Raw genomic sequence first — 144,179 nt, forward strand, 5'->3', positions numbered from 1 at the left:
TTACTGTATCCCTTGGACCTTCTTATTGACGGCGAAACACAGAAATTTGCTTCGGAATTAAATACAAAAGGCACAATGCCGACTTAAGTACAAGAAGACTGACTCTTCCTACTTTCCATGTTTTGAACGATTCCTGTGACATTAGTTATAGATGCCGATGCTTCACTTCAGGTTTACTGTATCCCTCTGACCCTCTAATTGACGATGAAACTCAGAAATTGCATCGGAATGAAATAGAAAAGGCACAATGACGACTTAAGTACAAGAAGACTGACTCTTCTTACTGACTATGTGTGGAACCATTCCTGTGAAACTAGTTATAGATTCCGATGCTTCACTTCAGGTATACTGTATCCCTCTGACCTTCTTATTGACGATGAAACACAGATACTGCATCGGAATTAAATAGAAAAGGCGCAATGCCGACTTAATTACAAGAAGACTGATTCTTCTCACTGACTATTTTTTGAACCATTCCTGTGACACTAGATATAGATTCCGATGCTTCACTTCTGGTTCACTGTATAACTCTGACCTTCTTATTGACGATGAAACAAAGAAATCGCATCGGAATTAAATAGAGAAGGCGCAATGCCGACTTAAGTACAAGAAGACTGACTCTTCTTACTGTCTACGTTTTAACCATTCCTGTGACACTAGTTATAGATTCCGATGCTTCACTCCAGGTTTACTGCACCGCTTTGACTTTCTTTTTGACGATGAAACACAGAAAATGCATCGGAATTACACAGAAAAGGCACAATGCCGACTTAAGTACCAGAAGACTGACTCTTCTTACTATCTATGTTTTGAACCATTCCTGTGACTTTAGTTACAGATTCCGATGCTTCACGTCAGGTTTACTGTATACCTCTGACCTTCTTATTGACGATGAAACACAGAAATTGCATCGGAATTAAATAGAAAAGGCACAATGCCGACTTAAGTACAAGAAGACTGACTCTTCCTACTGTCTATGTTTTGAACCATTCCTGTGACACTAGTTATAGATTCCGATGGTTCACTTCAGTTTTTCTGTATCCCTTGGACGTTCTTATTGACGACGAAACACAGAAATTGCATCGGAATTAAATGTAAATGGCACAATGCCGACTGAAGTACAGGAAGACTCACTCTTCTTACTGTCTAAGTTTTGAACCATTCCTGTGACGCTAGTTATAGATTCTGATGCTCCACTTCAGGGTTACTGTAACCCTTGGGCCTTCTTATTGACGATGAAACACAGATATTGCATCGGAAATAAATACAAAACGCACAATGCCGACTTAAGTACATGTAGAATGAATCTTCCCACTGTCTATGTTTTGAATCATTCCTGTGACACTTGTTATAGATTCCGATGCTTCATTTCTGGTTTACTGTATCCCTTGGATCTTCTTATTGACGATGAAACACAGATAGAGCATCGGAGTTAAATACAAAAGACACAATGCCGACTAAAGTACAAGAAGACTTACTCTTCCTATTGTCTATGTTATGAACCATTTATGTGAGACTAGTTATAGATTCCGATGCTTCACTTCAGGTTTACTGTATCCCTCTGACATTCTTTTTGACGATGAAACACAGAAATTGCATCGGAATTAAATAGAAAAGGCACAATGCCGACTTAAGACAAGAAGACTGACTCTTCTTACTGTCAATGCTTTGAACCATTCCTGTGACACTAGTTATATATTCCGATGCTTCATTTCAGGTTTACTGTATCCCTCTGACCTTCTTATTGACGATGAAACACAGCAATTGCATCGGAAATAAATTGAAAAGGGCATAATGCCGACTTAAGTACAAGAAGACTGACTCTTCTTTTTGTCTATGATTTGAACCATACCTGTGACACTAGTTATAGATTCCGATGCTTCATTTCAGGTTTACTGTATCCCTCTGACCTTCTTATTGACGATGAAACACAGCAATTGCATCGGAAATAAATTGAAAAGGGCATAATGCCGACTTAAGTACAAGAAGACTGACTCTTCTTACTGTCTATGTTTAGAACCATTCCTGTGACACTAGTTATAGATTCCGATGCTTCACTTCAGGTTTACTGTATCCGTCTGACGTTCTTATTGACGATGCAACACAGAAATTGCATCGGAATAAATAGAAAAGGCACAATGCCGACTTAAGTACAAGAAGACTGACACTTTTACTGACTATGTTTTGAACCATTCATGTGACACTAGTTATAGATTCCGATGCTTCACTTCAGGTTTACTGTATCCCTCTGACCTTCCTATTGACGGTGAAACACTGAAATTGCATCGGAATTAAATAGAAAAGGCACAATGCCGACTTAAGTACAAGAAGACTGACTCTTCTTACTATCTCTGTTTTGAACCATTAATGTGACGCTAGTTACAAATTCCGATGCTTCACTTCAGGTTTACTGTATACCTCTGACCTTCGTATTGTCGATGTAACACAGAAATTGCATCGGAATTAAATAAAAAAGGTACAATGCCTACTTAAGTACAAGAAGACTGAGTCTTCTTACTGACAATGATTTGAACCATTCCTGTGGCACTAGATATTGAATCCGATGCTTCACTTCAGGTTTACTGTGTCCCTCTGACCTTCGTATTGACGATGAAACACAGATATTGCAATGGAATTAAATAGAAAACGCACAATGCCGACTTAAGTACAAGAAGACTGACTCTTCTTACTCTCTAAGTTTTGAACCATTCTTGTGACGCTAGTTACAGATTCCGATGCTTCACTTCAGGCTTACTGTATCCCTTGGACCTTCTTATTGACGATGAAACACAGAAATTGCATCGGAATTAAATACAAAAGGCACAATGCCGATTTAAGTCCAAGAAGACAGACTCTTCTTACTGACTATGCTTTGAACCATTCCTGTGACACTAGTTATAGATTCCGATGCTTCACTTCAGGTTTACTGTATCCCTCTGACCTTCTTATTGACGATGAAACACAGAAATTGCATCGGAAATAAATACAAAAGGCACAATGCCGACTTAAGTACAAGAAGACTGACTCTTCCTACTGTCTATGTTTTGAACGATTCCTGTGACATTAGTTACAGATTCCCATGCTTCACTTCAGGTTTACTGTATCCCTTGGACGTTGGTATTGACGATGAAACACAGAAATTGCATCGGAATTAAATACAAACGGCACAATGGCGACTTAAGTACAAGAAGACTGACTCTTCTTACTGACTATGCTTTGAATCATTCCTGTGACACTAGTTATAGATTCCGATGCTTCACTTCAGGTTTACTCTGTCACTAGGACCTTCTTATTGACGATGAATCAGAGAAATTGCATCGGAACTAAATACAAAAGGTACAATGCCGACTTATGTACAAGAAGACTGACTCTTCTTACTGACTATGTTTTGAACCATTTCTGTGACACTAGTTATAGTTTCCGATGCTTCACTTCAGGTTTACTGTATCCCTCTGACCTTCTTATTGTCGATGAAACACAGAAATTGCATCGGAATTAAATAGAAAAGGCACAATGCCGACTTAAGTACAAGAAGACTGACTCTTCTTACTGTCAATGTTTTGAACCATTCCTGTGACACCAGTTATATATTCCGATGCTTCACCTCAGATTTACTGTATCCCTTGGACCTTCCTATTGACGATGAAACACAGAAATTGCATCGGATCTAAATAGAAAAGGCACAATGCCGACTTAATTACAAGAAGACTGATTCTTTTTACTGACTATTTTTTGAACCATTCCTGTGACACTAGATATAGATTCCGATGCTTCACTTCTGGTTCACTGTATAACTCTGACCTTCTTATTGACGATGAAACAAAGAAATCGCATCGGAATTAAATAGTGAAGGCGCAATGCCGACTTAATTACAAGAAGACTGACTCTTCTTACTGTCTACGTTTTAACCATTCCTGTGACACTAGTTATAGATTCCGATGCTTCATTCCAGGTTTACTGTATCCCTTTGACTTTCTTTTTGACGACGAAACACAGAAAATGCATCGGAATTAAATAGAAAAGGCGCAATGCCGACATAAGTACCAGAAGGCTGATTCTTCTTACTATCTATGTTTTGAACCATTCCTGTGACGTTAGTTACAGATTCCGATGCTTCACGTCAGGTTTACTGTATACCTCTGACCTTCTTATTGACGATGAAACACAGAAATTGCATCGGAATTAAATAGAAAAGGCACAATGCCGACTTAAGTACAAGAAGACTGACTCTTCCTACTGTCTATGTTTTGAACCATTCCTGTGACACTAGTTATAGATTCCGATGGTTCACTTCAGTTTTTCTGTATCCCTTGAACGTTCTTATTGACGACGAAACACAGAAATTGCATCGAAATTAAATAGAAAAAGCACAATGCTGACTTAAGTACGACAAGACTGACTCTTCTTACTGACAATGATTTGAACCATTCCTGTGGCACTAGATATTGATTCCGATGCTTCACTTCAGGTTTACTGTATCCCTTGGATCTTCGTATTGACGATGAAACACAGATAGAGCATCGGAGTTGAATACAAAAGGCACAATGCCGACTAAAGTACAAGAAGACTTACTCTTCCTATTGTCTATGTTATGAACCATTTATGTGAGACTAGTTATAGATTCCGATGCTTCACTTCAGGTTTACTGTATCCCTCTGACATTCTTTTTGACGATGAAACACAGAAATTGCATCGGAATTAAATAGAAAAGGCACAATGCCGACTTTAGACAAGAAGACTGACTCTTCTTACTGACTGCTTTGAACCATTCCTGTGACACTAGTTATAGATTCCGATCCTTCACTTCAGGTTTACTGTATAGACTTATTGACGATGAAACTCAGATATTGCATCGGAATTAAGTACAAAAGGCACAATGCCTGCTTAAGTACAAGAAGACTGACTCTTCTTTTTGTCTATGTTTTGAACCATTCCTGTGACACTAGTTATAGATTCCGATGCTTCACTTCAGGTTTACTGTATCCCCTGGACCTTCTTATTGACGACGAAACACAGAAATCGCGTCGGAATTAAATACAAAAAGCACAATGCCGACTTAAGTACAAGAAGACTGACTCTTCCCACTGTCTATGTTTTGAACCATTCCTGTGACATTAGTTATAGATGCCGATGCTTCACTTCAGGTTTACTGTATCCCTTGGACCTTCTTATTGACGATGAAATACAGAAATTGCATCGGAATTAAATACAAAAGGCACAATGCCGACTTAAGTACAAGAAGACTGACTCTACTTACTGACCATGTTTTGAACCATTGCTGTGACACTAGTTATAGATTCCGATGCTTCACTTCAGGTGTACTGTATCCGTCTGACTTCTTATTGACGATGAAACACAGAAATTGCATCGGAAGTAAATACAAAAGGCACGATGATGACTTAAGTACATGTAGAATGAATCTTCCTACTGTCTATGTTTTGAACCATTCCTGTGACACTTGTTATAGATTCCGATGCTTCATTTCACGTTTACTGTATCCCATGGATCTTCTTATTGACGATGAAACACAGATAGTGCATCGGAGTTAAATACAAAAGGCACAATGCCGACCTAAGTACATGAAGACTGACTCTTCCTACTGTCTATGTTTTGAACCATTCCTGTGACACTAGTTATAGATTCCGATGCTTCAGTTCAGTCCTATTGTATCCCTTGGACGTTCTTATTGACGACGAAACACAGAAATTGCATCGGAATTAAATAGAAAAGGCACAATGTCGACTTAAGTACAAGAAGACGGACTCTTCTTACTGACTATGATTTAAACCATACCTGTGGCACTAGATATTGGTTCCGATGCTTCACTTCAGGTTTACTGTATCCATCTGACATTCTTATTGACGACGAAACACAGAAATTGCATCAGAATTAAATAGAAATGGCACGATGCCGACTGAAGTACAGGCAGACTCACTCTTCTTACTGTCTAAGTTTGAACCATTCCTGTGACGCTAGTTATAGATTCCGATGCTTCACTTCAGGGTTACTGTATCACTTGGACCTTCTTATTGACGATGAAACACAGATATTGCATCGGAAATAAATACAAAAGGCACAATGCCGACTTCAATACAAGAATACTGACGCTTCCTACTGTCTACGTTCTGGGACATTCCTGTGACACTAGTTACAGATTCCAATTCTTCATTTCAAGTTTACTGTATCCCTTGGACCTTCTTATTGACGATGAAACACAGAAAGTGCATCGGAATTAAATAGAAAAAGCACAATGCTGACATAAGTACAAGAAGACTGAGTCTTCCTACTTTCTATGTTTTGAACAATTCCTGTGGCTCTAGTTATAGAATCCGATGCTTCACTTCTGGTTTCATGTATCCCTCTGACCTTCTTATTGACGATGAAACACAGAAATTGCATCGGAATTAAATACAAAAGGCACAATGCCGACTTAAGTACAAGAAGACTGACCTTTCTTACTGTCTATGCATTGAACCATTCCTGTGACACTAGTTATAGATTCCGATGCTTCACTTCAGGTTTACTGTATCCCTTGGACCTTCTTATTGACGATGAAACACAGAATTTGCATCGGAATTAAATACAGAAGGCACAATGCCGAGTTAAGTACAAGAAGACTGACCTTTCTTACTGTCTATGCTTTGAACCATTCCTGTGACACTAGCCATAGATTCCGATGCTTCACATCAGGTTTACTGTATCCCTCTGACCTTCTTATTGACGATGAAACCCAGAAATTGCATCGGAATTAAATAGAAAAGGCAGAATGCCGACTTAAGTACAAGAAGACTGACTCATCTTACTGTCTATGTTTTGAACCATTCCTGTGACGCTAGTTACAGATTCCGATGCTTCACTTCAGGTTTACTGTATCCCTTGGACCTTCTTATTGACGGTGAAACACAGATATTGCTTCGGAATTAAATACAAAAGGTACAATGCCGACGTAAGTACAAGAAGACTGACTCATCTTAGTGACTATGTTTTGATCCATTCCTGAGACACTAGTTAGACATTCCGATGCTTCACTTCAGGTTTACTGTATCCCTCTGACCTTCTTATTGACGATGAAACACAGTAATTGCATCGGAATTAAATTGAAAAGGGCACAATGCCGACTTAAGTACAAGAAGACTGACTCTTCTTACTGTCTTTGTTTTGAACCCTTCCTGTGACACTAGTTATAGATTCCGATGCTGCACTTCAGGTTTACTGTATCCCTTGGACCTTCTTAATGACTATTAAACACAAAAATTGTATCGGAATTAAATACAAAACGCACAATGCTGACTTAAGTACATGTAGACTGACTCTTCCTACTATCTATGTTTTGAAACATTCCTGTGACCTTAGTTATAGATTCCGATGCTTCATTTCAGGTTTACTGTATCCCTTGGACCTTCGTATTGACGATGAAACACAGAAACTGCATCGGAATTAAATACAAAAGGCACAATGCCGACTTACGTACATGTAGATTGACTCTTCCTACTGTCTATGATTTGAAACATTCCTGTGACACTAGTTGTAGATTCCGATGCCTCATTTCAGGTTTACTGTATTCCTTGGACCTTCTTATTGACGAAGAAACACAGAAAGTGCATCGGAATTAAATGGAAAAGCACAATGCTGACTTAAGTACAAGAAGACTGACTCTTCTACTTTCTATGTTTTGAACCATTCCTGTGACACTAGTTATAGATTCCGATGCTTCACTTCAGGTTTACTGTATCCCTCTGACCTTCTTATTGACGATGAAACACAGAAATTGCATCGGAATTAAATACAAATGGCACAATGCCGACTTAAGTACAAGAAGACTGACTCTTCTTACTGTCTATGCTTTGAACCATTCCTGTGACGCTAGTTATATATTTCGATGCTTCACCTCAGATTTACTGTATCCCTTGGACCTTCTTATTGACGATAAATCACAGAAATTGCATCGGAATTGAATACTATAGGCACAATGACGACTTAAGTACAAGAAGACTGACTCTCCTTACTGACTGTTTTGAACCATTCCAGTGACACTAGTTATAAATTCCGATGCTTCACTTCAGGTTTACTGTATCCCTTGGACCTTCGTATTGACGATGAAACAAAGAATTTGCATCGGAATTAAATACAAAAGGCACAATGCAGACTTAAGTACAAAAGACTGACCTTTCTTACTGTCTATGCTTCGAAGGATTCCTGTGACACTAGTTATAGATTCCGATGCTTCACTTCAGGTTTACTGTATCCCTTGGACCTTCTTATTGACGACGAAACACAGAAATTGCATCGGAATTAAATACAAATGGCACAATGCCGACATAAGTACAAGAAGACTGACTCTTCTTACTGTCTATGTTTTGAACCATTCCTGTGACGCTAGTTATATATTTCGATGCTTCACCTCAGATTTACTGTATCCCTTGGACCTTCTTATTGACGATAAATCACAGAAATTGCATCGGAATTGAATACAATAGGCACAATGACGACTTAAGTACAAGAAGACTGACTCTCCTTACTGACCGTTTTGAACCATTCCAGTGACACTAGTAATAGATTCCGATGCTTCTCTTCAGGTTTACTGTATCCCTCTGACCTTCTTATTGACGATGAAACACAGAAATTGCATCGGAATTAAATACAAAAGGCACAATGCAGACTTAAGTACAAGAAGACTGACCTTTCTTACTGTCTATGCTTTGAACGATTCCTGTGACACTAGTTATAGATTCCGATGCTTCACTTCAGGTTTACTGTATCCCTTGGACCTTCTTATTGACGATGAAACACAGAAATTGCATCGGAATTAAATAGAAAATGCACGATGCCGACTTAAGTACAAGAAGACTAACTCTTCTTACTATCTATGTTTTGAACCATTCCTGTGACGCTAGTTACAGATTCCGATGCTTCACTACAGGTTTACTGTATACCTCTGACCTTGTTATTGACGATGAAACACAGAAATTGCGTCGGAATTAAATACAAGGGGCACAATGCCGACTTAAGTACAAGTTGACTGACTCTCCTTTCTGGCTATGTTTTGAACCATTCCTGTGACACTAGTTATAGATTCCGATGCTGCACTTCAGGTTTACTGTATCCCTTTGACCTTCTTATTGACGACGAAACACAGAAATTGCATCGGAATTAAATACAAAAGGCACAATGCCGACTTAAGTACAAGAAGACTGACCCTTCTTACTGTCTATGTTTTGAACCATTCCTGTGACGCTAGTTATATATGTCGATGCTTCACCTCAGATTTACTGTATCCCTTGGACCTTCTTATTGACGATGAAACACAGAAATTGCACCGGAATTGAATACAATAGGCACAATGCCGACTGAAGTACAAGAAGACTGACTCTTCTTACTGACTGTTTTGAACCATTCCTGTGACACTAGTTATAGATTCCGATGCTTCACTTCAGGTTTACTGTATCCCTTGGACCTTCTTATTGACGGCGAAACACAGAAATGGCATCGGAATTAAATACAAAAGGCACAATGCCGACTTAAGTACAAGAAGACTGACTCTTCCCACTGTCTATGTTTTGAACCATTCCTGTGAGACTAGTTATAGATTCCGATGCTTCACTTCAGGTTTACAGTATACCTTGGACCTTCTTATTGACGATGAAACACAGAAATAGCATCGGAATTAAATACAAAAGGCACAATGACGACTTAAGTACAAGAAGACTGACTCTTCTTACTGACTGTTTGAACCATTCCTGTGACACTAGTTATAGATTCCGATGCTTCACTTCAGGTTTACTGTATCTCTCTGACCTTTTTATTGACGATGAAACAAAGAAATTGTATCGAAAATAAATACAAAAGGCACGATGTCGACTTTAGTACATGTTGAATGAATCTTCCTACTGTCTATGTTTTGAACCATTCCCGTGACACTTGTTATAGATTCCTATGCTTCATTTCAGGTTTACTGTATCCCATGGATCTTCTTAATGACGATGAAACACAGTAATTGCATCGATAATAAATTTGAAAAGGGCATAATGCCGACTTAAGTACAAGAAGACTGACTCTTCTTACTGTCTATGTTTTGAAACATTCCTGTGACACTAGTTATAGAATCCAATGCTTCACTTCTGGTTTACTGTATCCCTCTGACCTTCTTATTGACAATGAAACACAGAAATTGCATCGGAATTTAAATACAAAAGGCACAATGCCGACTTAAGTACAAGAAGAACTGACCTTTCTTACTGTCTATGCTTTGAACCATTCCTGTGACACTAGTTATAGATTCCGATGCTTCACTTCAGGTTTACTGTATCCCTTGGACCTTCTTATTGACGATGAAACACAGAATTTGCATCGGAATTAAATACAAAAGGCACAATGCCGACTTAAGTACAAGAAGACTGACCTTTCTTACTGTCTATGCTTTGAACCATTCCTGTGACACTAGTTATAGATTCCGATGCTTCACATCAGGTTTACTGAATCCCTCTGACCTTCTTATTGACGATGATACACAGAAATTGCATCGGAATTAAATACAAGTGGCACGATGCCGACTTAAGTACAAGATGACTGACTCTCCTTACTGTCTATGTTTTGAATCATTACTGTGACACTAGTTTTAGATTCCGATGCTTCACTTCAGGTTTACTGTATCCCTCTGACCTTCTTTTTGACGATGAAACACAGAATACGCATCGGAATTAAATAGAAAAGGCACAATGCCGACTTTAGTACAAGAAAAGTGACTCTTCGTACTGACTATGTTTTGAACCATTCCTGTGACACTAGTTATAGATTCCGATGCTTCACGTCAGGTTTACTGTATCCCTTGGACCTTCTTATTGACGACGGAACACAGAAATTGCATCGGAATAAAATACAAAAGCCACGATGCCGACATAAGTACATGTAGAATGAATCTTCCTACTGTCTATGTTTTGAACCATTCCTGTGACACATGTTATAGGATGCTTCATTTCAGGTTTACTGTATACCATGGATATTCGTATTGACGATGAAACACAGATAGTGCATCGGAGTTAAATACAAAAGACACAATGCCGACTTAAGTACAAGAAGACTGACTCTTCCTACTGTCTATGTTTTGAACCATTCCTGTGAGACTAGTTATAGATTCCGATGCTTCACTTCAGGTTTACTGTATCCCTTGGACGTTCTTATTGACGATGTAACACAGAAATTGCATCGGAATGAAATTCAAAAGGCACAATGCCGACTTAAGTCCAAGAAGACTGACTCTTCTTACTGACTGTTTGAACCATTCCTGTGACACTAGTTATAGATTCCGATGCTTCACTTCAGGTTTACTGTATCCCTCTGACCTTCTTATTGACGATGAAACTCAGTTATGGCATCGGAATTAAATACAAAAGGCAGAATGCCTACTTAAGTACAAGAAGACTGACTCTTCTTTTGGTCTATGTTTTGAACAATTCCTGTGACACTAGTTATGGATTCCGATGCTTCACTTCAGGTTTACTGTATCCCTTGGACCTTTTTATTGACGGCGAAAAACAGAAATTGCATCGGAATTAAATACAAAAGGCACAATGCCGACTTACGTACAAGAAGACTGACTCTTCCTACTGTCTATGTTTTGAACGATTCCTGTGACATTAGTTATAGATGCCGATGCTTCACTTCAGGTTTACTGTATCCCTTGGACTTTCTTATTGACGATGAAACACAGAAATAGCATCGGAATTAAATACAGGAGGCTCAATGCCGACTTAAGTCCAAGAAGACTGACTCTTCTTACTGACTATGCTTTGAACCATTCTTGTGACACTAGTTATAGATTCCGATGCTTCACTTCAGGTTTACTGTATCTCTCTGACCTTCTTATTGACGATGAAACACAGAAATTGCATCGGAAATAAATAAAAAAGGCACGATGGCGACTTAAGTACATGTAGAATGAATCTTCCTACTGTCTACGTTTTGAACCATTCCTGTGACACTTGTTATAGATTCCGATGCTTCATTTCAGGTTTACTGTATCCCATGGATCTTCTTATTGACGATGAAACACAGAAAATGCATCGGAAATAAATTTAAAAGGGGCATAATTCAGCCTTAAGTACAAGAAGACTGACTCTTCTTACTGTCTATGTTTTGAACCATTCCTGTGACACTAGTTATAAATTCGGATGCTTCACTTCAGGTTTACTGTATCCCTTGGACCTTCTTATTGACGATGAAACTCAGAAATTGCCTCGGAATTAAATACAAAAGGCACAATGCCGACATAAGTATAAGAAGACTGACTCTTCTTTTTGTCTGTGTTTTGAACCATTCCTGTGACACTAGTTATCGATTCCGATGCTTCACTTCAGGTTTACTGTATCTCTCTGACCTTTTTATTGACGATGAAACAAAGAAATTGTATCGAAAATAAATACAAAAGGCACGATGTCGACTTTAGTACATGTAGAATGAATCTTCCTACTGTCTATGTTTTTAACCATTCCTGTGACACTTGTTATAGATTCCTATGCTTCATTTCAGGTTTACTGTATCCCATGGATCTTCTTAATGACGATGAAACACAGTAATTGCATCGATAATAAATTTGAAAAGGGCATAATGCCGACTTAAGTACAAGAAGACTGACTCTTCTTACTGTCTATGTTTTGAAACAGTCCTGTGACACTAGTTATAGAATCCGATGCTTCACTTCTGGTTTACTGTATCCCTCTGACCTTCTTATTGACGATGAAACACAGAAATTGCATCGGAATTTAAATACAAAAGGCACAATGCCGACTTAAGTACAAGAAGAACTGACCTTTCTTACTGTCTATGCTTTGAACCATTCCTGTGACACTAGTTATAGATTCCGATGCTTCACTTCAGGTTTACTGTATCCCTTGGACCTTCTTATTGACGATGAAACACAGAATTTGCATCGGAATTAAATACAAAAGGCACAATGCCGACTTAAGTACAAGAAGACTGACCTTTCTTACTGTCTATGCTTTGAACCATTCCTGTGACACTAGTTATAGATTCCGATGCTTCACTTCAGGTTTACTGTATCCCTTGGACCTTCTTATTGACGATGAAACACAGAATTTGCATCGGAATTAAATACAAAAGGCACAATGCCGACTTAAGTACAAGAAGACTGACCTTTCTTACTGTCTATGCTTTGAACCATTCCTGTAACACTAGTTATAGATTCCGATGCTTCACATCAGGTTTACTGAATCCCTCTGACCTTCTTATTGACGATGATACACAGAAATTGCATCGGAGTTAAATACAAGTGGCACGATGCCGACTTAAGTACAAGATGACTGACTCTCCTTACTGTCTATGCTTTGAATCATTACTGTGACACTAGTTTTAGATTCCGATGCTTCACTTCAGGTTTACTGTATCCCTCTGACCTTCTTTTTGACGATGAAACACAGAATACGCATCGGAATTAAATAGAAAAGGCACAATGCCGACTTTAGTACAAGAAAAGTGACTCTTCGTACTGACTATGTTTTGAACCATTTCTGTGACACTAGTTATAGATTCCGATGCTTCACGTCAGGGTTACTGTATCCCTTGGACCTTCTTATTGAAGACGGAACACAGAAATTGCATCGGAATATAATACAAAAGCCACGATGCCGACGTAAGTACATGTAGAATGAATCTTCCTACTGTCTATGTTTTGAACCATTCCTGTGACACTTGTTATAGGATGCTTCATGTCAGGTTTACTGTGTACCATGGATATTCGTATTGACGATGAAACACAGATAGTGCATCGGAGTTAAATACAAAAGGCACAATGCCGACTTAAGTACAAGAAGACTGACTCTTCCTACTGTCTATGTTTTGAACCATTCCTGTGAGACTAGTTATAGATTCCGATGCTTCACTTCAGGTTTACTGTATCCCTTGGACGTTCTTATTGACGATGTAACACAGAAATTGCATCGGAATGAAATTCAAAAGGCACAATGCCGACTTAAGTCCAAGAAGACTGACTCTTCTTACTGACAGTTTGAACCATTCCTGTGACACTAGTTATAGATTCCGATGCTTCACTTCAGGTTTACTGTATCCCTCTGACCTTCTTATTGACGATGAAACTCAGTTATGGCATCGGAATTAAATACAAAAGGCAGAATGCCTACTTAAGTACAAGAAGACTGACTCTTCTTTTGGTCTATGTTTTGAACAATTCCTGTGACACTAGTTATGGATTCCGATGCTTCACTTCAGGTTTACTGTATCCGTTGGACCTTCTTATTGACGGCGAAAAACAGAAATTGCATCGGAATTAAATACAAAAGGCACAATGCCGACTTAAGTACAAGAAGACTGACTCTTCCTACTGTCTATGTTTTGAACGATTCCTGTGACATTAGTTATAGATGCCGATGCTTCACTTCAGGTTTACTGTATCCCTTGGACTTTCTTATTGACGATGAAACACAGAAATAGCATCGGAATTAAATACAGGAGGCTCAATGCCGACTTAAGTCCAAGAAGACTGACTCTTCTTACTGACTATGCTTTGAACCATTCCTGTGACACTAGTTATAGATTCCGATGCTTCACTTCAGGTTTACTGTATCTCTCTGACCTTCTTATTGACGATGAAACACAGAAATTGCATCGGAAATAAATAAAAAAGGCACGATGGCGACTTAAGTACATGTAGAATGAATCTTCCTACTGTCTACGTTTTGAACCATTCCTGTGACACTTGTTATAGATTCCGATGCTTCATTTCAGGTTTACTGTATCCCATGGATCTTCTTATTGACGATGAAACACAGAAATTGCATCGGAAATAAATTTAAAAGGGGCATAATTCCGACTTAAGTACAAGAAGACTGACTCTTCTTACTGTCTATGCTTTGAACCATTCCTGTGACACTAGTTATAGATTCGGATGCTTCACTTCAGGTTTACTGTATCCCTTGGACCTTCTTATTGACGATGAAACACAGAAATTGCATCGGAATTAAATACAAAAGGCACAATGCCGACTTAAGTACAAGACGAACTGACCTTTCGTACTGTCTATGCTTTGAACCATTCCTGGGGCACTAGTTATAGATTCCGATGCTTCACTTCAGGTTTACTGTATCCCTTGGACCTTCTTATTGACGATGAAACACAGAATTTGCATCTGAATTAAATACAAAAGGCACAATGCCGACTTAAGTACAAGAAGACTGACCTTTCTTACTGTCTATGCTTTGAACCATTCCTGTGACACTAGTTATAGATTCCGATGCTTCACTTCAGGTTTACTGTATCCCTCTGACCTTCTTTTTGACGATGAAACACAGAATATGCATCGGAATTAAATTGAAAAGCCACAATGCCGACTTAAGTACAAGAAGACTGACTCTTCTTACTGTCAATGTTTTGAACCATTCCTGTGAAACTAGTTATAGATTCCGATGCTTCGATTCAGGTTTACGGTATCCCTCTGACCTTCTTATTGACGATGAAACACAGAAATTGCCTCGGAATTAAATACAAAAGGCACAATGCCGACATAAGTATAAGAAGACTGACTCTTCTTTTTGTCTGTGTTTTGAAACATTCCTGTGACACTAGTTATAGATTCCGATGCTTCACTTCAGGTTTACTGTATCCCTTGGACCTTCTTATTGACGGCGAAACACAGAAATGGCGTCGGAATTAAATACAAAAGGCACAATGCCGACTTAAGTACAAGAAGACTGACACTTCCTACTGTCTATGTTTTGAACGATTCCTGTGACATTAGTTATAGATGCCGATGCTTCACTTGAGGTTTACTGTATCCCTTGGACCTTCTTATTGACGATGGAACACAGAAATTGCATCGGAATTAAATACAAGTGGCACGATGCCGACTTAAGTACAAGATGACTGACTCTCCTTACTGTCTATGTTTTGAATCACTACTGTGACACTAGTTTTAGATTCCGATGCTTCACTTCAGGTTTACTGTATCCCTCTGACCCTCTTTTTGACGATGAAACACAGAATACGCATCGGAATTAAATAGAAAAGGCACAATGCCGACTTAAGTACAAAAAGACTGACTCTTCTTACTGTCTATGTTTGGAACCATTCCTGTGAAACTAGTTATAGATTCCAATGCTTCACTTCAGATTTACTGTATCCCTCTGACCCTCTTTTTGACGATGAAACACAGAATACGCATCGGAATTAAATAGAAAAGGCACAATGCCGACTTTAGTACAAGAAAAGTGACTCTTCGTACTGACTATGTTTTGAACCATTCCTGTGACACTTGTTATAGATTCCGATGCTTCATTTCAGGTTTACTGTATACCATGGATCTTCGTATTGACGATGAAACACAGATAGTGCATCGGAGTTAAATACAAAAGGCACAATGCCGACTTAAGTACAAGAAGACTGACTCTTCCTACTGTCTATGTTTTGAACCATTCCTGTGAGACTAGTTATAGATTCCGATGCTCCACTTCAGGTTTACTGTATCCCTTGGACGTTCTTATTGACGATGTAACACAGAAATTGCATCGGAATGAAATTCAAACGGCACAATGCCGACTTAAGTACAAGAAGACTGACTCTTCTTACTGACTGTTTGAACCATTCCTGTGACACTAGTTATAGATTCCGATGCTTCACTTCAGGTTTACTGTATCCCTCTGACCTTCTTATTGACGATGAAACTCAGTTATGGCATCGGAATTACATACAAAAGGCAGAATGCCTACTTAAGTACAAGAAGACTGACTCTTCTTTCGGTCTATGTTTTGAACAATTCCTGTGACACTAGTTATGGATTCCGATGCTTCACTTCAGGTTTACTGTATCCCTTGGACCTTCTTATTGACGGCGAAAAACAGAAATTGCATCGGAATTAAATACAAAAGGCACAATGCCGACTTAAGTACAAGAAGACTGACTCTTCCTACTGTCTATGTTTTGAACGATTCCTGTGACATTAGTTATAGATGCCGATGCTTCACTTCAGGTTTACTGTATCCCTTGGACTTTCTTATTGACGATGAAACACAGAAATAGCATCGGAATTAAATACAGGAGGCACAATTCCGACTTAAGTACAAGAAGACTGACTCTTCTTACTGACTATGCTTTGAACCATTCCTGTGACACTAGTTATAGATTCCGATGCTTGACTTCAGGTTTACTGTATCTCTCTGACCTTCTTATTGACGATGAAACACAGAAATTGCATCGGAAATAAATAAAAAAGGCACGATGGCGACTTAAGTACATGTAGAATGAATCTTCCTACTGTCTACGTTTTGAACCATTCCTGTGACACTTGTTATAGATTCCGATGCTTCATTTCAGGTTTACTGTATCCCATGGATCTTCTTATTGACGATGAAACACAGAAATTGCATCGGAAATAAATTTAAAAAGGGCATAATTCCGACTTAAGTACAAGAAGACTGACTCTTCTTACTGTCTATGTTTTGAACCATTCCTGTGACACTAGTTATAGATTCCGATGCTTCACTTCAGGTTTACTGTATCCCTCTGACCTTCTTTTTGACGATGAAACACAGAATATGCATCGGAATTAAATTGAAAAGGCACAATGCCGACTTAAGTACAAGAAGACTGACTCTTCTTACTGTCAATGTTTTGAACCATTCCTGTGAAACTAGATATAGATTCCGATGCTTCCATTCAGGTTTACTGTATCCCTCTGACCTTCTTATTGACGATGAAACTCAGAAATTGCCTCGGAATTAAATACAAAAGGCACAATGCCGACATAAGTATAAGAAGACTGACTCTTCTTTTTGTCTGTGTTTTGAACCATTCCTGTGACACTAGTTATAGATTCCGATGCTTCACTTGAGGTTTACTGTATCCCTTGGACCTTCTTATTGACGATGAAACACAGAAATTGCATCGGAATTTAATACAAAATGCACAATGCCGACTTAAGTACAAGAAGACTGACACTTCCTACTGTCTATGCTTTGAACGATTCCTGTGACATTAGTTATAGATGCCGATGCTTCACTTGAGGTTTACGGTATCCCTTGGACCTTCTTATTGACGATGAAACACAGAAATTGCATCGGAATTTAATACAAAATGCACAATGCCGACTTAAGTACAAGAAGACTGACTCTTCTTACTGACTATGCTTTGAACCATTCCTGTGACACTAGTTATAGATTCCGATGCTTCACTTCAGGTTTACTGTATCCCTCTGACCTTCTTATTGACGATGAAACACAGAAATTGCATCGGAAGTAAATACAAAATGCACAATGCCGACTTACGTACATGTAGATTGACTCTTCCTACTGTCTGTGATTTAAAACATTCCTGTGACACTAGTTATAGATTCCGATGCTTCATTTCATGTTTTCTGTATCCCTTGGACCTTCTTATTGACGAAGAAACACAGAAAGTGCATCGGAATTAAATAGAAAAGCACAATGCTGATTTAAGTACAAGAAGACTGACTCGTCTACTTTCTATGTTTTGAATCATTTTTGTGACACTAGTTATACATTCCGATGCTTCACTTCAGGCTTACTGTATCCCTTGGACCTTCTTATTGACAATGAAACACAGAAATTGCATCGGAATTAAATAGAAAATGCACGATGCCGACTTAAGTACAAGAAGACTAACTCTTCTTACTATCTATGATTTGAACCATTCCTGTGACGCTAGTTATAGATTCCGATGCTTCACTTGAGGTTTACTGTATCCCTTGGACTTTCTTATTGACGATGAAACACAGAAATTGCATCGGAATTTAATACAAAATGCACAATGCCGACTTAAGTACAAGAAGACTGACACTTCCTACTGTCTATGTTTTGAACGATTCCTGTGACATTAGTTATAGATGCCGATGCTTCACTTGAGGTTTACTGTATCCCTTGGACCTTCTTATTGACGATGAAACACAGAAATTGCATCGGAATGTAATACAAAATGCACAATGCCGACTTAAGTACAAGAAGACTGACTCTTCTTACTGACTATGCTTTGAACCATTCCTGTGACACGAGTTATAGATTCCGATGCTTCACTTCAGGTTTACTGTATCCCTCTGACCTTCTTATTGACGATGAAACACAGAAATTGCATCGGAAATAAATACAAAATGCACAATGCCGACTTACGTACATGTAGATTGACTCTTCCTACTGTCTATGATTTAAAACATTCCTGTGACACTAGTTATAGATTCCGATGCTTCATTTCATGTTTTCTGTATCCCTTGGAAATTCTTATTGACGATGAAACACAGAAATTGCATCGGAATTAAATACAAAAGGCACAATGCCGACTTAAGTACAAGACGAACTGACCTTTCGTACTGTCTATGCTTTGAACCATTCCTGGGGCACTAGTTATAGATTCCGATGCTTCACTTCAGGTTTACTGTATCCCTTGGACCTTCTTATTGACGATGAAACACAGAATTTGCATCTGAATTAAATACAAAAGGCACAATGCCGACTTAAGTACAAGAAGACTGACCTTTCTTACTGTCTATGCTTTGAACCATTCCTGTGACACTAGTTATAGATTCCGATGCTTAACTTCAGGTTTACTGTATCCCTCTGACCTTCTTTTTCACGATGAAACACAGAATATGCATCGGAATTAAATTGAAAAGGCACAATGCCGACTTAAGTACAAGAAGACTGACTCTTCTTACTGTCAATGTTTTGAACCATTCCTGTGAAACTAGTTATAGATTCCGATGCTTCGATTCAGGTTTACTGTATCCCTCTGACCTTCTTATTGACGATGAAACTCAGAAATTGCCTCGGAATTAAATACAAAAGGCACAATGCCGACATAAGTATAAGAAGACTGACTCTTCTTTTTGTCTGTGTTTTGAACCATTCCTGTGACACTAGTTATAGATTCCGATGCTTCACTTCAGGTTTACTGTATCCCTTGGACCTTCTTATTGACGGCGAAACACAGAAATGGCGTCGGAATTAAATACAAAAGGCACAATGCCGACTTAAGTACAAGAAGACTGACACTTCCTACTGTCTATGTTTTGAACGATTCCTGTGACATTAGTTATAGATGCCGATGCTTCACTTGAGGTTTACTGTATCCCTTGGACCTTCTTATTGACGATGAAACACAGAAATTGCATCGGAATTAAATACAAGTGGCACGATGCCGACTTAAGTACAAGATGACTGACTCTCCTTACTGTCTATGTTTTGAATCATTACTGTGACACTAGTTTTAGATTCCGATGCTTCACTTCAGGTTTACTGTATCCCTCTGACCCTCTTTTTGACGATGAAACACAGAATACGCATCGGAATTAAATAGAAAAGGCACAATGCCGACTTAAGTACAAAAAGGCTGACTCTTCTTACTGTCTATGATTGGAACCATTCCTGTGAAACTAGTTATAGATTCCAATGCTTCACTTCAGATTTACTGTATCCCTCTGACCTTCTTTTTGACGATGAAACACAGAATACGCATCGGAATTAAATAGAAAAGGCACAATGCCGACTTTTGTACAAGAAAAGTGACTCTTCGTACTGACTATGTTTTGAACCATTCCTGTGACACTTGTTATAGATGCCGATGCTTCATTTCAGGTTTACTGTATACCATGGATCTTCGTATTGACGATGAAACACAGATAGTGCATCGGAGTTAAATACAAAAGGCACAATGCCGACTTAAGTACAAGAAGACTGACTCTTCCTACTGTCTATGTTTTGAACCATTCCTGTGAGACTAGTTACAGATTCCGATGCTTCACTTCAGGTTTACTGTATCCCTTGGACGTTCTTATTGACGATGTAACACAGAAATTGCAGCGGAATGAAATTCAAAAGGCACAATGCCGACTTAAGTACAAGAAGACTGACTCTTCTTACTGACTGTTTCAACCATTCCTGTGACACTAGTTATAGATTCCGATGCTTCACTTCAGGTTTACTGTATCCCTCTGACCTTCTTATTGACGATGAAACTCAGTTATAGCATCGGAATTACATACAAAAGGCAGAATGCCTACTTAAGTACAAGAAGACTGACTCTTCTTTTGGTCTATGTTTTGAACAATTCCTGTGACACTAGTTATGGATTCCGATGCTTCACTTCAGGTTTACTGTATCCCTTGGACCTTCTTATTGACGGCGAAAAACAGAAATTGCATCGGAATTAAATACAAAAGGCACAATGCCGACTTAAGTACAAGAAGACTGACTCTTCCTACTGTCTATGTTTTGAACGATTCCTGTGACATAAGTTATAGATGCCGATGCTTCACTTCAGGTTTACTGTATCCCTTGGACTTTCTTATTGACGATGAAACACAGAAATAGCATCGGAATTAAATACAGGAGGCACAATGCCGACTTAGGTACAAGAAGACTGACTCTTCTTACTGACTATGCTTTGAACCATTCCTGTGACACTAGTTATAGATTCCGATGCTTGACTTCAGGTTTACTGTATCTCTCTGACCTTCTTATTGACGATGAAACACAGAAATTGCATCGGAAATAAATAAAAAAGGCACGATGGTGACTTAAGTACATGTAGAATGAATCTTCCTACTGTCTACGTTTTGAACCATTCCTGTGACACTTGTTATAGATTCCGATGCTTCATTTCAGGTTTACTGTATCCCATGGATCTTCTTATTGACGATGAAACACAGAAATTGCATCGGAAATAAATTTAAAAAGGGCATAATTCCGACTTAAGTACAAGAAGACTGACTCTTCTTACTGTCTATGTTTTGAACCATTCCTGTGACACTAGTTATAGATTCGGACGCTTCACTTCAGGTTTACTGTATCCCTTGGACCTTCTTAATGACGATGAAACACAGAAATTGCATCGGAATTAAATACAAAAGGCACAATGCCGACTTAAGTACAAGACGAACTGACCTTTCGTACTGTCTATGCTTTGAACCATTCCTGGGGCACTAGTTATAGATTCCGATGCTTCACTTCAGGTTTACTGTATCCCTTGGACCTTCTTATTGACGATGAAACACAGAATTTGCATCTGAATTAAATACAAAAGGCACAATGCCGACTTAAGTACAAGAAGACTGACCTTTCTTACTGTCTATGCTTTGAACCATTCCTGTGACACTAGTTATAGATTCCGATGCTTAACTTCAGGTTTACTGTATCCCTCTGACCTTCTTTTTGACGATGAAACACAGAATATGCATCGGAATTAAATTGAAAAGGCACAATGCCGACTTAAGTACAAGAAGACTGACTCTTCTTACTGTCAATGTTTTGAACCATTCCTGTGAAACTAGATATAGATTCCGATGCTTCGATTCAGGTTTACTGTATCCCTCTGACCTTCTTATTGACGATGAAACACAGAAATTGCATCAGAAATAAATACAAAATGCACAATGCCGACTTACGTACATGTAGATTGACTCTTCCTACTGTCTATGATTTAAAACATTCCTGTGACACTAGTTATAGATTCCGATGCTTCATTTCATGTTTTCTGTATCCCTTGGACCTTCTTATTGACGAAGAAACACAGAAAGTGCATCGGAATTAAATAGAAAAGCACAATGCTGATTTAAGTACAAGAAGACTGACTCGTCTACTTTCTATGTTTTGAACCATTCTTGTGACACTAGTTATACATTCCGATGCTTCACTTCAGGCTTACTGTATCCCTTGGACCTTCTTATTGACAATGAAACACAGAAATTGCATCGGAATTAAGTAGAAAATGCACGATGCCGACTTAAGTACAAGAAGACTAACTCTTCTTACTATCTATGATTTGAACCATTCCTGTGACGCTAGTTACAGTTTCCGATGCTTCACTACAAGTTTACAGTATACCTCTGACCTTGTTATTGACGATGAAACACAGAAATTGCATCGGAATTAAATACAAAAGGCACAATGCCGACTTAAGTACAAGAATACTGACTCTTTCTACCGTCTATGTTTTGAACCATTCCTGTGACACTAGTTATAGATTCAGATGCTACACTACAGTTTTACTGTATCCCTCTGACTTTCTTATAGACGATGAAACACAGAAATTGCATCGGAATTAAATACAAAAGGCACAATCCCGACTTAAGTACAAGAAGACTGACTCTTCTTACTGACTGTTTTGAACCATTCCTGTGAGACTAGTTATTGATTCCGATGCTTCCCTTCAGGTTTACTGTATCCCTCTGACCTACTTATTGACGATGATACACAGAAATTGCATCGGAATTAAATACAAGTGGCACAATGCCGACTTAAGTACAAGATGACTGACTCTCCTTACTGTCTATGTTTTGAACCATTCCTGTGACACTAGTTATAGATTCCGATGCTGCACTTTAGATTTACTGTATCCCTTGGACCATCTTATTGACGACGAAACACAGAAATTGCATCGGAATTAAATACAAAAGGCACAATGCCGACTTAAGTACAAGAAGACTGACCTTTCTTACTGTTTGTGTTTTGAACCATTCCTATGACGCTAGTTATATATATCGATGCTTCACCTCAGATTTACTGTATCCCTTAGACCTTCTTATTGACGATGAAACACAGAAATTGCATCGGAATTGGATACAATAGGCACAATGCCGACTTAAGTACAAGAAGACTGACTCTTCCTACTGTCTGTGTTTTGAACCATTCCTGTGAGACTAGTTATAGATTCCGATGCTTCACTTCAGGTTTACTGTATCCCTTGGACCTTCTTATTGACGATGAAACACAGAATTTGCATCGGAATTAAATACAAAAGGCACAATGCCGACTTAAGTACAAGAAGACTGACCTTTCTTACTGTCTATGCGTTGAACCATTCCTGTGACACTAGTTATAGATTCCGATGCTTCACATCAGGTTTACTGAATCCCTCTGACCTTCTTATTGACGATGATACACAGAAATTGCATCGGAATGAAATACAAGTGTCACGATGCCGACTTAAGTACAAGATGACTGACTCTCCTTACTGTCTATGTTTTGAATCATTACTGTGACACTAGTTTTAGATTCCGATGCTTCACTTCAGGTTTACTGTATCCCTCTGACCCTCTTTTTGACGATGAAACATAGAATACGCATCGGAATTAAATAGAAAAGGCACAATGCCGACTTAAGTACAAAAAGACTGACTCTTCTTACTGTCTATGTTTGGAACCATTCCTGTGAAACTAGTTATAGATTCCAATGCTTCACTTCAGATTTACTGTATCCCTCTGACCTTCTTTTTGACGATGAAACACAGAATACGCATCGGAATTAAATAGAAAAGGCACAATGCCGACTTTAGTACAAGAAAAGTGACTCTTCGTACTGACTATGTTTTGAACCATTCCTGTGACACTAGTTATAGATTCCGATGCTTCACGTCAGGTTTACTGTATCCCTTGGACCTTCTTATTGACGACGAAACACAGAAATTGCATCGGAATAAAATACAAAAGCCACGATGCCGACATAAGTACATGTAGAATGAATCTTCCTACTGTCTATATTTTGAACCATTCCTGTGACACTTGTTATAGATTCCGATGCTTCATTTCAGGTTTACTGTATACCATGGATCTTCGTATTGACGATGAAACACAGATAGTGCATCGGAGTTAAATACAAAAGGCACAATGCCGACTTAAGTACAAGAAGACTGACTCTTCCTACTGTCTATGTTTTGAACCATTCCTGTGAGACTAGTTATAGATTCCGATGCTTCACTTCAGATTTACTGTATCCCTTGGACGTTCTTATTGACGATGAAACTCAGATATGGCATCGGAATTAAATACAAAAGGCACAATGCCTACTTAAGTACAAGAAGACTGACTGTTCTTTTGGCCTATGTTTTGAACAATTCCTGTGACACTAGTTATGGATTCCGATGCTTCACTTCAGGTTTACTGTATCCCTTGGACCTTCTTATTGACGGCGAAAAATAGAAATTGCATCGGATTAAATACAAAAGGCACAATGCCGACTTAAGTACAAGAAGACTGACTCTTCCTACTGTCTATGTTTTGAACGATTCCTGTGACATTAGTTATAGATGCCGATGCTTCACTTCAGGTTTACTGTATCCCTTGGACTTTCTTATTGACGATGAAACACAGAAATAGCATCGGAATTAAATACAGGAGGCACAATGCCGACTTAAGTACAAGAAGACTGACTCTTCTTACTGACTATGCTTTGAACCATTCCTGTGACACTAGTTATAGATTCCGATGCTTCACTTCAGGTTTACTGTATCTCTCTGACATTCTTATTGACGATGAAACACAGAAATTGCATCGGAAATAAATAAAAAAGGCACGATGGCGACTTAAGAACATGCAGAATGAATCTTCCTACTGTCTACGTTTTGAACCATTCCTGTGACACTTGTTATAGATTCCGATGCTTCATTTCAGGTTTACTGTATCCCATGGATCTTTTTATTGACGATGAAACACAGAAATTGCATCGGAAATAAATTTAAAATGGGCATAATTCCGACTTAAGTACAAGAAGACTGACTCTTCTTACTGTCTATGTTTTGAACCATTCCTGTGACACTAGTTATAGATTCGGATGCTTCACTTCAGGTTTACTATATCCCTTGGACCTTCTTATTGACGATGAAACACAGAAATTGCATCGGAATTAAATACAAAAGGCACAATGCCGACTTAAGTACAAGACGAACTGACCTTTCGTACTGTCTATGCTTTGAACCATTCCTGTGGCACTAGTTATAGATTCCGATGCTTCACTTCAGGTTTACTGTATCCCTTGGACCTTCGTATTGACGATGAAACACAGAATTTGCATCTGAATTAATTACAAAAGGCACAATGCCGACTTAAGTACAAGAAGACTGACCTTTCTTACTGTCTATGCTTTGAACCATTCCTGTGACACTAGTTATAGATTCCGATGCTTCACTTCAGGTTTACTGTATCCCTCTGACCTTCTTTTTGACGATGAAACACAGAATATGCATCGGAATTAAATTGAAAAGGCACAATGCCGACTTAAGTACAAGAAGACTGACTCTTCTTACTGTCAATATTTTGAACCATTCCTGTGAAACTAGTAATAGATTCCGATGCTTCGATTCAGGTTTACTGTATCCCTCTGACCTTCTTATTGACGATGAAACTCAGAAATTGCCTCGGAATTAAATACAAAAGGCACAATGCCGACATAAGTATAAGAAGACTGACTCTTCTTTTTGTCTGTGTTTTGAACCATTCCTGTGACACTAGTTATAGATTCCGATGCTTCACTTCAGGTTTACTGAATCCCTTGGACCTTCTTATTGACGGCGTAACACAGAAATGGCGTCGGAATTAAATACAAAAGGCACAATGCCGACTTAAGTACAAGAAGACTGACACTTACTACTGTCTATGTTTTGAACGATTCCTGTGGCATTAGTTATAGATGCCGATGCTTCACTTGAGGTTTACTGTATCCCTTGGACCTTCTTATTGACGATGAAACACAGAAATTGCATAGGAATTTAATACAAAATGCACAATGCCGACTTAAGTACACGAAGACTGACTCTTCTTACTGACTATGCTTTGAACCATTCCTGTGACACTAGTTATAGATTCCGATGCTTCACTTCAGGTTTACTGTGTCCCTCTGACCTTCTTATTGACGATGTTACACAGAAATTGCATCGGAAATAAATACAAAATGCACAATCCCGACTTACGTACATGTAGATTGACTCTTCCTACTGTCTATGATTTAAAACATTCCTGTGACACTAGTTACTGATTCCGATGCTTCATTTCATGTTTTCTGTATCCCTTGGACCTTCTTATTGACGAAGAAACACAGAAAGTGCATCGGAATTAAATAGAAAAGCACAATGCTGATTTAAGTACAAGAAGACTGACTCGTCTACTTTCTATGTTTTGAACCATTCTTGTGACACTAGTTATACATTCCGATGCTTCACTTCAGGCTTACTGTATCCCTTGGACCTTCTTATTGACAATGAAACACAGAAATTGCATCGGAATTAAATAGAAAGTGCAAGATGCCGACTTAAGTACAAGAAGACTAACTCTTCTTACTATCTATTATTTGAACCATTCCTGTGACGCTAGTTACAGTTTCCGATGCTTCACTACAAGTTTACAGTATACCTCTGACCTTGTTATTGACGATGAAACACAGAAATTGCATCGGAATTAAATACAAAAGGCACAATGCCGACTTAAGTACAAGAAGACTGACTCTTTCTACCGTCTATGTTTTGAACCATTCCTGTGACACTAGTTATAGATTCAGATGCTACACTTCAGTTTTACTGTATCCCTCTGACTTTCTTATAGACGATGAAACACAGAAATTGCATCGGAATTAAATACAAAAGGCACAATCCCGACTTAAGTACAAGAAGACTGACTCTTCTTACTGACTGTTTTGAACCATTCCTGTGAGACTAGGTATTGATTCCGATGCTTCCCTTCAGGTTTACTGTATCCCTCTGACCTTCTTATTGACGATGATACACAGAAATTGCATCGGAATTAAATACAAGTGGCACAATGCCGACTTAAGTACAAGATGACTGACTCTCCTTACTGTCTATGTTTTGAACCATTCCTGTGACACTAGTTATAGATTCCGATGCTGCACTTTAGATTTACTGTATCCCTTGGACCATCTTATTGACGACGAAACACAGAAATTGCATCGGAATTAAATACAAAAGGCACAATGCCGACTTAAGTACAAGAAGACTGACCTTTCTTACTGTTTGTGTTTTGAACCATTCCTATGACGCTAGTTATATATGTCGATGCATCACCTCAGATTTACTGTATCCCTTAGACCTTCTTATTGACGATGAAACACAGAAATTGCATCGCAATTGAATACAATAGGCACAATGCCGACTTAAGTACAAGAAGACTGACTCTTCCTACTGTCTATGTTTTGAACCATTCCTGTGAGACTAGTTATAGATTCCGATGCTTCACTTCAGGTTTACTGTATCCCTTGGACCTTCTTATTGACGATGAAACACAGAAATAGCATCGGAATTAAATACAAAAGGCACAATGACGACTTAAGTACAAGAAGACTGACTCTTCTTACTGACTGTTTGAACCTTTCCTGTGACACTAGTTATAGATTCCGATGCTTCACTTCAGGCTTACTGTATCTCTCTGACCTTTTTATTGACGATGAAACAGAGAAATTGTATCGGAAATAAATACAAAAGGCACGATGCCGACTTTAGTACATGCAGAATGAATCTTCCTACTGTCTACGTTTTGAACCATTCCTGTGACACTTGTTATACATTCCGATGCTTCATTTCAGGTTTACTGTATCCCATGGATCTTCTTATTGACGATGAAACACAGAAATTGCATCGGAAATAAATACAAAATGCACAATGCCGACTTACGTACATGTAGTTTGACTCTTCCCACTGTCTATGATTTAAAACATTTCTGTGACACGAGTTATAGATTCCGATGCTTCATTTCATGTTTTCTGTATCCCTTGGACCTTCTTGTTGACGAAGAAACACGGAAAGTGCATCGGAATTAAATAGAAAAGCACAATGCTGATTTAAGTACAAGAAGACTGACTCGTCTACTTTCTATGTTTTGAACCATTCTTGTGACACTAGTTATACACTCCGATGCTTCACTTCAGGCTTACTGTATCCCTTGGACCTTCTTATTGACAATGAAACACAGAAATTGCATCGGAATTAAATAGAAAATGCACGATGCCGACTTAAGTACAAGAAGACTGACTCTTCTTTTTGTCTGTGTTTTGAACCATTCCTGTGACACTAGTTATAGATTCCGATGCTTCACTTCAGGTTTACTGTATCCCTTGGACCTCCTTATTGACGGCGAAACACAGAAATGGCATCGGAATTACATACAAAAGGCACAATGCCTACTTAAGTACAAGAAGACTGACTCTTCTTTTTGTCTATGTTTTGAACCATTCCTGTGACACTAGTTATAAATTCCGATGCTTCACTTCAGGTTTACTGTATCCCTTGAACCTTCTTATTGACGGCGAAAAACAGAAGTTGCATCGGAAATAAATACAAAAGGCACAATGCCGACTTAAATACAAGAACACTGACTTTTCCTACTGTCTATGTTTTGAACCATTCCTGTGAGACTAGTTATAGATTCCGATGCTTCACTTCAGGTTTACTGTATCCCTTGGACGTTCTTATTGACGATGTAACACAGAAATACCATCGGAACTAAATGCAAAAGGCACAATGCCGACTTAAGTACAAGAAGACTGACTCTTCTTACTGACTGTTTGAAACATTCCTGTGACACTAGTTATAGATTCCGATGCTTCACTTCTGGTTTACTGTATCCCTCTGACCTTCTTATTGACGATGAAACACAGAAATTGCATCGGAATTAAATACAAAAGGCACAATGCCGGCTTAAGTACAAGAAGAACTGACCTTTCTTACTGTCTATGCTTTGAACCATTCCTGTGACACTAGTTGTAGATTCCGATGCTTCACTTCAGGTTTACTGTATCCCTTGGACCTTCTTATTCACGATGAAACACAGAATACGCATCGGAATTAAATAGAAAAGGCACAATGCCGACTTAAGTACAAGAAGACTGACTCTTCTTACCGTCAATGTTATGAACCATTCCTGTGACACAAGTTATAGATTCCGATGCTTCACCTCAGATTTACTGTATCCCTCTGACCTTCTTATTGACGATGAAACACAGAAATTGCATTGGAATTAGATACAAAAGGCACAATGCCGACTTTAGTACAAGAAAACTGACTCTTTGTACTGACTATGTTTTGAACCATTCCTGTGACACTAGTCATGGATTCCGACGAATCACTTCAGGTGTACTGTATCCCTTGGACTTTCTTATTGACGATGAAACACAGAAAGTGCATCGGAATTAAATAGTAAAGGCACAATGCTGACTTAAGTACAAGAAGATTGACTCTTCCCACTTTCTCTGTTTTGAACCATTCCTGTGACACGAGTTATAGATTCCGATGCTTCACTTCAGCATTACTGTATCCCTCTGACCTTCTTATTGACGGCGAAAAACAGAAATTGCATCGGAATTACAAACAAAAGGCACAATGCCGACTTAAGTACAAGAAGACTGACTCTTCCTACTTTCTATGTTTTGAACGATTCCTGTGACATTAGTTATAGATGCCGATGCTTCACTTCAGGTTTACTGTATCCCTTGGACCTACTTATTGACGATGAAACACAGAAATAGCATCGGAATTAAATACAAGAGGCAGAATGCCGACTTAAGTACAAGAAGACTGACTCTTCTTACTGACTATGCTTTGAACCATTCCTGTGACACTAGTTATAGATTCCGATGCTTCACTTCAGGTTTACTGTATCTCTCTGACCTTCTTATCGACGATGAAACACAGAAATTGCATCGGAAATAAATACAAAAGACACGATGCCGACTTAAGTACATGTAGAATGAATCTTCCTACTGTCTATGTTTTGAACCATTCCGGTGACACTTGTTACAGATTCCGATGCTTCATTTCAGGTTTACTGTATCTCATGGATCTTCTTCTTGACGATAAAACACAGTAATTGCATCGAAAATAAATTTGAAAAGGGCATAATTCCGACTTAAGTACAAGAAGACTGACTCTTCTTACTGTCTACGTTTTGAACCATTCCTGTGACACTAGTTATAGATTCGGATGCTTCACTTCAGGTTTACTGTATCCCTTGGACCTTTTTATTGACGATGAAACACAGAAATTGCATCGGAATTAAATACAAAAGGCACAATGCCGTCTTAAGTACAAGAAGACTGACCTTTCGTACTGTCTATGCTTTGAACCATTCGTGTGACACTAATTATAGATTCCGATGCTTCACTTCAGGTTTACTGTATCCCTCTGACCTTCTTTTCGACGATGAAACACAGAATATGCATCGGAATTAAATAGAAAATGCACAATGCCGACTTAAGTACAAGAAGACTGACTCTTCTTACTGTCAATGTTTGAACCATTCCTGTGAAACTAGTTATAGATTCCGATGCTTCACTTCAGGTTTACTGTATCCCTCTGACCTTATTATTGACGATGAAACTCAGAAAATGCATCGGAATTAAATACAAACGGCACAATGCCGACTTAAGTATAAGAAGACTGACTCTTCTTATTGACAATGTTTTGAACCATTCCTGTGACACGAGTTATAGATTCCGATGCTTCACTTCAGCATTACTGTATCCCTCTGACCTTCTTATTGACGATGAAACACAGAAATTGCATCGGAATTGAATACAAAAGGCACAACACCGACTTAAGTACATGTAGACTGACTCTTCCTACTGTCTACGTTTTGAAACATTCCTGTGACCCTAGTTATAGATTCTGATGCTTCATTTCAGGTTTACTGTATCCCTTGGACCTTCTTATTCACGATGAAACACAGAAAGTGCATCGGAATTATATAGAAAAGGCACAATACTGACTTAAGTACAAGAAGACTGACTCTTCCTACTCTCTATGTTTTGAAGCATTCCTGTGACACTAGTTATAGAATCCGATGCTTCACTTCTGGTTTACTGTATCCCTCTGAACTTCTTATTGACGATGAAACACAGAAATTGCATCGGATTTAAATACAAAAGGCACAATGCCGACTTAAGTACAAGAAGAACTGACCTTTCTTACTGTCTTTGCTTTGAACCATTCCTGTGACACTAGTTATAGATTACGATGCTGCACATCAGGTTTACTGTATCCATTGGACCTTCTTATTGACGATGAAACACAGAATTTGCATCGGAATTAAATACAAAAGGCACAATGCCGACTTAAGTACAAGAAGACTGACCTTTCTTACTGTCTATGCTTTGAGCCATTCGTGTGACACTAATTATAGATTCCGATGCTTCACTTCAGGTTAACTGTATCCCTCTGACCTTCTTTTTGACGATGAAACACAGAATATGCATCGGAATTAAATAGAAAAGGCACAATGCCGACTTAAGTACAAGAAGTCTGACTCTTCTTACTGTCAATGTTTTGAACCATTCCTGTGAAACTAGTTATAGATTCCGATGCTTCACTTCAGGTTTACTGTATCCCTCTGACCTTCTTATTGACGATGGAACTCAGAAATTGCATCGGAATTAAATACAAACGGCACAATGCCGACTTAAGTATAAGAAAACTGACTCCTCTTTTTGTCTGTGTTTTTAACCATTCCTGTGACACTAGTTATAGATTCCGATGCTTCACGTCAGGTTTACTGTATCCCTTGGACCTTCTTATTGACGATGAAACACAGAATATGCATCGGAATTAAATAGAAAAGGCACAATGCCGACTTAAGTACAAGAAGACTGACCCTTCTTACTGACAATGTTTTGAACCATTCCTGTGACACTAGTTATAGATTCTGATGCTTCACTTCAGGTTTACCGTATCCCTCTGACCTTCTTATTGACGATGAAACACAGAAATTGCATCGGAATTAGATACAAAAGGCACAAAGCCGACGTAAGTACAAGAAGACTGACTCTTCGTACTGACTATGTTTTAAACCATTCCTGTGACACTAGTTATAGATTCCGATGATTCACTACATGTGTACTGTATCCCTTGGACTTTCTTATTGACGATGAAACACAGAAATTGCATCGGAATTAAATAGAAAAGGCACAATGCCGACTTAAGTACAAGAAGACTGACTCTTCTTACTGACTATGTTTGGACCCATTTCTGTGACACTAGTTATAGATTCCGATGCTTCACTTCAGGTTTACTGTCTCCCTCTGACCTTCTTATTCACGATGAAACACAGAAATTGCATCGGAATTAAATAGAAAAGGCACATTGCCGACTTAAGTACAAGAATACTGACTCTTCTTACTGACTATGTTTTAAACCATTCCTGTGACGCTAGTTACAGATTCCGATGCTTCAGTACAGGTTTACTGTATACCTCTGACCTTGTTATTGACGACGAAACACAGAAATTGCAGGGGAATTAAATACAAAAGGCACAATGCCGACTTAAGTACAGGAAGACTGACTCTTCTTACTGACTGTTTTGAACCATTCCTGTGACACTAGTTATAGATTCCGATGATTCACTTCATGTGTACTGTATCCCATGGACTTTCTTATTGACGATGAAACACAGAAAATTCATCGGAAGTAAATAGAGAAGGCACAATGCCGACTTAAGTAAAAGAAGACTGACTCTTATTACTGACTATGTTTGGACCCATTCCTGTGACACTAGTTATAGATTCCGATGCTTCACTTCAGGTTTACTGTATCCCTCTGACCTTCTTATTCAAGATGAAACACAGACATTGCATCAGAATTAAATAGAAAAGGCACTATGAACACTTAAGTACAAGAAGACTGACTCTTCTTACTGACTATGTTTTGAACCATTCCTGTGACACTAGTTATAGATTCCGATGCTTCACTTCAGATTTACTGTATCCCTCTGACCTTCTTATTGACGATGAAACTCAGACATTGCATCGGAATTAAATACAAAAGTCACAATGCCGACTTACGTACAAGTAGACTGACTCTTCCTACCGTCTATGATTTGAAACATTCCTGTGACACTAGTTATAGATTCCGATGCTTCATTTCAGGTTTACTGTATCCCTTGGGCCTTCTTATGGACGATGAAACACAGAAAGTGCATCTTCATTAAATAGAAAAGCACAATGCTGACTTAAGTACAAGAAGACTGACTCTTCTACTTTCTATGTTTTAATCATTCCTGTGACACTAGTTATAGATTCTGATGCTTCACTTCAGGTTTACCGTATCCCTCTGACCTTCTTATTGACGATGAAACACAGAAATTGCATCGGAATTCGATACAAAAGGCACAAAGCCGACGTAAGTACAAGAAGACTGACTCTTCGTACTGACTATGTTTTGAACCACTCCTGTGACACTAGTTATAGATTCCGATGATTCACTTCATGTGTACTGTATCCCATGGACTTTCTTATTGACGATGAAACACAGAAATTGCATCGGAATTAAATAGAAAAGGCACAATGCCGACTTAAGTACAAGAAGACTGACTCTTCTTACTGACTATGTTTGGACCCATTTCTGTGACACTAGTTATAGATTCCGATGCTTCACTTCAGGTTTACTGTCTCCCTCTGACCTTCTTATTCACGATGAAACACAGAAATTGCATCGGAATTAAATAGAAAAGGCACATTGCCGACTTAAGTACAAGAAGACTGACTCTTCTTACTGACTATGTTTTAAATCATTCCTGTGACACTAGTTACAGATTCCGATGCTTCACTTCAGGTTTACTGTATCTCTCTGACCTTCTTATTTACGATGAAACACAGTAATTGCATCGGAATTAAATTGAAATGTGCACAATGCCGACGTAAGTACAAGAATACTGACTCTTCTTACTGACTATGTTTTAAACCATTCCTGTGACGCTAGTTACAGATTCCGATGCTTCAGTACAGGTTTACTGTATATTTCTGACCTTGTTATTGACGATGAAACACAGAAATTGCATGGGAATTAAATACAAAAGGCACAATGCCGACTTAAGTACAAGAAGACTGACTCTTCTTACTGACTGTTTTGAACCATTCCTGTGACACTAGTTATAGATTCCGCTGCTTCACTTCAGGTTTACTGTATCCCTCTGACCTTCTTATTGACGATAAAACACAGAAGTTGCATCGGAATTAAATACAAAAGGCACAATGCCGACTTAAGTACAAGTAGACTGACTCTTCTTACTGTCTATGTTTTGAACCATTCCTGTGACGCTAGTTACAGATTCCGATGCTTCACTTCAGGGTTACTGTATCCCTCTGACCTTCTTATTGACGATGAAACACAGAAATTCCATCGGATTTAAATACAAGTGGCACAGTGCCGACTTAAGAGCAAGATGACTGACTCTCCTTACTGTCTATGATTTGAACCATTCCTGTGAAACCAGATATAGATTTCCATGCGTCACTTCAGGTTTACTGTATCCCTTGGACCTCCTTATTGACGATTAAACACAGAAATTGCATCGGAATTAAATAGAAAAGGCACAATGCCCACTTAAGTACAAGAAGACTGACTCTTCTTACTGTCTATGCTTTGAACTATTCCTGTGACGCTAGTTACATAATCCGATGCTTCACTTCAGGTTTACTGTATCCCTCTGACCTTCTTATTGACGATGAAACACAGAAATTGCATCGGAATTAAATACAAAAGGCACAATGCCGACTTAATTACAAGAAGACTGACCTTTCTTAGTGTCTATGCTTTGAACCATTCCTGTGACGCTAGTTACAGATTCCGATGCTTCACTTCAGGTTTACTGTATCCCTTGGACCTTCTTATTGACGATGAAACACAGATATTGCTTCGGAATTAAATACAAAAGGCACAATGCCGACGTAATTACAAGAAGACTAACTCTTCTTACTGACTATGTTTTTAACAATTCCTGTGACACTAGTTTGAGATTCCGACGCTTCACTTCAGGTTTACTGTATCCCTCTGACCTTATTATTGCCGATGAAACACAGTAATTGCATCGGAATTAAATTGAAAAGGGCACAATGCCGACTTAAGTACAAGAAGACTGACTTTTCTTACTGTCTATGATTTGAACCATTCCTGTGACACTAGGTATAGATTCCGATGCTTTACTTTAGGTTTACTGTATCCCTTGGACCCTCTTATTGACTATGAAACACAGAAATTGTATCGGAATTAAATACAAAAGGCACAATGCCGACGTAATTACAAGAAGACTGACTCTTCTTACTGACTATGTTTTAAACCATTCCTGTGACACTAGTTAGAGATTCCGATGCTTCACTTCAGGTTTACTGTATCCCTTGGACATTCCTATTGACAATGAAACACAGAAACTGCATCGGAATTAAATAGAAACGGCACAATGCCGACTTAAGTACAAGAAAACTGACTCTTCCTGCTGTCTATGTTTTGAACCATTCCTGTGACACTAGTTATAGACTCCGATGCTTCACTTCAGGATTACTGTATCCCTCTGACCTTCTTATAAACGATGAATCACAGAAATTGCATCGGAATTAAATAGAAAAGGCACAATGCCGACTTAAGTACAAGAAGACTGACTCTTCTTACTGACTGTTTTGAACCATTCCTGTGACACTAGTTATAGATTCCGATGCTTCACTTCAGGTTTACTGTATCCCTCTGACCTTCTTATTGACGATAATACACAGAAATTGCATCGGAATTAAATACAAAAGGCACAATGCCGACTTAAGTACAAGAAGACTGACTCTTCTTACTGTCTATGATTTGAACCATTCCTGCGACACTAGTTGTAGATTTCGAGGATTCACTTCAGGTTTACTGTATTCCTTCGACCTTCGTATTGACGATGAAACACAGAAATTGCATCGGAATTTAATAGAAAAGGCACAATGCCGACTTAAGTACAAGAAGACTGACTCATCTTACTGACTTTGTTTGGAACCATTTCTGTGACACTAGTTATAGATTCCGACGCTTCACTTCAGGTTTATTGTATCTCTCTGGCCTCCTTATTGACGACCAAACACAGATATTGCATCGGAATTAAATAGAAAAGGCACGATGCTGACTTAAGTACATGAAGACTGACTCTTCTTACTGAATATGTTTTGAACCATTCCTGTGACGCTAGTTACAGATTCCGATGCTTCACTTCAGGTTTACTGTATCTCTTGGACCTTCTTATTGACGATGATACACAGATATTGCTTCGGAATTAAATACAAAAGGCACAATGCCGACGTAATTACAAGAAGACTGACTCTTCTTACTGACTATGTTTTAAACCATTCCTGGTAGACTAGTTAGAGATTCCGATGCTTCACTTCAGGTTTACTGTATCCCTCTGACCTTCTTATTGACGATGAAACGCAGTAGTTGCATCGGAATTAAGTTGAAAAAGGCACAATGCCGACTTAAGTACAAGAAGACTGACTCTTCTTACTGTCAATGTTCTGAACCATTCCTGTGACACTAGTTATAGATTCCGATGCTTCACTTCATGTTTACTGTATCCCTTGGACCTTCTTATTGACTATGAAACACATAAATTGTATCGGAATCAAATACAAAAGGCACAATGCCGACTTAAGTACATGTAGACTAACTCTTCCTACTGTCTATGTTTTGAAACATTCCTGTGACCTTAGTTATAGATTCCGATGCTTCATTTCAGGTTTACTGTATCCCTTGGACCTTCTTAATGACGATGAAACACAGAAACTGCGTCGGAATTAAATAGAAAAGGCACAATGCCGACTTAAGTACAAGAAGACTGACTCTTCCTGATGTCTATGTTTTGAACCATTCCTGTGACACTAGTTATAGATTCCGATGCTTCACTTCAGGTATACTGCATCCCTTGGACCTCCTTATTGACCATGAAACACAGAAATTGCATCGGTATTAAATGCAAAAGACACAATGCCGACTTAAGTACAAGAAGATTGACCCGTCTTACTGTCTATGTTTTGAACCATTCCTGTGACACTAGTTATAGATTCCGAAGCATCACTTCAGGTTTACTGTATCCCTTGGACCTTCTTATTGACGAGGAAACACAGATATTGCTTCGGAATTAAATACAAAAGGCACAATGCCGACGTAATTACAAGAAGACTGACTCTTCCTACAGACTGTGTTTTAAACCATTCCTGTGACACTAGTTAGAGATTCCGATGCTTCACTTCAGGTTCACTGTATCTCTCTGACCTTCTTATTGACGATGAAACACAGTATTTGCATCGGAATTAAATTAAAAAGGGCACAATGCCGACTTAAGTACAAGAAGACTGACTTTTCTTACTGTCTATGATTTGAACAATTCCTGTGACCCTAGTTATAGATTCCGATGCTTCACTTCAGGTTTGCTGTATCCCTCGGACCTTCTTATTGACGATGAAACACAGAAATTGCATCGGAATTCAATAGAAAAGGCACAATGCCGACATAAGTGCAAGAAGATTGACTCTTCTTACTGTCTATGTTTTGAACCATTCCTGTGACGCCAGTTACTGATTCCGATGCTTCACTTCAGGTTTACTGTATCCCTCTGACCTTCTTATTGACGATGAAACACAGAAATTGTTTCGGAATTAAATAGAAAATGCACGATGCCGACGTAAGTGCAAGAAGACTGACTCTTCATACTGTCTATGCTTTGAACCATTCCTGTGACACTAGTTATAGATTCCGAAGCTTCACTTCAGGTTCACTGTATCCCTCTGACCATCTTATTGCCGATGAAACACAGAAATTGCATCGGAATTAAATACAAAAGGCACAATGTCGACTTATGTACAAGAAGACTGACCTTTCTTACTGTCTATGCTTTGAACCATTCCTGTGACACTAGTTATAGATTCCGATGCTTCACTTCAGGTTTACTGTATCCCTCGGACCTTCTTATTGACGATGAAACACAGAAATTGCATCGGAATTAAATAGCAAAGGCACAATGCCGATATAAGTACAAGAAGATTGACTCTTCTTACTGGCTATGTTTTGAACCATTCCTGTGACGCTAGTTACAGATTCCGATGCTTCACTTCAGGTTTACTGTATCCCTTGGACCGTCTTATTGACGATAAAATACAGATATTGCATCGGAATTAAACACAAAAGGCACAATGCCAACGTAATTACAAGAAGACTGACTCATCTTACTGACTATGTTTTAAACCATTCCTGTGACACTAGTTAGAGATTCCGATGCTTCACTTCAAGTTTACTGTATCCCTCTGACCTTCTTATTGACGATGAAACACAGTAATTGCATCGGAACTAAATTGAAAAGGGCACAATGCCGACTTAAGTACAAGAAGACTGACTCTTCTTACTGTCTATGATTTGAACCATTCCTGTGACACTAGGTTTAGATTCCAATGCTTTACTCTAGGTTTACTGTATCCCTTGGACCTTCTTATTGACTATGAAACACAGAAATTGTATCGGAATTAAATACAAAAGGCACAATGCCGACTTAAGTACAAGAAGACTGACTCTTCTTACTGACTATGTTTGAACCATTCCTGTGACACTAGTTAGAGATTCCGATGCTTCACTTCATGTTTACTGTATCCCTCTGACCATGTTATTGACGATGAAACACAGTAATTGCATCGGAAATAAATTGAAAAGGGCACAGTGCCGACTTAAATACAAGAAGACTGACTCTACTTACTGTCTATGTTTTGAACCATTCCTGTGACACTAGTTATAGATTCCGATTCTTCACTTCAGGTTTACTGTATGCCTTGGACCTTCTTATTGACTATGAAACACAGAAATTGTATCGGAATTAAATACGAAAGGCACAATGCCGACTTAAGTACTTGTAGACTAACTCTTCCTACAGTCTATGTTTTGAAACATTCCTGTGACCTTAATTATAGATTCCGATGCCTCATTTCAGGTTTACTGTATCCCTTGGACCTTCTTATTGACGATGAAACACAGAAACTGCATCGGAACTAAATAGAAAAGGCACAATGCCGACTTAAGTACAAGAAGACTGACTCTTCCTACTGTCTATGTTTTGAACCATTCCTGTGACACTAGTTATAGATTCCAATGCTTCACTTCAGGATTACTGTATCAGTCTGACCTTCTTATAAACGATGAATCACAGAAATTGCATCGGAATTAAATAGAAAAGGCACAATGCCGACTTAAGTACAAGAAGACTGACTCTTCTTACTGACTGTCTTGAACCATTCCTGTGACACTAGTTATAGATTCCGATGCTTCACTTCAGGTTTACTGTATCCCTCTGACCTTCTTATTGACGATGAAACACAGAAATTGCATCGGAATTATATACAAATGGCACAATGCCGACTTAAGTACAAGCAGACTGACTCGCCTTACTGTCTATGATGTGAGCCATTCCTGTGACACTAGTTATAGATTCCGATGCTTCACTTCAGGTTTACTGTATCCCTTGGACCTTCTTATTGACGATGAAACACAGAAACTGCATCGGAACTAAATAGAAAAGGCACAATGCCGACTTAAGTACAAGAAGACTGACTCTTCCTACTGTCTATGTTTTGAACCATTCCTGTGATACTAGTTATGGATTCCAATGCTTCACTTCAGGTTTACTGTATCCCTCTGACCTTCTTATTGACGATAAAACACAGAAATTGCATCGGAATTAAATCAAAAGGCACAATGCCGACTTAGTACAAGAAGACAGACTCTTCTTACTGACTTTGTTTGGAACCATTCCTGTGACACTAGTTATAGATTCCGATGATTCACATCAGGTTTACTGTATCCCTCTGACCTTCTTATTGACGATAAAACACAGAAATTGCATCGGAATTAAATACAAAAGGCACAATGCCGACTTATGTACAAGTAGACTGACTCTTCTTACTGTCTATGTTTTGAACCATTCCTGTGTCGCTAGTTACAGATTCCGATGCTTCACTTCAGGCTTACTGTATACCTCTGACCATCATAATGACGATGAAACACAGAAATTGCATCGGAATTAAATAGAAACGGCACAATGCCGACTTAAGTACATGGAGACTGACTCTTCCTACTGTCTATGCTATGAACCATTCCTGTGACACTAGTTGTAGATTCCGATGCTTCACTTCAGGATTACTGTATCCCTCTGACCTTCTTATTGACGATGAAACACAGAAATTGCATCGGAATTAAATACAAAAGGCACAATGCCGACTTAAGTACAAGAAGACTGACTCTTCTTATTGTCTATGTTTTGAACCATTCCTGTGACGCTAGATACAGATTCCGATGCTTCACTTCAGGTTTACTGCATCCCTCTGACCTTCTTATTGACGATGAAACACAGTAATTGCATCGGAATTAAATTGAAAAGCGCACAATGCCGACTTAAATACAAGAAGACTGACTCTTCTTACTGTCTATGTTTTGAACCATTCCTGTGACACTAGTTATAGATTCCGATGCTTCACTTCAGGTTTACAGTATCCCTTGGACCTTCTTATTGACTATGAAACACAGAAATTGTATCGGAATTAAATACAAAAGCACAATGCCGACTTAAGTACGTAGACTAACTCTTCCTACTGTCTATGTTTTGAAACATTCCTGTGACCTTAGTTATAGATTCCGATGCTTCATTTCAGGTTTACTGTATCCCTTGGACCTACCTATTGACAATGAAACACAGAAACTGCATCGGAATTAAATAGAAACGGCACAATGCCGACTTAAGTGCAAGAAGACTGACTCTTCCTACTGTCTATGTTTGAACCATTCCTGTGACACTAGTTATAGATTCCGATGCTTCACTTCAGGTTTACTATATCCCTTGGACCTTCTTATTGACGATGAAACACAGAAATTGCATCGGAATTAAATACAAAAGGCACAATGCCGACTTAAGTACAAGAAGACTGACTCTTCTCACTGTCTATGATTTGAACCATTCCTGCGACACTAGTTATAGATTTCGATGATTCACTTCATGTTTACTGTATTCCTTCGACCTTCGTATTGACGATGAAACACAGAAATTGCTTTGGAATTAAATAGAAAAAGCACAATGCCGACTTAAGTACAAGAAGACTGACTCTTCTTACTGACTTTGTTTGGAACCATTCCTGTGACACTAGTTATAGATTCCGATGCTTCACTTCAGGTTTACTGTATCCCTTGGACCTTCTTATTGACGATGAAACACAGAAACTGCATCGGAACTAAATAGAAAAGGCACAATGCTGACTTAAGTACAAGAAGACTGACTCTTCCTACTGTCTATGTTTTGAACCATTCCTGTGATACTAGTTATGGATTCCAATGCTTCACTTCAGGTTTACTGTATCCCTCTGACCTTCTTATTGACGATAAAACACAGAAATTGCATCGGAATTATATCAAAAGGCACAATGCCGACTTAGTACAAGAAGACAGACTCTTCTTACTGACTTTGTTTGGAACCATTCCTGTGACACTAGTTATAGATTCCGATGATTCACATCAGGTTTACTGTATCCCTCTGACCTTCTTATTGACGATAAAACACAGAAATTGCATCGGAATTAAATACAAAAGGCACAATGCCGACTTAAGTACAAGTAGACTGACTCTTCTTACTGTCTATGTTTTGAACCATTCCTGTGTCGCTAGTTACAGATTCCGATGCTTCACTTCAGGCTTACTGTATACCTCTGACCATCATAATGACGATGAAACACAGAAATTGCATCGGAATTAAATAGAAACGGCACAATGCCGACTTAAGTACATGAAGACTGACTCTTCCTACTGTCTATGCTATGAACCATTCCTGTGACACTAGTTGTAGATTCCGATGCTTCACTTCAGGATTACTGTATCCCTCTGACCTTCTTATTGACGATGAAACACAGAAATTGCATCGGAATTAAATACAAAAGGCACAATGCCGACTTAAGTACAAGAAGACTGACTCTTCTTATTGTCTATGTTTTGAACCATTCCTGTGACGCTAGATACAGATTCCGATGCTTCACTTCAGGTTTACTGCATCCCTCTGACCTTCTTATTGACGATGAAACACAGTAATTGCATCGGAATTAAATTGAAAAGGGCACAATGCCGACTTAAATACAAGAAGACTGACTCTTCTTACTGTCTATGTTTTGAACCATTCCTGTGACACTAGTTATAGATTCCGATGCTTCACTTCAGGTTTACTGTATCCCTTGGACCTTCTTATTGACTATGAAACACAGAAATTGTATCGGAATTAAATACAAAAGCACAATGCCGACTTAAGTACGTAGACTAACTCTTCCTACTGTCTATGTTTTGAAACATTCCTGTGACCTTAGTTATAGATTCCGATGCTTCATTTCAGGTTTACTGTATCCCTTGGACCTTCCTATTGACAATGAAACACAGAAACTGCATCGGAATTAAATAGAAACGGCACAATGCCGACTTAAGTACAAGAAGACTGACTCTTCCTACTGTCTATGTTTTGAACCATTCCTGTGACACTAGTTATAGACTCCGATGCTTCACTTCAGGATTACTGTATCCCTCTGACCTTCTTATAAACGATGAATCACAGAAATTGCATCGGAATTAAATAGAAAAGGCACAATGCCGACTTAAGTACAAGAAGACTGACTCTTCTTACTGACTGTTTTGAACCATTCCTGTGACACTAGTTATAGATTCCGATGCTTCACTTCAGGTTTACTGTATCCCTCTGACCTTCTTATTGACGATGAAACACAGAAATTGCATCGGCATTATGTACAAACGGCACAATGCCGACTTAAGTACAAGAAGACAGACTCGCTTTACTGTCTATGTTTTGAGCCATTCCTGTGACACTAGTTATAGATTACGATGCTTCACTGCAGGTTCACTGTATCCCTTGGACCTTCTTATTGACGATGAAACACAGAAATTGCATCGGAATTAAATACAAAAGGCACAATGCCGACTTAAGTACAAGAAGACTGACTCTTCTCACTGTCTATGATTTGAACCATTCCTGCGAAACTAGTTATAGATTTCGATGATTCACTTCATGTTTACTGTATTCCTTCGACCTTCGTATTGACGATGAAACACAGAAATTGCTTTGGAATTAAATAGAAAAAGCACAATGCCGACTTAAGTACAAGAAGACTGACTCTTCTTACTGACTTTGTTTGGAACCATTCCTGTGACACTAGTTATAGATTCCGATGCTTCACTTCAGGTTTATTGTATCACTCTGACCTTCTTATTGACGATTAATCACAGATATTGCATCGGAATTAAATAGAAAAGGCACAATGCCGACTTAGGTACAAGAAGACTGATTCTTCTTACTGAATATGTTTTGAACCATTCCTGTGTCACTAGTTATAGATTCCGTTGCTTCACTTCAGGTTTACTGTATCCTTCTGACCTTCTTACTGACGATGAAACACAGAAATTGCATCGGAATTAAAATTAAAAGGCACAATGCCGACTTAAGTACAAGAATACTGACTCTTCTTACTGTCTATGGTTTGAACCATTCCTGTGACACTAGTTGTAGATTCCGATGCTTCACTTCAGGTTTACTGTATCCCTTGGACCTTCTTATTGACGACGAAACACAGAAATTGCATCGGAATTAAATAGAAAAGGCACAATGCCGACTTAAGTACAAGAAGACTGACTCTTCCTACTGTCTATGCTTTGAACCATTCCTGTAACACTAGTTGTAGATTCCGATGCGTCACTTCAGGATTACTGTATCCCTCTGACTTTCTTATTGACGATGAAACACAGAAATTGCATCGGAAATTAATTTAAAAGGCACAATGCCGACTTAAGAACAAGAAGACTGACTCTTCTTACTGTCTATGTTTTGAACCAATCCTGTGACGCTAGATACAGATTCCGATGCCTCACTTCAGGTTTACTGCATCCCTCTTACCTTCTTATTGACGATGAAACACAGAAATTGCATCGGCATTAAATATAAAATTCACAATGTCGACTTAAGTACAAGAAGACTGACTCTTCTTACTGACTATGCTTTGAACCATTCGTGTGACACTAGTTATAGATTCCGATGATTCACTTCAGGTTTACTGTAACCCTTGGACCATCTTATTGACGATGAAACACAGAAAATGCATCGGAATTAAATAGAAAAGTCACAATGCCGACATAAGTACAAGAAGACTGACTCTTCTTACTGACTATGTTTGAACCATTCCTGTGACACTAGTTAGAGATTCCGATGCTTCACTTCAGGTTTACTGCATCCCATGGACCTTCTTATTGATTATGAAACACAGAAATTATATCGGAATTAAATACAAAAGGCACAATGCCGACTTAAGTACTTGTAGACTAACTCTTCCAACTGTCTATGTTTTGAACATTGCTGTGACCTTAGTTATGTATTCCGATGCTTCATTTCAGGTTTACTGTAACCCTTGGACCTTCGTATTGACGATGAAACACAGAAACTGCATCAGAATTAAATAGAAATGGCACAATGCCGACTTAAGTACAAGAACACTGACTCTTCCTACTGTCTATGTTTTGAACCATTCCTGTGACACTAGTTATAGATTCCGATGCTTCACTTCAGGATTACTGTATCCATCTGACCTTCTTATATACGATGAATCACAGAAATTGCATCGGAATTAAATAAAAAAGGCACAATGCTGACTTAAGTACAAGAAGACTGACTCTTCTTTCTGACTATGTTTTGAACCATTCCTGTGACACTAGTTATAGATTCCGATGCTTGACTTCAGGTTTACTGTATCCCTCTGACCTTCTAAGTGAGAGTGAAACACAGAAATTGCATCGGAATTAAATTGAGAAGGCACAATGCCGACTTAAGTACAAGAAGACTGACTCTTCTTACTGACTATGTTTGAACCATTCCTGTGACACTAGTTAGAGATTCCGATGCTTCACCTCAGGTTTACTGTATCCCTTGGACCTTCTTATTGACGATGATACACAGAAATTGCATCGGAATTAAATTGAAAAGATCACAATGCCGACTTAAGTACAAGAAGACTGACTCTTCTTACTGTCTATAATTTGAATCATTCTTGTGACACTAGGTATAGATTCCGATGCTTTACTCTAGGTTTACTGTATCCCTTGGACCTTCTTATTGACTATGAAACACAGAAATTGTATCGGAATTAAATACTAAAGGCACAATGCCGACTTAAGTACAAGAATACTGACTCTTCTTACTGACTGTGTTTGAACCATTCCTGTGACACTAGTTAGAGATTCCGATGCTTCACTTCAGGTTTACTGTATCCCTCTGACCTTCTTATTGACGATGAAACACAGTAATTGCATCGGAATTAAGTTGAAAAGGGCACAGTGCCGACTTAAATACAAGAAGACTGACTCTTCTTACTGTCTATGTTTTGAACCATTCCTGTGACACTAGTTATAGGTTCCGATGCTTCACTTCAGGTTTACTACATCCCTTGGACCTTCTTATTGTCTATGAAACACAGAAATTATATCGGAATTAAATACAAAAGGCACAATGCCGACTTAAGTACTTGTAGACTTACTCTTATAACTGTCTATGTTTTGAAACATTCCTGTGACCTTAGTTATAGATTCCGATGCTTCATTTCAGGTTTACTGTATCCCTTGGACCTTCGTATTGACGATGAAACACAGAAACTGAATCAGAATTAAATAGAAATGGCACAATGCCGACTTAAGTTAAGAAGACTGACTCTTCATATTGACTATGGTTGGAACCATTCCTGTGACACAAGTTATAGATTCCGATGCTTCACTTCAGGTTTATTGCATCACTCTGACCTTCTTATTGACGATTAATCACAGATATAGCATCGGAATTAAATAGGAATGGCACAATGCCGACTTAAGTACAAGAAGACTGGCTCTTCTTACTGAATATGTTTTGAACCATTCCTGTGAAACTAGTTATAGATTCCGATGCTTCACTTCAGGTTTACTGTATCCCTCTGACCATCTTACTGACGATGAAACACAGAAATTGCATCGGAATGAAATAGAAAAGGCACAGTGCCTACTTAAGTACAATAATACTGACTCTTCTTACTGTCCATGGTTTGAACCATTCCTGCGACACTAGTTATAGATTCCGATGCTTCACTTCAGGTTTACTGTATCCCTTGGACCTTCTTATTGACGATGAAACACAGAAATTGCATCGGAATTAAATAGAAAAGGCACAATGGCGACTTAAGTACAAGAAGACTGACTCTTCTTACTGTCTATGTTTTGAACCATTCCTGTGACGCTAGTTACAGATTCCGATTCTTCGCTTCAGGTTTACTGTTTCCCTCTGACCATCTTAATGACGATGAAACACAGAAATTGCATCGGAATGAAATAGAAAAGGCACAATGCCGACTTAAGTACAAGAAGACTGACGCTTCCTACTGTCTATGCTTTGAACCATTCCTGTGACACTAGTTGTAGATTCCGATGCTTCACTTCAGGATTACTGTATCCCTCTAACCTTCTTATTGACGATGAAACACAGAAATTGCATCGGAATTAAATACAAAAGGCACAATGCCGACTTAAGTACAAGAAGACTGACTCTTCTTACTGTCTATGTTTTGGACCATTCCTGTGACGCTAGATACAGATTCCGATGCTTCACTTCAGGTTTACTGCATCCCTCTGTCCTTCTTATTGACGATGAAACACAGAAATTGCATCGGAAGTAAATAGAAAAGGCAAAATGCCGACTTAAGTACAAGTAGACTGACTCTTCTTTCTGACTATGTTTTGAACCATTCCTGTGACACTAGTTATAAATTCCGATGCTTCACTTCAGGTTTACTGTTTCCCTCTGACCATCTAACTGACGATGAAACACAGAAATTGCATCGGAATTAAATAGAAAAGGCACAATGCCAACATAAGTACAAGAAGACTGACTCTTCTTACTTACTATGTTTGGAACCATTCCTGTGACATTAGTTATAGATTCCGATGCTTCATTTCAGGTTTACTGTATCCCTTGGACCTTCTTATTGACGATGAAACACAGAAAGTGCAACGGAATTAAATAGAAAAGGCACAATGCCGAATTGAGTACAAGAAGACTGACTCTTCTTACTGTCTATGTTTTGAACCATTCCTGTGACACGTGTTACAGATTCCGATGCTTCACTTCACGTTTACTGTATCCCTTTGAACTTCTCATTGACGATGAAACACCGAAATTGCATCGGAATTAAATACAAAAGGCACAATGCCGACTTAAGTACGAGAAGACTGACCCTTGTTACTGTCCATGCCTTGAATCATTCCTGTGACACTAGTTATAGATTACGATGCTTCACTTCAGGTTTACTGTATCCCTCTGAACTTCTTATTGACGATGAAACACAGTAATTGCATCGGAATTAAATTGAAAAGCTCAAAATGCCGACATAAGTACAAGAAGACTGACTCTTCTTACTGTCTATGTTTTGAACCATTCCTGTGACACTAGTTACAGATTCCGATGCTTCACTTCAGGTTTACTGTATCCCTCTGACCTTCTTATTGACTATGAAACACAGAAATTGCATCAGAATGAAATAGAAAAGGCACAATGCCTACTTAAGTACAAGAATACTGACTCTTCTGACTGTCTATGGTTTGAACCATTCCTGTGACACTAGTTATAGATTCCGATGCTTCACTTCAGGTTTAATGTATCCCTTGGACCTTCTTATTGACGATGAAACACAGAAATTGCATCGGAATTAAATAGAAAAAGCACAATGCCGACTTAAGTACAAGAAGACTGACTCTTCTTACTGACTGTTTTGAACCATTCCTGTGACACTAGTTACAGATTCCGATGCTTCACTTCAGGTTTACTGTATCCCTCTGACCTTCTTATTGACGATGAATCACAGAAATTGCATCGGAATTATATACAAATGGCACAATGCCGACTTAAGTACAAGAAGACTGACTCTTCTTACTGTCTATGATTTGAACCATTCCTGCGACACTAGTTGTAGATTTCGATGATTCACTTCATGTTTACTGTATTCCTTGGACCTTCGTATTGACGACCAAACACAGATATTGCATCGGAATTAAATAGAAAAGGCACAATGGCGACTTAAGTACAAGAAGACTGACTCTTCATATTGACTATGTTTGGAACCATTCCTGTGACACTAGTTATAGATTCCGATGCTTCACTTCAGGTTTATTGCATCACTCTGACCTTCTTATTGACGATAAATCACAGATATAGAATCGGAATTAAATAGAAAAGGCACAATGCCGACATAAGTACAAGAAGACTGACTCTTCTTACTGAATATGTTTTGAACCATTCCTGTGAAACTAGTTATAGATTCCGATGCTTCACTTCAGGTTTACTGTATCCCTCTGACCTTCTTACTGACGATGAAACACAGAAATTGCATCGGAATGAAATAGAGAAGGCACAATGCCTACTTAAGTACATGATTACATACACTTCTTACTGTCCATGGTTTGAACCATTCCTGTGACACTAGTTATTGATTCCGATGCTTCACTTCAGGTTTACTGTATCCCTTGGACATTCTTATTGACGATGAAACACAGAAATTGCATCGGAATTAAATAGAAAAGTCACAATGGCGACTTAAGTACAAGAAGACTGACTCTTCTTACTGTCTATGTTTTGAACCATTCCTGTGACGCTAGTTACAGATTCCGATGCTTCACTTCAGGTTTACTGTATCCCTCTGACCATCTTAATGACGATGAAACACAGAAATTGCATCGGAATGAAATAGAAAAGGCACAATGCCGACTTAAGTACAAGAAGACTGACTCTTCCTACTGTCTATGCTTTGAACCATTCCTGTGACACTAGTTGTAGATTCCGATGCTTCACTTCAGGATTACTGTATCTCTCTAACCTTCTTATTGACGATGAAACACAGAAATTGCATCGGAATTAAATACAAAAGGCACAATGCCGACTTAAGTACAAGAAGACTGACTCTTCTTACTGTCTATGTTTTGGACCATTCCTGTGACGCTAGATACAGATTCCGATGCTTCACTTCCGGTTTACTGCATCCCTCTGTCCTTCTTATTGACGATGAAACACAGAAATTGCATCGGAAGTAAATAGAAAAGGCACAATGCCGACTTAAGTACGAGAAGACTGACTCTTCTTTCTGACTATGTTTTGAACCATTCCTGTGACACTAGTTATAAATTCCGATGCTTCACTTCAGGTTTACTGTTTCCCTCTGACCTTCTAACTGACGATGAAACACAGAAATTGCATCGGAATTAAATAGAAAAGGCACAATGCCTACTTAAGTACAAGAATACTGACTCTTCTGACTGGCTATGGTTTGAACCATTCCTGTGACACTAGTTATAGATTCCTATGCTTCACTTCAGGTTTAATGTATCCCTTGGACCTTCTTATTGACGATGAAACACAGAAATTGCATCGGAATTAAATAGAAAAGGCACAATGCCGACTTAAGTACAAGAAGACTGACTCTTCCTACTGTCTATGCTTTGAACCATTCCTGTGACACTAGTTGTAGATGCCGATGCTTCACTTCAGGATTACTGTATCCCTCTAACCTTCTTATTGACAATGAGACACAGAAATTGCATCGGAATTATATACAAAAGGCACAATGCCGACTTAAGTACAAGAAGACTGAATCTTCTAACTGTATATGTTTTGAACCATTATTGTGACGCTAGATACAGACTCCGATGCTTCACGTCAGGTTTACTGCATCCCTCTGACTTCTTATTGACGATGAAACACAGAAATTGCATCGGAATTAAATACAAAATCCACAATGTCGACTTATGTACAAGAAGACTGACTCTTCTTACTGACTATGTTTTGAACCATGCCAGTGACACTAGTTATAGATTAATATGATTCACTTCAGGTTTACTGTAACCCTTGGACCATCTTATTGAAGATGAAACACAGAAAATGCATCGGAATTAAATAAAAAAGGCACAATGCCGACATAAGTACAAGAAGACTGACTCTTCTTACTGACTATGTTTGGAACCATTCCTGCGACACTAGTTATAGATTCCGATGCTTCACTTCAGGTTTACTGTATCCCTTTGACCTTCTTATTGACGATGAAACACAGAAATTGCATCGGAATTAAATAAAAAAGGCACAATGCTGACTTAAGTACATGAAGACTGACTATTCTTACTGTCTATGATTTGAACCATTCCTGTGACACTAGTTATAGATTCCGATGCTTCACTTCAGATTTACTGCATCCCTCTGACCTTCTTGTTGACGATGAAACACAGAAATCGCATCGGAATTAAATACAAAATTCACAATGTCGACTTAAGTACAAGAAGACTGACTCTTCCTACTGACTATGTTTTGAACCATTCCGTTGACACTAGTTATAGATTCCGATGATTCACTTCAGGTTTACTGTTACCCTTGGACCATCTTATTGACGATGAAACACAAAAATGCATCGGAATTATATAGAAATGGCACAATGCCGAAATAAGTACAAGAAGACTGACTCTTCTTACTGACTATGTTTGGAACCATTCCTGTGAGACTAGTTACAGATTCCGATGCTTCACGTCAGGTTTACTGTATCCCTCTGACCTTCTTATTGACGATGAAACACAGAAATTGCATCGGAATTAAATAAAAAAGGCACAATGCTGACTTAAGTACAAGATGACTGACTCTTCTTTCTGACTATGTTTTGAACCATTCCTGTGACACTAGTTATAGATTCCGATGCTTGACTTCAGGTTTCCTGTATCCCTCTGACCTTCTAACTGACGATGAAACACAGAAATTGCATCGGAATTAAATAGAAAAGGCACAATGCCGACTTAAGTACAAGAAGACTGACTCTTCTTACTGACTATGTTTGAACCATTCCTGTGACACTAGTTATAGATTCCGATGCTTCACTTCAGGTTTACTGTATCCCTTGGACCTTCTTATTGACTATGAAACACAGATATAGCTTCGGAATTAAATACAAAAGGCACAATGCCGACGTAATTACAAGAAGACTGACTCATCTTACTGACTATGTTTTGAACCATTCCTGTGACACTAGTTAGAGATTCCGATGCTTCACTTCAGGTTTACTGTATCCCTCTGACCTTCTTATTGACGATGATACACAGAAATTGCATCGGAATTAAATTGAAAAGGGCACAATGCCGACTTAAGTACAAGAAGACTGACTCTTCTTACAGTCTATAATTTGAACTATTCCTGTGACACTAGTTATAGATTCCGATGTTTCACTTCAGGTTTACTGCATCCCTTGGACCTTCTTATTGACGATGAAACACATAAAATGCATTGGAATTAAATAGAAAAGGCACAATGTCGACATAAGTACAAGAAGACTGACTCTTCTTACTGACTATGTTTGGAACCATTCCTGTGACACTAGTTATAGATTCCGATGCTACACCTCAGGTGTACTGTATCCCTCTGACCTTCTTATTGACGATGAAACACAGAAATGGCATCGGAATTAAATAGAAACAGCACAATGCCGACTTAAGTACAAGAAGACTGACTCTTCCTACTCTCTATGATTTGACCCCTTCCTGTGACACTAGTTATAGATTCCGATGCTTCACTTCAGGTTTACTGTATCCCTCTGACCCTCTTATATACGATGAAACACAGAAATTGCATCGGAATTAAATAGAAAAGGCACAATGCTGACTTAAGTACAAGAAGTCTGACTCTTCTTACTTACTAAGTTAGGAACCATTCCTGTGACACTAGTAATAGATTCCGATGCCTCACATCAGGTTTACTGTATCCCTCTGACCTTCTTATGGACGATGAAACGCAGAAATGGCATCGGAATTAAATAGAAACAGCACAATGCCGACTTAAGTACAAGAAGACTGACTCTTCCTACTCTCTATGATTTGAACCCTTCCTGTGACACTAGTTATAGATTCCGATGCTTCACTTCAGGTTTACTGTATCCCTCTGATCTTCTTATTGACGATGAAACACCGTAATTGCATTGGAATTAAATTGAAAAGGGCACAATGCCGACTTAAGTACAAGAAGACTGACTCTTCTTACTGTCTATGTTTTGAACCATTCCTGTGACACTAGTTATAGATTTCGATGATTCACTTCATGTTTACTGTATTCCTTGGACCTTGGTATTGACGACCAAACACAGATATTGCATCGGAATTAAATAGAAAAGGCACAATGGCGACTTAAGTACAAGAAGACTGACTCTTCATTTCACTTCATGTTTACTGTATTCCTTGGACCTTGGTATTGACGACCAAACACAGATATTGCATCGGAATTAAATAGAAAAGGCACAATGGCGACTTAAGTACAAGAAGACTGACTCTTCATATTGACTATGTTTGGAACCATTCCTGTGACACTAGTTACAGATTCCAATCCTTCACTTCAGGTTTCCTGTATCCCTCTGACCATCTTAATGACGATGAAACACAGAAATTGCATCGGAATGAAATAGAAAAGGCACAATGCCGACTTAAGTACAAGAAGACTGACTCGTCCTACTGTCTATGCTTTGAACCATTCCTGTGACACTAGTTGTAGATTCCGATGCTTCACTTCAGGATTACTGTATCCCTCTAACCTTCTTATTGACGATGAAACACAGAAATTGCATCGGAATTAAATACAAAAGGCACAATGCCGACTTAAGTACAAGAAGACTGACTCTTCTTACTGTCTATGTTTTGGACCATTCCTGTGACGCTAGATACAGATTCCGATGCTTCACTTCAGGTTTACTGCATCCTCCTGTCCTTCTTATTGACGATGAAACACAGAAATTGCATCGGAAGTAAATAGAAAAGGCACAATGCCGACTTAAGTACAAGAAGACTGACTCTTCTTTCTGACTATGTTTTGAACCATTCCTGTGACACTAGTTATAAATTCCGATGCTTCACTTCAGGTTTACTGTTTCCCTCTGACCTTCTAACTGACGATGAAACACAGAAATTGCATCGGAATTAAATAGAAAAGGCACAATGCCAACATAAGTACAAGAAAACTGACTCTTCTTACTTACTATGTTTGGAACCATTCCTGTGACACTAGTTATAGATTCCGATGATTCACTTCAGGTTTACTGTTACCCTTGGACCATCTTATTGACGATGAAACACATAAAATGCATTGGAATTAAATAGAAAAGGCACAATGTCGACATAAGTACAAGAAGACTGACTCTCCTTACAGACTATGTTTGAAACCATTCCTGTGACACTAGTTATAGATTCCGATGCTACACCTCAGGTTTACTGTATCCCTCTGACCTTCTTAATGACGATGAAACACAGAAATGGCATCGGAATTAAATAGAAACAGCACAATGCCGACTTAAGTACAAGAAGACTGACTCCTCCTACTCTCTATGATTTGAACCCTTCCTGTGACACTAGTTATAGATTCCGATGCTTCACTTCAGGTTTACTGTATCCCTCTGACCTTCTTATATACGATGTATCACAGAAATGGCATCGGAATTAAATAGAAAAGGCACAATGCAGACTTAAGTACAAGAAGACTGACTCTTCTTACTGACTGTTTTGAACCATTCCTGTGACACTAGTTATAGATTCCGATGCTTCACTTCAGGTTTACTGTATCCCTCTGACCTTCTTATTGACGATGAATCACAGAAATTGCATCGGAATTATATACAAATGGCACAATGCCGACTTAAGTACAAGAAGACTGACTCTTCTTACTGTCTATGATTTGAACCATTCCTGCGACACTAGTTATGGATTTCGATGATTCACTTCATGTTTACTGTATTCCTTGGACCTTCGTATTGACGACCAAACACAGATATTGCATCGTAATTAAAAAGAAAAGGCACAATGGCGACTTAAGTACAAGAAGACTGACTCTTCATATTGACTATGTTTGGAACCATTCCTGTGACACTAGTTATAGATTCCGATGATTCACTTCAGGTTTATTGCATCACTCTGACCTTCTTATTGACGATTAATCACAGATATAGCATCGGAATTAAATAGAAAAGGCACAATGCCGACTTAAGTACAAGAAGACTGACTCTTCTTACTGAATATGTTTTGAACCATTCCTGTGAAACTAGTTATAGATTCCGATGCTTCACTTCAGGTTTACTGTATCCCTCTGACCTTCTTATTGACGATGAAACACAGAAATTGCATCGGAATTAAATAGAAAAGGCACATTGCCAACATAAGTACAAGAAGACTGACTCTTCTTACTTACTATGTTTGGAACCAATTCTGTGACACTAGTTATAGATTCCGATGATTCACTTCAGGTTTACTGCATCCCTTGGACCTTCTCATTGACTATGAAACACAGAAATTATATCGGAATTAAATACAAAATGCACAATGCCGACTTAAGTACTTGTAGACTTACTCCTCCAACTGTCTATGTTTTGAAACATTCCTGTGACCTTAGTTATAGATTCCGATGCTTCATTTCAGGTTTACTGTGTCCCTTGGAACTCCGTATTGACGATGAAACACAGAAACTGCATCAGAATTAAGTAGAAATGGCACAATGCCGACTTAAGTACAAGAAGAGTGACTCTTCCTACTGTCTACGTTTTGAACCATTCCTGTGACACTAGTTATAGATTCCGATGCTTCACTTCAGGATTACTGTATCCATCTGACCTTCTTATATACGATGAATCACAGAAATTGCATCGGAATTATATACAAAAGTCACAATGCCGACTTAAGTACAAAAAGACTGACTCTTCTTACTGTCTGTGTTTTGAACCATTCCTGTGACACTAGTTATAGATTCCGATGCTTCACTTCAGGTTTACTGCATCCCTCTGACCTTCTTGTTGACGATGAAACACAGAAATTGCATCGGAATTAAATAAAAAATTTACAATGTCGACTTAAGTACAAGAAGACAGACTCTTCTTACTGACTATGTTTTGAACCATTCCTGTGACACTAGTTATAGATTCCGATGATTCACTTCAGGTTTACTGTTACCCTTGGACCATCTTATTGACGATGAAACACATAAAATGCATTGGAATTAAATAGAAAAGGCACAATGCTGACTTAAGTACAAGAAGTCTGACTCTTCTTACTTACTATGTTTGGAACCATTCCTGTGACACTAGTAATAGATTCCGATGCCTCACTTCAGGTTTACTGTATCCCTCTGACCTTCTTATTGACGATGAAGCACAGAAATGGCATCGGAATTAAATAGATACAGCACAATACCGACTTAAGTACAAGAAGACTGACTCTTCCTACTCTCTATGATTTGAACCCTTCCTGTGACACTAGTTATAGATTCTGATGCTTCACTTCAGGTTTACTGTATCCCTCTGATCTACTTATTGACGATGAAACACAGTAATTGCATTGGAATTAAATTGAAAAGAGCACAATGCCGACTTAAGTACAAGATGACCGACTCTTCATATTGACTATGTTTGGAACCATTCCTGTGACACTAGTTATAGATTCCGATGCTTCACTTCAGGTTTATTGTATCACTCTGACCTTCTTATTGACGATTAATCACAGATATAGCATCGGAATTAAATAGAAAAGGCACAATGCCGACTTAAGTACAAGAAGACTGACTCTTCTTACTGAATATGTTTGAACCATTCCTGTGAAACTAGTTATAGATTCCGATGCTTCACTTCAGGTTTACTGTATCCCTCTGACCTTCTTACTGACGATGAAACACAGAAATTGCATCGGAATGAAATAGAAAAGGCACAATGCCTACTTAAGTACAAGAATACTGACTCTTCTTACTGTCCATGGTTTGAACCATTCCTGTGACACTAGTTGTAGATTCCGATGCTTCACTTCAGGTTTACTGTATCCCTTGGACCTTCTTATTGACGATGAAACACAAAAATTGCATCGGAATTAAATACAAAAGGCACAATGCCGACTTAAGTACAAGAAGACTGACTCTTCTTACTGTCTATGTTTTGGACCATTCCTGTGACGCTAGATACAGATTCCGATGCTTCACTTCAGGTTTACTGCATCCCTCTGTCCTTCTTATTGACGATGAAACACAGAAATTGCATCGGAAGTAAATAGAAAAGGCACAATGCCGATTTAAGTACAAGAAGACTGACTCTTCTTTCTGACTATGTTTTGAACCATTCCTGTGACACTAGTTATAAATTCCGATGCTTCACTTCAGGTTTACTGTTTCCCTCTGACCTTCTAACTGACGATGAAACACAGAAATTGCATTGGAATTAAATAGAAAAGGCACAATGCCAATATAAGTACAAGAAGACTGACTCTTCTTACTTACTATGTTTGGAACCATTCCTGTGACACTAGTTATAGATTCCGATGCTTCATTTCAGGTTTACTGTATCCCTTGGACCTTCTTATTGACGATGAAACACAGAAAGTGCAACGGAATTAAATAGAAAAGGCACAATGCCGAATTGAGTACAAGAAGACTGAATCTTCCTACTGTCTATGTTTTGAACCATTCCTGTGACACTTGTTACAGATTCCGATGCTTCACTTCATGTTTACTGTATCCCTTTGAACTTCTCATTGACGATGAAACACCGAAATTGCATCGGAATTAAATACAAAAGGCACAATGCCGACTTAAGTACGAGAAGACTGACCCTTGTTACTGTCCATGCCTTGAACCATTCCTGTGACACTAGTTATAGATTCCGATGGTTCACTTCAGGTGTACAGTATCCCTTGGACCTTCTTATTGACGATGAAACACAGAAATGGCATCGGAATTAAATAGAAAAGGCACATTGCCGATTTAAGTACAAGAAGACTGACTCTTCCTACTCTCTACGATTTGAACCCTTCCTGTGACACTAGTTATAGATTACGATCCTTCACTTCAGGTTTACTGTATCCCTCTGACCTTCTTATTGACTATGAAACACAGAAATTGCATCGGAATGAAATAGAAAAGGCACAATGCCTACTTAAATACAAGAATACTGACTCTTCTTACTGTCTATGGTTTGAACCATTCCTGTGACACTAGTTATTGATTCCGATGCTTCACTTCAGGTTTAATGTATCTCTTGGACCTTCTTATTGACAATGAAACACAGAAATTGCATCGGAATTAAATAGAAAAGGCACAATGCCGACTTAAGTACAAGAAGACTGACTCTTCTTACTGTCTATGTTTTGAACCATTCCTGTGACGCTAGTTACAGATTCCGATGCTTCACTTCCGGTTTATTGTATCCCTCTAACCATCTTAATGACGATGAAACACAGAAATTGCATCGGAATGAAATAGAAAAGACACAATGCCGACTTAAGTACAAGAAGACTGACTCTTCCTACTGTCTATGCTTTGAACCATTCCTGTGACACTAGTTGTAGATGCCGACGCTTCACTTCAGGATTACTGTATCCCTCTAACCTTCTTATTGACGATGAAACACAGAAATTGCATCGGAATTAAATACAAAAGGCACAATGCCGACTTAAGTACAAGAAGACTGACTCTTCTGACTGTATATGTTTTGAGCCATTATTGTGACGCTAGATACAGATTCCGATGCTTCACGTCAGGTTTACTGCATCCCTCTGACCTTCTTATTGACGATGAAACACAGAAATTGCATCGGAATTAAATACAAAATTCACAATGTCGACTTAAGTACAAGAAGACTGACTCTTCTTACTGACTATGTTTTGAACCATGCCAGTGACACTAGTTATAGATTCCTATGATTCACTTCAGGTTTTCTGTAACCCTTGGACCATCTTATTGAAGATGAAACACAGAAAATGCATCGGAATTAAATAAAAAAGGCACAATGCCGACATAAGTACAAGAAGACTGATTCTTCTTACTGACTATGTTTGGAACCATTCCTGCGACACTAGTTATAGCTTCCGATGCTTCACTTCAGGTTTACTGTATCCCTGTGACCTTCTTATTGACGATGAAACACAGAAATTGCATCGGAATTAAATAAAAAAGGCACAATGCTGACTTAAGTACATGAAGACTGACTATTCTTACTGTCTATGTTTTGAACCATTCCTGTGACACTAGTTATAGATTCCGATGCTTCACTTCAGATTTACTGCATCCCTCTGACCTTCTTGTTGACGATGAAACACAGAAATTGCATCGGAATTAAATACAAAATTCACAATGTCGACTTAAGTACAAGAAGACTGACTCTTCCTACTGACTATGTTTTGAACCATTCCGGTGACACTAGTTATAGATTCCGATGATTCACTTCAGGTTTACTGTTACCCTTGGACCATCTTATTGACAATGAAACACATAAAATGCATCGGAATTAAATAGAAAAGGCACAATGCCGACATAAGTACAAGAAGACCGACTCTTCTTACTGACTATGTTTGGAACCATTCCTGTGACACTAGTTATAGATTCCGATGCTACACCTCAGGTTTACTGTATCCCTCTGACCTTCTTATTGACGATGAAACACAGAAATGGCATCGGAATTAAATAGAAACAGCACAATGCCGACTTAAGTACAAGAACACTGACTCTTCCTACTCTCTATGATTTGAACCCTTCCTGTGACACTAGTTATAGATTCCGATGCTTCACTTCAGGTTTACTGTTTCCCTATGACCTTCTTATATACGATGAATCACAGAAATGGCATAGGAATTAAATAGAAAAGGCACAATGCAAACTTAAGTACAAGAAGACTGACTCTTCTTACTGACTGTTTTGAACCATTCATGTGACACTAGTTATAGATTCCGATGCTTCACTTCAGGTTTACTGTATCCCTCAGACCTTCTTATTGACGATGAATCACAGAAATTGCATCGGAATTATATACAAATGGCACAATGCCGACTTAAGTACAAGAAGACTGACTCTTCTTACTGTCTATGATTTGAGCCATTCCTGCGACACTAGTTATAGATTTCGATGATTCACTTCAGGTTTACTGTATTCCTTGGACCTTCCGATTGACGATGAAACACAGAAATGGCATAGGAATTAAATAGAAAAGGCACAATGCCGACTTAAGTACAAGAAGACTAACTCTTCTTACTGTCTATGTTTTGAACCATTCCAGTGACGGTAGTTACAGATTACGATGCTTCACTTCCGGTTTATTGTATCCCTCTAACCATCTTAATGACGATGAAACACAGAAATTGCATCGGAATGAAATAGAAAAGGCACAATGCCGACTTAAGTACAAGAAGACTGACTCTTCCTACTGTCTATGCTATGAACCATTCCTGAGACACTAGTTGTAGATTCCGATGCTTCACTTCAGGATTACTGTATCCCTCTAACCCTCTTATTGACGATGAAACACAGAAATTGCATCGGAATTAAATACAAAAGACACAATGCCGACTTAAGTACAAGAAGACTGACTCTTCTTACTGTCTATGTTTTGAACCATTCCTGTGACGCTAGATACGGATTCCGATGCTTCACTTCAGGTTACTGCATCCCTTTGACCTTCTTATTGACGATAAAACACCGAAATTGCCACGGAATTAAATACAAAATTCACATTGTCGACTTAAGTACAAGAAGACTGACTCTTCTTACTGACTTTGTTTTGAACCATGCCTGTGACACTACTTATAGATTCCGATGATTCACTTCAGGTTTACTGTATCCCTTGGACCATCTTATTGAAGATGAAACACAGAAAATGCATCGGAATTAAATAGAAAAGGCACAATGGCGACATAAGTACAAGAAGACTGACTCTTCTTACTGAGTATGTTTGGAACCATTCCTGTGACACTAGTTATAGAATCCGATGCTTCACTTCAGGTTTACTGTATCCCTCTGACCTTCTTATTGACGATGAAACACAGAAATTGCATCGGAAGTAAATAGAAAAGGCACAATGCCGACTTAAGTACAAGGAGACTGACTCTTCTTTCTGAGTATGTTTTGAACAATTCCTGTGACACTAGTTATAGATTCCGATGCTTCACTTCTGCTTTACTGTATCCCTCTGAGCTTCTTACTGACGATGAAACACCGAAACTGCATCGGAATTAAGTAGAAAAGACACAATGCCGACTTAAGTACAAGAATACTGACTCTTCTTACTTACTATGTTTGGAACAATTCCTGTGTCACTAGTAATAGATTCTGATGCTTCATTTCAGGTTTACTGCATCCCTTGGACCTTGTTATTGACGATGAATCACGGAAATTGCATCGGAATTAACTAGAAAAGGCACAATGCCGACTTAAGTACAAGAAGACTGACTCTTCTTACTGCCAATGTTTTGAACCATTCCTGTGACACTAGTTATAGATTCCGATGCTTCACCTCAGGTTTACTGCATCCCTTTGACCTTATTATTGACGATGAAACACAGAAATTTCATCCTAATTAAATTCAAAAGGCACAATGCCGACTTAAGTACAAGAAAACTGACTCTTCTTACTGTCAATGTTTTGAACGATTCCTGTGACGTAGTCATAGATTCCGATACTTCACTTCAGGTTTACTGTATCCCTCAGACCTTCTTATTGACGATGAAACATTGAAATTGCATCGGAATTAAATAGAAAAGTCACAATGCCGACTTAAGTACAAGAAAACTGACTCTTCTTACTGCCAATGTTTTGAACCATTCCTGTGACACTAGTTATAGATTCCGATGCTTCACCTCAGGTTTACTGTATCCCTCTGACCTTCTCATTGACGATGAAACACTGAAATTGCAACGGAATTAAATACAAAATTAACAATGTCGACTTAAGTACAAGAAAACTGACTCTTCTTACTATGTTTTGAACCATTCCTGTGACACTAGTTATGGATTCCGATTCTTCAGTTCATGTATACTGTATACCTCTGACCTTCTTATTGACGATGGAACACAGATATTGCATCGGAATTAAATAGAAAAGGCACAATGCCGACTTAAGTACAAGAATACAGACTCTTCTTACCGTCTGTGTATTGAACCATTCCTGTGACACTAGTTATATATTCCGATGCTTCACTTCAGGTTTACTGTATCCCTCTGACCTTCTTATTGACGATGAAAATCAGAAATTGCATCGGAATTAAATAGAAAAGGCACAATGCCGACTTAAGTACAAGAAGACAGATTTTTCTTACTGTCTATGATTTGAACCATTCCTGTGACGCTAGTTACAGATTCCTATGCTTCACTTCAGGTTTTCTGTATCCCTTGGACCTTCTTATTGACGATGATACACAGATATTGCATCGGAATTAAATACAAAAGGCACAATGCCGACTTAAGTACAAGAAGACTGACTCTTGTCACTGTCCATGTTTTGAACCATTCCTGTGACACTAGTTATAGATTCCGATGCTTCACTTCAGGTTTACTGTATAACTCTGACCTTCTTATTGCCGATGAACCACAGAAATTACATCGAAATTAAATGGAAAAGGCACAATGCCGACTTATGTACAAGATGACTGACTAATCTCAATGTCCATGTTTGAACTATTCCTGTGACACTAGTTATAGATTCCGATGCTTGACTTCAGGTTTACTGTGTCCCTTGGACCTTCTTATTGACGACGAAACCCAGAAATTGCATCGGAATTAACTAAAAAAGGCACAATGCCGATTTAAGTACAAGAAGACTGTCTCATCCTATTTTCTATGTTTTGAACCATTCCTGTGACTCTAGTTATAGATTCCGATGCTTCACTTCAGATTCACTGTATCCCTTGGACCTTCTTATTGACGACGAAACACAGAAATTGCATCGGAATTAAATAGAAAAGGCACAATGCCGACTTAAGTACAAGAAGACTGACTCTTTGTACTGTCTATGTTGTGAACCATTCCTGTTACACTAGTTATAGATTCCGATGCTTCACTTCAGGTTAACTGTATACGTCTGAACTTCTTATTGACGATGAAACACAGAAATTGCATCGGAATTAAATAGAAAAGGCACAATGCCGACTTAAGTACAAGAAGACTGACTCTTCTTACTGACTATGCTTTCAACCATTCCTGTGACACCAGTTATAGATTGCGATGCTTCACTTCAGGTATACTGTATGCCTCTGACCTTCTTATTGACGATGGAACACAGATATTGCATCGGAATTAAATGGAAAAGGCACAATGCCGACTTAAGTACAAAAACACTGACTCTTCGTACTGACTATGTTTGAACCATTCCTGTGACACTAGTTATAGACTCCGATGCTTCACTTCAGGTTTACTGTGTCCCTCTGACCTTCTTATTGTCGATGAAACACAGAAATTGCCTCGCAATGAAATAGATAATTCACAATGCCGACTTAAGTCCAAGAAGACTGACTCTTCATACTGTCTATGATTTGAACCGATCCTGTGAAACTAGTTATAGCTTCCGATGCTTCACTTCATGTTTACTGTATCCCTTGGACCTTCTTAATGACGATGAAACACCGAAATTCCATCGGAATTAAATACGAAAGTCACGATAACGACTTAAGTACAAGAAGACTGACTCTTCTTACTGTCTAGTTTTGAACCAATCCTGTGACACTAGTTATAGATTCCGATGCTTCTCTTCAGGTGTACTGCATCCCTTGGACCTTCTTATTGACGATGAAAAACAGAAATTGCATCGGAATTAAATAGAAATGGAACAATGCCGACTTAAGTACAAGAAGACTGACTCTTCTTACTGACTAAGTTTTGAACCACTCCTGTGACACTAGTTATAGATTCCGATGCCTCACTTCAGGTTTACTGTATCCCTTGGACCTTCTTATTGACGATGAAACACAGATATTGCATCGGAATTTAATACAAAAGGCACAATGCCAACTTAAGTACAAGAAGACTGACTCTTTGTTTTGACTATTCTTTGAACCATTCCTGTGACACTAGTTATAGATTGCGATGCCTCACAACAGGTTTACTGTATCCCTTGGCCCTTCTTATTGACGATGAAACACAGAAATTGCATCGGAATTAATTACAAAAGGCAAAATGCCGACTTAACTGCAAGTAGACTGACTCTTCTTACTGTCTATGTTTTGAACCAATCCTGTGACACTAGTTATGGATTCTGACGCTTCACTTCAGTTTTACTGTATCCCTCTGACCTTCTTATTGACGATGAAACACAGAAATTGCATCAGAATTAAATACAAAACGCACAATGCCGACTTAAGTACAAGAAGACTGACTCCTTTTTTTGACTATGCTTTGAACCATTCCTGTGACACTAGTTATAGATTCCGATGCTTCACTTCAGGTTTACTGTTTCCCTATGACCTTCTTATATACGATGAATCACAGAAATGGCATAGGAATTAAATAGAAAAGGCACAATGCAAACTTAAGTACAAGAAGACTGACTCTTCTTACTGACTGTTTTGAACCATTCATGTGACACTAGTTATAGATTCCGATGCTTCACTTCAGGTTTACTGTATCCCTCAGACCTTCTTATTGACGATGAATCACAGAAATTGCATCGGAATTATATACAAATGGCACAATGCCGACTTAAGTACAAGAAGACTGACTCTTCTTACTGTCTATGATTTGAGCCATTCCTGCGACACTAGTTATAGATTTCGATGATTCACTTCAGGTTTACTGTATTCCTTGGACCTTCCGATTGACGATGAAACACAGAAATGGCATAGGAATTAAATAGAAAAGGCACAATGCCGACTTAAGTACAAGAAGACTAACTCTTCTTACTGTCTATGTTTTGAACCATTCCAGTGACGGTAGTTACAGATTACGATGCTTCACTTCCGGTTTATTGTATCCCTCTAACCATCTTAATGACGATGAAACACAGAAATTGCATCGGAATGAAATAGAAAAGGCACAATGCCGACTTAAGTACAAGAAGACTGACTCTTCCTACTGTCTATGCTATGAACCATTCCTGAGACACTAGTTGTAGATTCCGATGCTTCACTTCAGGATTACTGTATCCCTCTAACCCTCTTATTGACGATGAAACACAGAAATTGCATCGGAATTAAATACAAAAGACACAATGCCGACTTAAGTACAAGAAGACTGACTCTTCTTACTGTCTATGTTTTGAACCATTCCTGTGACGCTAGATACAGATTCCGATGCTTCACTTCAGGTTACTGCATCCCTTTGACCTTCTTATTGACGATAAAACACCGAAATTGCCACGGAATTAAATACAAAATTCACATTGTCGACTTAAGTACAAGAAGACTGACTCTTCTTACTGACTTTGTTTTGAACCATGCCTGTGACACTACTTATAGATTCCGATGATTCACTTCAGGTTTACTGTATCCCTTGGACCATCTTATTGAAGATGAAACACAGAAAATGCATCGGAATTAAATAGAAAAGGCACAATGGCGACATAAGTACAAGAAGACTGACTCTTCTTACTGAGTATGTTTGGAACCATTCCTGTGACACTAGTTATAGAATCCGATGCTTCACTTCAGGTTTACTGTATCCCTCTGACCTTCTTATTGACGATGAAACACAGAAATTGGTTCGGAAGTAAATAGAAAAGGCACAATGCCGACTTAAGTACAAGGAGACTGACTCTTCTTTCTGAGTATGTTTTGAACAATTCCTGTGACACTAGTTATAGATTCCGATGCTTCACTTCTGCTTTACTGTATCCCTCTGAGCTTCTTACTGACGATGAAACACCGAAACTGCATCGGAATTAAATAGAAAAGACACAATGCCGACTTAAGTACAAGAATACTGACTCTTCTTACTTACTATGTTTGGAACAATTCCTGTGTCACTAGTAATAGATTCTGATGCTTCATTTCAGGTTTACTGTATCCCTTGGACCTTCTAATTGACGATGAAACACAGAAAGTGCAACGGAATTAAATAGAAATGGCACAATGCCTAATTAAGTACAAGAAGACTGACCATTGTTACTGTCCACGTTTTGAACCATAACTGTGACACTAGTTACAGATTCCGATGTTTCACTTCAAGTGTACTGCATCCCTTGGACCTTGTTATTGACGATGAATCACGGAAATTGCATCGGAATTAACTAGAAAAGGCACAATGCCGACTTAAGTACAAGAAGACTGACTCTTCTTACTGCCAATGTTTTGAACCATTCCTGTGACACTAGTTATAGATTCCGATGCTTCACCTCAGGTTTACTGCATCCCTTTGACCTTATTATTGACGATGAAACACAGAAATTTCATCCTAATTAAATTCAAAAGGCACAATGCCGACTTAAGTACAAGAAAACTGACTCTTCTTACTGTCAATGTTTTGAACGATTCCTGTGACGTAGTCATAGATTCCGATACTTCACTTCAGGTTTACTGTATCCCTCAGACCTTCTTATTGACGATGAAACATTGAAATTGCATCGGAATTAAATAGAAAAGTCACAATGCCGACTTAAGTACAAGAAAACTGACTCTTCTTACTGCCAATGTTTTGAACCATTCCTGTGACACTAGTTATAGATTCCGATGCTTCACCTCAGGTTTACTGTATCCCTCTGACCTTCTCATTGACGATGAAACACTGAAATTGCAACGGAATTAAATACAAAATTAACAATGTCGACTTAAGTACAAGAAAACTGACTCTTCTTACTATGTTTTGAACCATTCCTGTGACACTAGTTATGGATTCCGATTCTTCAGTTCATGTATACTGTATACCTCTGACCTTCTTATTGACGATGGAACACAGATATTGCATCGGAATTAAATAGAAAAGGCACAATGCCGACTTAAGTACAAGAATACAGACTCTTCTTACCGTCTGTGTATTGAACCATTCCTGTGACACTAGTTATATATTCCGATGCTTCACTTCAGGTTTACTGTATCCCTCTGACCTTCTTATTGACGATGAAAATCAGAAATTGCATCGGAATTAAATAGAAAAGGCACAATGCCGACTTATGTACAAGAAGACAGATTTTTCTTACTGTCTATGATTTGAACCATTCCTGTGACGCTAGTTACAGATTCCTATGCTTCACTTCAGGTTTTCTGTATCCCTTGGACCTTCTTATTGACGATGATACACAGATATTGCATCGGAATTAAATACAAAAGGCACAATGCCGACTTAAGTACAAGAAGACTGACTCTTGTCACTGTCCATGTTTTGAACCATTCCTGTGACACTAGTTATAGATTCCGATGCTTCACTTCAGGTTTACTGTATAACTCTGACCTTCTTATTGCCGATGAACCACAGAAATTACATCGAAATTAAATGGAAAAGGCACAATGCCGACTTATGTACAAGATGACTGACTAATCTCAATGTCCATGTTTGAACTATTCCTGTGACACTAGTTATAGATTCCGATGCTTGACTTCAGGTTTACTGTGTCCCTTGGACCTTCTTATTGACGACGAAACCCAGAAATTGCATCGGAATTAACTAAAAAAGGCACAATGCCGATTTAAGTACAAGAAGACTGTCTCATCCTATTTTCTATGTTTTGAACCATTCCTGTGACTCTAGTTATAGATTCCGATGCTTCACTTCAGATTCACTGTATCCCTTGGACCTTCTTATTGACGACGAAACACAGAAATTGCATCGGAATTAAATAGAAAAGGCACAATGCCGACTTAAGTACAAGAAGACTGACTCTTTGTACTGTCTATGTTGTGAACCATTCCTGTTACACTAGTTATAGATTCCGATGCTTCACTTCAGGTTAACTGTATACGTCTGAACTTCTTATTGACGATGAAACACAGAAATTGCATCGGAATTAAATAGAAAAGGCACAATGCCGACTTAAGTACAAGAAGACTGACTCTTCTTACTGACTATGCTTTCAACCATTCCTGTGACACCAGTTATAGATTGCGATGCTTCACTTCAGGTATACTGTATGCCTCTGACCTTCTTATTGACGATGGAACACAGATATTGCATCGGAATTAAATGGAAAAGGCACAATGCCGACTTAAGTACAAAAACACTGACTCTTCGTACTGACTATGTTTGAACCATTCCTGTGACACTAGTTATAGACTCCGATGCTTCACTTCAGGTTTACTGTGTCCCTCTGACCTTCTTATTGTCGATGAAACACAGAAATTGCCTCGCAATGAAATAGATAATTCACAATGCCGACTTAAGTCCAAGAAGACTGACTCTTCATACTGTCTATGATTTGAACCGATCCTGTGAAACTAGTTATAGCTTCCGATGCTTCACTTCATGTTTACTGTATCCCTTGGACCTTCTTAATGACGATGAAACACCGAAATTCCATCGGAATTAAATACGAAAGTCACGATAACGACTTAAGTACAAGAAGACTGACTCTTCTTACTGTCTAGTTTTGAACCAATCCTGTGACACTAGTTATAGATTCCGATGCTTCTCTTCAGGTGTACTGCATCCCTTGGACCTTCTTATTGACGATGAAAAACAGAAATTGCATCGGAATTAAATAGAAATGGAACAATGCCGACTTAAGTACAAGAAGACTGACTCTTCTTACTGACTAAGTTTTGAACCACTCCTGTGACACTAGTTATAGATTCCGATGCCTCACTTCAGGTTTACTGTATCCCTTGGACCTTCTTATTGACGATGAAACACAGATATTGCATCGGAATTTAATACAAAAGGCACAATGCCAACTTAAGTACAAGAAGACTGACTCTTTGTTTTGACTATTCTTTGAACCATTCCTGTGACACTAGTTATAGATTGCGATGCCTCACAACAGGTTTACTGTATCCCTTGGCCCTTCTTATTGACGATGAAACACAGAAATTGCATCGGAATTAATTACAAAAGGCAAAATGCCGACTTAACTGCAAGTAGACTGACTCTTCTTACTGTCTATGTTTTGAACCAATCCTGTGACACTAGTTATGGATTCTGACGCTTCACTTCAGTTTTACTGTATCCCTCTGACCTTCTTATTGACGATGAAACACAGAAATTGCATCAGAATTAAATACAAAACGCACAATGCCGACTTAAGTACAAGAAGACTGACTCCTTTTTTTGACTATGCTTTGAACCATTCCTGTGACACTAGTTATAGATTGCGATGCCTCACAACAGGTTTACTGTATCCCTTGGCCCTTCTTATTGACGATGAAACACAGAAATTGCATCGGAATTAAATACAAAAGGCAAAATGCCGACTTAAGTACAAGTAGTCTGACTCTTCCTACTGCCTATGTTTGAAACCATTCCTGTGACACTAGTTATAGATTCCGATGCTTCACTTCGGGTTTACTGTATCCCTCTGACCTTCTCAGTGACGATGAAAAACAGAAATTGCATCGGAATTAAATGGAAAAGGCACAAAGCCGACTTAAGTACAAGAACACTGACTCTTTGTATTGACTATGTCTGAACCATTCCTGTGACACTAGTTATAGACTCCGATGCTTCACTTCAGGTTTACTGTGTCCCTCTGACCTTCTTATTGATGATGAAACCCAAAAATGGCATCGGAATTAAATACAAAAGGCACAATGCCGACTTAAGTACAAGTAGTCTGACTCTTCCTACTGTCTATGTTTTGAACCATTCCTGTGACACTAGTTATAGATTCCGATGCTTCATTTCAGGTTTACTGTATCCATCTGACCCTCTTATTGACGATGAAACCCATATATTGCATCGGAATTAAATACAAAAGGCACAATGTCGACTTAAGTACAAGAATACTGAGTCTTCTTACTGACTACGTTTTCAACCATTCCTGTGACACTAGTTATAGATTGCGATGCTTCACTTCAGGTATACTGTATGCCTCTGACCTTCTTATTGACGATGGAACACAGATATTGCATCGGAAATAAATGGAAAAGGCACAATGCCGACTTAAGTACAAGAACACTGACTCTTCGCACTGACTATGTTTGAACCATTCCTGTGACACTAGTTGTAGACTCCGATGCTTCAATTCAGGTTTACTGTGTCCCTCTGACTTTCTTATTGATGATGAAACACAGAAATTGCATTGCAATGAAATAGAAAAGGCACAATGCCGACTTAAGTACAAGAAGACTGACTCTTCATACTGTCTATGTTTTGAACCGATCTTGTGAAACTAGTTATAGCTTCCGATGCTTCACTTCAGGTTTACTGTATCCCTTGGACCTTCTTAATGACGATGAAACACTGAAATTGCATCGGAATTAAATTCGAAAGTCACGATGCCGACTTAAGTACAAGAAGACTGACTCTTCTTACTGACTAAGTTTTGAACCACTCCAGTGACACTAGTTATAAATTCCGATGCCTCACTTCAGGTTTACCGTATCCCTTGGACCTTCTTATTGACGATGAAACACAGATATTGCATCGGAATTAAATACAAAAGGCACAATGCCAACTTAAGTACAAGAAGACTGACTCTTCTTACTGTTTATGATTTGAACCATACCTGTGACACTAGTTATAGATTCCGATGCTTCACTTCAGGTGTACTGTATACCTTGGACCTTCTTATTGACGATGAAACACAGAAATTACATCGGAATTAAATACAAAAGGCACAATGCCGACTTAACTGCAAGTAGACTAACTCTTCTTACTGTCTATGTTTTCAACCAATCCTGTGACAGTAGTTATGGATTCTGACGCTCCACTCCAGTTTTACTGTATCCCTCTGACCTTCTTACTGACGATGAAACACAGATATTGCATCAGAATTAAATACAAAACGCACAATGCCGACTTAAGTACAAGAAGACTGACTTTTTTTTTTGACTATGCTTTGAACCATTCCTGTGACACTAGTTATAGATTGCGATGACTCACTGAAGGTTTACTGTATCCCTTGGCCCTTCGTATTGACGATGAAACACAGAAATTGCATCGGAATTAAATACAAAAGGCAAAACGCCGACTTAAGTACAAGAGGACTGAGTCTTCTTACTGACTATGTTTTCAACCATTCCTGTGACACTAGTTACAGATTGCGATGCTTCACCTCAGGTTTACTGTATGCCTCTGACCTTCTTATTGACGATGAAACACAGAATTTGCATGGGAATTAAATACAAAAGGCACAATGCCGACTTAAGTACAAGAAAACTGACTCTTCCTACTGTTTATGATCTGAACCATTCCTGTGACACTGGTTATAGATTCCGATGCTTCACTTCAGGTTTACTGTATCCCTTGGACCTTCTTATTGACGATGAACCACAGAAATTACATCATAATTAAATAGAAAAGGCACAATGCCGACTTATGTACAAGAAGACTGACTCATCTTAATGTCTATGTTTGAACTATTCCTGCGACTCTAGTTATAGATTCCGATGCTTCACTTTAGATTTACTGTATCCCTTGGACCTTCTTATTGACGACGAAACACAGAATTTGCATCGGAATTAAATAGAAAAGGCACAATGCCGACTTAAGTACAAAAAGACTGACTCTTTATACTGTCTATGTTGTGAACCATTCCTGTTACACTAGTTATAGATTCCGATGCTTCACTTCAGGTTTACTGTATACGTCTGACCTTCTTATTGACGATGAAACACAGAGATTGCATCGGAATTAAATAGAAAAGGCACAATGCCGACTTAAGTACAAGAGGACTGAGTCTTCTTACTGACTATGTTTTCAACCATTCCTGTGACACTAGTTATAGATTGCGATGCTTCGCCTCAGGTATACTGTATGCCTCTGACCTTCTTATTGACGATAGAACAAAGATATTGCATCGGAATTAAATGGAAAAGGCACAATGCCGACTTAAGTACAAGAACACTGACTCTTCGTACTGACTATGTTTGAACCATTCCTGTGACACTAGTTATAGATTCCGATGCTTCACTTCAGGTGTATTGTATCCCTTGGACCTTCTTATTGACGATGAAACACAGAAATTACATCGGAATTAAATACAAAGGCACAATGCCGACTTAACCACAAGTAGACTGACTCTTCTTACTGTCTATGTTTTGAACCAATCCTGTGACACTAGCTATGGATTCTGATGCTTCGCTTCAGGTTTACTGTATCCATCTCACCTTCTTATTGACGATGAAACACAGATATTGCATCGGAATTAAATACGAAAGTCACGATGCCGACTTAACTGCAAGTAGACTGACTCTTCTTACTGTCTATGTTCTGAACCATTCCTGTGACACTAATTATAGATTCCGATGCTTCTCTTCAGGTGTACTGCATCCCTTGGACCTTCTTATTGACGATGAAACACAGAAATTGCATCGGAATTAAATAGAAATGGAACAATGTCGACTTAAGTACAAAAAGACTGACTCTTCTTACTGACTAATTTTTGAACCACTCCTGTGACACTAGTGACAGATTCCGATGCCTCACTTCAGGTTTACTGTATCCCTTGGACCTTTTTAATGACGATGAAACACAGATATTGCATCGGAATTAAATAGAAAAGGCACGATGCCTACTTAGGTACAAGACGACAGACTCATCTTAATGTCTATGTTTGAACTATTCCTGTGACTCTAGTTATAGATTCCGATGCTTCACTTTAGGTTTACTGTATCCCTTGGACCTTCTTATTGACGACGAAACACAGAAATTGCATCGGAATTAAATAAAAAAAGGCACAATGCCGACTTAAGTACAAGAAGACTGACTCATCCTATTGTCTTTGTTTTGAACCATTCCTGTGACACTAGTTGTAGATTCCGTTGCTTCACTTCAGGTTTACTGTATCCCTCTGACCTTCTTAATGTCGATGAAACACAACAACTGCATGGGAATTAAATGCAAAAAGCACAATGCCGACTTAAGTACAAGAAGACTGATTCTTCTTACAGTCTATGTTTTGAACCATTCCTGTGACACTAGTTATAGATTCCGACGCTTCATTTGAGGTTTAGTGTATCCCTTGGACCTTCTTATTGACGATGAAACACAGAAATGGCATCGGAATTAAATACAAAAGGCACAATGCCGACTTAAGTACAAGAAGACTTACTCTTCTTACTGTCTATGTTTTGAACAACTCCTGTGACACTAGTTATAGATTCCGATGCTTCACTTTGGATTCACTGTATCCCTTGGACCTTCTTATTGACGACGAAACACAGAAATTGCATCGGAATTAAATAGAAAAGGCACAATGCCGACTTAAGTACAAGAAGACTGACTCTTTATACTGTCTATGTTGTGAACCATTCCTGTTACACTAGTTATAGATTCCGATGCTTCACTTCTGGTTCACTGTATCCCTCTGACCTTCTTATTGATGATGAAACACAGAAATTGCATCGCAATGAAATAGAAAAGGCACAATGCCGACTTAAGTACAAGAAGACTGACTCTTCATAATGTCTATGTTTTGAACCGATCCTGTGAAACTAGTTATAGCTTCCGATGCTTCCCTTCAGGTTTACTGTATAACTTGGACCTTCTTAATGACGATGAAACACCGAAATTGCATCGGAATTAAATACGAAACTCACGATGCCGACTTAACTGCAAGTAGACTGACTCTTCTTACTGTCTAGTTTTGAACCATTCCTGTGACACTAGTTATAGTTTCCGATGCTTCACTTCAGGTGTACTGTATCCCTTGGACCTTCTTATTGACGATGAAACACTGAAATTACATCGGAATTAAATACGAAAGGCACAGTGCCGACTTAACTGCAAGTAGACTGACTCTTCTCACTGTCTATGTTTTGAACCAATCCTGTGACACTAGTTATGGATTCTGACGCTTCACTTCAGTTTTGCTGTATCAGTCTGACCTTCTTATTGATGATGAAACACAGAAATTGCATCAGAATTAAATACAAAACGCACAATGCCAACTTAAGTACAAGAAGACTGACTCTTTTTTTTGACTATGCTTTGAACCATTCCTGTGACACTAGTTATAGATTGCGATGCCTCACTGCAGGTGTACTGTATCCCTTGGCCCTTCTTATTGACGATGAAACACAGAAATTGCATCCGAATTAAATACAAAAGGCAAAATGCCGACTTAAGTTCAAGTAGTCTGACTCTTCCTACTGCCTATGTTTGAAACCATTCCTGTGACACTAGTTATAGATTCCGATGCTTCACTTCAGGTTTACTGTATCCCTCTGAACTTCTTAGTGACGATGAAAAACAGAAATGGCATCGGAATTAAATGGAAAAGGCACAATCCCGACTTAAGTACAAGAAGACTGACTCTTCTTACTGACTATGTTTCAACCATTCCTGTGACACTAGTTATAGATTCCAATGCCTCACTTCATGTTTACTGTATCCCTTGGGCCTTCTTATTAATGGTGAAACACAAAAATTGCATCGGAATTAAATACAAAAGGCACAATGCCGACTTAAGTACAAGTAGTCTGACTCTTCCTACTGTCTATGTTTTGAACCATTCCTGTGACACTAGTTATAGATTCCGATGCTTCATTTCAGGTTTACTGTATCCATCTGACATTCCTATTGACGATGAAACACAGATATTGCATCGGAATTAAATACAAAAGGCACAATGCCGACTTAAGTACAAGAACACTGAGTCTTCCTACTATCTATGTTTTGAACCATTCCTGTGACACTAGTTATAGATTCCGATGCTTCACTTCAGGTTTACTGTATACCTCTGACCTTCTTATTGACGATGAAAGACAGAATTTGCATGGGAATTATATACAAGAGGCAGAATGCCGACTTAAGTACAAGAAAACTGACTCTTCTTACTTACTATGTTTTGAACCATTGCTGAGACACTAGTTATAGATTCCGATGCTTCACTTCAGATTCACTGTATCCCTCTGACCTTCTTATTGACGATGATACACAGATATTGCATCGGAATTAAATACAAGAGGCACAATGCCGACTTAAGTACAAGAAGACAGACCCTTCTCACTGTCCATGTTTTGAACTATTCCTGTGACACTAGTTATAGATTCCGATGTTTTACTTCAGGTTTACAGTATACCTCTGACCTTCTTATTGACGATGATACACAGAAATTGCATCGGAATTAAATAGAAAATGCACAATGCCGACTTAAGTACAAGAAAACTGACTCTTCTCACTGTCTATGTTTTGAACCATTCCTGTGACACTAGTTATAGATTCCGATGCTTCATTTCAGGTTTACTGTATCCCTCTGACCTTCTTATTGACGATGAAACACAGAAATTGCATCGGAATTAAATACGAAAGGCACAAGGCCGACTTAAGTACAAGAAAACTGACTCCTCTTGCTGTCTATATTTGAACCATTCCTATGACACTAGTTATAGATTCCGATGCTTCACTTCAGGGTTACTGTATACCTCGGACCTTGTTATTGACGATGAAACACAGAAATTGCATCGAAATTAAATAAAAAAGGCACAATGCCGACTTAAGTACAAGAAAACTGACTCTTATTACTGTCTATGTTTTTGAACCATTCCTGTGACACTAGTTATAGATTCCGATGGTTCACTTTAGGTTCATTGTTTCCCTGTGACCTACTTGTTGACGATGAAACACTGAAATTCCATCGGAATTAAATACAAAAGGCACAATGCCAACTTAAGTACAAGAAAACTGACTGTTCTTACTGTCTATGTTTTGATCCATTCCTGTGTCACTAGTTATAGATTCCGATGCTTCACTTCAGGTTTACTGTATGCCTCTGACCTTCTCATTGACGATGAAACACAGAATTTGCATGGGAATTAAATACAAAAGGCACAATGCCGACTTAAGTACAAGAAAACTGACTCTTCTTACTGTCTATGTTTTGAACCATTCCTGTGACACTAGTTATAGATTCCGATGCCTCACTTCAGGTTTACTGTATCCTTCTGACCTTCTTATTGACGATGAAACAAAGAAATTGCATCGGAATTAAATACAAGAGGCACAATGCTGACTTAAGTACATGAAAACTGACTCCTCTTACTTTCTATGTTCTGAACCATTCATGTGACACTAGTTATTGATTCCGATGCTTCACTTCAGGTTTACTGTATCCCTCTGACCTTCTTATTGACGATGAAACACAGAAATTGCATCGGAATTAAATACAAAAGGCACAATGCCGACTTAAGTACAAGAAAACTGACTCTTCTTACTGTCTATGTTTTGAACCATTCCTGTGACACTAGTTATAGATTCCGATGCTTCACTTCAGGTTAACTGTATCTCTCTGACCTTCTTATTGACGATGAAACACAGAAATTGCATCGGAATTAAATACAAAAGACACAATGCCGACTTAAGTACAAGAAAACTGACCCTTCTTACTGTCTATGTTTTGAACCATACCTGTGACACTAGTTATAGAATCCGATGCTTCACTTCAGGTTTACTGTATACATCTGACCTCGTTATTGACGATGAAACACAGAAATTGCATCGGAATTTAATACAAAAGGCACAATGCCGACTTAAGTACAAGAAAACTGACTCTTCTTACTGTCTATGTTTTGAACCATTCCTGTGACACTAGTTATAGATCCCGATGCTTGTCTTCAGGTTTACTGTATCCCTCTGACCTTCTTATTGGCGATGAAACACAAAAGTGCATCGGAATTAAATACAAAAGGCACAATGCCGACTTAAGTACAAGAAAACTGACTCTTCTTACTGTCTATGTTTTGAACCGTTCATGTGATACTAGTTATACATTCCGATGCTTCACTTCAAGTTTACTGTATCCCTCTGACCTTCTTATTGACGATGAAACTCAGAAATTGCATCGGAATTAAATACAAAAGGCACAAGGAAGACTTAAGTACAAGAAAACTGACTCTCCTTGCTGTCTATGTCTGAACCATTCCTGTGACACTAGTTATGGATTCCGATGCTTCACTTCAGGTTCACTGTTTCCCTGCAACCTTCTTATTGACGATGAAACACTGAAATTCCATCGGAATTAAATACAAAAGGCACAAGGCCGACTTAAGTACAAGATCACTGACTGTTCTTACTGTCTATGTTTTGAACCATTCCTGTGACACTTGTTATAGATTCCGATGCTTCACTTCAGGTTTACTGTATGCCTCTGACCTTCTTATTGACGATGAAACTCAGAATTTGCATGGGAATTAAATACAAAAGGCACAATGCCGACTTAAGTACAAGAAAACTGACTCTTCTTATCGTCTATGTTTTGAACCATTCCTGTGACACTAGTTTTAGATTCCGATGCTTCACTTCATGTTTACTGTATCCCTCTGACCCTCTTATTGACGATGAAACACATAAATTGCATCGGAAATAAATACAAAAGTCACAATGCCGACTTAAGTACAAGAAAAATGACCCTTCTTACTGTCTATGTTTTAACCATACCTGTGACACTAGACATAGAATCCGATGCTTCACTTCAGGTTTACTGTATACATCTGACCTCGTTATTGACGATGAAACACAGAAATTGCATCGGAATTTAATACAAAAGGCACAATGCCGACTTAAGTACAAGAAAACTGACTCTTCTTACTGTCTATGTTTTGAACCATTCCTGTGACACTAGTTATAGATCCCGATGCTTGTCTTCAGGTTTACTGTATCCCTCTGACCTTCTTATTGGCGATGAAACACAAAAGTGCATCGGAATTAAATACAAAAGGCACAATGCCGACTTAAGTACAAGATAACTGACACCTCTTACTGTCTATGATTTGAACCATTCCTGAGACACTAGTTTTAGGTTCCGATGCTTCACTTCAGGTTTACTGTATCCCTCTGACCTTCTTATTGACGATGAAACACAGAAATTGCATCGGAATTAAACACAAAAGCCACAATGCCGACTTAAGTACAAGAAAACTGACTCTTCTTACTGTCTATGTTTTGAACCGTTCATGTGATACTAGTTATAGATTCCGATGCTTCACTTCAGGTTTACTGTATCCCTCTGACCTTCTTATTGAGGATGAAACTCAGAAATTGCATCGGAATTAAATACAAAAGGCACAAGGAAGACTTAAGTACAAGAAAACTGACTCTCCTTTCTGTCTATGTCTGAACCATTCCTGTGACACTAGTTATGGATTCCGATGCTTCACTTTTGGTTTACTGTATCCATCGGACCTTGTTATTGACGATGAAACACAGAAATTGCATCGAAATTAAATACAAAAGGCACAATGCCGACTTAAGTACAAGAAAACTGACAATTCTTACTTTCTATATTTTGAACCATTCCTGTGACACTAGTCATAGACTCCGAGGCTTCACTTCAGGTTTACTGTGTCTCTCTGACCTTCTTATTGATGATGAAACACAGAAATTGCATCGCAATGAAATAGAAAAGGCACAATCCTGACTTAAGTACAAGAAGACTGACTCTTCATAATGTCTATGTTTTGAACCGATCCTGTGAAACTAGTTATAGCTTCCGATGCTTCCCTTCAGGTTTATTGTATCCCTTGGACCTTCTTAATGACGATGAAACACCGAAATTGCATCGGAATTAAATACGAAAGTCACGATGCCGACTTAACTGCAAGTAGACTGACTCTTCTTACTGTCTATGTTTTGAACCATTCCTGTGACACTAGTTATAGATTCCGATGCTTCTCTTCAGGTGTACTGCATCCCTTGGACCTTCGTATTGACGATGAAACACAGAAATTGCATCGGAATTAAATAGAAATGGTACAATGCCGACTTAAGTACAAGAAGACTGACTCTTCTTACTGACTAAGTTTTGAACCACTCCTGTGACACTAGTTATAGATTCCGATGCCTCACTTCAGGTTTACTGTATCCCTTGGACCTTCTTATTGACGATGAAACACAGATATTGCATCGGAATTAAATACAAAAGGCACAATGCCGACTTAAGTACAAGAAGACTGACTCTTCTTACTGTTTATGATTTGAACCATACCTGTGACACTAGTTATAGATTCCGATGCTTCACTTCAGGTGTACTGTATCCCTTGGAACTTCTTATTGACGATGAAACACAGAAATTACATCGGAATTAAACACAAAAGCCACAATGCCGACTTAAGTACAAGAAAACTGACTCTTCTTACTGTCTATGTGTTGAACCGTTCATGTGATACTAGTTATAGATTCCGATGCTTCACTTCAGGTTTACTGTATCCCTCTGACCTTCTTATTGACGATGAAACTCAGAAATTGCATCGGAATTAAATACAAAAGGCACAAGGAAGACTTAAGTACAAGGAAACTGACTCTCCTTGCTGTCTATGTCTGAACCATTCCTGTGACACTAGTTATGGATTCCGATGCTTCACTTTTGGTTTACTGTATCCCTCGGACCTTGTTATTGACGATGAAACACAGAAATTGCATCGAATTTAAATACAAAAGGCACAATGCCGACTTAAGTACAAGAAAACTCACACTTCTTACTTTCTATATTTTGAACCATTCCTGTGACACTAGTTATAGATTCCGATGCTTCTCTTCAGGTTCACTGTTTCCCTGCAACCTTCTTATTGACGATGAAACACTGAAATTCCATCGGAATTAAATACAAAAGGCACAAGGCCGACTTAAGTACAAGAAAACTGACTGTTCTTACTGTCTATGTTTTGAACCATTCCTGTGACACTAGTTATAGATTCCGATGCTTCACTTCAGGTTTACTGTTTGCCTCTGACCTTCTTATTGACGATGAAACTCAGAATTTGCATGGGAATTAAATACAAAAGGCACAATGCCGACTTAAGTACAAGAAAACTGTCTCTTCTTACTGTCTAAGTTTTGAACCATTCCTGTGACACTACTTATAGATTCCGATGCGTCACTTCAGGATTACTGTATGCCTCTGATCTTCTTATTGACGATGAAACACTGAAATTGCATCGGAATTAAATACAAAAGGCACAATGCCCACTTAAGTACAAGAGGACTGAGTCTTCTTACTGACTATGTTTTCAACCATTCCTGTGACACTAGTAATAGATTGCGATGCTTCACTTCTGGTATACTGTATGCCTCTGACATTCTTATTGACGATGGAACACAGATATTGCATCGGAATTAAATGGAAAAGGCACAATGCCGAATTAAGTACAAGAACACTGACTCTTCGTACTGACTATGTTTGAACCATTCCTGTGACACTAGTCATAGACTCCGAGGCTTCACTTCAGGTTTACTGTGTCCCTCTGACCTTCTTATTAATGATGAAACACAGAAATTGCATCGCAATGAAATAGAAAAGGCACAATGCCGACTTAAGTACAAGAAGACTGACTCTTCATAATGTCTATGTTTTGAACCGATCCTGTGAAACTAGTTATAGCTTCTGATGCTTCCCTTCAGGTTTACTGTATCCCTTGGACCTTCTTAATGACGATGAAACACCGAAATTGCATCGGAATTAAATACGAAAGTCACGTTGCCGACTTAACTGCAAATAGACTGACTCTTCTTACTGTCTATGATTTGACCCATTCCTGTGACACTAGTTATAGATTCCGATGCTTCTCTTCAGGTGTACTGCATCCCTTGGACCTTCTTATTGACGATGAAACACAGAAATTGCATCGGAATTAAATAGAAATGGAACAATGCCGACTTAAGTACAAGAAGACTGACTCTTCTTACTGACTAAGTTTTGAACCACTCCTGTGACACTAGTTATAGATTCCGATGCCTCACTTCAAGTTTACTGTATCCCTTGGACCTTCGTATTGACGATGAAACACAGATATTGCATCGGAATTAAATACAAAAGGCACAATGCCAACTTAGGTACAAGAAGACTGACTCTTCTTACTGTTTATGATTTGAACCATACCTGTGACACTAGTTATAGATTCCGATGCTTCACTTCAGGTGTACTGTATCCCTTGGACCTTCTTATTGACGATGAAAGACAGAAATTACATCGGAATTAAATAGAAATGGAACAATGCCGACTTAAGTACAAGAAGAATGACTCTTCTTACTGACTAAGTTTTGAACCACTCCTGTGACACTAGTTATAGATTCCGATGCCTCACTTCAGGTTTACTGTATCCCTTGGACCTTCTTATTGACGATGAAACACAGATATTGCATCGGAATTAAATACAAAAGGCACAATGCCAACTTAAGTACAAGAAGACTGACTCTTCTTACTGTTTATGATTTGAACCATACCTGTGACACTAGTTATAGATTCCGATGCTTCACTTCAGGTGTACTGTATCCCTTGGACCTTCTTATTGACGATGAAACACAGAAATTACATCGGAATTAAATACAAAAGGCACAATGCCGACTTAACTGCAAGTAGACTGACTCGTCTTACTGACTATGATTTGAACCAATCCTGTGACACTAGTTATGGATTCTGACGCTTCACTTCAGTTTTGCTGTATCAGTCTGACCTTCTTATTGACGATGAAACACAGAAAGTGCATCGGAATTAAATACAAAAGGCACAATGCCGACTTAAGTACAAGATAACTGACACCTCTTACTGTCTATGTTTTGAACCATTCCTGTGACACTAGTTATAGGTTCCGATGCTTCACTTCAGGTTTACTGTATCCCTCTGACCTTCTTATTGACGATGAAACACAGAAATTGCATCGGAATTAAACACAAAAGCCACAATGCCGACTTAAGTACAAGAAAACTGACCCTTCTTACTGTCTATGTTTTGAACCGTTCATGTGATACTAGTTATAGATTCCGATGCTTCACTTCAGGTTTACTGTATCCCTCTGACCTTCTTATTGACGATGAAACTCAGAAATTGCATCGGAATTAAATACGAAAGGCACAAGGAAGACTTAAGTACAAGAAAACTGACTCTCCTTGCTGTCTATGTCTGAACCATTCCTGTGACACTAGTTATGGATTCCGATGCTTCACTTTTGGTTTACTGTATCCCTCGGACCTTGTTATTGACGATGAAACACAGAAATTGCATCCAAATTAAATACAAAAGGCACAATGCCGACTTAAGTACAAGAAAACTGACACTTCTTACTTTCTATATTTTGAACCATTCCTGTGACACTAGTTATAGATTCCGATGCTTCACTTCAGGTTCACTGTTTCCCTGCAACCTTCTTATTGACGATGAAACACTGAAATTCCATCGGAATTAAATACAAAAGGCACAAGGCCGACTTAAGTACAAGAAAACTGACTGTTCTTACTGTCTATGTTTTGAACCATTCCTGTGACACTAGTTATAGATTCCGATGCTTCACTTCAGGTTTACTGTTTGCCTCTGACCTTCTTATTGACGATGAAACTCAGAATTTGCATGGGAATTACATACAAAATGCACAATGCCGACATAAGTACAAGAAAACTGACCCTTCTTAATGTCTATGCTTTGAACCATTCCTGTGACACTAGTTATAGTTTCCGATGCTTCACTTCAGGTTCACTGTATCCCTCTGACCTTCTTATTGACGATGAAACACAGAAATTGCATCGGAATTAAATACAAAAGGCACAATGCCGACTTAAGTACAAGAAAACTGACTCTTCTTACTCTCAATGTTTTGTCCATTCCTGTGACACTAGTTATAGATTCCGATGCTGCACTTCAGGTTTACTGTATCCCTCTGACCTTCTTATTGACGATGAAACACAGAATTTGCTTCGGAATTAAATACAAAAGGCACAATGCCGACTTAAGTACAAGAAAACTGACTCTTCTTACTGTCTATGTTTTGAATCATTCATGTGACACTCGTTACACATTCCGATGCTTTACTTCAGGTTTACTGTATCCCTCTGACCTTCTTATTGACGATGAAACACAGAATTTGCTTCGGAATTAAATACAAAAGGCACAATGCCGACTTAAGTACAAGATAACTGACTCTTCTTACTGTCAATGTTTTGACCATTCCTGTGACACTAGTTATAGATTCCGATGCTGCACTTCAGGTTTACTGTATCCCTCTGACCTTCTTATTGACGATGAAACACAGAATTTGCTTCGGAATTAAATACAAAAGGCACAATGCCGACTTAAGTACAACAAAACAAAGTCTTCTTACTATCTATGTTTTCAACCATTCCTGTGACGCTAGTTATAGATTCCGATGCTTCCCTTCAGGTTTACTGTATCCCTCTGACCTTCTTATTGACGATGAAACACAGAAATTGCATGGGAATTAAATAGAAAAGGCACAATGCCGACTTAAGTACAAGAAAACTGACTCTTCTTATCGTCTATGTTTTGAACCATTCCTGTGACACTAGTTTTAGATTCCGATGCATCACTTCATGTTTACTGTATCCCTCTGACCCTCTTATTGACGATGAAACACAGAAATTGCATCGGAATCAAACACAAAAGGCACAATGCCGACTTAAGTACAAGAAATCTGACTCTTCTCACTGTCTATGTTTTGAACCATTCATGTGACACTCGTTATAGTTTCCGATGCTTTACTTCACGTTTACTGTATCCCTCTGACCTTCTTATTGACGATGAAACACAGAAATTGCTTCGGAATTAAATACAAAAGGCACAATGCTGACTTAAGTACAAGATAACTGACTCTTCTTCCTGTCAATGATTTGAACCATTCCTGTCACACTAGTTATAGATTCCGATGCTGCACTTCAGGTTTACTGTATCCCTCTGACCTTCTTATTGGCGATGAAACACAGAAATTGCATCGGAATTAGATATAAAAGGCACAATGCCGACTTAAGTACAAGAAAACTGACTCTTTCTACTGTCTATGTTTTGGACCATTCATGTGACACTCGTTATAGACTCCGATGCTTTGCTTCAGGTTTACTGTATCTCTCTGGCGTTCTTATTGACGATGAAACTCAGAAATTGCTTCGGAATTAAATATAAAAGGCACAATGCCGACTTAAGTACAAGATAACTGACTCTTGTTACTGTCAATGTTTTGAATCACTCCTGTGACACTAGTTACAGATTCCGATGCTGCACTTCGGCTTTACTGTATCCCTCTGACCTTCTTATTGACGATGAAACACAGAAATTGCATCGGAATTAAATTTAAAAGGCACAATGCCGACTTAAGGACAAGAAAACTGACTCTTCTTACTGACTATGATTTGAACCATTCCTGTGACACTAGTTATTGATTCCGATGCATCACTTCAAGTTTACTGTATCCCTCTGACCTTTTTATTGACGATGAAATACAGAAATTGCATCGGAATTTAATGCAAAAGGCACAATGCCGACTAAAGTACAAGAAAACTGGCTCTTCTTACTGTCTTTGCTTTGAACCATTCCTGTGACACTAGTTATAGATTCCGATGCTTCACTTCAGGTTTTCTGTATCCCTCTGACCTTCTTATTGACGATGAAACACAGATATTGCATCGGAATTAAATAGAAAAGGCACAATGCCGACTTAAGTACAAGAAAACTGACTCTTTTTACTATCTATGTTTTGAACCATTCCAGTGACACTAGTTATAGATTCCGATGCTTCACATCCTGTTTACTGTATCCCTCTGATCTTCTTAATGACGACGAAACACAGAAATTGCATCGGAATTAAATCCAAAAAGCACAATGCCGACTTAAGTACAAGAAAACTGACTCTTCTTACTGACTATGTTTTGAACCATACCTGTGACACTAGTTATAGAATCCGAAGCTTTGCTTCAGGTTTACTGTATACCTCTGACCTTCTTAATGGCGATGAAACACAGAAATTGCATCGGAACTAAATACAAAAGGCACAATGCCGACTTAAGTACAAGAAGACTGACTCTTCTTACTGTCTAGGTTTAACCATTCATGTGACACTAGTTATAGATTCCGATGCTTCACTGCAGGTTTACTGTATACCTCTGACCTTCTTATTGACGATGAAACACAGAAATTGCATCGGAATTAAATACAAAAGGCACAATGCCGACTTAAGTACAAGAAAACTGACTCTTCTTACTGTCTATGTTTTGAACCATTCCTGTGACACTAGTTATAGATTCCGATGCTTCACTTCATGTTTACCGTATCCCTCTGACCTTCTTATTGACGATGAAACACAGAAATTGCATCGGATGAAATACAAAAGGCACAATGCCGACTTAAGTACAAGAAAACTGACTCTTCTTACTGTCTATGCTTTGAACCATTCCTGTGACACTAGTTATAGATTCCGATGCTTCACTTCTGGTTCACTGTATCCCTGTGACCTTCTTATTGACGATGAAACACTGAAATTCCATCGGAATTAAATACAAATACACAATGCCCACTTAAGTACAGGAAAACTGACTAATCTTACTGTCTATGTTGTGAACCATTATTATGACACTAGTTATAGATTCCGATGCTTCACTTCAGGTTTACTGTATGCCTCTGACCTTCTTATTGACGATGACACACAGAAATTGCATCGCAATTAAATATAAATGGCACAATGCCGACTTAAGTACAAGAAAACTGACCCTTCTTACTGTCTATGTTTTGGACCATTCATGTGACACTCGTTATATATTCCGATGCTTTACTTCAGGTTTACCGTGTCCCTCTGGCCTTCTTATTGACGATGAAACACAGATATTGCTTCGGAATTAAATACAAAAGGCACAATGCCGACTTAAGTACAAGATAACTGACTCTTCTTACTGTCAATGTTTTGAACCATTCCTGTGACACTAGTTATAGATTCCGATGCTGCACTTCAGGTTTACTGTATCCCTCTGACCTTCTTATTGACGATGGAACACAGAAATTGCATCGCAATCAAATATAAATGGCACAATGCCGACTTAAGTACAAGAAAACTGACTATTCTTACTGTCTATGTTTTCGACCATTCATGTGACACATATATACCGATGCTTTACTTCAGGTTTACTGTATCCCTCTGACCTTCTTATTGACGATGAAACACAGAAATTGCTTCGGAATTAAATACAAAATGAACAATGCTGACTTAAGTACAAGATAACTGACAATTCTTACTGTCAATGTTTTGAACCATTCCTGTGACACTAGTAATAGATTCCGATGCTGCACTTCAGGTTTACTGTATCCCTCTGACCATCTTATTGACGATGAAACACAGAAATTGCATCGGAATTAAATATAAAAGGCACAATGCCGTCTTAAGTACAAGAAAACTGACTCTTCTTACTGTCTATGCATTGAACCATTCCTGTGACACTAGTTATAGATTCCGATGCTTCACTTCAGGTTTACCGTGTCCCTCTGGCCTTCTTATTGACGATGAAACACAGATATTGCTTCGGAATTAAATACAAAAGGCACAATGCCGACTTAAGTACAAGATAACTGACTCTTCTTACTGGCAATGCTTTGAACCATTCCTGTGACACTAGTTATAGATTCCGATGCTGCACTTTAGGTTTACTGTATCCCTCTGACCTTCTTATTGACGATGAAACACAGAAATTGCATCGCAATTAAATATAAATGGCACAATGCCGACTTAAGTACAAGAAAACTGACCCTTCTTACTGTCTATGTTTTGGACCATTCATGTGACACTCGTTATATATTCCGATGCTTTACTTCAGGTTTACTGTATCCCTCTGACCTTCTTATTGACGATGAAACACAGAAATTGCTTCGGAATTAAATACAAAATGCACTATGCCGATTTAAGTACAAGATAACTGACAATTCTTATTGTCTACGTTTTGAACCATTCATGAGACACTCGTTATAGATTCCGATGCTTTACTTCAGGTTTACCGTGTTTCTGGCCTTCTTATTGACGATGAAACACAGATATTGCTTCGGAATTAAATACAAAAGGCACAATGCCGACTTAAGTACAAGATAACTGACTCTTCTTACTGTCAATGTTTTGAACCATTCCTGTGACACTAGTTATAGATTCCGATGCTGCACTTCAGGTTTACTATATCCCTCTGACCTTCTTATTGACGATGAAACACAGAAATTGCATCGCAATTAAATATAAATGGCACAATGAAGACTTAAGTACAAGAAAACTGACCCTTCTTACTGTCTATGTTTTGGACCATTCATGTGACACTCGTTATATATTCCGATGCTTTACTTCAGGTTCACTGTATCCCTCTGACCTTCTTATTGACGATGAAAGACAGAAATTGCTTCGGAATTAAATACAAAATGAACAATGCCGACTTAAGTACAAGAAAACTGACTCTTCTTACTGTCTATGTTTTGAACCATTCCTGTGACACTAGTTATAGATTCCGATGCTTCACTTCAGGTTTACTGTATCCCTCTGACCTTCTTATTGAAGATGAAACACAGAAATTGCATCGTAATTAAATAGAAAATGCACAATGCCGACTTAAGTACATGAAAACTGACTCTTTTTACTATCTATGTTTTGCACCATTCCAGTGACACTAGTTGTAGATTCCGATGATTCACTTCATGTTTACTGTATCCCTCTGTCCTTCTTATTGACGATGAAACACAGAAATTGCATCGGAATTAAATACAAAAGGCACAATGCCGACTTAAGTACAAGAAAACTGCCTCTTCTTACTGTCTATGTTTGAACCATTCATGTGACACTAGTTATAGATTCCGATGCTTCACTTCAGGTTTACCGTGTCCCTCTGGCCTTCTTATTGACGATGAAACACAGATATTGCTTCGGAATTAAATACAAAAGGCACAATGCCGACTTAAGTACAAGATAACTGACTCTTCTTACTGTCAATGCTTTGAACCATTCCTGTGACACTAGTTATAGATTCCGATGCTTCACTTCATGTTTACCGTATCCCTCTGACCTTCTTATTGACGATGACACACAGAATTTGCATCGCAATTAAATATAAATGGCACAATGCCGACTTAAGTACAAGTAAACTGACCCTTCTTACTGTCTATGTTTTGGACCATTCATGTGACACTCGTTATATATTCCGATGCTTTACTTCAGGTTTACCGTGTCCCTCTGGCCATCTTATTGACGATGAAACACAGATATTGCTTCGGAATGAAATACAAAAGGCACAATGCCGACTTAAGTACAAGATAACTGACTCTTCTTACTGTCAATGTTTTGAACCATTCCTGTGACACTAGTTATAGATTCCGATGCTGCACTTCAGGTTTACTATATCCCTCTGACCTTCTTATTGACGATGAAACACAGAAATTGCATCGCAATTAAATATAAATGGCACAATGAAGACTTAAGTACAAGAAAACTGACCCTTCTTACTGTCTATGTTTTGGACCATTCATGTGACACTCGTTATATATTCCGATGCTTTACTTCAGGTTCACTGTATCCCTCTGACCTTCTTATTGACGATGAAACACAGATATTGCTTCGGAATGAAATACAAAAGGCACAATGCCGACTTAAGTACAAGATAACTGACTCTTCTTACTGTCAATGCTTTGAACCATTCCTGTGACACTAGTTATAGATTCCGATGCTTCACTTCATGTTTACCGTATCCCTCTGACCTTCTTATTGACGATGACACACAGAATTTGCATCGCAATTAAATATAAATGGCACAATGCCGACTTAAGTACAAGTAAACTGACCCTTCTTACTGTCTATGTTTTCGACCATTCATGTGACACATATATACCGATGCTTTACTTCAGGTTTACTGTATCCCTCTGACCTTCTTATTGACGATGAAACACAGAAATTGCTTCGGAATTAAATACAAAATGAACAATGCCGACTTAAGTACAAGATAACTGACAATTCTTACTGTCAATGTTTTGAACCATTCCTGTGACACTAGTAATAGATTCCGATGCTGCACTTCAGGTTTACTGTATCCCTCTGACCATCTTATTGACGATGAAACACAGAAATTGCATCGGAATTAAATATAAAAGGCACAATGCCGTCTTAAGTACAAGAAAACTGACTCTTCTTACTGTCTATGCAATGAACCATTCCTGTGACACTAGTTATAGATTCCGATGCTTCACTTCAGGTTTACCGTGTCCCTCTGGCCTTCTTATTGACGATGAAACACAGATATTGCTTCGGAATTAAATACAAAAGGCACAATGCCGACTTAAGTACAAGATAACTGACTCTTCTTACTGTCAATGCTTTGAACCATTCCTGTGACACTAGTTATAGATTCCGATGCTGCACTTTAGGTTTACTGTATCCCTCTGACCTTCTTATTGACGATGAAACACAGAAATTGCATCGCAATTAAATATAAATGGCACAATGCCGACTTAAGTACAAGAAAACTGACCCTTCTTACTGTCTATGTTTTGGACCATTCATGTGACACTCGTTATATATTCCGATGCTTTACTTCAGGTTTACTGTATCCCTCTGACCTTCTTATTGACGATGAAACACAGAAATTGCTTCGGAATTAAATACAAAATGCACAATGCCGATTTAAGTACAAGATAACTGACAATTCTTATTGTCTATGTTTTGAACCATTCATGAGACACTCGTTATAGATTCCGATGCTGCACTTCAGGTTTACTGTATCCCTCTGCCCATCTTATTGACGATGAAACACAGAAATTGCATCGGAATTAAATATAAAAGGCACAATGCCGACTTAAGTACAAGAAAACTGACTCTTCTTACTGTCTATGCTTTGAACCATTTCTGTGACACTAGTTATAGATTCCGATTCTTGACTTCAGGTTTACTGTATCCCTCTGACCTTTTTATTGACGATGAAATATAGAAATTGCATCGGAATTTAATACAAAAGGCACAATGCCGACTTAAGTACAAGAATACTGACTCTTCTTACTGTCTATGCATTGAACCATTCCTGTGACACTAGTTATAGATTCCGATGCTTCACTTCAGGTTTACTGTATCCCTCTGACCTTCTTATTGACGATGAAACACAGAAATTGCATCGTAATTAAATAGAAAATGCACAATGCCGACTTAAGTACATGAAAACTGACTCTTTTTACTATCTATGTTTTGCACCATTCCAGTGACACTAGTTGTAGATTCCGATGATTCACTTCATGTTTACTGTATCCCTCTGACCTTCTTATTGACGATGAAACACAGAAATTGCATCGGAATTAAATTCAAAAGGCACAATGCCGACTTAAGTACAAGAAAACTGACTCTTCTTACTGTCTACGTTTGAACGATTCATGTGACACTAGTTATAGATTCCGTTGCTTCACTGCAGGTTTACTGTATCCCTCTGACCTTCTTATTGACGATGAAACACAGAAATTGCATCGGAATTAAATACAAAAGGCACAATGCCGACTTAAGAACAAGAAACCTGACTCTTCTTACTGTCTGTGATTTGAACAATTCCTGTGACACTAGTTACAGCTTCCGATGCTTCACTTCAGGTTTACCGTATCCTTCTGACCTTCTTACTGACGATGAAACACAGAAATTGCATCGCAATTAAATACAAAATGCACAATGCCGAATTAAGTACAAGAAAACTGACTCTTCTTACTGTCTATGTTTGAACCATTCATGTGACACTCGTTATACATTCCGATGCTTTACTTCAGGTTTACTGTATCCCTCTGACCTTCTTATTGACGATGAAACACAGAAATTGCTTCGGAATTAAATACAAAATGAACAATGCCGACTTAAGTACAAGATAACTGACAATTCTTACTGTCAATGTTTTGAACCATTCCTGTGACACTAGTAATAGATTCCGATGCTGCACTTCAGGTTTACTGTATCCCTCTGACCATCTTATTGACGATGAAACACAGAAATTGCATCGGAATTAAATATAAAAGGCACAATGCCGACTTAAGTACAAGAAAACTGACTCTTCTTACTGTCTATGCATTGAACCATTCCTGTGACACTAGTTATAGATTCCGATGCTTCACTTCAGGTTTACCGTGTCCCTCTGGCCTTCTTATTGACGATGAAACACAGATATTGCTTCGGAATTAAATACAAAAGGCACATTGCCGACTTAAGTACAAGATAACTGACTCTTCTTACTGTCAATGCTTTGAACCATTCCTGTGACACTAGTTATAGATTCCGATGCTGCACTTCAGGTTTACTGTATCCCTCTGACCTTCTTATTGACGATGAAACACAGAAATTGCATCGCAATTAAATATAAATGGCACAATGCCGACTTAAGTACAAGAAAACTGACCCTTCTTACTGTCTATGTTTTGGACTATTCATGTGACACTCGTTATATATTCCGATGCTTTACTTCAGGTTTACTGTATCCCTCTGACCTTCTTATTGACGATGAAACACAAAAGGTGCTTCGGAATTAAATACAAAATGCACAATGCCGACTTAAGTACAAGATAACTGAAAATTCTTACTGTCTATGTTTTGAACCATTCATGAGACACTCGTTATAGATTCCGATGCTTTACTTCAGGTTTACCGTGTCCCTCTGGCCTTCTTATTGACGATGTAACACAGATATTGCTTCGGAATTAAATACAAAAGGCACAATGCCGACTTAAGTACAAGATAACTGACTCTTCTTACTGTCAATGTTTTGAACCATTCCTGTGACACTAGTTATAGATTCCGATGCTGCACTTCAGGTTTACTGTATCCCTCTGACCTTCTTATTGACGATGAAACACAGAAGTTGCATCGCAATTAAATATAAATGGCACAATGCCGACTTAAGTGCAAGAAAACTGACCCTTCTTACTGTCTATGTTTTGGACCATTCATGTGACACTCGTTATATATTCCGATGCTTTACTTCAGGTTTACTGTATCCCTCTGACCTTCTTATTGACGATGAAACACAGAAATTGCTTCGGAATTAAATACAAAATGAACAATGCCGACTTAAGTACAAGATAACTGACAATTCTTACTGTCAATGTTTTGAACCATTCCTGTGACACTAGTTATAGATTCCGATGCTGCACTTCAGGTTTACTGTATCCCTCTGACCTTCTTATTGACGATGAAACACAGAAGTTGCATCGCAATTAAATATAAATGGCACAATGCCGACTTAAGTGCAAGAAAACTGACCCTTCTTACTGTCTATGTTTTGGACCATTCATGTGACACTCGTTATATATTCCGATGCTTTACTTCAGGTTTACTGTATCCCTCTGACCTTCTTATTGACGATGAAACACAGAAATTGCTTCGGAATTAAATACAAAAGGCACAATGCCGACTTAAGAACAAGAAACCTGACTCTTCTTACTGTCTGTGATTTGAACAATTCCTGTGACACTAGTTACAGCTTCCGATGCTTCACTTCAGGTTTACCGTATCCTTCTGACCTTCTTACTGACGATGAAACACAGAAATTGCATCGCAATTAAATACAAAATGCACAATGCCGAATTAAGTACAAGAAAACTGACTCTTCTTACTGTCTATGTTTGAACCATTCATGTGACACTCGTTATACATTCCGATGCTTTACTTCAGGTTTACTGTATCCCTCTGACCTTCTTATTGACGATGAAACACAGAAATTGCTTCGGAATTAAATACAAAATGAACAATGCCGACTTAAGTACAAGATAACTGACAATTCTTACTGTCAATGTTTTGAACCATTCCTGTGACACTAGTAATAGATTCCGATGCTGCACTTCAGGTTTACTGTATCCCTCTGACCATCTTATTGACGATGAAACACAGAAATTGCATCGGAATTAAATATAAAAGGCACAATGCCGACTTAAGTACAAGAAAACTGACTCTTCTTACTGTCTATGCATTGAACCATTCCTGTGACACTAGTTATAGATTCCGATGCTTCACTTCAGGTTTACCGTGTCCCTCTGGCCTTCTTATTGACGATGAAACACAGATATTGCTTCGGAATTAAATACAAAAGGCACATTGCCGACTTAAGTACAAGATAACTGACTCTTCTTACTGTCAATGCTTTGAACCATTCCTGTGACACTAGTTATAGATTCCGATGCTGCACTTCAGGTTTACTGTATCCCTCTGACCTTCTTATTGACGATGAAACACAGAAATTGCATCGCAATTAAATATAAATGGCACAATGCCGACTTAAGTACAAGAAAACTGACCCTTCTTACTGTCTATGTTTTGGACTATTCATGTGACACTCGTTATATATTCCGATGCTTTACTTCAGGTTTACTGTATCCCTCTGACCTTCTTATTGACGATGAAACACAAAAGGTGCTTCGGAATTAAATACAAAATGCACAATGCCGACTTAAGTACAAGATAACTGAAAATTCTTACTGTCTATGTTTTGAACCATTCATGAGACACTCGTTATAGATTCCGATGCTTTACTTCAGGTTTACCGTGTCCCTCTGGCCTTCTTATTGACGATGTAACACAGATATTGCTTCGGAATTAAATACAAAAGGCACAATGCCGACTTAAGTACAAGATAACTGACTCTTCTTACTGTCAATGTTTTGAACCATTCCTGTGACACTAGTTATAGATTCCGATGCTGCACTTCAGGTTTACTGTATCCCTCTGACCTTCTTATTGACGATGAAACACAGAAGTTGCATCGCAATTAAATATAAATGGCACAATGCCGACTTAAGTGCAAGAAAACTGACCCTTCTTACTGTCTATGTTTTGGACCATTCATGTGACACTCGTTATATATTCCGATGCTTTACTTCAGGTTTACTGTATCCCTCTGACCTTCTTATTGACGATGAAACACAGAAATTGCTTCGGAATTAAATACAAAATGAACAATGCCGACTTAAGTACAAGATAACTGACAATTCTTACTGTCAATGTTTTGAACCATTCCTGTGACACTAGTTATAGATTCCGATGCTGCACTTCAGGTTTACTGTATCCCTCTGCCCATCTTATTGACGATGAAACACAGAAATTGCATCGGAATTAAATATAAAAGGCAAAATGCCGACTTAAGTACAAGAAAACTGACTCTTCTTACTGTCTATGCTTTGAACCATTCCTGTGACACTAGTTATAGATTCCGATGCTTGACTTCAGGTTTACTGTATCCCTCTGACCTTCTTATTGTTGATGAAACACAGAAATTGCATCGTAATTTAATAGAAAATGCACAAAGCCGACTTAAGTACATGAAAACTGACTCTTTTTACTATCTATGTTTTGCACCATTCCAGTGACACTAGTTGTAGTTTCCGATGATTCACTTCATGTTTACTGTATCCCTCTGACCTTCTTATTGACGATGAAACACAGAAATTGCATCGGAATTAAATACAAAAGGCACAATGCCGACTTAAGTACAAGAAAACTGACTCTTCTTACTGTCTATGTTTGAACCATTCATGTGACACTAGTTATATATTCCGTTGCTTCACTGCATGTTTACTGTATCCCACTGACCTTCTTATTGACGATGAAACACAGATATTGCATCGGAATTAAATACAAAAGGCACAATGCCGACTTAAGAACAAGAAAACAGACTCTTCTTACTGTCTGTGATTTGAACAATTCCTGTGACACTAGTTATAGTTTCCGATGCTTCACTTCAGGTTTACCGTATCCTTCTGACCTTCTTACTGACGATGAAACACAGAAATTGCATCGGATTAAATACAAAAGGCACAATGCCGACTTAAGTACAAGAAAACTGACTCTTCTAACTGTCTATGTTTTGAACCATTCCTGTGACACTAGTTACAAATTCCGATGCTTCACTTCAGTTTCACTGTATCCCTGTGACCTTCTTATTGACGATGAAACACTGAAATTGCATCGGAATTAAATACAAAAGGCACAATGCCGACTTAAGTACAAGAAAACTGACTCTTCTTACTGTCTATGTTTTGAACTGTTTCTGTGACACTACTTATAGATTCCGATGCTACACTTCAGGTTTACTGTATGCCTCTGACCTTCTTATTGACGATGAAACACTAAAATTGCATCGGAATTAAATACAAAAGGCACTATGAAAACTTAAGTACAAGAAAACTGACTCTTCTTACTGTCTATGTTTTGAACCATCCCTGTGGCACTAGTTATACATTCCGATGCTTCACTTGAGGTTTACTGTATCCCTCTGACCTTCTTATTGACGATGAAACACAGAAATTGTTTCGGAATTAAATACAAAAGTCACAATGCCGTCTTAAGTACAAGATAATTGACTCTTCTTACTGTCAATGTTTTTAACCATTCCTGTGCCACTAGTTATAGATTCCGATGCTGCACTTCAGGTTTACTGTATCCCTCTGACCTTCTTATTGACGATGAAATACAGAAATTGCATCGGAATTTAATAAAAAATGCACAATGCCGACTTAAGTACAAGTAAAATGACTCTTCTTACTGTCTATGCTTTGAACCATTCCTGTGACACTAGTTATAGATTCCGATGCTAACCTTAAGGTTTACTGTATCCCTCTGACCTTCTTATTGACGATGAAATACAGAAATTGCATCGGAATTAAATACAAAAGGAACAATGCCGACTTAAGTACAAGAAAAATGGCTCTTCTTACTGTCTATGTTTTGAACCATACCTGTGACACTAGTTATAGTATCCGATGTTTCACTTCAGGTTTGCTGTATACCTCAGACCTTCTTATTGACGATGAATCACAGAAATTGCATCGGGCTTAAATACAAATGGCACAATGCCGACTTAAGTACAAGAAAACTGACTCTTCTTACTGTATATGCTTTGAACAATTCCTGTGACACTAGTTATTGATTTTGATATTTCACTTCAGGTTTACTGTATCCCTCCGACCTTCTTATTGACGATTAAACATAGAAATTGAATCGGAATTAAATAGAAAAAGCACAATGCCGACTTAAGTACAAGAAAACTAACTCTTCTAACTGTCTGTGTTTGAAACATTCCTGTGACACTACTTATAGATTCCGATGCTTCACTTCAGGTTTACTGTATCCCTCTGACCTTCTTATTGACGATGAAACACAGAAGTTGCTTCGGAATTAAATACAAAATGCACAATGCCGACTTAAGTACAAGATAACTGACAATTCTTACTGTCTATGTTTTGAACCATTCATGAGACACTCGTTATAGATTCCGATGCTTTACTTCAGGTTTACCGTGTCCCTCTGGCCTTCTTATTGACGATGAAACACAGATATTGCTTCGGAATTAAATACAAAAGGCACAATGCCGACTTAAGTACAAGATAACTGACTCTTCTTACTGTCAATGCTTTGAACCATTCCTGTGACACTAGTTATAGATTCCGATGCTGCACTTCAGGTTTACTGTATCCCTCTGACCTTCTTATTGACGATGAAACACAGAAATTGCATCGCAATTAAATATAAATGGCACAATGCCGACTTAAGTACAAGAAAACTGACCCTTCTTACTGTCTATGTTTTGGACCATTCATGTGACACTCGTTATATATTCCGATGCTTTACTTCAGGTTTACTGTATCCCTCTGACCTTCTTATTGACGATGAAACACAGAAGTTGCTTCGGAATTAAATACAAAATGCACAATGCCGACTTAAGTACAAGATAACTGACAATTCTTACTGTCTATGTTTTGAACCATTCATGAGACACTCGTTATAGATTCCGATGCTTTACTTCAGGTTTACCGTGTCCCTCTGGCCTTCTTATTGACGATGAAACACAGATATTGCTTCGGAATTAAATACAAAAGGCACAATGCCGACTTAAGTACAAGATAACTGACTCTTCTTACTGTCAATGTTTTGAACCATTCCTGTGACACTAGTTATAGATTCCGATGCTGCACTTCAGGTTTACTGTATCCCTCTGACCTTCTTATTGACGATGAAACACAGAAGTTGCATCGCAATTAAATATATATGGCACAATGCCGACTTAAGTGCAAGAAAACTGACCCTTCTTACTGTCTATGTTTTGGACCATTCATGTGACACTCGTTATATATTCCGATGCTTTACTTCAGGTTTACTGTATCCCTCTGACCTTCTTATTGACGATGAAACACAGAAATTGCTTCGGAATTAAATACAAAATGAACAATGCCGACTTAAGTACAAGATAACTGACAATTCTTACTGTCAATGTTTTGAACCATTCCTGTGACACTAGTTATAGATTCCGATGCTGCACTTCAGGTTTACTGTATCCCTCTGCCCATCTTATTGACGATGAAGCACAGAAATTGCATCGGAATTAAAAATAAAAGGCAAAATGCCGACTTAAGTACAAGAAAACTGACTCTTCTTACTGTCTATGCTTTGAACCATTCCTGTGACACTAGTTATAGATTCCGATGCTTGACTTCAGGTTTACTGTATCCCTCTGGCCTTTTTATTGACGATGAAATACAGAAATTGCATCGGAATTTAATACAAAAGGCACAATGCCGACTTAAGTACAAGAAAACTGACTCTTCTTACTGTCTATGCATTGAACCATTCCTGTGACACTAGTTATAGATTCCGATGCTTCACTTCAGGTTTACTGTATCCCTCTGACCTTCTTATTGACGATGAAACACAGAAATTGCATCGTAATTTAATAGAAAATGCACAATGCCGACTTAAGTACATGAAAACTGACTCTTTTTACTATCTATGTTTTGCACCATTCCAGTGACACTAGTTGTAGATTCCGATGATTCACTTCATGTTTACTGTATCCCTCTGACCTTCTTATTGACGATGAAACACAGAAATTGCATCGGAATTAAATACAAAAGGCACAATGCCGACTTATGAACAAGAAAACAGACTCTTCTTACTGCCTGTGATTTGAACAATTCCTGTGACACTAGTTATAGTTTCCGATGCTTCACTTCAGGTTTACCGTATCCTTCTGACCTTCTTACTGACGATGAAACACAGAAATTGCATAGGATTAAATACAAAAGGCACAATGCCGACTTAAGTACAAGAAAACTGACTCTTCTAACTGTCTATGTTTTGAACCATTCCTGTGAGACTAGTTATAAATTCCGATGCTTCACTTCAGTTTCACTGTATCCCTGTGACCTTCTTATTGACGATGAAACACTGAAATTGCATCGGAATTAAATACAAAAGGCACAATGCCGACTTAAGTACAAGAAAACTGACTCTTCTTACTGTCTATGTTTTGAACCATTTCTGTGACACTACTTATAGATTCCGATGCTACACTTCAGGTTTACTGTATGCCTCTGACCTTCTTATTGACGATGAAACACTAAAATTGCATCGGAATTAAATACAAAAGGCACTATGAAGACTTAAGTACAAGAAAACTAACTCTCCTTACTGTCTATGTTTTGAACCATCCCTGTGGCACTAGTTATACATTCCGATGCTTCACTTGAGGTTCACTGTATCCCTCTGACCTTCTTATTAACGATGAAACACAGAAATTGTTTCGGAATTAAATACAAAAGTCACAATGCCGTCTTAAGTACAAGATAATTGACTCTTCTTACTGTCAATGTTTTTAACCATTCCTGTGCCACTAGTTATAGATTCCGATGCTGCACTTCAGGTTTACTGTATCTCTCTGACCTTCTTATTGACGATGAAATACAGAAATTGCATCGGAATTTAATATAAAAGGCACAATGCCGACTTAAGTACAAGTAAAATGACTCTTCATACTGTCTATGCTTTGAACCATTCCTGTGACACTAGTTATAGATTCCGATGCTAACCTTAAGGTTTACTGTATCCCTCTGACCTTCTTATTGACGATGAAATACAGAAATTGCATCGGAATTAAATACAAAAGGAACAATGCCGACTTATGTACAAGAAAACTGGCTCTTCTTACTGTCTATGTTTTGAACCATACCTGTGACACTAGTTATAGTATCCGATGTTTCACTTCAGGTTTGCTGTATACCTCTGACCTTCTTATTGACGATGAATCACAGAAATTGCATCGGGCTTAAATACAAATGTCACAATGCCGACTTAAGTACAAGAAAACTGACTCTTCTTACTGTATATGCTTTGAACAATTCCTGTGACACTAGTTATTGATTTTGATGCTTCACTTCAGGTTTACTGTATCCCTCCGACCTTCTTATTGACGATTAAACATAGATACTGAATCGGAATTAAATAGAAAAAGCACAATGCCGACTTAAGTACAAGAAAACTAACTCTTCTAACTGTCTGTGTTTGAAACATTCCTGTGACACTAGTTATAGATTCCGATGCTTCACTTCAGGTTTACTGTATCCCACAGACCTTCTAATTGACGATGAAACACAGAAATTGTATCGGAATTAAATACAAAAGGCACAATGCCGACTTAAGTACAAGAAAAATGACTCATCTTACAGTTTATGTTTTGTGCCATTCCTATGACACTAGTTATACATTCCGAAGCTTCACTTCAGGTTTTCTGTATCCCTCTGACCTTCTTATTGACGATGAAACACAGAAAATGTATCGGAAATAAATACAAAAGGGACAATGCCGACTTAAGTACAAGAAAACTGACTCTTCTTACTTACTATGTTTTGAAGCATTCCTGTGAAACTAGTTACAGATTCCTATGCTTCACTTCCGGTTTACTGTATCCCTCTGACCTACTTATTGACGATGAAACACAGAAATTGCATCTGAATTAAATACAAGACGGAGAATGCCGACTTAAGTACAAAAAAACTGACTCTTCTTACTTACTAAGTTTTGAACCATTCCTGTGACACTAGTTATAGATTCCGATGCTTAACTTCAGGTTCACTGTATCCATTGGACCTTCTTATTGACGATGAAACACAGAAATGGCATCGGAATTAAATACAAAAGGCACAATGCCGACTTAAGTACAAGAAAACTGACTCTTCTTACTGTCTATGTTTTCAACCATTCCTGTGACACTAGTTATAGATTCCGATGCTTCACTTCAAGTTTACTGTATGCCTCTGACATTCTTAGTGACGATGAAACACAGAATTTACATCGTAATTAAATACATAAATCACAATGTCGACTTAAGTACAAGAAAACTGACTCTTATTACTGTCTATGTTTTGAACCATTCCTGTGACACTAGTAATAGATTCCGATACTTCATTTCATGTTTACTGTATCCCTCTGACCTTCTTATTGCCGATGAAACACAAAAATTGCATCGGAATTAAATACAAAATTCACAATGCTGACTTAAGTACAAGAAAACTGACTCTTCTTACTGTCTTTGTTTTGAACCATTCATGTGACACTAGTTATAGATTCCGATGCTTCACTTCAGGTGTACTGAATCACTCTGACCTTCTTATTGACGATGAAACACAGAAATTGCATCGGAATTAAATACAAAAGGCACAATGCAGACTTAAGTACAAGAAAACTGACTCTTCTTACTGGCCATGTTTTGAACCATTCCTGTGACACTAGCTTCCGATGCTTCACTTGAGGTTTACTGTATCCCTCTGACCTCCTTGTTGACGATGAAACACAGAAATTGCGTCGGAATTAAATACAAAAGTCACAATGCCGACTTAAGTACAAGAAAACTGAATCTTCTTACTGTCTATGTTTTGAACCATTTCTGTGACACTACTTATAGATTCCGATGCTACACTTCAGGTTTACTGTATGCCTCTGACCTTCTTATTGACGATGAAACACTAAAATTCCATCGGAATTAAATACAAAAGGCACTATGAAGACTTAAGTACAAGAAAACTGACTCTTCTTACTGTCTATGTTTTGAACCATCCCTGTGACACTAGTTATACATTTCGATGCTTCACTTGAGGTTTACTGTATCCCTCTGACCTTCTTATTGACGATGAAACACAGAAATTGTTTCGGAATTAAATACAAAAGTCACAATGCCGTCTTAAGTACAAGATAATTGACTCTTCTTACTGTCAATGTTTTAACCATTCCAGTGCCACTAGTTATAGATTCCGATGCTGCACTTCAGGTTTTCTGTATCCCTCTGACTTTCTTATTGACGATGAAATTCAGAAATTGCATCGGAATTTAATATAAAAGGCACAATGCCGACTTAAGTACAAGTAAAATGACTCTTCTTACTGTCTATGCTTTGAACCATTCCTGTGACACTAGTTATAGATTCCGATGCTAACCTTAAGGTTTACTGTATCCGTCTGACCTTCTTATTGATGATGAAATACAGAAATTGCATCGGAATTAAATACAAAAGGCACAATGCCGACTTAAGTACAAGAAAACTAGCTCTTCTTATTGTCTATGTTTTGAACCATACCTGTGACACTAGTTATAGAATCCGATGCTTCACTTCAGGTTTGCTGTATACCTCTGACCTTCTTATTGACGATGGAACACAGAAATTGTATCGGAATTAAATACAAAAGGCACAATGCCGACTTAAGTACAAGAAAAACGACTCTTCTTACAGTTTATGTTTTGTGCCATTCCTATGACACTAGTTATAGATTCCGATGCTTCACTTCAGGTTTTCTGTATCCCTCTGACCTTCTTATTGACGATGAAACACAGAAAATGTTTCGGAAATAAATACAAAAGGCACAATGCCGACTTATGTACAAGAAAACTGACTCTTCTTACTGTTTATGTTTTGAACCATTCATGTGACACTAGTTATAGATTCCGATGCTTCTCTTCAGATTTACTGAATCCCTCTGACCTTCTTATTGACGATGAAACACAGAAATTGCATCGGAATTAAATACAAGAGGCAGAATGCCGACTTAAGTACAAAGAAACTGACTCTTCTTACTTACTAAGTTTTAAACCATTCCTGTGACACTATTTATAGATTCCGATGCTTAACTTCAGGTTCACTGTATCCATTGGACCTTCTTATTGCCGATGAAACACAGAAATGGCATCGGAATTAAATACAAAAGGCACAATGCCGACTTAAGTACAAGAAAACTGAGTCTTCTTACTGTCTATGTTTTGAACCATTCCTGTGACACTAGTTATAGATTCCGATGCTTCACTTCAAGTTTACTGTATGCCTCTGACATTCTTAGTGACGATGAAACACAGAATTTACATCGTAATTAAATTCATAAGGCACAATGTCGACTTAAGTACAAGAAAACTGACTCTTATTACTGTCTATGTTTTGAACCATTCCTGTGACACTAATTCTAGATTCCGATGCTTCATTTCATGTTTACTGTATCCCTCTGACCTTCTTATTGCCGATGAAACACAAAAATTGCATCGGAATTAAATACAAAATTCACTATGCTGACTTAAGTACAAGAAAACTAACCCTTCTTACTGTCTTTGTTTTGAGCCATTCATGTGACACTAGTTATAGATTCCGATGCTTCACTTCAGGTTTACTGAATCACTCTGACCTTCTTATTGACGATGAAACACAGAAATTGCATCGGAATTAAATACAAAAGGCACAATGCCGACTTAAGTACAAGAAAACTGGGTCTTCTTACTGTCTATGTTTTGAATCATTCCTATGACACTAGTTATAGATTCCCATGCTTCACTTCAGGTTTACTGTATGCCTCTGACATTCATATTGACGATGAAACACTGAAATTGCATCGGAATTAAATACAAAAGGCACAATGCAGACTTAAGTACAAGAAAACTGACTCTTCTTACTGGCCATGCTTTGAACCATTCCTGTGACACTAGCTTCCGTTGCTTCACTTGAGGTTTACTATATCCCTCTGACCTTCTTGTTGACGATGAAACACAGAAATTGCATCGGAATTAAATACAAAATGCACAATGCCGACTTATGTACAAGAAAACTGACTCTTCTTACTATCTATGTTTTGAACCATTCATGTCACACTCGTTATAGTTTCCGTTGCTTTACTTCAGGTTTACTGTATCCCTCTGACCTTTTTATTGACGATGAAACACAGAAATAGCTACAGAACTTAATACAAAAGGCACAATGCCGATTTAAGTACAAGATAACTGGCTCTTCTTACTGTCAATGTTTTGAACCATTCCTGTGACACAAGTTATAGATTCCGATGCTGCACTTCAGGTTTACTGTATCCCTCTGACCTTCTTATTGGCGATGAAACACAGAAATTGCATCGGAAATAAATATTAAAGGCACAATGCCGACTTAAGTACAAGAAAACTGACACTTCTTAATGTCTACGTTTTGAACCATTCATGTGACACTCGTTATAGATTCCGATGCTTTACTTCAGGTTTACTGTATCCCTCTGACCTTCTTGTTGACGATGAAACACAGAAATTGCATCGGGATTAAATACAAGACGTAGAATGCCGACTTAAGTACAAAAAAACTGACTCTTCTTACTTACTAAGTTTAGAACCATTCCTGTGACACTAGTTATAGATTCCGATGCTTAACTTCAGGTTCACTGTATCCATTGGACCTTCTTATTGCCGATGAAACACAGAAATGGCATCGGAATTAAATACAAAAGGCACAATGCCGACTTAAGTACAAGAAAACTGACTCTTCTTACTGTCTATGTTTTGAACCATTCCTGTGACACTAGTTATAGATTCCGATGCTTCACTTCAAGTTTACTGTATGCCTCTGACATTCTTAGTGACGATGAGACACAGAATTTACATCGTAATTAAATACATAAGGCACAATGTCGACTTAAGTACAAGAAAAGTGGCTCTTCTTACTGTCTATGTTTTGAACCATACCTGTGACACTAGTTATAGTATCCGATGTTTCACTTCAGATTTGCTGTATCCCTCTGACCTTCTTATTGACGATGAATCACAGAAATTGCATCGGGCTTAAATACAAATGTCACAATGCCGACTTAAGTACAAGAAAACTGACTCTTCTTACTGTATATGCTTTGAACAATTCCTGTGACACTAGTTATTGATTTTGATGCTTCACTTCAGGTTTACTGTATCCCTCCGACCTTCTTATTGACGATTAAACATAGAATTTGAATCGGAATTAAATAGAAAAAGCACAGTGCCGACTTAAGTACAAGAAAACTAACTTTTCTAACTGTCTGTGTTTGAAACATTCCTGTGACACTAGTTATAGATTCCGATGCTTCACTTCAGGTTTACTGTATCCCACAGACCTTCTAATTGACGATGAAACACGGAAATTGTATCGGAATTAAATACAAAAGGCACAATGCCGACTTAAGTACAAGAAAAATGACTCATCTTACAGTTTATGTTTTGTGCCATTCCAATGACACTAGTTATAGATTCCGATGCTTCACTTCATTTTTACTGTATCCCTCTGAGTTTCTTATTGACGATTAAACACAGAAATTGCATCGGAATTAAATACAAAAGGCACAATGCCGACTTAAGTACAAGAAAACTAGCTCTTCTTATTGTCTATGTTTTGAACCATACCTGTGACACTAGTTATAGAATCCGATGCTTCACTTCAGGTTTACTGTATACCTCTGACCTTCTTATTGACGATGAAACACAGAAATTGTATCGGAATTAAATACAAAAGGCACAATGCCGACTTAAGTACAAGAAAAATGACTCTTCTTACAGTTTATGTTTTGTGCCATTCCTATGACACTAGTTATAGATTCCGATGCTTCACTTCAGGTTTTCTGTATCCCTCTGACCTTCTTATTGACGATGAAACACAGAAAATGTTTCGGAAATAAATACAAAAGGCACAATGCCGACTTAAGTACAAGAAAACTGACTCTTCTTACTGTCTATGTTTTGAACCATTCATGTGACACTAGTTATAGATTCCGATGCTTCTCTTCAGATTTAATGTATCCCTCTGACCTTCTTATTGACGATGAAACACAGAAATTGCATCGAAATTAAATACAAGAGGCAGAATGCCGACTTAAGTACAAAGAAACTGACTCTTCTTACTTACTAAGTTTTGAACCATTCCTGTGACACTATTTATAGATTCCGATGCTTAACTTCAGGTTCACTGTATCCATTGGACCTTCTTATTGCCGATGAAACACAGAAATGGCATCGGAATTAAATACAAAAGGCACACTGCCGACTTAAGTACAAGAAAACTGACTCTTCTTACTGTCTATGTTTTGAACCATTCCTGTGACACTAGTTATAGATTCCGATGCTTCACTTCAAGTTTACTGTATGCCTCTGACATTCTTAGTGACGATGAAACACAGAATTTACATCGTAATTAAATTCATAAGGCACAATGTCGACTTAAGTACAAGGAAACTGACTCTTATTACTGTCTATGTTTTGAACCATTCCTGTGACACTAATTCTAGATTCCGATGCTTCATTTCATGTTTACTGTATCCCTCCGACCTTCTTATTGCCGATGAAACACAAAAATTGCATCGGAATTAAGTACAAAATTCACAATGCTGACTTAAGTACAAGAAAACTGACTCTTCTTACTGACTTTGTTTTGAACCATTCATGTGACACTAGTTATAGATTCCGATGTTTAACTTCAGGTTTACTGAATCACTCTGACCTTCTTATTGACGATGAAACACAGAAATTGCAACGGAATGAAATACAAAAGGCACAATGCCGACTTAAGTACAAGAAAACTGAGTCTTCTTACTGTCTATGTTTTGAATCATTCCTGTGACACTAGTTATAGATTCCCATGCTTCACTTCAGGTTTACTGTATGCCTCTGACATTCTTATTGACGATGAAACACTGAAATTGCATCGGAATTAAATACAAAAGGCACAATGCAGACTAAAGTACAAGAAAACTGACTCTTCTTACTGGCCATGCTTTGAACCATTCCTGTGACACTAGCTTCCGATGCTTCACTTGAGGTTTACTGTATCCCTCTGACCTTCTTGTTGACGATGAAACACAGAAATTGCATCGGAATTAAATACAAAATGCACAATGCCGACTTAAGTACAAGAAAACTGACTCTTCTTACTGTCTATGTTTTGAACCATTCATGTCACACTCGTTATATATTCCGTTGCTTTACTTCAGGTTTACTGTATCCCTCTGACCTTTTTATTGACGATGAAACACAGAAATAGCTACAGAACTAAATACAAAAGGCACAATGCCGATTTAAGTACAAGATAACTGGCTCTTCTTACTGTCAATGTTTTGAACCATTCCTGTGACACAAGTTATAGATTCCGATGCTGCACTTCAGGTTTACTGTATCCTTCTGACCTTCTTATTGGCGATGAAACACAGAAATTGCATCGGAAATAAATATTAAAGGCACAATGCCGACTTAAGTACAAGAAAACCGACACTTCTTAATGTCTATGTTTTGAACCGTTCATGTGACACTCGTTATAGATTCCGATGCTTTACTTCAGGTTTACTGTATCCCTCTGACCTTCTTATTGACGATGAAACACAGAAATTGCATCGGGCTTAAATACAAATGGCACAATGCCGACTTAAGTACAAGAAAACTGACTCTTCTTACTGTATATGCTATGAACAATTCCTGTGACACTAGTTATTGATTTTGATGCTTCACTTCAGGTTTACTGTATCCCTCCGACCTTCTTATTGACGATTAAACATAGAAATTGAATCGGAATTAAATAGAAAAAGCACAGAGCCGACTTAAGTACAAGAAAACTAACTCTTCTAACTGTCTGTGTTTGAAACATTCCTGTGACACTAGTTATAGATTCCGATGCTTCACTTCAGGTTTACTGTATCCCACAGACCTTCTAATTGACGATGAAACACAGAAATTGCATCGGAATTTAATATAAAAGGCACAATGCCGACTTAAGTACAAGAAAACTAGCTCTTCTTATTGTCTATGTTTTGAACCATACCTGTGACACTAGTTATAGAATCCGATGCTTCACTTCAGGTTTGCTGTATACCTCTGACCTTCTTATTGACGATGAAACACAGAAATTGTATCGGAATTAAATACAAAAGGCACAATGCCGACTTAAGTACAAGAAAAATGACTCTTCTTACAGTTTATGTTTTGTGCCATTCCTATGACACTAGTTATAGATTCCGATGCTTCACTTCAGGTTTTCTGTATCCCTCTGACCTTCTTATTGACGATGAAACACAGAAAATGTTTCGGAAATAAATACAAAAGGCACAATGCCGACTTATGTACAAGAAAACTGACTCTTCTTACTGTCTATGTTTTGAACCATTCATGTGACACTAGTTATAGATTCCGATGCTTCTCTCCAGATTTACTGAATCCCTCTGACCTTCTTATTGACGATGAAACACAGAAATTGCATCGGAATTAAATACAAGAGGCAGAATGCCGACTTAAGTACAAAGAAACTGACTCTTCTTACTTACTAAGTTTTGAACCATTCCTGTGACACTATTTATAGATTCCGATGCTTAACTTCAGGTTCACTGTATCCATTGGACCTTCTTATTGCCGATGAAACACAAAAATGGCATCGGAATTAAATACAAAAGGCACAATGCCGACTTAAGTACAAGAAAACTGAGTCTTCTTACTGTCTATGTTTTGAACCATTCCTGTGACACTAGTTATAGATTCCGATGCTTCACTTCAAGTTTACTGTATGCCTCTGACATTCTTAGTGACGATGAAACACAGAATTTACATCGTAATTAAATTCATAAGGCACAATGTCGACTTAAGTACAAGAAAACTGACTCTTATTACTGTCTATGTTTTGAACCATTCCTGTGACACTAATTCTAGATTCCGATGCTTCATTTCATGTTTACTGTATCCCTCTGACCTTCTTATTGCCGATGAAACACAAAAATTGCATCGGAATTAAATACAAAATTCACAATGCTGACTTAAGTACAAGAAAACTGACTCTTCTTACTGTCTTTGTTTTGAACCATTCAGGTGACACTAGTTATAGATTCCGATGCTTCACTTCAGTTTTACTGAATCACTCTGACTTTCTTATTGACGATGAAACACAGAAATTGCATCGGAATTAAATACAAAAGACACAATGCCGACTTAACTACAAGAAAACTGAGTCTTCTTACTGTCTATGTTTTGAATCATTCCTCTGACACTAGTTATGGATTCCGATGCTTCACTTCAGGTTTACTGTATGCCTCTGACATTCTTATTGACGATGAACCACTGAAATTGCATCGGAATTAAATACAAAAGGCACAATGCAGACTTAAGTACATGAAAACTGACTCTTCTTACTGGCCATGTTTTGAACCATTCCTGTGACACTAGCTTCCGATGCTTCACTTGAGGTTTACTGTATCCCTCTGACGTTCTTGTTGACGATGAAACACAGGAATTGCATCGGAATTAAATACAAAAGGCACAATGCCGACTTAAGAACAAGAAAACTGACTCTTCTTACTGTCTGTGATTTGAACAATTCCTGTGACACAAGTTATATTTTTAGGTGCTTCACTTCAGGTTTACCGTATCCTTCTGACCTTCTTACTGACGATGAAACACAGAAATTGCATCGGATTAAATACAAAAGGCACAATGCCGACTTAAGTACAAGCACACTGACTCTTCTTACTGTCTATGTTTTGAACCATTCCTGTGACACTAGTTATAAGTTCCGATGCTTCACTTCAGTTTCACTGTAGCCCTGTGACCTTCTTATTGACGATGAAACACTGAAATTGCATCGGAATTAAATACAAAAGGCACAATGCCGACTTAAGTACAAGAAAACTGACTCTTCTTACTGTCTATGTTTTGAATCATTCCTCTGACACTAGTAATAGATTCCGATGCTTCACTTCAGGTTTACTGTATGCCTCTGACATTCTTATTGACGATGAAACACAGAAATTGCGTCGGAATTAAATACAAAAGGCACAATGCCGACTTAAGTACAAGAAAACTGACTCTTATTACTGTCTATGTTTGAACCATTCATGTGACACTAGTTATAGATTCCGTTGCTTCACTGCAAGTTTACTGTATCCCTCTGACCTTCTTATTGACGATGAAACACAGAAATTGCATCGGAATTAAATACAAGAGGCACAATGCCGACTTAAGAACAAGAAAACTGACTCTTCTTACTGTCTGTGATTTGAACAATTCCTGTGACACTAGTTATAGTTTCCGATGCTACACTTCAGGTTTACCGTAACCTTCTGACCTTCTTACTGACGATGAAACACAGAAAACGCATCGGATTAAATACAAAAGGCACAATGCCGACTTAAGTACAAGAAAACTGACTCTTCTTACTGTCTATGTTTTGAACCATTCCTGTGACACTAGTTATAAATTCCGATGCTTCACTTCAGTCTCACTGTATCCCTGTGACCTTCTCATTGACGATGAAACACTGAAATTGCATCGGAATTAAATACAAAAGGCACAATGCCGACTTAAGTACAAGAAAACTGAATCTTCTTACTGTCTATGTTTTGAACCATTTCTGTGACACTACTTATAGATTCCGATGCTGCACTTCAGGTTTACTGTATCCCTCTGACTTTCTTATTGACGATGAAATACAGAAATTGCATCGGAATTTATTATAAAAGGCACAATGCCGACTTAAGTACAAGCAAAATGACTCTTCTTACTGTCTATGCTTTGAACGATTCCTGTGACACTAGTTATAGATTCCGATGCTAACCTTAAGGTTTACTGTATCCCTCTGACCTTCTTATTGACGATGAAATACAGAAATTGCATCGGAATTAAATACAAAATGCACAATGCCGACTTAAGTACAAGAAAACTAGCTCTTCTTATTGTCTATGTTTTGAACCATACCTGTGACACTAGTTATAGAATCCGATGCTTCACTTCAGGTTTGCTGTATCCCTCTGACTTTCTTGTTGACGATGAAACACAGAAAATGTTTCGGAAATAAATACAAAAGGCACAATGCCGACTTAAGTACAAGAAAACTGACTCTTCTTACTGTCTATGTTTTGAACCATTCATGTGACACTAGTTATAGATTCCGATGCTTCTCTTCAGAATTACTGTATCCCTCTGACCTTCTTATTGACGATGAAACACAGAAATTGTATCGGAATTAAATACAAAAGGCACAATGCCGACTTAAGTACAAGAAAAATGACTCTTCTTACAGTTTATGTTTTGTGCCATTCCTATGACACTAGTTATAGATTCCGATGCTTCACTTCAGGTTTTCTGTATCCCTCTGACTTTCTTATTGACGATGAAACACAGAAAATGTTTCGGAAATAAATACAAAAGGCACAATGCCGACTTAAGTACAAGAAAACTGACTCTTCTTACTGTCTATGTTTTGAACCATTCATGTGACACTAGTTATAGATTCCGATGCTTCTCTTCAGATTTACTGTATCCCTCTGACCTTCTTATTGACGATGAGACACAGAAATTGCATCGGAATTAAATACAAGAGGCAGAATGCCGACTTAAGTACAAAGAAACTGACTCCTCTTACTTACTAAGTTTTGAACCATTCCTGTGACACTATTTATAGATTCCGATGCTTAACTTTAGGTTCACTGTATCCATTGGACCTTCTTATTGCCGATGAAACACAGAAATGGCATCGGAATTAAATACAAAAGGCACATTGCCGACTTAAGTACAAGAAACCTGACTCTTCTTACTGTCTATGTTTTGAACCATTCCTGTGACACTAGTTACAGATTCCGATGCTTCACTTCAAGTTTACTATATGCCTCTGACATTCTTAGTGACGATGAAACACAGAATTTACATCGTAATTAAATCCATAAGGCACAATGTCGACTTAAGTACAAGAAAACTGACTATTATTACTGTCTATGTTTTGAACCATTCATGTGACACTAGTTATAGATTCCGAAGCTTCACTTAAGGTTTACTGAATCACTCTGACCTTCTTATTGACGATGAAACACAGAAATTGCATCGGAATTAAATACAAAAGGCACAATGCCGACTTAAGTACAAGAAAACTGAGTCTTCTTACTGTCTATGTTTTGAATCATTCCTCTGACACTAGTTATAGATTCCCATGCTTCACTTCAGGTTTACTGTATGCCTCTGACATTCTTATTGACGATGAAACACTGAAATTGCATCGGAATTAAATACAAAAGGCACAATGCAGACTTAAGTACAAGAAAACTGACTCTTATTACTGGCCATGCTTTGAACCATTCCTGTGACACTAGCTTCCGATGCTTCACTTGAGGTTTACTGTATCCCTCTGACCTTCTTGTTGACGATGAAACACAGAAATTGCATCGGAAATAAATATTAAAGGCAAAATGCCGACTTAAGTCCAAAAAAACTGACACTTCTTAATGTCTATGTTTTGAACCATTCATGTGACACTCGTTATGGATTCCGATGCTTTACTTCAGGTGTACTGTATCCCTCTGACCTCCTTATTGACGATGAAACACAGAAATTGCATCGGAATTAAATACAAGACGCAGATTGCCGACTTAAGTACAAAAAAACTGACTCTTCTTACTTACTAAGTTTTGAACCATTCCTGTGACACTAGTTATAGATTACGATGCTTAACTTCAGGTTCACTGTATCCATTGGACCTTCTTATTGACGATGAAGCACAGAAATGGCAGCGGAATTAAATACAAAAGGCACAATGCCAACTTAAGTACAAGAAAACTGACTCTTCTTACTGTCTATGTTTTGAACCATTCCTGTGACACTAGTTATAGATTCCGATGCTTCACTTCAAGTTTACTGTACGCCTCTGACATTCTTAGTGACGATGAAACACAGAATTTACATCGTAATTAAATACATAAGGCACATTGTCGACCTAAGTACAAGAAAACTGACTCTTATTACTGTCTATGTTTTGAACCATTCCTGTGACACTAGTAATAGATTCCGATACTTCATTTCATGTTTACTGTATCCCTCTGACCTTCTTATTGCCGATGAAACACAAAAATTCAATCGGAATTAAATACAAAATTCACAATGCTGACTTAAGTACAAGAAAACTGACTCTTCTTACTGTCTTTGTTTTGAACCATTCATGTGACACTAGTTATAGATTCCGATGCTTCACTTCAGGTTTACTGAATCACTCTGACCTTCTTATTGACGATGAAACACAGAAATTGCATCGGAATTAAATACAAAAGGCACAATGCCGACTTAAGTATAAGAAAACTGAGTCTTCTTTCTGTCTATGTTTTGAATCATTCCTCTGACACTAGTTATAGATTCCGATGCTTCACTTCAGGTTTACTGTATGCCTCTGACATTCTTATTGACGATGAACCACTGAAATTGCATCGGAATGAAATACAAAAGGCACAATGCAGACTTAAGTACAAGAAAACTGACTCTTCCTACTGGCCATGTTTTGAACCATTCCTGTGACGCTAGCTTCCGATGCTTCACTTGAGGTTTACTGTATCCCTCTGACCTTCTTGTTGACGATGAAACACAGAAATTGCATCGGAATTAAATACAAAAGGCACAATGCCGACTTAAGAACAAGAAAACTGACTCTTCTTACTGTCTGTGATTTGAACAATACCTGTGACACAAGTTATATTTTCGGATGCTTCACTTCAGGTTTACCGTATCCTTCTGACCTTCTTACTGACGATGAAACACAGAAATTGCATCGGATTAAATAGAAAAGGCACAATGCCGACTTAAGTACAAGAACACTGACTCTTCTTACTGTCTATGTTTTGAACCATTCCTGTGACACTAGTTATAAATTCCGATGCTTCACTTCAGTTTCACTGTATCCCTGTGACCTTCTTATTGACGGTGAAACACTGAAATTGCATCGGAATTAAATACAAAAGGCACAATGCCGACTTAAGTACAAGAAAACTGACTCTTCTTACTGTCTATGTTTTGAATCATTCCTCTGACACTAGTTATAGATTCCGATGCTTCACTTCAGGTTTACTGTATGCCTCTGACATTCTTATTGACGATGAAACACAGAAATTGCGTCGGAATTAAATACAAAAGGCACAATGCCGACTTAAGTACAAGAAAACTGACTCTTATTACTGTCTATGTTTGAACCATTCATGTGACACTAGTTATAGATTCCGTTGCTTCACTGCAAGTTTACCGTATCCTTCTGACCTTCTTACTGACGATGAAACACAGAAATTGCATCGGATTAAATACAAAAGGCACAATGCCGACTTAAGTACAAGAAAACTGACTCTTCTTACTGTCTATGTTTTGAACCATTCCTGTGACACTAGTTATAAATTCCGATGCTTCACTTCAGTCTCACTGTATCCCTGTGACCTTCTCATTGACGATGAAACACTGAAATTGCATCGGAATTAAATACAAAAGGCACAATGCCGACTTAAGTACAAGAAAACTGAATCTTCTTACTGTCTATGTTTTGAACCATTTCTGTGACACTACTTATAGATTCCGATGCTACACTTCAGGTTTACTGTATGCCTCTGACCTTCTTATTGACGATGAAACACTAAAATTGCATCGGAATTAAATACAAAAGGCACTATGAAGACTTAAGTACAAGAAAACTGACTCTTCTTACTGTCTATGTTTTGAACCATCCCTGTGACACTAGTTATACATTCCGATGCTTCACTTGAGGTTTACTGCATCCCTCTGACCATCTTATTGACGATGAAACACAGAAATTGTTTCGGAATTAAATACAAAAGTCACAATGCCGTCTTAAGTACAAGATAATTGACTCTTCTTACTGTCAATGTTTTAACAATTCCTGTGCCACTAGTTATAGATTCCGATGCTGCACTTTAGGTTTACTGTATCCCTCTGACTTTCTTATTGACGATGAAATACAGAAATTGCATCGGAATTTAATATAAAAGGCACAATGCCGACTTAAGTACAAGTAAAACGACTCTTCTTACTGTCTATGCTTTGAACCATTCCTGTGACACTAGTTATAGATTCCGATGCCAACCTTAAGGTTTACTGTATCCCTCTGACCTTCTTATTGACGATGAAATACAGAAATTGCATCGGAATTAAATACAAAAGGCACAATGCCGACTTAAGTACAAGAAAACTAGCTCTTCTTATTGTCTATGCTTTGAACCATACCTGTGACACTAGTTATAGAATCCGATGCTTCACTTCAGGTTTGCTGTATACCTCTGACCTTCTTATTGACGATGAAACACAGAAATTGTATCGGAATTAAATTCATAAGGCACAATGCCGACTTAAGTACAAGAAAAATGACTCTTCCTACAGTTTATGTTTTGTGCCATTCCTATGACACTAGTTATAGATTCCGATGCTTCACTTCAGGTTTTCTGTATCCCTCTGACCTTCTTATTGACGATGAAACACAGAAAATGTTTCGGAAATAAATACAAAAGGCACAATGCCGACTTAAGTACAAGAAAACTGACTCTACTTACTGTCTATGTTTTGAACCATTCATGTGACACTAGTTATAGATTCCGATGCTTCTCTTCAGATTTACTGTATCCCTCTGACCTTCTTATTGACGATGAAACTCAGAAATTGCATCGGAATTAAATACAAGAGGCAGAATGCCGACTTAAGTACAAAGAAACTGACTCTTCTTACTTACTAAGTTTTGAACCATTCCTGTGACACTATTTATAGATTCCGATGCTTAACTTCAGGTTCACTGTATCCATTGGACCTTCTTATTGCCGATGAAACACAGAAATGGCATCGGAATTAAATACAAAAGGCACAATGCCGACTTAAGTACAAGAAAAGTGACTCTTCTTACTGTCTATGTTTTGAACCATTCCTGTGACACTAGTTATAGATTCCGATGCTTCACTTCAAGTTTACTGTATGCCTCTGACATTCTTAGTGACGATGAAACACAGAATTTACACCGTAATTAAATTCATAAGGCACAATGTCGACTTAAGTACAAGAAAACTGACTCTTATTACTGTCTATGTTTTGAACCATTCCTGTGACACTAATTCTAGATTCCGATGCTTCATTTCATGTTTACTGTATCCCTCTGACCTTCTTATTGCCGATGAAACACAAAAATTGCATCGGAATTAAATACAAAATTCACAATGCTGACTTAAGTACAAGAAAACTGACTCTTCTTACTGTCTTTGTTTTGAACCATTCATGTGACACTAGTTATAGATTCCGATGCTTCACTTCAGGTTTACTGAATCACTCTGACCTTCTAATTGACGATGAAACACAGAAATTGCATCGGAATTAAATACAAAAGGCACAATGCCGACTTAAGTACAAGAAAACTGAGTCTTCTTACTGTCTATGTTTTGAATCATTCCTCTGACACTAGTTATAGATTCCCATGCTTCACTTCAGGTTTACTGTATGCCTCTGACGTTCTTATTGACGATGAAACACTGAAATTGCATCGGAATTAAATACAAAAGGCACAATGCAGACTTAAGTACAAGAAAACTGACTCTTTTTACTGGCCATGCTTTGAACCATTCCTGTGACACTAGCTTCCGATGCTTCACTTGAGGTTTACTGTATCCCTCTGACCTTCTTGTTGACGATGAAACACAGAAATTGCATCGGAATTATATACAAAATGCACAATGCCGACTTAAGTACAAGAAAACTGACTCTTCTTACTGTCTATGTTTTGAACCATTCATGTCACACTCGTTATAGATTCCGTTGCTTTACTTCTGGTTTACTGTATCCCTCTGGCCTTTTTATTTGCGATGAAACACAGAAATAGCTACAGAACTAAATACAAAAGGCACAATGCCGCTTTAAGTACAAGATAACTGGCTCTTCTTACTGTCAATGTTTTGAACCATTCCTGTGACACAAGTTATAGATTCCGATGCTTCACTTCAGGTTAACTGTATCCCTCCGACCTTATTATTGACGATGAAAAACAGAAATTGCATCGGTTTTAAATACAAAAGGCTCAATGCCGACTTAAGTACAAGAAAACTGACCCTTCTTACTGTCTATGTTTTGGACCATTCATGAGACACTCGTTATATATTCCGATGCTTTACTTCAGGTTTACTGTATCCCTCTGACCTTCATATTGACGATGAAACACAGAAATTGCTTCGGAATTAAATACAAAATGCACAATGCCGACTTAAGTACAAGATAACTGACAATTCTTACTGTCAATGTTTTGACCATTCCTGTGATACTAGTTATAGATTCCGATGCTGCACTTCAGGTTTACTGTAACCCTCTGACCATCTTATTGACGTTGAAACACAGAAATTGCATCGGAATTAAATATAAAAGGCACAATGCCGACTTAAGTACAAGAAAACTGACTCTTCTTACTGTCTATGTTTGAACCATTCATGTGACACTAGTTATAGATTCCGTTGCTTTACTGCAGGTTTACTGTATCCCTCTGACCTTCTTATTGACGATGAAACACAGAAATTGCATCGGAATTAAATACAAAAGGCACAATGCCGACTTAAGTACAAGAAAACTGACTCTTCTTACTGTCTGTGATTTGAACAATTCCTGTGACACTAGTTATAGTTTCCGATGCTTCACTTCAGGTTTACCGTATCCTTCTGACCTTCTTACTGACGATGAAACACAGAAATTGCATCGGATTAAATGCAAAAGGCACAATGCCGACATAAGTACAAGAAAACTGACTCTTCTTACTGTCTATGTTTTAAACCATTCCTGTGACACTAGTTATAAATTGCGATGCTTCACTTCAGGTTCACTGTATCCCTGTGACCTTCTTATTGACGATGAAACACTGAAATTGCATCGGAATTAAATACAAAAGGCACAATGCCGACTTAAGTACAAGAAAACTGACTGCCCTTACTGTCTATGTTTTGAACCATTTCTGTGACACTACTTATAGATTCCGATGCTACACTTCAGGTTTACTGTATGCCTCTGACCTTCTTATTGACAATGAAACACTAAAATTGCATCGGAATTAAATACAAAAGGCACTATGCCGACTTAAGTACAAGAAAACTGACTCTTCTTACTGTCTATGTTTTGAACCATCCCTGTGACACTAGTTATAAATTCCGATGCTTCACTTCAGGTTCACTGTATCCCTGTGACCTTCTTATTGACGATGAAACACTGAAATTGCATCGGAATTAAATACAAAAGGCACAATGCCGACTTAAGTACAAGAAAACTGACTGTTCTTACTGTCTATGATTTGAACCATTTCTGTGACACTACTTATAGATTCCGATGCTACACTTCAGGTTTACTGTATGCCTCTGACCTTCTTATTGACAATGAAACACTAAAATTGCATCGGAATTAAATACAAAAGGCACTATGCCGACTTAAGTACAAGAAAACTGACTCTTCTTACTGTCTATGTTTTGAACCATCCCTGTGACACTAGTTATACATTCCGATGCTTCACTTGAGGTTTACTGTATCCCTCTGACCTTCTTATTGACGATGAAGCACAGAAATTGTTTCGGAATTAAATACAAAAGTCACAATGCCGTCTTAAGTACAAGATAATTGACTCTTCTTACTGTCAATGTTTTTAACCATTCCTGTGCCACTAGTTATAGATTCCGATGCTGCACTTCAGGTCTACTGTATCCCTCTGGCCGTCTTATTGTTGATGAAACACAGAAATTTCATCGGAATTAAATATAAAAGGCACAATGCCGATTTAAGTACAAGTAAAATGACTCTTCTTACTGTCTATGCTTTGAACCATTCCTGTGACACTAGTTATAGATTCCGATGCTAACCTTAAGGTTTACTGTATCCCTCTGACCTTCTTATTGACGATGAAATACAGAAATCGCATCGGAATTAAATACAAAAGGCACAATGCCGACTTAAGTACAAGAAAAATGACTCTTCTTACAGTTTACGTTTTTTGCCATTCCTATGACACTAGTTATAGATTCCGATGCTTCACTTCAGGTTTTCTGTATCCCTCTGCCCTTCTTATTGACGATGAAACACAGAAAATGTATCGGAAATAAATACAAAAGGCACAATGCCGACTTAAGTACAAGAAAACTGACTCTTCTTACTTTCTATCATTTGAACCATTCCTGTGAAGCTAGTTATAGATTCCTATGCTTCAATTCCGGTTTACTGTATCCCTCTGACCTTCTTATTGACGATGAAACACAGAAATTGCATCGGAATTAAATACAAAAGGCACAATGCCGACTTAAGTACAAGAAAAATGACTCCTCTTACTGTCTATGTTTTGAACCATTCCTGTGACACTAGTTATAGATTCCGATGCTTCACTTCAGGTTTACTGTATCCCTCTGACCTTCTTATTGACGATGAAACACAGAAATTGCATCGGAATTAAATACGAAAGGTACAATGGCGACTTCAGTACAAGAATACTGACTCTTCTTAATGTCTATGTCTTGAACCATTCATGTGACACTCGTTATAGATTCCGATGCTTTACTTCAGGTTTACTGTATCCCTCTGACCTTCTTATTGACGATGAAACACAGAAATTGCTTCGGAATTATATACAAAAGGCACAATGCCGACTTAAGTACAAGATAACTGACTCTTCTTACAGTCTATGTTTGGAACCTTTCCTGTGACACTAGTTTTAGATTCCGATGCTTCACTTCAGGTGTACTGTATCCCTCTGACCTTCTTATTGACGACGAAACACAGATATTGCATCGGAATAAATACAAAAGGCACAATACCGAGTTAAGTACAAGATAACTGTCTCTTCTTATTGTCTATGTTTTGAACCATTCCTGCTGCACTAGCTATAGATTCCGATGCTTCACTTCATGTTTACTGTATCCCTCCGACCTTATTATTGACGATGAACCACAGAAATTGCATCGGTTTTAAATACAAAAGGCTCATTGCCGACTTAAGTACAAGAAAATTGACTCTTCTTATTGTGTATGTTTTTAACCATTCCTGTGACAGTATTTATTGATTCCGATGCTTCACTTCAGGTTTACTGTATCCCTCTGACTTTCTTATTGACGATGAAACACAGAAATTGCATCGGAATTAAATACAAAGGGCACAATGCCGTCTTAAGTACAAGAAAATTGACTCTTCTTACTGTCTATGTTTTGAACCATTCCTGTGACACTAGTTATGGATTCCGATGCTTCACTTCAGGTTTTCTGTATCCCTCTGACCTTCTTATTGACGATGAAATACAGAAATAGCATCGGAATTAAATACGAAAGGTACAATGCCGACTTAAGTACATGAAAACTGACTCTTCTTAATGTCTATGTTTTGAACCATTCCTGTGCCACTAGGAATAGATTCCGATGCTTCACTTCAGGTTTACTGTATCCCTGTGACCTTCTTATTGACGATGAAACACAGAAATTGCATCGGAATTAAATACAAAAGGCACAATGCCGACTTAAGTACAAGAAAACTGACTCTTCTTACTGTCTAAGTTTTGAACCATTCCTGTGACAATAGTTGTAGATTCCTATGCTTCACTTCAGGTTAACTGTATCCCTCGGACCTTCTTATTGACGATGAAAGACATATATTGCATCGGAATTACTTACAAAAGGCACAATGCCGACTTAAGTACAAGAAAACTGACTCTTCTTACTGTCTATGTTTTGACCCATTCCTGTGACACTAGTTATAGATTCCGATGCTTAACGTCAGGTATACTGTATCCCTCTGACCTTCTTATTGACGATGAAACACTGAAATTGCATCGGAATTAAATACACAAGGCACAATGCCAACTTAAGTACATGAAAACTGACTTTTCTTACTGTCTATGTTTTGAACCATTCCTGTGACACTAGTTATAGATTCCGATGCTTCACTTCAGGTTTACTGTATCCCTCTGACCTTCTTATTGACGATGAAACACAGAAATTGCATCGGAATTAAATACAAAATGCACAATGCCGACTTAAGTACAAGAAAACAGTCTCTTTTTACTGTCTATATTTTGAAGCATTCCTGTGACACTAGATATAGATTCCGATGCTTCACTTCAGGTTTACTGTATCCCTCTGACCTTCTTATTGACGATGAAACGCAGAAATTGCATCGGAATTAAATACAAAAAGCACAATGCCGACTTAAGTACAAGAAAATTGACACTTCTTAATGTGTATGTTTTGAACCATTCCTGTGACAGTAGTTATTGATTCCGATGCTTCACTTCAGGTTTACTGTATCCCTCTCACTTTCTTATTGACGATGAAACACAGAAATTGCATCGGAATTAAATACAAAAGGCACAATGCCGTCTTAAGTACAAGAAAACTGACTCTTCCTAATGTCTAACTTTTGAACCATTCCTGTGACACTAGTTATAGATTCCGATGCTTCACTTCAGGTTTTCTGTATCCCTCTGACCTTCTTATTGACGATGATATACAGAAATAGCATCGGTATTAAATACGAAAGGTACAATGCCGACTTAAGTACAAGAAAACTGACTCTTCTTACTGTCTCTGTTTTGAACCATTCCTGTGACACTAGTTATAGATTCCGATGCATCACTTCAGGTTTTCTGTATCCCTCTGACCTTCTTATTGACGATGAAACACTGAAATTGCATCGGAATTAAATACAACAGGCACAATGCCGACTTAAGTACAAGAAATCTGACTTTTCTTACTGTCTATGTTTTGAACCATTCCTGTGACACTAGTTATAGATTCCGATGCTTCACATCAGGTTCAGTGTATCTCTCTGACCATCTTATTGACGATTAAACACAGAAATTGCATCGGAATTAAATACAAAATGCACAACGCCGACTTAAGTACAAGAAAACTGACTCTTCTTACTGTCTATGTTTTGAACCATTCCTGTGACACTAGTTATAGATTCCGATGCTTCACTTCAGGTTTTCTGTATCCCTCTGACCTTCTTATTGACGATGAAATACAGAAATAGCATCGGAATTAAATACGAAAGCTCCAATGCCGACTTAAGTACAAGAAAACTGACTCTTCTTAATGTCTATGTTTTGAACCATTCCTGTGGCACTAGGTATAGATTCCGATGCTTCACTTCAGGTTTACTGTATCCCTGTGACCTTCTTATTGACGATGAAACACAGAAATTGCATCGGAATTAAATACAAAAGGCACAATGCCGCGTTAAGTACAAGAAAACTGACTCTTCTTACTGTCTATGTTTTGACCCATTCCTGTGACACTAGTTGTAGATTCCGATGCTTAACGTCAGGTATACTGTATCCCTCTGACCTTCTTATTGACGATGAAACACTGAAATTGCATCGGAATTAAATACACAAGGCACAATGCCGACTTAAGTACATGAAAACTGACTTTTCTTACTGTCTATGTTTTGAACCATTCCTGTGACACTAGTTATAGATTCCGATGCTTCACTTCAGGTTTACTGTATCCCTCTGACCTTCTTATTGACGATGAAACGCAGGAATTGATCCGGAATTAAATACAAAAAGCACAATGCCGACGTAAGTACAAGAAAACTAACTCCTCTTACTGTCTATGTTTTGAACCATTCCTGTGACACTAGTTATAGATTCCGATGCTTCACTTCAAGTTTACTGTATTCCTCTGACCTTCTTATTGACGATGAAACACAGAAATTGCATCGGAATTAAATACAAAAGGCACAATGCCGACTTAAGTACAAGAAAACTGACTCTTCTTACTGACTATGTTTGAACCATTCATGTGACACTAGTTATAGATTCCGATGCTTCACTTCGGGTTTACTGTATCCCTCTGACCTTCTTATTGTTGATGAAACACAGATATTGCATCGGAATTAAATACAAAGGGCACAATGCCTACTTATGTACAAGAAAACTGACTCTTCATACTGTCTATGTTTTGAACAATTCCTTTGACACTAGTTATAGATTCCGATGCTTCACCTCAGGTTTACTGAATCCCTCTGACCTTCTTATTGACGATGAAACACTGAAATTGCATCGGAATTAAATACAAAAGGGACGATGCCGACTTAAGTACAAGAAAACTGACTCTTCTTACTCTCTATGTTTTGAACCATTCCTGTGACACTAGTTATAGATTCCAATGCTTCACTTCAGGTTTACTGTATCCGTCTGACCTTCTTATTGACGATGAAACACAGATATTGCATCGGAATTAAATACAAAACGCACAATGCCGACTTAAGTACAAGAAAACTGACTCTTCTAACTGTCTATGTTTTGAACCATTCCTGTGACACTAGTAATACATTCCGATGATTCACTTCAGGTTTACTGTATCCCACTGACCTTCTTATTGACGATGAAACGCAAAAAATGTATCGGAATTAAATACAAAAGGCACAGTGCCGACTTAAGTACAAGAATAATTACTCTTCTACAGTCTGCGTTTTGAACCATTCCTGTGACACTAGTAATGGATTTCGATGCTTCACTTCAGGTTTACTGTATCCCTCTGACCATCTTATTGACGCTGAAACACAGATATTGCATCGGAATTAAATACAAAAGGCTCAATGCCGACTTAAGTACAAGAAAACTGACTCCTCTTACTGTCTATGTTTTGAACCATTCCTGTGACACTAGTTATAGATTCCGATGCTTCACTTCAGGTTTACTGTATCCCTCTGACCTTCTTATTGACGATGAAACACAGAAATTGCATCGGAATTAAATACGAAAGGTACAATGGCGACTTCAGTACAAGAAAACTGACTCTTCTTAATGTCTATGTCTTGAACCATTCATGTGACACTCGTTATAGATTCCGATGCTTTACTTCAGGTTTACTGTATCCCTCTGACCTTCTTATTGACGATGAAACACAGAAATTGCTTCGGAATTATATACAAAAGGCACAATGCCGACTTAAGTACAAGATAACTGACTCTTCTTACAGTCTATGTTTGGAACCTTTCCTGTGACACTAGTTTTAGATTCCGATGCTTCACTTCAGGTGTACTGTATCCCTCTGACCTTCTTATTGACGACGAAACACAGATATTGCATCGGAATAAATACAAAAGGCACAATACCGACTTAAGTACAAGATAACTGTCTCTTCTTATTGTCTATGTTTTGAACCATTCCTGTTGCACTAGCTATAGATTCCGATGCTTCACTTCATGTTTACTGTATCCCTCCGACCTTATTATTGACGATGAACCACAGAAATTGCATCGGTTTTAAACACAAAAGGCTCATTGCCGACTTAAGTACAAGAAAATTGACTCTTCTTATTGTGTATGTTTTTAACCATTCCTGTGACAGTAGTTATTGATTCCGATGCTTCACTTCAGGTTTACTGTATCCCTCTGACTTTCTTATTGACGATGAAACACAGAAATTGCATCGGAATTAAATACAAAGGGCACAATGCCGTCTTAAGTACAAGAAAACTGACTCTTCCTAATGTCTAACTTTTGAACCATTCCTGTGACACTAGTTATAGATTCCTATGCTTCACTTCAGGTTTACTGTATCCCTCTGACCTTCTTATTGAGGATAAAACACAGATATTGCATCGGAATTACATACAAAAGGCACAATGCCGACTTATGTACAAGAAAACCGACTCTTCTTATTGTCTATGATTTGAACCATTCCTGTGACACTAGTTATAGATTCCGATGCTTCGCTTCAGGTTTACTGTATCCCTCTGACCTTCTTATTGACGATGGAACACAGAAATTGCATCGGAATTAAAACCAAAATGCACAATGCCGACTTAAGTACAAGAAAACTGTCTCTTCTTACTGTCTATGTTTTAAACAATTCCTGTGACACTAGTTATAGATTCCGATGCTTCATTTCAGGTTCACTGTATCCCTCTGACCTTCTTATTGACGATGAAACACTGAAATTGCATCGGAATTAAATACAAAAGGCACAATGCCGACTTAAGTACAAGAAAACTGACTTTTCTTACTGTCTATGTTTTGAACCATTCCTGTGACACTAGTTATAGATTCCGATGCTTCACTTCAGGTTCACTGTATCCCTCTGACCATCTTATTGACGATGAAACACAGAAATTGCATCGGAATAAAATACAAATGGCACAACGCCGTCTTAAGTACAAGAAAATTGACTCTTCTTACTGTCTATGTTTTGAACCATTCCTGTGACACTAGTTATAGATTCCGATGCTTCACTTCAGGTTTTCTGTATCCCTCTGACCTTCTTATTGACGATGAAATACAGAAATAGCATCGGAATTAAATACGTAAGGTACAATGCCGACTTAAGTACAAGAAAACTGACTCTTCTTAATGTCTATGTTTTGAACCATTCCTGTGCCACTAGGAATGGATTCCGATGCTTCACTTCAGGTTTACTGTATCCCTGTGACCTTCTTATTGACGATGAAACACAGAAATTGCATCGGAATTAAATACAAAAGGCACAATGCCGACTTAAGTACAAGAAAACTGACTCTTCTTACTGACTAAGTTTTGAACCATTCCTGTGACAATAGTTGTAGATTCCTATGCTTCACTTCAGGTTAACTGTATCCCTCGGACCTTCTTATTGACGATGAAAGACAAATATTGCATCGGAATTACTTACAAAAGGCACAATGCCGACCTAAGTACAAGAAAACTGACTCTTCTTACTGTCTATGTTTTGACCCATTCCTGTGACACTAGTTATAGATTCCGATGCTTAACGTCAGGTATACTGTATCCCTCTGAACTTCTTATTGACGATGAAACACTGAAATTGCATCGGAATTAAATACACAAGGCACAATGCCGACTTAAGTACATGAAAACTGACTTTTCTTACTGTCTATGTTTTGAACCATTCCTGTGACACTAGTTATAGATTCCGATGCTTCACTTCAGGTTTACTGTATCCCTCTGACCTTCTTATTGACGATGAAACACAGAAATTGCATCGGAATTAAATACAAAAGGCACAATGCCGACTTAAGTACAAGAAAACAGACTCTTTTTACTGTCTATGTTTTGAAGCATTCCTGTGACACTAGATATAGATTCCGATGCTTCACTTCAGGTTTACTGTATCCCTCTGACCTTCTTATTGACGATGAAACGCAGAAATTGCCTCGGAATTAAATACAAAAAGCACAATGCCGACTTAAGTACAAGAAAATTGACACTTCTTAATGTGTATGTTTTGAATCATTCCTGTGACACTAGTTATTGATTCCGATGCTTCACTTCAGGTTTACTGTATCCCTCTGACTTTCTTATTGACGATGAAACACAGAAATTGCATCGGAATTAAATACAAAAGGCACAATGCCGTCTTAAGTACAAGAAAACTGACTCTTCCTAATGTCTAACTTTTGAACCATTCCTGTGACACTAGTTATAGATTCCGATGCTTCACTTCAGGTTTTCTGTATCCCTCTGACCTTCTTATTGACGATGAAATACAGAAATAGCATCGGTATTAAATACGAAAGGTACAATGCCGACTTAAGTACAAGAAAACTGACTCTTCTTACTGTCTATGTTTTGAACCATTCCTGTGACACTAGTTATAGATTCCGATGCATCACTTCAGGATTTCTGTATCCCTCTGACCTTCTTATTGACGATGAAACACTGAAATTGCATCGGAATTAAATACAAAAGGCACAATGCCGACTTAAGTACAAGAAATCTGACTTTTCTTACTGTCTATGTTTTGAACCATTCCTGTGACACTAGTTATAGATTCCGATGCTTCACTTCAGGTTCAGTGTATCTCTCTGACCATCTTATTGACGATGAAACACAGAAATTGCATCGGAATTAAATACAAAATGCACAACGCCGACTTAAGTACAAGAAAACTGACTCTTCTTACTGTCTATGTTTTGAACCATTCCTGTGACACTAGTTATAGATTCCGATGCTTCACTTCAGGTTTTCTGTATCCCTCTGACCTTCTTATTGACGATGAAATACAGAAATAGCATCGGAATTAAATACGAAAGGTACAATGCCGACTTAAGTACAGGAAAACTGACTCTTCTTAATGTCTATGTTTTGAACCATTCCTGTGCCACTAGGAATAGATTCCGATGCTTCACTTCAGGTTCACTGTATCCCTGTGACCTTCTTATTGACGATGAAACACAGAAATTGCATCGGAATTAAATACAAAAGGCACAATGCCGACTTAAGTACAAGAAAACTGACTCTTCTTACTGTCTAAGTTTTGAACCATTCCTGTGACAATAGTTGTAGATTCCTATGCTTCACTTCAGGTTAACTGTATCCCTCGGACCTTCTTATTGACGATGAAAGACAAATATTGCATCGGAATTACTTACAAAAGGCACAATGCCGACTTAAGTACAAGAAAACTGACTCTTCTTACTGTCTATGTTTTGACCCATTCCTGTGACACTAGTTATAGATTCCGATGCTTAACTTCAGGTATACTGTATCCCTCTGACCTTCTTATTGACGATGAAACACTGAAATTGCATCGGAATTAAATACACAAGGCACAATGCCGACTTAAGTACATGAAAACTGACTTTTCTTACTGTCTATGTTTTGAACCATTCCTGTGACACTAGATATAGATTCCGCTGCTTCACTTCAGGTTTACTGTATCCCTCTGACCTTCTTATTGACGATGAAACACAGAAATTGCATCGGAATTAAATACAAAAGGCACAATGCCGACTTAAGTACAAGAAAACAGACTCTTTTTACTGTCTATGTTTTGAAGCATTCCTGTGACACTAGATATAGATTCCGATGCTGCACTTCAGGTTTACTGTATCCCTCTGACCTTCTTATTGACGATGAAACGCAGAAATTGCATCGGAATTAAATACAAAAAGCACAATGCCGACTTAAGTACAAGAAAATTGACACTTCTTAATGTGTATGTTTTGAATCATTCCTGTGACAGTAGTTATTGATTCCGATGCTTCACTACAGGTTTACTGTATCCCTCTGACTTTCTTATTGACGATGAAACACAGAAATTGCATCGGAATTAAATACAAAAGGCACAATGCCGTCTTAAGTACAAGAAAACTGACTCTTCCTAATGCCTAACTTTTGAACCATTCCTGTGACACTAGTTATAGATTCCGATGCTTCACTTCAGGTTTTCTGTATCCCTCTGACCTTCTTATTGACGATGAAATACAGAAATAGCATCGGTATTAAATACGAAAGGTACAATGCCGACTTAAGTACAAGAAAACTGACTCTTCTTACTGTCTATGTTTTGAACCATTCCTGTGACACTAGTTATAGATTCCGATGCATCACTTCAGGTTTTCTGTATCCCTCTGACCTTCTTATTGACGATGAAACACTGAAATTGCATCGGAATTAAATACAAAAGGCACAATGCCGACTTAGTACAAGAAATCTGACTTTTCTTACTGTCTATGTTTTGAACCATTCCTGTGACACTAGTTATAGATTCCGATGCTTCACTTAAGGTTTACTGTATCCCTCTGACCTTCTTATTGACGATGAAACACAGAAATTGCATCGGAATTAAATACAAAAGGCACAATGCCGACTTAAGTACAAGAAAACAGACTCTTTTTACTGTCTATGTTTTGAAGCATTCCTGTGACACTAGATATAGATTCCGATGCTTCACTTTAGGTTTACTGTATCCCTCTGACCTTCTTATTGACGATGAAACACTGAAATTGCATCGGAATTAAATACAAAAGGCACAATGCCGACTTAAGTACAAGAAATCTGACTCTTCTTACTGTCTATGCTTTGACCCATTCCTGTGAAACTAGTTATAGATTCCGATGCTTAACGTCTGGTATACTGTATCCCTCTGACCTTCTTATTGACGATGAAACACTGAAATTGCATCGGAATTAAATACACAAGGCACAATGCCGACTTAAGTACATGAAAACTGACTTTTCTTACTGTCTTTGTTTTGAACCATTCCTGTGACACTAGTTATTGATTCCGATGCTTCACTTCAGGTTTACTGTATCCCTCTGACCTTCTTATTGACGATGAAACGCAGAAATTGCATCGGAATTAAATACAAAAAGCACAATGCCGACTTAAGTACAAGAAAACTAACTCCTCTTACTGTCTATGTTTTGAACCATTCCTGTGACACTAGTTATAGATTCCGATGCTTCACTTCAAGTTTACTGTATTCCTCTGACCTTCTTATTGACGATGAAACACAGAAATTGCATCGGAATTAAATACAAAAGGCACAATGCCGACTTAAGTACAAGAAAACTGACTCTTCTTACTGACTATGTTTGAACCATTCATGTGACACTAGTTATAGATTCCGATGCTTCACTTCGGGTTTGCTGTATCCCTCTGACCTTCTTATTGTTGATGAAACACAGATATTGCATCGGAATTAAATACAAAGGGCACAATGCCTACTTATGTACAAGAAAACTGACTCTTCATAATGTCTATGTTTTGAACAATTCCTTTGACACTAGTTATAGATTCCGATGCTTCACCTCAGGTTTACTCAATCCCTCTGACCTTCTTATTGACGATGAAACACTGAAATTGCATAGGAATTAAATACAAAAGGGACGATGCCGACTTAAGTACAAGAAAACTGACTTATCTTACTGTCTATGGTTGAACCATTCCTGTGACACTAGTTATAGATTCCGATGCTTCACTTCAGGTTTACTGTATCCCTCTGACCTTCTTAGTGACGATGAAACACAGAAATTTCATTGGAGTTAAATACAAAAGGCACAATGCCGACTTATGTACAAGAAAACTGACTCTTCTTACTGTCTATGTTTTGAACCATTCCTGTGACACTAGTTATAGATTCCGATGCTTCACTTCATTTTTACTGTATCCCTCTGACTTTCTTATTGACCATTAAACACAGAAATTGCAACGGAATTAAATAGAAAAGGCACAATGCCGACTTAAGTACAAGAAAACTGACTCTTCTTACTGTCTATGCTTTGAACCATTCCTGTGACACTAGTTATAGATTCGATGCTTCACTTCAGGTTTACTGCATCCCTCAGACCTTCTTATTGACGATGAAACACAGAAATTTCATCGGAATTAAATTCAAAAGGCACAATGCCGACTTAAGTACAAGAAAACTGACTCTTCTTACTGTCAATGTTTTGAACGATTCCTGTGACGCTAGTTATAGATTGCGATACTTCACTTCAGGTTTACTGTATCCCTCTGATCTTCTTATTGACGATGAAACACAGAAATTGCATCGGAATTAAATAGAAAAGTCACAATGCCGACTTAAGTACAAGAAAACTGACTCTTCTTACTGTCAATGTTTGAACCATTCCTGTGACACTAGTTATAGATTCCGATGCTTCACCTCAGGTTTACTATATCCCTCTGACCTTCTCATTGACGATGAAACACTGAAATTGCAACGGAATTAAATACAAAAGGCACAATGTCGACTTAAGTACAAGAAAACTGACTCTTCTTACTGTCTATGTTTTGAACCATTCCTGAGACACTAGTTATAGATTCCGATGCTTCACTTCAGTTTTACTGTATCCCTCTGACCTTCATGTTGACGATGAAACACAGAAATTGCATCGGATTTAATACAAAAGGCACAATGCCGACTTAAGTACAAGAAAACTGACTCTTCTTACTGTCTATGTTTTGAACCATTCCTGAGACACTAGTTATTGATTCCGATGCTTCACTTCAGCTTTACTGTATCCCTCTGACCTTCTTATTGACGATGAAACACAGAAATTGCATCGGAATTAAATACAAAAGGCACAATGCCGACTTAAGTACAAGAAAACTGACTCTTCTTACTCTCTATGTTTTGAACCATTCCTGTGACACTAGTTATAGATTCCAATGCTTCACTTCAGGTTTACTGTATCCCACTGAACTTCCTATTGACGATGAAACACAGAAATTGCATCGGAATTAATTACAAATGGCACAATGCCGACTTAAGTACAAGAAAACTGACTCTTCTTACAGTCTATGTTTTGAACCATTCCTGTGACACTAGTTATAGATTCCGATGCTTCACTTCAGGTTTACTGTATCCGTCTGACCTTCTTATTGACGATGAAACACAGATATTGCATCGGAATTAAATACAAGACACACAATATCAACTTCAGTACAAGAAAACTGACTCTTCTAACTGTTTATGTTTTGAACCATTCCTGTGACACTAGTTATAGATTCCGATGCTTCACTTCAGGTTTACTGTATCCCTCTGACCTTCTTATTGACGATGAAATACAGATATTGCATCGGAATTAAATACAAAAGGCTCAATGCCGACTTAAGTACAAGAAAACTGACTCTTCTTACTGTCTATGTTTTGAACCATTCCTGTGACACTAGTTATAGATTCCGATGATTCACTTCAGGTTTACTCTATCCCTCTGACCTTCTTATTGACGATGAAACACAGAAATGGCATCCGAATCAAAATCAAAAGGCACAATGCTGACTTAAGTACAAGAAAACTGACTCTTCTCACTGTCTATGTTTTGAACCATTCATGTGACACTAGTTATAGATTCCGATGCTTCACTTCAGGTTTAGTGTATCCCTCTAACCTTCTTATTGACGATGAAACACAGAAATTGCAACGGAATTAAATACAAAAGGCACAATGCCGACTTAAGTACAAGAAAACTATCTCTTTTTACTCTCTATGTTTTTAACCATTCCTGTGACACTAGTTACAGATTCCAATGCTTCACTTCAGGTTTACTGTAACCCTCTGACCTTCTTATTGACAATGAAACACAGAAATTGGATTGGATTTAAATACAAAAGGCACAATACCGACTTAAGTACAAGAAAACTGACTCTTCTTACTGTCTATGTTTTGAACCATTCCTGTGACGCTAGTTATAGATTCCGATGCTTCACTTGAGGTTCACTGTATCCCTCTGACATTCTTATTGATGATGAAACACTGGAATTGCATCGGAAATTAATACAAAAGGCACAATGCCGACTAAAGTACAAGAAGACTGACTCTTCTTACTGTCTTTGTATTGAACCATTCCTGTGACACTTGTTATAGATTCCGATGTTTCACTTCAGGTTTACTGTATCCCTCTGACCTCCTTATTGACGATGAAACACAGAAATTGCATCGGAAATAAATACAAATGGCACAATGCCGACTTAAGGACAAGAAAACTGACTCTTCTTACAGTCTATGGTTTGAACCATTCCTGTGACACTAGACATAGATTCCGATGCTTCACTTCAGGTTTACTGTATCCCTCTGCCCTTCCTATTGACGATGAAACACAGATATTGCATCGGAATTAAATACAAGACGCACAATATCGACTTAAGTACAAGAAAACTGACCCTTCTAACTGTCTATGTTTTGAACCATTCCTGTGACACTAGTTATAGATTCCGATGCTTCACTTCAGGTTTACTGTATCCCTCTTACCTTCTTATTGACGATGAAACACAGATATTGCATCGGAATTAAATACAAAGCGCACAATGCCGACTTAAGTACAAGAAAACTGACTCTTCTAACTGTCTATGCCTTGAACCATTCCTGTGACACTAGTTATAGATTCCGATGCTTCACTTCAGGGTTACTGTATCCCTCTGACCTTCTTATTGCCGATGAAACACAGATATTGCCTCGGAATTAAATACAAAAGGCACAATGCCGACTTAAGTATAAGAAAACTGACTCTTCTTACAGTCTATGTGTTGAACCATTCCTGTGACACTAGTTATAGATTCCGATGCTTCACTTTAGGTTTCGTCTATCCCTCTCACCTTCTTATTGACGATGAAACACAGAAATGGCATTGGAATTAAATACAAGAATCACAATGCTGACTTAAGTACAAGAAAACTGACTCTTCGCACTGTCTATGTTTTGAACCATTCATGTGACACTAGTTATAGATTCCGATGCTTCACTTCAGGTTTAGTGTATCCCTCTGACCTTCTTATTGACGGTGAAACACAGAAATTGCATTGGAATTAAATACAAAAGGCACAATGCCGACTTAAGTACAAGAAAACAGTCTGTTCTTACTCTCTATGATTTTAACAATTCCTGTGACACTAGTTACAGATTCCAATGCTTCACTTCAGGTTTACTGTATCCCTCTGACCTTCTTATTGACGATGAAACACAGAAACTGCATTGGATTTAAATACAAAAGGCACAATGCCGACTTAAGTACAAGAAAACTGACTCTTCTTACTGTCTATGTTTTGAACCATTCCTGTGACACTAGTTATAGATTCCGATGCTTCACTTCAGGTTCACTGTATCCCTCTGACCTTCTTATTGATGATGAAACACTGAAATTGCATCGGAATTTAATACAAAAGGCACAATGCCGACTTAAGTACAAGAAGACTGACTCTTCTTACTGTCTGTGTTTTGAACCATTCCAGTGACAAATGTTATAGATTCCGATGCTTCACTTAAGGTTTACTGTATCCCTCTGACCTTCTTATTGACAATGAAACACAGAAATTGGATTGGATTTACATACAAAAGGCACAATGCCGACTTAAGTACAAGAAAACTGACTCTTCTTACTCTCTATGTTTTTAACCATTCCTGTGACACTAGTTACAGATTCCAATGCTTCACTTCAGGTTTACTGTATCCCTCTGACCTTCTTATTGACAATGAAACACAGAAATTGGATTGGATTTAAATACAAAAGGCACAATGCCGACTTAAGTACAAGAAAACTGACTCTTCTTACTGTCTATGTTTTGAACCATTCCTGTGACGCTAGTTATAGATTCCGATGCTTCACTTGAGGTTCACTGTATCCCTCTGACATTCTTATTGATGATGAAACACTGGAATTGCATCGGAAATTAATACAAAAGGCACAATGCCGACTAAAGTACAAGAAGACTAACTCTTCTTACTGTCTTTGTATTGAACCATTCCTGTGACACTTGTTATAGATTCCGATGCTTCACTTCAGGTTTACTGTATCCCTCTGACCTCCTTATTGACGATGAAACACAGAAATTGCATCGGAATTAAATACAAATGGCACAATGCCGACTTAAGGACAAGAAAACTGACTCTTCTTACAGTCTATGGTTTGAACCATTCCTGTGACACTAGACATAGATTCCGATGCTTCACTTCAGGTTTACTGTATCCCTCTGCCCTTCTTATTGACGATGAAACACAGATATTGCATCGGAATTAAATACAAGACGCACAATATCGACTTAAGTACAAGAAAACTGACCCTTCTAACTGTCTATGCCTTGAACCATTCCTGTGACACTAGTTATGGATTCCGATGCTTCACTTCAGGGTTACTGTATCCCTCTGACCTTCTTATTGCCGATGAAACACAGATATTGCATCGGAATTAAATACAAAAGGCACAATGCCGACTTAAGTACAAGAAAACTGACTCTTCTTACAGTCTATGTTTTGAACCATTCCTGTGACACTAGTTATAGATTCCGATGCTTCACTTTAGGTTTCCTCTATCCCTCTGACCTTCTTATTGACGATGAAACACAGAAATGGCATCGGAATTAAATACAAGAATGACAATGCTGACTTAAGTACAAGAAAACGGACTCTTCACACTGTCTATGTTTTGAACCATTCATGTGACACTAGTTATAGATTCCGATGCTTCACTTCAGGTTCACTGTATCCCTCTGACCTTCTTATTGATGATGAAACACTGAAATTGCATCGGAAATTAATACAAAAGGCACAATGCCGACTTAAGTACAAGAAGACTAACTCTTCTTACTGTCTGTGTTTTGAACCATTCCAGTGACAAATGTTATAGATTCCGATGCTTCACTTAAGGTTTACTGTATCCCTCTGACCTCCTTATTGACGATGAAACACAGAAATTGCTTCGGAATTAAATACAAAAGGCACAATGCCGACTTAAGTACACGATAACTGACTCTTCTTACTGTCTATGTTTTGAGCCATTCCTTGTGAAACTAGTTATAGATTCCGATGCTTAACTTCAGGTTTACTGTATCCCTCTGACCTTCTTATTGACGATGAAACACAGAAATTGTATCAGAATTAAAAAGAAAAGACACAATGCCGTCTTAAGTACAAGAAAACTGACTCTTCTTACTGTCTATGTTTTGAAGCATTCCTGTGACACTAGTTATAAATTCCGATGCTTCACTTCAGGTTTACTGTATTCCTCTGACCTTCTTATTGACGATGAAACACAGAAATTGCATCGGAATTAATTACGAAAGGTACACTGCCGACTTATGTACAAGAAAACTGACTCTTCTTAATGTCTATGTTTTGAACCATTCATGTGACACTCGTTATAGATTCCGATGCTTCATTTCAATTTCACTGTATCCCTCTGACCTCCTTGTTGACGATGAAACACTGAAATTGCATCGTAATTAAATACAAAAGGCACAATGCCGACTTAAGTACAAGAAAACTGACTTTTCTTACTGTTTATGTTTTGAACCATTCCTGTGACACTAGTTATAGATTCCGATGCTTCACTTCAGGTTCACTGTATCCCTCTGACCATCTTATTGACGATCAAACACAGAAATTGCATCGGAATTAAATACAAAAGGCACAACGCCGACTTAAGTACAATAAAACTGACTCTTCTTACTGTCTATGTTTTGAACCATTCCTGTGACACTAGTTATAGATTCCGATGCTTCACTTCAGGTTTACTGTATCCCTCTGACCTTCTTATTGACGATGAAATACAGAAATTGCATCGGAATTAAATACGAAAGGTACAATGAAGATTTAAGTACAAGAAAACTGACTCTTCTTAATGTCCATGTTTTGAACCATTCCTGTGACACTAGGTATAGATTCCGATGCTTCACTTCAGGTTTACTGTATCCCTCTGACCTTCTTATTGACGATGAAACACAGAAATTGCATCGGAATTAAATAAAAAAGGCTCAATGCCGACTTAAGTACAAGAAAATTGACTCTTCTTACTGTCTATGTTTTGAACCATTCCTGTGACACTACTTATAGATTCCGATGCTTCATTTTAGGTTTACTGTATCCCAGTGACCTTCTTGTTGACGTTGAAACGCAGAAATTGCATCGGAATTAAATACAAAAGGCAGAATGCCCACTTAAGTACAAGAAAACTGACCCTTCTTACTTTCTAAGTTTTGAACCATTTCTGTGACACTAGTTATAGGTTCCTATGCTTCAATGCAGGTTTACTGTATCCCTCTGACCTTCTTATTGACGATTAAACACAGAAATAGCATCAGAATTAAATACAAAAGTCACAACGCCGACTTAAGTACAAGAAAACTGACTCTTCTACTGTCTATGTGTTGAACCATTCCTGTGACACTAGTTATAGATTCCGATGCTTAACGTCAGGTATACTGTATCCCTCTGACCTTCTTATTGACGATGAAACACTGAAATTGCATCGGAATTAAATACACAACGCACAATGCCGACTTAAGTACATGAAAACTGACTTTTCTTACTGTCTATGTTCTGAACCATTCCTCTGACACTAGTTATAGATTCCGATGCTTCACTTCAGGTTTACTGTATCCCTCTGACCTTCTTATTGACGATGAAACACTGAAATTGCATCGGAATTAAATACAAAAGGCACATTGCCGACTTAAGTACAAGAAAACAGACTCTTCTTACTGTCTATGTTTTGAAGCATTCCTGTGACACTAGATATAGATTCCGATGCTTCACTTCAGGTTTACTGTATCCCTCTGACCTTCTTATTGACGATGAAACGCAGAAATCGCATCGGAACTAAATACAAAAAGCACAATGCCGACTTAAGTACAAGAAAACTATCTTTTCTTACTGTCTATGTTTTGAACCTTCCCTGTGACACTAGTTATAGATTCCGATGCTTCACTTCAGGTTTACTGTATTCCTCTGAGCTTCTTATTGACGATGAAACACAGAAATTGCATCGGAATTAAATACAAAAGGCACAATGCCGACTTAAGTACAAGAAAACTGACACTTCTTACTGACTATGTTTAAACCATTCATGTGACACTAGTTATAGAATCCGATGCTTCACTTCGGGTTTACTGTATCCCTCTGGCCTTCTTATTGTTGATGAAACACAGATATTGCATCGAAATTAAATACAAAAGGCACAATGCCTACTTATGTACAAGAAAACTGACTCTTCTTACTGTCTATGCTTTGAACCATTCCTGTGACACTAGTTATAGATTCCGATGCTTCACTTTAGGTTTACTGTATCCCTCTGACCTTCTTATTGACGATGAAACACAGAAATTGCATCGGAATTAAATACAAAAATCACAATGCCGACTTAAGTACAAGAAAACCGACTCTTCTTACAGTCTATGATTGAACGATTTCTGTGACACTAGTTATAGATTCCGATGCTTCACTTAAGGTTTACTGTATCCCTCTGACCTTCTTATTGACGATGAAACACAGAAATTGCATCGGAATTAAATACAAAAGGACCAATGCCGACTTAAGTACAAGAAAACTGACTCTTCTTACTATGTTTTGAACCATTCCTGTGACACTAGTTATAGATTCCGATGCTTCACTTCAGGTTTACTGTATCCCTCTGACCTTCTTATTGACGATTAAACACATAAATTGCATCGGAATTAAATAGAAAAGGCACAATGCCGACTTAAGTACAAGGAAACTGACTCTTCTTACTGTCTATGCTTTGAACCATTCCTGTGACACTAGTTATAGATTCGATGCTTCATGTCAGGTTTACTGTATCCCTCTGACCTTCTTATTGACGATGAAACACAGAAATTTCATCGGAATTAAATACAAAAGGCACAATGCCGACTTAAGTACAAGAAAACTGACTCTTCTTACTGTCTATGTTTTGAACGATTCCTGTGACGCTAGTTATAGATTCCGATGCTTCACTTCAGGTTTACTGTATCCCTCTGACCTTCTTATTGACGATGAAACACAGGAATTGCATGGGAATTAAATAGAAAAGTCACAATGCCTACTTCAGTACAAGAAAACTGAATCTTCTTACTGTCAATGTTTTGAACCATTCCTGTGACACTAGTTATAGATTCCGATGCTTCACCTCAGGTTCACTGTATCCCTCTGACCTTCTTATTGACGATGAAACACAGAAATTGCATCGGAATTAAATACAAAAGGCACAATGCCAACATAAGTACAAGAAAACTGACTCTTCTTACTCTCTATGTTATGAACCGTTCCTGTGACACTAGTTATAGATTCCAATGCTTCACTTCAGGTTTACTGTATCCCACTGAACTTCTTATTGACGAAGAAACACAGAAATTGCATCTAAATTAAATACAAAAGGCACAATGCCGACTTAAGTACAAGAAAACTGACTCTTCTTACTGTCTATGATTTGAACCATTCCTGTGACACTAGTTATACATTCCGATTCTTCACTTCAGGTTTACTGTATCCCTCTGACCTTCTTATTGACGATGAAACACAGATATTGCATCGGAATTAAATACAAAAGGCACAATGCCGACTTAAGTACAGGAAAACTGACACTTCTTACTGTCTATGTTTTGAACCATTCCTGAGACACTAGTTATAGATTCCGATGCTTCACTTCAGGTTTACTGTATCCCTCTGACCTTCTTATTGACGATGAGACACAGAAATTGCATCGGAATTAAATACAAAAGGCACAATGCCGACTTAAGTACAAGAAAACTGACTCTTATTACTGACTATGTTTGAACCATTCATGTGACACTAGTTATAGATTCCGATGCTTCACTTCAGGTTTACTTTATCCCTCTGACCTTCTTATTGTTGATGAAACACAGATATTGCATCGGAATTAAATACAAAAGGCACAGTGCCTACTTATGTACAAGAAAACTGACTCTTCTTACTGTCTATGCTTTGAACCATTCCTGTGACACTAGTTATAGATTCCGATGCCTCACTTAAGGTTTACTGTATCCCTCTGACCTTCTTATTGACGATGATACACAGAAATTGCATCGGAATTAAATACAAAAGGAACAATGCCGACTTAAGTACTATGTTTTGAACCATTCATGTGACACTAGTTATAGATTCCGATGCTTCACTTCGGGTTTACTTTATCCCTCTGACCTTCTTATTGACGATGATACACAGAAATTGCATCGGAACTAAATAGAAAATTCACAATGCCGACTTAAGTACAAGAAAACTGACTCTTCTTACTGTCAATGTTTTGAACCATTCCTGTGACACTTGTTATAGATTCCGATACTTCAGCTCAGGTTTACTGTATCCCTCTGACCTTCTTATTGACGATGAAACACAGAAATTTCATCGGAGTTAAATACAAAAGGCACAATGCCGACTTAAGTACTAGAAAACTGACTCTTCTTACTGTCTATGTTATGAACCATTCCTGTGACACTAGTTATAGATTCCGATGCTTCACTTCATTTTTACTGTATCCCTCTGACTTTCTTATTGACGATTAAACACATAAATTGCATCGGAATTAAATAGAAAAGGCACAATGCCGACTTAAGTACAAGGAAACTGACTCTTCTTACTGTCTATGCTTTGAACCATTCCTGTGACACTAGTTATAGATTCGATGCTTCATGTCAGGTTTACTGTATCCCTCTGACCTTCTTATTGACGATGAAACACAGAAATTTCATCGGAATTAAATACAAAAGGCACAATGCCGACTTAAGTACAAGAAAACTGACTCTTCTTACTGTCTATGTTTTGAACGATTCCTGTGACGCTAGTTATAGATTCCGATGCTTCACTTCAGGTTTACTGTATCCCTCTGACCTTCTTATTGACGATGAAACACAGGAATTGCATGGGAATTAAATAGAAAAGTCACAATGCCTACTTCAGTACAAGAAAACTGAATCTTCTTACTGTCAATGTTTTGAACCATTCCTGTGACACTAGTTATAGATTCCGATGCTTCACCTCAGGTTCACTGTATCCCTCTGACCTTCTTATTGACGATGAAACACAGAAATTGCATCGGAATTAAATACAAAAGGCACAATGCCAACATAAGTACAAGAAAACTGACTCTTCTTACTCTCTATGTTATGAACCGTTCCTGTGACACTAGTTATAGATTCCAATGCTTCACTTCAGGTTTACTGTATCCCACTGAACTTCTTATTGACGAAGAAACACAGAAATTGCATCTAAATTAAATACAAAAGGCACAATGCCGACTTAAGTACAAGAAAACTGACTCTTCTTACTGTCTATGATTTGAACCATTCCTGTGACACTAGTTATACATTCCGATTCTTCACTTCAGGTTTACTGTATCCCTCTGACCTTCTTATTGACGATGAAACACAGATATTGCATCGGAATTAAATACAAAAGGCACAATGCCGACTTAAGTACAGGAAAACTGACACTTCTTACTGTCTATGTTTTGAACCATTCCTGAGACACTAGTTATAGATTCCGATGCTTCACTTCAGGTTTACTGTATCCCTCTGACCTTCTTATTGACGATGAGACACAGAAATTGCATCGGAATTAAATACAAAAGGCACAATGCCGACTTAAGTACAAGAAAACTGACTCTTATTACTGACTATGTTTGAACCATTCATGTGACACTAGTTATAGATTCCGATGCTTCACTTCAGGTTTACTTTATCCCTCTGACCTTCTTATTGTTGATGAAACACAGATATTGCATCGGAATTAAATACAAAAGGCACAGTGCCTACTTATGTACAAGAAAACTGACTCTTCTTACTGTCTATGCTTTGAACCATTCCTGTGACACTAGTTATAGATTCCGATGCCTCACTTAAGGTTTACTGTATCCCTCTGACCTTCTTATTGACGATGATACACAGAAATTGCATCGGAATTAAATACAAAAGGAACAATGCCGACTTAAGTACTATGTTTTGAACCATTCATGTGACACTAGTTATAGATTCCGATGCTTCACTTCGGGTTTACTTTATCCCTCTGACCTTCTTATTGACGATGATACACAGAAATTGCATCGGAACTAAATAGAAAATTCACAATGCCGACTTAAGTACAAGAAAACTGACTCTTCTTACTGTCAATGTTTTGAACCATTCCTGTGACACTTGTTATAGATTCCGATACTTCAGCTCAGGTTTACTGTATCCCTCTGACCTTCTTATTGACGATGAAACACTGAAATTGCAACGGAATTAAATACAAAAGGCACAATGTCGACTTAAGTACAAGAAAACTGACTCTTCTTACTGTCTGTGTTTTGAACCATTCCTGAGACACTAGTTATAGATTCCGATGCTTCACTTCAGGTTTACTGTATACCTCTGACCTTCTTATTGACGATGAAACACAGAAATTTCATCGGAGTTAATTACAAAAGGCACAATGCCGACTTAAGTACAAGAAAACTGACTCTTCTTACTGTCTATGTTTTGAACCATTCCTGTGACACTAGTTATAGATTCCGATGCTTCACTTTATTTTTACTGTATCCCTCTGACTTTCTTATTGACGATTAAACACAGAAATTGCATCGGAATTAAATAGGAAAGGCACAATGCCGACTTAAGTACAAGAAAACTGACTCTTCCTACTGTCTATGCTTTGAACCATTCCTGTGACACTAGTTATAGATTCGATGCTTCACTTCAGGTTTACTGTATCCCTCTGACCTTCGTATTGACGATGAAACACAGAAATTTTATCGGAATTAAATACAAAAGGCACAATGCCGACTTAAGTACAAGAATACTGACTCTTCTTACTGTCTATGTTTTGATCGATTCCTGTGACGCTAGTTATAGATTCCGATGCTTCACCTCAGGTTTACTGTATCCCTCTGTCCTTCTTATTGACGATGAAACACAGGAATTGCATCGGAATTAAATAGAAAAGTCACAATTCCGACTTCAGTACAAGAAAACTGACTCTTCTTACTGTCAATGTTTTAAACCATTCCTGTGACACTAGTTATAGATTCCGATGCTTCACCTCAGGTTTACTGTATCCCTCTGACCTTCTTATTGACGATGAAACACTGAAATTGCAACGGAATTAAATACAAAAGGCACAATGTCGACTTAAGTACAAGAAAACTGACTTTTCTTACTGTCTATAATTTGAACCATTCCTGAGACACTAGTTATAGATTCCGATGCTTCACTTCAGGTTTACTGTATCCCTCTGACCTTCATATTGACGATGAAACACAGAAATTGCATCGGATTTAATACAAAAGGCACAATGCGGACTTAAGTACAAGAAAACTGACTCTTCTTACTGTCTATGTTTTGAACCATTCCTGAGACACTAGTTATAGATTCCGAAGCTTCCCTTCAGCTTTACTGTATCCCTCTGACCTTCTTATTGACGATGAAACACAGAAATTGCATCGGAATTAAATACAAAAAGCACAATGCCGACATAAGTACAAGAAATCTGACTTTTCTTACTGTCTATGATTTGAACCATTCCTGTGACTCTAGTTATAGATTCCGATGCTTCACTTCAGGTTTACTGTATCCCTCTGACCTTCTTGTTGAAGAAGAAACACAGATATTGCATCAGAATAAACACAAAAGGCACAATGCCGACTTAAGTACAAGAAAACTGACTCTTCTTACTGTCTATGTATTGAACCATTCCTGTGACACTAGTTATAGATTCCGATGCTTCACTTCAGGTTTACTGTATCCCTCTGACCTTCTTGTTGAAGAAGAAACACAAATAATGCATCGAAATTGAACTCAAGAGGCACAATGCCGACTTAAGTACAAGAAAACTGACTCTTCTTACTGTCTATGTTTGAACCATTCCTGTGACACTAGTTATAGATTCCGATGCTTCATTTCAGGTTCACTGTATACCTCTGACCTTCTTATTGACGATGAAACACTGAAATTGTATCGGAATCAAATACAAAAGGCACAATGCCGACTCAAGTACATGAAAACTGACTTTTCTTACTGTCTATGTTTTGAACCATTCCTGTGACACTAGTTATAGATTCCGATGCTTCACTTCAGGTTCACTGTATCCCTCTGACCTTCGTATTGACGATGAAACACAGAAATTGCATCGGAAATAAATACAAGAGGCACAACGCCGACATAAGTACAAGAAAACTGACTCTTCTAACTGTTTATGTTTTGAATCATTCCTGTGACACTAGTTATAGATTCCGATGCTTCACTTCAGGTTTACTGTATCCCTCTGACCTTCTCATTGACGATGAAACACAGAAATTACATCGGAATTTAATACAAAAGGCACAATGCCGACTTAAGTACAAGAAAACTGACTCTTCTAACTGTCTATGATTGAACCATTCCTGTGACACTAGTTATAGATTCCGATGCTTCACTTAAGGTTTACTGTATCCCTCTGACCTTCTTATTGACGATGAAACACAGAAATTGCATCGGAATTAAATACAAAAGGAACAATGCCGACTTAAGTACAAGAAAACTGACTCTTCTTACTATGCTTTGAACCATTCCTGTGACACTAGTTATAGATTCGATGCTTCACTTCAGGTTTACTGTTTCCCTCTGACCTTCTTATTGACGATGAAACACAGAAATTGCATCGGAATTAAATACAAAAGGAACAATGCCGACTTAAGTACAAGAAAACTGACTCTTCTTACTATGTTTTGAACCATTCCTGTGACACTACTTATAGATTCCGATGCTTCTCTTCAGGTTTACTGTATCCCTCTGACCTTCTTATTGACGATGAAACACAGAAAATTCATCGGAGTTAATTACAAAAGGCACAATGCCGACTTAAGTACAAGAAAACTGACTCTTCTTACTGTCTATGTTTTGAACCATTCCTGTGACACTAGTTATAGATTCCGATGCTTCACTTTATTTTTACTGTATACCTCTGACTTTCTTATTGACGATTAAACACAGAAATTGCATCGGAATAAATAGGAAAGGCACAACGCCGACCTACGTACAAGAAAACTGACTCTTCCTACTGTTTATGCTTTGAACCATTCCTGTGAGTCTAGTTATAGATTCGATGCTTCACTTCAGGTTTACTGTATCTCTCTGACCTTCTTATTGACGATGAAACACAGAAATTTTATCGGAATTAAATACAAAAGGCACAATGCCGACTTATGTACAAGAAAACTGACTCTTCTTACTGTCTATGTTTTGAACGATTCCTGTGACGCTAGTTATAGATTCCGATGCTTCACCTCAGGTTTACTGTATCCCTCTGACCTTCTTATTGACGATGAAACACAGGAATTGCATCGGAATTAAATAGAAAAGTCACAATTCCGACTTCAGTACAAGAAAACTGACTCTTCTTACTGTCAATGTTTTAAACCATTCCTGTGACACTAGTTATAGATTCCGATGCTTCACCTCAGGTTTTCTGTATCCCTCTGACATCCTTATTGACGATGAAACACTGAAATTGCAACGGAATTAAATACAAAAGGCACAATGTCGACTTAAGTACAAGAAAACTGACTTTTCTTACTGTCTATGTTTTGAACCATTCCTGAGACACTAGTTATAGATTCCGATGCTTCACTTCAGGTTTACTGTATCCCTCTGACCTTCATATTGACGATGAAACACAGAAATTGCATCGGATTTAATACAAAAGGCACAATGCCGACTTAAGTACAAGAAAACTGACTCTTCTTACTGTCTATGTTTTGAACCGTTCCTGAGACTCTAGTTATAGATTCCGATGCTTCATTTCAGGTTCACTGTATCCCTCTGACCTTCTTATTGACGATGAAACACTGAAATTGCATCGGAATCAAATACAAAAGGCACAATGCCGACTTAAGTACATGAAAACTGACTTTTCTTACTGTCTATGTTTTGAACCATTCCTGTGACACTAGTTATAGATTCCGATGCTTCACTTCAGGTTCACTGTATCCCTCTGACCTTCGTATTGACGATGAAACACAGAAATTGCATCGGAAATAAATACAAGAGGCACAACGCCGACATAAGTACAAGAAAACTGACTCATCTAACTGTTTATGTTTTGAATCATTCCTGTGACACTAGTTATAGATTCCGATGCTTCACTTCAGGTTTACTGTATCCCTCTGACCTTCTTATTGACGATGAAACACAGAAATTGCATCGGAATTTTATACAAAAGGCACAATGCCTACTTATGTACAAGAAAACTGACTCTTCTTACTGTCTATGCTGTGAACCATTCCTGTGACACTAGTTATAGATTCCGATGCTTCACTTCAGGTTTACTGTATCCCTCCGACCTTCTTATTGACGATGAAACACAGAAATTGCATCGGAATTAAATACAAAAGGAACAATGCCGACTTAAGTACAAGAAAACTGACTCTTCTTACTATGTTTTGAACCATTCCTGTGACACTAGTTATGGATTCCGATGCTTCATTTCAGGTTTACTGTATCCCTCTGACCTTCTTATTGACGATGAAACACAGAAATTTCGTCGGAGTTAAATACAAAAGGCACAGTGCCGACTTAAGTACAAGAAAACTGACTCTTCTTACTGTCCATGTTTTGAACCATTCCTGTGACACTAGTTATAGATTCCGATGCTTCACTTCATTTTTACTGCATCCCTCTGACTTTCTTATTGACGATTAAACACAGAAATTGCATCGGAATGAAATAGAAAGGGCACAATGCCGACTTCAGAAATAGATAACTGACTCTTCTTACTGTCTATGCTTTGAACCATTCCTGTGACACTAGTTATAGATTCGATGCTTCACTTCAGGTTTACTGTATCCCTCTGACCTTCTTTTGACGATGAAACACAGAAATTGCATCGGAATTAAATACCAAAGGAACAATGCCGACTTAAGTACAAGAAAACTGACTCTTCTTACTATGTTTTGAACCATTCCTGTGACACTAGTTATGGATTCCGATGCTTCATTTCAGGTTTACTGTATCCCTCTGACCTTCTTATTGACGATGAAACACAGAAATTTCATCGGGGTTAAATACAAAAGGCACAGTGCCGACTTAAGAACAAGAAAACTGACTCTTCTTACTGTCCTTGTTTTGAACCATTCTTGTGACACTAGTTATAGATTCCGATGCTTCACTTCAAGTTTACTGTATTCCTCTGACCTTCTTATTGACGAT

Source organism: Schistocerca serialis, chromosome 1, assembly GCF_023864345.2.
Source record: "Schistocerca serialis cubense isolate TAMUIC-IGC-003099 chromosome 1, iqSchSeri2.2, whole genome shotgun sequence".
NCBI lineage: Eukaryota > Metazoa > Arthropoda > Insecta > Orthoptera > Acrididae > Schistocerca > Schistocerca serialis.